At 34.7% G+C, this 117,201-nt stretch overlaps 5 protein-coding genes, 1 long non-coding RNA gene and 3 pseudogenes across 8 annotated transcripts in view; 2 read left to right on the top strand and 7 right to left on the bottom strand.

Moving 5' to 3' along the window:
* The first annotated feature begins 1,717 nt into the window (after nucleotides 1-1,717).
* LOC146932668 (ABC transporter G family member 1-like) lies at nucleotides 1,718-6,208 on the top strand. The gene is made up of 8 exons (XM_085704386.1): nucleotides 1,718-2,004; nucleotides 3,030-3,109; nucleotides 3,284-3,754; nucleotides 3,843-3,929; nucleotides 4,425-4,568; nucleotides 4,655-4,846; nucleotides 4,938-5,024; nucleotides 5,326-6,208. Exons 1-8 carry the CDS (start codon nucleotides 1,731-1,733, stop codon nucleotides 6,025-6,027), a joined length of 2,037 nt encoding a protein of 678 aa, XP_085560512.1. The 5' UTR covers nucleotides 1,718-1,730; the 3' UTR covers nucleotides 6,028-6,208.
* A 22,468-nt stretch (nucleotides 6,209-28,676) lies between these two features.
* On the bottom strand, nucleotides 28,677-29,381 carry LOC146932667 (ABC transporter G family member 1 pseudogene; annotated as a pseudogene).
* A 1,194-nt stretch (nucleotides 29,382-30,575) lies between these two features.
* Nucleotides 30,576-75,020, bottom strand: LOC146932666 (ABC transporter G family member 1 pseudogene; annotated as a pseudogene).
* A 4,328-nt stretch (nucleotides 75,021-79,348) lies between these two features.
* Nucleotides 79,349-88,760, bottom strand: LOC146932665 (ABC transporter G family member 1-like). Of its 2 annotated transcripts, none has more exons than XM_085704385.1 (8): nucleotides 88,390-88,760; nucleotides 82,663-84,769; nucleotides 82,106-82,576; nucleotides 81,574-81,660; nucleotides 81,319-81,450; nucleotides 81,009-81,206; nucleotides 80,822-80,908; nucleotides 79,349-80,243 (listed from the first exon to the last, which is right to left on the bottom strand). In XM_085704385.1, the coding sequence occupies exons 2-8, from the start codon at nucleotides 82,786-82,788 to the stop codon at nucleotides 79,545-79,547; spliced, it is 1,800 nt and encodes a 599-aa protein (XP_085560511.1). In that variant the 5' UTR covers nucleotides 82,789-84,769; nucleotides 88,390-88,760; the 3' UTR covers nucleotides 79,349-79,544. The 2 variants fall into 2 exon arrangements, with proteins under 2 accessions (XP_085560511.1, XP_085560510.1); XM_085704384.1 differs by having other exon boundaries at nucleotides 82,663-82,742.
* A 9,796-nt stretch (nucleotides 88,761-98,556) lies between these two features.
* On the bottom strand, nucleotides 98,557-102,024 carry LOC146932664 (ABC transporter G family member 1-like; annotated as a pseudogene). The gene is made up of 7 exons (XR_015008020.1): nucleotides 101,722-102,024; nucleotides 101,100-101,171; nucleotides 100,872-100,979; nucleotides 100,596-100,727; nucleotides 99,983-100,174; nucleotides 99,770-99,856; nucleotides 98,557-99,111 (listed from the first exon to the last, which is right to left on the bottom strand). The product of XR_015008020.1 is annotated as an ABC transporter G family member 1-like (transcript).
* A 2,638-nt stretch (nucleotides 102,025-104,662) lies between these two features.
* On the top strand, nucleotides 104,663-106,782 carry LOC146932663 (uncharacterized). Its single transcript, XR_015007192.1, has 3 exons — nucleotides 104,663-104,789; nucleotides 105,264-105,369; nucleotides 106,645-106,782. It is a non-coding gene; the product is annotated as an uncharacterized LOC146932663 (long non-coding RNA).
* Nucleotides 105,500-109,692, bottom strand: LOC146932662 (ABC transporter G family member 1-like). Its single transcript, XM_085704382.1, has 8 exons — nucleotides 109,482-109,692; nucleotides 108,956-109,035; nucleotides 108,365-108,835; nucleotides 108,201-108,287; nucleotides 107,749-107,874; nucleotides 107,125-107,319; nucleotides 106,736-106,825; nucleotides 105,500-106,336 (listed from the first exon to the last, which is right to left on the bottom strand). The coding sequence occupies exons 1-8, from the start codon at nucleotides 109,663-109,665 to the stop codon at nucleotides 105,677-105,679; spliced, it is 1,893 nt and encodes a 630-aa protein (XP_085560508.1). The 5' UTR covers nucleotides 109,666-109,692; the 3' UTR covers nucleotides 105,500-105,676.
* A 1,419-nt stretch (nucleotides 109,693-111,111) lies between these two features.
* Nucleotides 111,112-113,207, bottom strand: LOC146932661 (uncharacterized). The gene is made up of 4 exons (XM_085707780.1): nucleotides 112,750-113,207; nucleotides 112,518-112,662; nucleotides 112,000-112,338; nucleotides 111,112-111,864 (listed from the first exon to the last, which is right to left on the bottom strand). The coding sequence occupies exons 1-4, from the start codon at nucleotides 113,205-113,207 to the stop codon at nucleotides 111,112-111,114; spliced, it is 1,695 nt and encodes a 564-aa protein (XP_085563906.1).
* A 3,027-nt stretch (nucleotides 113,208-116,234) lies between these two features.
* The window catches only part of LOC146932660 (ABC transporter G family member 1-like), a 3,880-nt gene continuing 2,913 nt past the window's right edge, over nucleotides 116,235-117,201 (bottom strand). Inside the window, exon 8 of the mRNA XM_085704383.1 lies at nucleotides 116,235-116,941. Coding sequence (XP_085560509.1) covers nucleotides 116,354-116,941 — 588 coding nt within the window. The 3' untranslated portion in view covers nucleotides 116,235-116,353. The remainder of the gene's footprint in view (nucleotides 116,942-117,201) is intronic.

Here is a 117,201-nt window from a genome sequence, read left to right as displayed (position 1 = left end):
TCGATGAATATCAATGAAAAATGATTGCTCAAGGTTGGAAGTGCTCTAAGATCAACATCTTGGTGAAGTCAAGGGTAATCTTGTGTTGTCAAGATTGAGTTTGTTGAATGTTAAGTAAAAGCATTAATAGTCGAGGAATTGTAAATTGGTAATACCTTTTCATCAACATTTAGGACCATTCTATATAGTCATAAATGTTACCAATAAAGTCTTTGTTTACGCTCCTTCAAAAAAAAGTCTTTGTTTACGTGAGACATTTCCTATAAAACTTTGAATACAATATAATACTCCCTCCGTTTCAAAATGAGTGTCGTTTTAGGTGTTTACACACATATTAAGAAATGCAATGATTAAAAGAAAGAGAATGATTATTTTACCAAACTATCCTTATTAACTATTGGTTCGTTTTAAAAGTAATACTTTGGAAGTAATGTGCAGAGTATTAATTGGAGGGTACAATTGAAAAAAAGAAGTTATTATTGCATTGGAAACTGAAAGTGACATTCATTTTGAAACAAATTTTTTTGGCTAAAGCGACACTCATTTTGAAACGGAAGGAGTAATAAAGTTTCTTGGGCGAGATGATAATGAACCTCTTTCAGCTTAATTAGATGTCAATTTGAATACAACTTTGAAATACAACAATGTAAAATCTCTAGAATTAAAATTAAAACTTTGTCATACATAACGGCCCCTACTTGGGTGATATGATTACTCTCTACAGCTATTCGATTAAAAACAATCAAGTTTAATTTGTGAAAGCTCCATTCGGTATGAACAAGGAAATATGATGACTGATATAAATCATTTTCTATTTTGTTGGTACATAAATAATTTTATATTTTAATCCCGTGAGCTTAACTTAATTGGTATGAACAATGAATTATAATATGTTTGAAGTTCAAATCTCAAACACTCTACTTGTTCAACTTAGCCACCAAACTACTTGATAAAAAAAATCATTTTATATTTATAGTCAACTAACATTAACTAAAATTAATATCCTTAAAAAAATTAACTAAAATTAATAATAAAATAAAATTAATTCTAAAAAATCAGCTTATTAAAATTCCATATTGTCGGCTACAAATTTTTAAATTAAAACACGTAATTCTGGGAAGTCTAAAAATTAGAGAGGTCCTCCCAACTAGGGCGGCGGAACTAAACTAAAGCAAGAGGGGCCGCGTCCTTTTATTTTAGTACACCGGAGCGGTCACCATTGATATCAATTAAAAATCTAATTCTATTTATTTATTTATTTATTTATTATTCTTTATCGACAATGTTTGACAAATACAACATAACTAGTTTATAAACACTTATACGACTTTAGAAAATTGTTTGGTAACCTTCGTTCTCTCACGAGTATTTGGTATTTTTTGTATAAGCTAATTCAAGTTGTTTATAACTTAAAACTTATAACTTATTATTTTTTTTTTTAAAATTTTACCATTATTATCTTAATTGTAGAAAACTAAACATTTACTATACATTTTTTAAATTAATTCAATCACATAACTTATCCGCTATTAATATATTTATAGGCAATAAACTAACTTATGAGCTCTCCTCTATTTCTTTACCAAATAGAGTATAGTCTACGTAATCTGAATGAAGAAGTACAAACAATATACTAATAAGAACAAAAATCCAAATGCATGTAAAAACCCTCATGCCAAACTGTCTATATATTCGACTTGACTTTAGACAAATTCTTATATGTTCACAACATGGCTTCCCTTCTTTCATCTGTGCCTAATATCCTAGAGATTGAAAGCGCAAGAGAAGAGGTAGGAGCATCAAAAAAGATGAATGGAGGAGAAGAGAAGGGAGTTTGCTTAACTTGGAAAGATTTATGGGTGACTGTTTCTGCTTCAACAGGAAAAACCAATGAAAGCAAATCAATTCTTCAGGGTCTGACTGGTTATGCAAAGCCAGGTCAGCTTTTGGCTATAATGGGTCCTTCTGGTTGTGGAAAATCTACACTTCTTGATGCTTTAGCAGGTACTACATGATCTTGACCATGCATGCAAATAACTAACTTCCAACTGCTATATATAACTTCCTAAATCCAAATCACCAACATACTTACTATTTCAACAATATGTAACATGTCTAATTTTGTATATTGTTTCTCAAGGTTAACTCATTTAAACGAATTAATATATTTGCTTAATTAATAACTTCAAATGAAAAATACTTCATTTTAAATTAAAACCTTACTATGTTTTAAAGTTCATGGCTGATGGCTTCTATTTCATTTTTTGGATGATATTTGATTGTCTACATATAATCTTTTTCCTTTGATAAACACATGTTTTTCTGAAAAATTTGTCGGAGATATTAACCCATTGGTAAAAGTTTGACTTTATAATCTTAAATGACAAAATTCAAATCTCTTCGGTCGTAAAATAAATAGGCATTAGTATCGTGTTTATGAAAAAAGCTACATATTACTAGTAATTTGGTTTTAAACTAAGAAGGGAAGTTGATTGTTAAATTAAAAAATCAAAGTCAAAACTACTTCCATGTGGTTTTAACTGGTTTTTAGGATGAAGATGTGTTTTTAATTCTTAAACAGGAGGCGTGTCATCTTGACATACGCGTTATTTCATCTTACTGAAAAATTCTATGTACACACATTAAATAATAAGTTTAGATATTTATATACAAATTATTGGGTGGGAACTCTGAGAATGAAACAAAGCACAATCTGTGGCAGCGGGGTTTTTCTTTTAGGGAAATGTTAACTTGTGCCCTTAAGGCACAAGTTTAGAAGCCAAATATAGAAATGTAATTTTGGAAATCGTGCATTCAATGTCTTGAAAATTTAAAAACTTATTTTTTCAATACAAAAGTTATGTTTTAATTCTTCTTTTAGATCCTTAACTTGTGCCCTTAGGGCACAAGTTAACATGACCCTTTCTTTTATAATTGTGTTCAATTCTTTAAATTAAAGTTTATTAAGTTCCAATGCATGTAGTCTTTGAACCAATTAAAATATGATATTATTTTTATATGTATTTCAGGGAGATTAGGTTCAAACACAAGACAATCAGGGGATATTTTGATCAATGGCAACAAACAAGCATTGGCTTATGGAACCTCGGTATATATAAAATCTAAAATCCTTCAATAAAAACAAATTGTAGAGTATACTACTCAAACAGTGCATGTATTATTTCAATTGATCTGTATATGTAATCACAACACAAACATATGTCACACAATATGATGATAATACTTAAACATTGTTTCAATTAATATGTATATGTGATCACAGGCATATGTCACACAAGATGATACTTTATTAACAACCTTAACCGTTAAAGAAGCCGTGTACTATTCAGCCCAACTCCAATTACCTGACACAATGTCTAATGAAGAGAAAAAAGAAAGAGCTGATTTTACAATAAGAGAAATGGGTCTGCAAGATGCAATCAACACAAGAATTGGAGGGTGGGGTGTTAAAGGCATAAGTGGGGGTCAAAAAAGGAGAGTCAGCATTTGCATTGAGATTCTTACACGTCCTACGCTTCTTTTTCTTGATGAACCAACTAGTGGACTTGATAGTGCAGCTTCTTACTATGTTATGAAAAGAATAGCTTCCTTGGACAAAAAAGATGGAATTCAAAGGACCATTATTGCCTCAATCCATCAACCTAGTACTGAAGTTTTTCAACTTTTCCATAATCTCTGTCTTTTGTCTTCAGGCAAAACAGTTTACTTTGGACCTGCTTCTGCTGCATCTGAGGTTAGGATTAATTATGTTCCATGTTAATTTTCAATTATATATAATTGATGACCATTTAGTAATTAATTCTGTTTTTGTTCCAATGTAGTTTTTTGCTTTGAACGGATTTCCTTGTCCTCCCCTACAAAATCCATCCGATCATTTACTTAAAACTATAAACAAGGATTTTGATCAGGTAAGTTGATTAAGTAATGATAACATCGATTGTTTGTTTCATAGATTCCTTCTTTTTTTTAGTATCATGGTTATCAGTATCCTTCGATACAAGTCGGAAATATCAAGATTCGATACAAAATTGAACTCAATATGAATCCCTAGTGTCTATCTATTTTGCACATGAACCACATTGTGAATTCTGATAATCTAGATGTATTAAAATGAATAATTACCTACATTTTTGTATCCAACCATGTTTTTATGTCAACTTTGTATAGTCAGTCACTTTTCTTTTGTAATTTGATTTATGAGTTGAATCTTGAATTATTTAAGGTTCGTATATGATATACTCGTAATGTATCTTATGAGTCCTAATAAAAGTTGATTCAATGTTCAGAAAAGAGTTCTTCTGATTTATGATATGAATCACAATTTAGTAACCATAATTAGTATTACAACATATTCTAACATATATAATTCATATAAATGATTTTGAAATATGTTTCAATGTTAGGATATTGAGATGGATTTAGCAGAGACTGGAACAATTTCCATAGAACAAGCAATTGATATCCTTGTGAGCTCATATTCTTCATCCGAAAGAAACCAAGAAATTAAAAATGAAGTATCAATATTGTCTATAGTATTGTCTTTAAAGGTATCCTCTAAATTTGAGCTAAATTTAATTATTAATTGTTATAGTAAAAAAAAAATATTGACATGAAATTTTGATGGGTGTTTTAGGATAATAATTCAACATACAAGAAAAAACATGCTGGCTTCCTCAATCAGTGCTTAGTTCTTACCAGAAGATCTTTTGTGAACATGTTTCGCGATCTTGGCTATTATTGGTTACGCCTTGGCATATATATTGCATTGGCTATAAGTTTAGCCACTGTCTTTAATGATTTGGATAAAAGTAATGGCTCAATTCAGGTAATTAACAATACCTTATATTACATTAACTGACCTAAAGTTTAGCTAATATCTTCTAATTTTGCATGTCACTTTTGGTTTTCCTTTTCAGGATAGAGGTTCACTTCTTATGTTTGTGTTTTCATTCCTAACTTTCATGACCATTGGTGGATTCCCTTCTTATGTGGAGGACATGAAGGTATAGTTCAAACTTTCAAACTATTTTTATGAAAAGTTTTGCAAATATATATTGAATGAATGGTCAAACTGATTCTCGAAGTTGTAAGCATCGGTCAAAATAGTTCATAACTTTTGTGAATTGGTAAATACATTTTCAAAAATGAAAAATATCATTCAAAATTATCCCTCGGTGAACGTTCGTCATTAGAGTCTTACAATTTTGATTAGCAGTTTCTATATTAACTTGATATGTATCTGTAGTCACTAAATTATTGTTTTATTCGGTCTTTTATGGTATCATATGTTATTAATTTGTATAGGTATTTGAACGTGAAAGATTAAATGGACACTATGGTGTAACTGCATATGTAATTGGAAACACACTTTCAGCTATTCCATATTTGCTGATGATTTCAATCATTCCTGGAGCCATAGCATATTACCCTCCAGGTCTTCAAAAAGGATTTGAGCACTTCATATATTTTATCTGTGCTCTATTTTCTTGTCTAATGTTAGTGGAGAGTCTTATGATGATAGTTGCTAGCATTGTCCCTGATTTTCTAATGGGAATCATAACTGGTGCTGGAATTCAAGGGATTATGATGTTGGCAGGTGGATTCTTTAGATTGCCCAATGATCTTCCTAATCCATTTTGGAAATACCCTATGTTCTATATTGCCTTTCATAGGTATGCTTTTCAAGGATCTTATAAGAATGAGTTTGAAGGACTAAAATTTGAAAGAGATGAAATTGGTGGTGGTGGTGGTGGATCACTCAATTACATTAGTGGTGAAGAGATTCTAAGAAATAAATTTCAAGTAGATATGAGTTACTCAAAGTGGGTTGATCTTGGAGTATTGTTGGGTATGATTGTTCTATATCGACTTGTGTTTTTGATTATTATCAAAACTACTGAGAAGCTTAAACCTATTGTTATGTCACTTATGTCGGTGTCTCCTAGGCAAACAAGACAAGTCTTGGAGAATCCTAGTGCCACTCCTTTACATATAGATGTTGTATAATTAGTACATTTAATTTTGTTTTGTGGACATGTCTTGTGCCTTCCAAAACATAAATCTTTATATGGTTTCTTATATTTTACATGCCTTCCAAAACATAGTTCATGGTCATTAACTTATGCTATTTTCTCTTATTTAAAAAAGTCCAAAATTTCTTAGTGTTAATAATTTACTCCTAAGTTAATTAAAAGAAGGGTCTATAGTAACAATAATAAAAATTTAAGGAATAACTGGAATATCTATTTACAAAAAAATTAGGATGGCTAACTGCTCTCTTTCCAAAAGTTTAGATTGTCAATTTTTTTTCTTCTTCTAATTTTATTTTTGATTATAATTCAGACTGTCGATTCAAAATCTAAAATACTTACTACGGCCAACCCATAAAAATGTGAATTTCACACTATTTCTCCATTTCTTACACATACCAAACAACAATTATTACTAAGAAAAACAATAAAGTTTATAATATTATTGTTCACACCTATAAAAATGTGAATGGTTGATATATTTCTCCATTTCCTACACCAACCAAACTACACTTGAGTTATGCGAGAAAGGATCCCATACAACGGCCATGGTATAACAAACCATAAATACATTAGGTCTAGTGAGAAAAATCTTTTATTAAATCTAACGATCTTTATGTTTGTTGAACCGTGTCTAGAGTTCCAAATCCATTTAAAGTTATACAACATATCAATTTAAAGGAGTAACATTAGGAATTCTGCTCTTCACCCAGCACAAAACACTCGCGCCCTGCAGCCTTGCCTAAAATACCCCTGCGCTAGTTAACTAACGCAAGTGTAAAACTATGTGTTAGTTAACTAACGTTGCGTTACTTAAATAACGCATGTGTAAAACATTGCGTGAGTTAACTCACGCTGAATTTAACACCTGCATGAGTTAATTCATGCAGGTTTTGTTTTTGCAATTTTCAATTCTCTCCATGCTTGAATGTTTAATGGGTGGGACCTTAATGTCTAGAAGGCCAAGTGCATGATAAATTGCGTTACTTAAATAACGCATGTGTAAAACATTGCATGAGTTAACTCACGCTGAATTTAACACCTGCGTGAGTTAACTCACGTAGGTTTTATTTTTGCAATTTTCAATTCTCTGCATGCTTGAATGTTTAATGGGTAGGACCTTAATGTCTAGAAGGCCAAGTTCATGATAAATATTCGTTTTTCCTTTTCACTATTGGAACATAGATCATGACAATTCAAACATATATTTAGACATGAATATAAATAAAAACAACAATCATATAGATCAAATTAGGTTGGCTGCTTGGAAAAACCGTCTCCTCAACAGAACAGGTAGATTGGCTCTAGCTACCTCGGTGCTATCATCCATTCCTTCTTACTACATGCAAATAAACTGGCTTCCGCAAAATATTTGTGACTCTATTGATCAAACAACAAGAAACTTTATTTGGAGGGGTTCTAGCAACAAGGGTATTCATTTGGTAAGTTGGAAGAAAATCACTATCCCAAAAATTTATGGCGGTTTGGGTATTAGAACGGCTCGTCATGCTAATATTTGTCTTCTCGGAAAGCTAGTTTGGGATTTGGTCCAATCCACAAACAAGCTTTGGGTGCATCTCCTTACATCAAAATACTCTTCAGGCTCACACTTCCTCCAAGCAAAAGCGGCCAGCAGCAATTCACCCTATTGGGCATCCATCATCCGTGCCAAAGATATTCTCAAAAGCGGGTACATTTGGAGACCGGGCTCAGGCTCCACATCCTTTTGGTTCGGCACTTGGAGCCACCATGGTCCCCTTGGATCTATGGTTCCGGTTATCGATATCCATGATATTCACTTAACGGTCCGAGATGTTATAAACTTTGAGAGCCCTCACACTCAAGCTCTTTATACGACCCTTCCCCAAGCAGCAGCTGACATGGTGAACAACTTCCAAGCTCAATTCAATCCAACCGTTGATGACACATTCATTTGGAATCATAACAAGAACGGTGCCTACACAACTAAAAGTGGCTATTCTTGGCTACTCTCCTCCTCTGATTTAGCAAATGCCAGCACACCGCATCATTCTTGGAGTTGGATTTGGAAATTACAAGTGCCCGAGAAATACAAATTCCTCATTTGGTTGGCAATTCATGACGCTGTCCCTACTCTCTCCTTGCTGCACCATAGACACATCGCCGACTGTGCTATTTGTGCGAGGTGCGGTGATCATGAAGAATCTTTCTTGCATTGTATTAGAGACTGCACTTTTTCTAAACCTGTTTGGCAGCAATTCGGATTCTTGGATGCTCAATTCTTCTCTATCAATTGCGCTCATGACTGGATAAAAGGTAATGCAATCGGACCACGTGCTCACATCTTCCTTGCTTGTCTATGGTGGTCATGGAGGCATCGCAATAATATGTGTATTAACAACGACACTTGGCCTCTCATGCGTATCAGCTGCAACATTCATAATTCTGCCGAAACTATCCAGCAAGCGTTTCAAGATGCTCCATCAGCTTGTTCGGACCGGTGGGTTAGTTGGAACAACAGTAATTTTAACTGCCACATCCTCATTGTCGATGGCAGCTGCCTTGGTACGCCTCCTCGAGCAGGTTATGGAGGCTTAATCCGCAATAATGCAGGTCTGTTTCTGAATGGTTTCTCAGGTCATATCCAAAATTCTTCTTGCATCCTTCTAGCTGAACTAACAGCCATTCACAAGGGTCTTAGTTTAGCTGTGGTCATGGGAATTGAGGTGTTAGTTTGCTTCTCGGATTCTCAGCTATCGGTTAACCTCATCACAGGTTCGGTTTCTAAGTTCCACGCCTATGCAGTGCTAATTCAAGACATCAAGGATTTATTGGCCTCCCGGAACTTTAGAATCTTTCACACTTTCAGAGAAGGGAATCATTGCGCGGATTTTTTGGCTAAGCTCGGAGCTTCATCAAATGATAGTTTCTTGGTTCATCAGTCTCCTCCCCTTGATCTCATTAACTTGCTGCGGATTGATGCTATGGGAACAGCCTTCTTGAGAACTTAGTTCTCTGTGTTTCTTTCTCTTTTTCTTGTTCCTGTTTGTTTTCTTTTTCTTTCTGTAACTTTAGCTTTTGTACCAAAAAAAAATATAGATCAAATTAGGCCCCACCAAAATTAACAAAGAAATTTATACAATAAAATAGACCATGGATAGCATGCAGGAGAGGTGAGGAATGGGCCAGGAATATTCTAAGTTTTCATTAACTAAAATTTATCGAGGCACGCAGGATTTCAAAATTAATTAAGCATAAACTTTATTCAAGCTTCCATCAGGAGACAAATCATCAATTTGTCCACACACACTAGATGTGACATGTACTAAAGTCAAAGGCAAGGGATATTGATAAGAGGCAAGAGGCAAGAAAGCATGGGTAAGAGGCAAGAAAGTGTAAAAACTAAGGGTATGTTTGGTTTACCGAAGAAAGTTTAAGGAAAGAAAGTGAAAGGATAGATAGTAGAAGGAAAGAATGGTTGAAGAAAGTGAGATGATTATTTTAGTTGTTTGGTATAAAAGAAAGTGAATAGATTGTGAGAGGAAAGAAAGATATGTATATTTGCAAAATGACAATTATAACCTTAAAAGTTCTAACTAAATGTGTTTATTTTAAATTAATTATGTTATCTACACATTTAAATATATTTTATTAATAATTTTTAATTTACCTAATATTTGTTTTTTTTTTTGAGGGAATTTACCTAATATTTGTTACATTTTTGTTCGAAACATCACGCAAGCAATTTAGAAGCACAGCTTGTATTACAATGCTTGGTCAACAAAGTAATATAATTATTATAGCAAGGGTACTTTTGACTTTTCCCTCTAAAAGTTGGTGATCCTCCATCTTTCCGTCCATAATAGTGGGGAAAAGTTTTGAGTGTGGGTCCCACCTCAAAACTTTCTTTCCTCTTCTTTTTGAGGTGTTGCCAAACTGTGGAAAGTCAATCTTTCCACACACTTTCTTACCTTCTTCTATCTTTCCTTAACCTTTCTTTAGATCCAAACATAGCCTAAAAGTCAGGTTTTGGAACTTTAAAACTACTCACGCTGCGTGAGTTAACTCACGCGGCGTGACTTAAGTCACGCATAGGTATTTTAAGCAAGGCTGCAGGGCGCGAGCGAAAAGTGCAGGGGGCAGAGCAAAATTCTAACATTAGTTGTCTCCACAACATGTGTATTACGAGATCCTCACATACAAGATAATAATGATCCAACAATAGGTTTTACCTACAGTAAAGTGACATGTACCGATTGTTTTTGCTGTCACTAAAATTCAATTTTCTTGTAGTGCCTCAATCGTGAAATAATGATAAGTAAAATGGACAATTAGACGTTGTACTAGCTAAGCTAGCTCAATAAAGCCTTAATTGAGTCATAGCTTGTACCCAAATCATAGTAAACAGGTCAGTACCTAAACTTATAACCAATGCAACATATATGACTAAGCGTAACCAGTAATAGTCTAGATCATGAAACATGTTTATTGATGGCCGTTCGATAAGAACGAAGCATTGATTAAGGAAACCCAACATGTCCTTTCTTCCTGTGATCCATTGAGCTAGTGTGCTAAAAAATACATAATTAAATTCAATGTTTCGTTCCTTAATCAATTGAATACTAAACATAAATAATTGAATAGTTGAGCTTTTGTTTGGAGGAAATGTTGGATGAACGAATGGAGAGAAAAAGCCATAGATATTGGTAACGCCTTTGGTTTGAGTATTAAGAGATCTATGAAAGTAGAGTTAGGTGCATAGGAGAAATGCAGAAGATAAGCATCGCATTTAGGGGTGGGCATGGTTCGGTTAACCCAAAAAACCGAACCGAACCGAAATTTTGAAATGGTTCGGGAAAACCGAACCGAACCGTTTCAGGTTTGGAGCTAACCGAACTGAACCAAAGTTATGGTTTGGTTAACCATTTGCTTACCTATTAACCATACCGAACCGAACCAAAACAAATATTTTTTATCCAATGAATAAAACCACTTTTATTATAAAAAATAACAAATTAAAATTAAAAGTTAGAATAGTTTATTTCTTCAAAAACAGCTTATATTATGCAAAACAGTTTATTTTAAAAAACAACTTATTCAAAAAAACTTATTTTATGAAAAACAATTTATTACGATCTCTTTTTAAAAATAGCGTATTCAAAACCGCTTATTTTATGCAAAACACCTTATTTTAAAAAACAACTTATTCAAAACAGCTTCTTTTATGAAAAACAGCTTAATCAAAAAAGCTTATTTTATTAAAAATAGCTTGTTACAGTCTTTTTTTAAAAACAACTTAATCAAAACAACTTATTTTATGCAAAACAACTTATTCAAAACAGCTTATTTTATGCAAAACAACTTATTTTAAAAAATAGCTTATTTAAAATAGTTTATTTTATGCAAAACACCTTATTTTAAAAAACAGCTTATTCAAACAGCTTATTTTATGAAAACAACTTATTTTAAAAAAATAGCTTATTTTATGAAAACAGCATTAGTTCAATTAAATATATATACATGAAATACATTATGAAGAAAAAGAGATTTGAGAGGAGTTAGATGAATTTTTTAGCAAGTGAACTTAAGAAGGATTGTGTGGATCAATATCAAAGATAATAGAAGATGATTACGAAAGAAGACAAAGTGACAGGAAAAATACCTTTAGAGAGAACTGAGGATTACAGACGCAAGAAGCATGACGTTATGATCTGAATATATCTCTAGGTGAGACCCAGAATAAGATATTTTATAAGATGTATCAAATTATTTTAATGTTGTTTACTAAACATGAAATGTGTAACTGATTAAATGACATAAATGCATGCTGTATTGCTAATGAATTAGAGAGAACTAAATGGAGCCAAGAAAGATTTTAGGGATTGACACATTGGACTATGGAAGGATGTGGCATAATTTTGATTACATGACCTATATTTGATGAGTTGTCGACAAATGAATAAGCTGTTTTTTAAAATAAGTTGTTTTCATAAAATAAGTTGTTTTTTTAAAATAAGTTGTTTTCATAAAATAAGCTGTTTTTAAAATAAGGTGTTTTGCATAAAATAAGCTTTTTAAAATAAGCTATTTTAAATAAGTTGTTTTTTTGGAAAGATCCAACAAAGAGTTCAAGTGGTTTCCTTAAAAAAAAAAACAGTTCAAGTGGTTTGGTTAGGTTCAAACGGTTCGGTTCGGTTCAAGATCGTTCGGTTATGGTTCAAGAACTGTTAATAAATTAACGGTTCGGTTCGTGAACCATTATAATGGTTCGGTTATTTTTGGTTTGATTCGGTTCGGTTCGCGCGGTTCGGATTGGTTCATGGTTCTTTTTGCCTACCCCTAATCGCATTTATAGACCAGTACCGATCGTTCGTGAAAATATTAGGTGGAATTTATTTTACTTTCAAACATCAATTTTTTAATTTAAATATATATATTTGTTTACACTTGATTACCCCGATAATCGACATGGACAAATAAATTGATTGTTTCTTGAGTCAAATGACTGAGTAAATAAGTCTTGAGGATCTTAGACTCAATCAAAGCTCAAGAGAATTAGACAATGTTGTTTGGTACTCGCCTCCATGTTTACATTTTCACTAACTGCAAGGAGCGGTGAGTGATGATGCACGTTCATGGAAACGTTGCACATCAAGGATGTTGTCAACAAATCATGTCGTGAAAGAGGAAGCTGATTGCCGAATGTGTGACGCCACAAACCCCTCAACAATGATTGCGATTTTTCATTTTAGTTATTCTAAAGTTTTTCTTCGACTTTTTGTCATTCAAAAAGTTTTTCATTTTAGTTCTTCTAAATATAAATTTTGCAATTTTTCATTTTAGTTCTTCTAAAGTTTTTCTTCGACTTTTGGTCATTCAAAAATTTTACATCGTCACTTTTGGTCTATGCTATTAAGTTAACTCATGCGTATCATTCGAAATTTTGAATTTTTTTCTACAATCATGTTTAGTACATCATAAAATTCTCTCTTGCAAAAGTTTAAATTTTTTAACAAGGGAAGTATTAAATATGAATTTTTATATTTTTGGCGCTTAAAAATTAATATTTAATTAATATTTTATTAAAAAAATCTAAATTTTTCGGCAATGATTCTTATAATATTCTAAACATTCTTGCGAGAACCCATTTAAAATTTTGAATGATACACATGAGTTGACTTGAGAGCAGAGATAAAAAAACGATGATCTAAAACTTTTGGGGAACCAAAAGTCGAAAGAAAAATTTAAGGAGACTAAAACGAAAAAATTAAAATATTTATAGAGACCAAAATATATTTAAGGAGAATGCTAAATAGTTTCGGGATATTGGTTAAGCAACTAAAACAAGTAACTTTTTATAAAAGGTGGTGTAATTATTACTTAATCAAATTGTTTTTTTTAATACAAAAATTACTTAATCATATATTTTTAAAACTTATATGTAACCCCATTATCAATGATTGCGACATTGTAACCAAAGAAATGATTGCAACATTTATAATCATGGTAAAGGACTTAGGTTTGGCAAAGGATTTGGAATTTGCTGGACATGACCCAATTTTTTTTTTTTTTGAAGGAAGACATGACCCAATTAAATGGGAAGCACTTGCGTGACATAATGTCACCGTGACATTAAATCTGAGTCACACAACACATATTGCCACACAACATCTGGGCCACACAACACATACAACACATCTGGACCACACATCACAACACCTTTGTGTGGCCCAGATTTAATGTCACGGTGACATTATGTCACCCAAGTATTTTCCCAATTTAAATGGTACATGTGGCCTATGACATGTCTCCCCGGTTTGAGCTAACCCTTTATGACATAAACAATGAATTTTATGCTCAAGATTTCAACATTTAATTTTTGTTAAACATGCTCAAGATATAATTGACATTTTTTTTTCAACTACACTCTTAAATATTTTATGCTCTTTGCATTGAAATAGGAAGTACAACATTTCACCAAAATTCATAACATATTTTATCTTTATAAGTAAAAATAAAACAAAACACAGAGATTGATTTTCTTAAAAGAAAGAGAGGGGAAATGGAGAAATCATTATTAATTTTAGTAACATTAAATTTGAATTTTTTGATGATTCTTTTACAACTTTTTTTCGATTAAATTTGAATTTTTTAGATATATATACAAGGATACTCTTGAACTAGCATTTTATAGATATATATACAAGATTGATTAATTTCTCTTTCAAAAAAAAGATTGATTAATTTCATCATGTAAATTCATCCATTCCTAATTCCTATGTGTACCGTATAGTATGTTCTATAATTAACTGTGCTTAATTTGATTGTTAATTACAGTGGGTAAGCCTCTTGAATACTTTCTTGCAAGAAGCTTGTGCATGCTTTCTTTTACGATTAAATTTTAGGCTTAAATGTGAAAACAGTCCCCGCAAATATCTGACATTTTGGTTTTAATCCCTGTAAAAATATTTTTTTGGTTTTAGTCCCTGCAAATATAAAAAATTTGGTTTTGGTCCTTAGTATTTTGTTTTAGTCCTTGTAAAATTGATTCATATTGGATTTGGTCCTTGTAATATGTAGAATATTTGATTTTAGTCCCTCAAAATGAGGACTAAAATGAATATTATAGGGACCAATTTCAACATGAAATGATTTTACAAGGATTAAAACAAAATACCAAGGACGAAAACCAAATATTCTATATTTGCAGGGACTAAAACCAAAAAAATATTTTTACAGGGACTAAAACCAAAATGTCATATATTTGCAGGGACCATTTCCATATTTAAGCCTAAATTTTATTCCGTCACAAACACAAATAGAAAATATTTGAACACATATACATAAATGAGAAAAATTAAAAGATGAAAGGAATAAATAATAAAACAATGATGTGATTAATTTTTTTTAGTTTTTTAGTTTTTTCTTATCATTTATGGGTGTATATCCAAATATTTTTTTATTTGGATTTGTGACCAAGTGAGATTGACTCTACTTTTACATAGGTAAAGATATAACTGGAAGAAAAAAACGAGTCTCTAATGAACAACTTCCCTACCATTATATCAACAGAGATCATCTCCATTTCTTAAAATAAATGGTAACTATAGAAACAACTAGTTAGATCTAATGAAAGAAATCTTTCATTACATCTAACGATCTCCACAATACAGAGATTCTAAATCCATTTAAGGTAATGTAACATGTTCATATGATTGTCCATGAGATTATAGGTGCCATGTGTGAATTATAAATGAGTGTATGCGCTTATATCTGTGTATGAATGTGCGCGCGCGTGCTTGCAAAAATGTAAAAAAAAAAAAACTAGTTGTTCAATTTCTATATTACCTATAATGAACCAAAACATTATGGAAGAATAGTTAAAGATAACATCACTATTGAAAAGTTCAACCACATCAACACGACAATAGAATTTTTAAAAACATAGTTACAAGGAATAAATTTTTTTAGCTGCCCCTTAAAATTTAGGTCCTAGTACGGTCGCTCCTCTCGCACATCCTTCGGATGTACCATCCCTGAATGCATATAATTAAACTCATCATTTTCTATAATCTTCTATATATATTCTATCTTCTGGTGATTCATAGAAAAAGTTCAGACATAATTTAAAGGGTCTTGTTAACGAGTGTCCCCGGGGCACTCTTTAAACATTTCAAAATAAGCAATTATTTTTTAAAAAAGTCAAATATTTCGATTTCCAATGCATTGATTATACCCTTTTTTATAAATACTTACTACTTATGGTCTTAAAGAGTGCCCCGGGGACACTTGTTATACCCTAATTTTGGACCTAAAAATACTAGCTCAATTCTTCTTTTCTTGCACTTCAAGTCATTTGAATTTGTCTCTGATCAATTGCATCTTTCTCTGCATTTTATTTCAATATTGTTTGCAAAATTCATGAAGAAGGGTATTTTAGTCATTTCCTGCATTCAAACTCATTCCAGTCTTTGAAAATTGTTTGAGTCTTTTCAATTGGTTTGAATAAGTACTTGCTTCAATCTCATGTCAAAATCCCTTTCAAAAATTACATTTGAAATCATTTTGAGCCAGTTTAGCCCCTAGGGGCATTTTAGTCCTTTCATGTGTTAAAGCTCTGTTTAACTTCTAAAAATTGTCTCTGAGTCTTTTAATTTGCTTGTATAAACTCTTGCTTCAATTCCCTGTTAAGGTCCTCTTTAAAAATTGCATTTGAGTCGTTTCGAGTCGTTTTAGTCCCCAGGGGCATTTTGGTCATTTCACACGAAATTGTGGCAGAGAGAGGTTACTTTAAAGTACCTCATTTAAGTAATTGGTTCATTTTAGTCCGTTTTGTTGTTTTTAAACATTTCACTTTACGTTATTTTCCATTTATCAATTTTAATTCAATTTTATTTTTTAATTTTCATTTTAGTCCTAAAAACTTCTAAAAATTGCACTTTAGTCCTTTTATTTCATTTTATTCATTTTAGGGTTTTTTATTTTAATTTTCAGTCCTGTAAGTCAAACCTTTTGTTTTTTTAAGTTTCCTTTTATTTTACAGTTTGGTCCTCAGATTTAATCGAATTGCAGATTAGTCCCCAAAGTCCTAAAATTTGCAGGAAGGTCCTCAGGACTATTTTAAGCCAAGGCCGAGCCAGTCTCAGTCCAAATCCACATGGCAGATTACAATTGGTTCAGTAACACACATGTCAAGCTATATAAGGGCCAACTCATCAATGCAATAAAAAAAGGACCATTCCATAACTGCCACATCACAAACAGAAAAGCATTTTTCTCTCTCTAGTCTGTTAGATCAAAAATCGCAGAAAGCTCAAGAACACAGAAGAACAATCACAAACCCTAAGTTCTCAGAACCACAAATTCAACACAATTTCAACGAATTGGTGAGAGTTCTCAGAGATTCGAATATGAATCATCATCATTGAACTCTAGCCACTGCAATTCAAGCACAAATTCAGGGAATTTGTACGATCACAGTGGAAGAAACGAGAAGAAGAGAGAATCGAAGCAAGTTCTGAATCAGTGAAAGAGAAAGCAAGAAGAAGACCGATTTATTTTCGGTTCAAACTCACCAGAAGCTTGCAAGGATCTTGTTGTTCGAAATCTCCGATTAAAATCAGGTATTCATCAAAAACTTCCTCGTTTTTCATCGCAAAAAGCTCAACGAAGGTCTATTAACACAAATGAACGGTGAATCAGAATAGATCGGTGACATAGAAGCACTTTCTTTCGAAAGAGCTTCGAAAAGATTCGAAAAAGTTTTAAACCGAACCCTAAAACATAGATCCACGAAGATTCACCGTTTATTTTTAAGAACTGAGTTCATATTCGTAATCTGTGGGAAAAAACAAGTGGATTAGGGTTTAGATCCATAACAAACCGTTTTGTTTAAGGCGTTGCAGGAATCTGGAATTCACGGCGGTGATGATGAAGATTCCGATGAATCTTCATCTTCCTCAGCCGTTCTTTTCCAGAAAACGGCGAGGGGATGAACACCGGTGAAGAGAGAAGTGAGAGCTTCTCTCACTAGACGAGAGAAGAGAGAGAAGTGAATGGGAGAAGTGAAAATGAACCGGTCCTTAGGCATTATATGGCCAACTGATCCGGACCGGTCTGATACCGGTCCATTCCTCTTGTGTCCTGGCCGTTTGATCCAGGTTTGATCCATCTGGATCAATCCTGCGGCTCTTGTTGCTTCCTGTGACCCAGGATCCATGTGTGTGTGGGTTTGGGCTTTTGCTTGTACTGGATTTCGTTTTCCTTCATTTTCTTGCTATTTTGACACTGTTTGTTGATGTTTACACCCCCTGCCTTGCCTAAAATTCTTGTAAAAATTCCTAAAAATTTTCCATATGTTCTTGACATTTTTCTTGACATTTTTGTGATATTTTTATGTGTTAAAACCTGAGGGAAATATATGTAGTGTTTCTTGCTAATTTGTTTACCATTTTTGTTAAATTTGTGAAGTTTTGTATGTTTTTGAGTCTAAAAAAAATCCTTTAAAATTCTAAAAAATTTCCTACATGTTTCTTGTTAGTTTTGTGATAGTTCTATGATGATTTTGCATATTAAAGGTTAGTAAAAAATTTTGTGATGTCTTTCTTGCTTACTTGTGATGTTTAGTGTTAAAACTTGTGAAAATTGCATGGCCATGATCCAAACCTTTGAAACATATTGGTGATTGGTAACATGTGAATTTGTGATGAGTTTACATCTGTATTTGATGTGTTTTTACTGTATGTTAATGTGTTGTGGTTGGTTACTTGTTTTACAAGTCATGTGAACATTTGTTTGTGAAAATAAAGTGTAAAAATATGTCTATGAATATGCCATAACTCTTGGCTTGATATTTCTTGGTAATTCCCATGCCATGGCTGAAATAAACCCTTTGAAAATTGTCATGATATGGGGAATTATGAGCCTTGATGCTATGGTAAACTTTTGGTATACTTTGCCACTTTTAGATTAGAAGTCTTATTATTATTTGTCAAGTTTTTTTAGTGTTTCTTTTGCTTATAATTTTCATGCTATTAGACCTTGTGTTACTAACCACTTTACTTCATGTTTCATGCATCCCATAAGCTCCTCTCATCTCATATTCTAGCTTAGTTTTCTTGCAATATTATTTTTCTTGCAAAAATTTAGTATGTAAAGAATTAGGGACTTGTAATATTACTTTCATGTCATTTACTTTCCTTGCAAGACCATAGCATGTAATTAGGGCATGATGTAAAGGACAATGGACTCTAATAATGTACACCGACACAAGCACCGACACATGCACACACATCACATAGATATTTTAGATGTATGGCTAGGATATGCATGTTTAGATATATGTTTAGGATTGAAAGTTTAGATGAATGCTTAGGCTTTACACTTAGGAAAAATCATTTTCCAAAAAAATATGAATAATATCACTCAAATCATTTTCTAAATAAACCTTGGGATCAAAATCCCATTGTATTTTCATTTTCTTTTCTTAAATAAAATTTTAATGAATCTTAATAATACTTAGACTTTCTTTTGCAATTGACTAATTCCACCTCACTTTTTCACAATCTTATGCCCTTGAGGCATCTCTTTCTCATTCTTCAAATTCCAATTTTCAAACTTAAAATCAACCAACAAAAACAAAAACATTTTTGGAAAGAGAACTACAGTGGATTTGATCCCTTAAAAGGGTACGTAGGCAAGGAAACAATATTCCTTCAATTCAAATAAAATAAAAATTCAAAAACCTTCTTCTCCCTCCAATTCTTCACTTAGTAAACTCTTAGGTGTAAATATCACTTTTCAAATAGCATTTAAAAATAAAGCGCGCACGTAGAAAGTAAAGACGGTTCCTATAGGTTACTATAGTCGTTATGGGTGCCTAACACCTTCCCGTAGCGAAAACAACTCCCGGACCTCGATTCTCAAGGGTTTTGCTTATTTTTTCCCTTCCCAAGAAAAAAAATGAGATATACAAGGTTAAAAAGGTTCAAACGTAATCAATGTTTGGCACCCGAAAACCAAGATAAAACAACACTCGTTAACATTTCCCTAATTTAAAACCTAGTTTATGTTTGATTTCACTTTTAGGGAGGTCAAAATTTATTCTAGAGGTGTAGAAATTATAAGGCTATGTGATGACCTTGAAAGCGACAAGGTACAAAAACATTACCTGTCTCTAATTATTTTGTTCTGAGGAATCCTATCCCACTTTAATATATTGGATCTCATGTAGATTTAGGTTTGCAACATTACTTGGTTAGCAAGACCCTATATTTAACCCTATTATCCATGATTGCAACATTGTAACAAAAAAAATGATTGCAACATTTATAATCATGGCAAAGGACTTAGGTTTGGCAAAGGATTTGGAATTTGCTAGACATAACCAATTAAATGGTACATGTGGCCTATGACATTTCTCCTCAGATTGAGCTAACAAAGCATATGTCCCTAATATACATCATTGATGATATATTTGATTTGTATGGAAACATTGGTGATTGATGAACTTACTCTGTTTTCGGAGGATGCTGTGTGATGACATGGAAGGCGAAAGGATTCAAAAACAAACAAAATTGAGCTGGGCTAAAAAAACAAAATTGTGCAGCAGCCGATTTTGTAACGCCCTATTTTATTATTTATTTATTTGATTGAGTTTAGAGTCTTTTTATAATTTAATTAATATATTTGATAAGTGATATTTTTATTATGTGTTAATATTTATTAGTAGCCCCTATTTTATATATTTAGTGGAAGAATATATTTAGTGGGAGAATATATTTAGTGGAAGAATATATTTATGGGAGAAATATAATTATTTAGAATAATGAGACTTTGGGGCAGAATTGGAATTAAGAGAAAATAAATAGGTTAAGGTTTATATAAAAAGGAGAGCTAGAGTTAGAAAATTATATTACGTGCAAAACTGTTTTGGAGAAAGAGGAGAAACCTAGAGAAAGAGGAGAAACCTAGAGAAGAGAAGAGTCAGAAAAGAGAAGTATGTGGGACTAACCTTCTTTAATCATAAGTATATGGTTCTAAAATAGGGTTTAACATGTTTGTTGTTGTTGTTTTATTTTGATGATTAGAGAAGTTAGGGTTTGAAAAGAAGATAGGGTTTTGAAGTGCAATTTAATTGATGAATTATGCTCAGTTATGATTTATGTTATGTTGTTGTTGATTTGTGGTTGGATTCATGATTATGAGTTGTGGTTGTTGATGATTTTTGTTGTTAATGTCATATTATGAATTGAGTATGAATTATGTTGAGTTGTTGTTGTTGTTGATTGTGATGATTTTGAATGAATGTGAAGTTTGAATAATATAAGTTGATTTTTCTGATTATTTTCATCTCTGACCCGAATTTTGATATGAAAACTGGTATTTATCGGTGCGGAATTGGTTTTAGGTGTAAACACGAAAGTTGTAGGTATGGATGTTAGCTTTCTAATGTCGTTGGTCTGACGTCAAAACGATTTATAGAACTTGAGTTATGGTCAAATTACTTCACGTAGGTCACAGTGAATTTTTATGAATTTCAGCACAACTTTTCCCGAATTTTGAAATGAAAACTGGTATTGATCGGTGCAGAATTGATCTTAGGTGTAAACACGAAATTGTAGGTATTGATGTTAGCTTTCTAATGTCGTTGGTTTCACTTCAAAATGATTTATAGAACTTGAGTTATGGTCAAATTACTGCACATAGGTCACAACAAAATTGCACAGTGACATCATTCTCTGTTTCATGTTTTTGCGTTTTGTTCATATGTTTCTGTTTTGAATTGGTCTTTGGTATAAACATGAAAGTTGTTGATAATTGCGATATCTTTCCAGTAGCCTTGGTTTGACATGAAAATATGTTATGTATAATTTATTATGTTTTTACAAAGATGCATGATGAATTGTTGATGCTTGAATACGATGTTATATGATGAATTGTTGATGTTTGAATATGATGTTATATGATGTCTTAGTTGTTGAGTTGTTAAGATGTTAAGATGCCAAGTTGTTGAGTTGTTAAGATGCCAAGTTGTTGAGTTGTTAAGATGTGAGATGCCAAGTTGTTGAGTTGTTAAGATGTTAGGATGTTAAGATGTCAAGTTGTTGAGTCTATTCATACAAACGATGAGGGCTTAAGCCCTGGAGCATTTTGCTCAATAGCGATGAGGGCTCAAGCCCTGGAGCCTTGTGCTCAAAAGTGATGAGGGCTCAAGCCCTGGGAGCCTTTTATGCTCAATAGAGATGAAGGCTTATGCCCTGAATGGTACCACATGCATGATGTATTAGTTGTTGTTGCATTGTCGAAGTTAAAGAGTTGTTGTTGCATCGTCATTGATGTCTAGTCGAAGTTGTGGATGTCGTAGTTGATCTATTGTCGTTGTTGTAAAGTTATCCATAAATTAAGGAGTTGAATTAAGAAGTATTATAAAGAAGTAACATAGTTAAATAAGTGTTATTTATGTTGTTAAATTCTGCTGACGAATTATATGCTTATTATTATTGAATGTGAAATCTCACCCCTTCTGCTTAGAAACTGTTGCCTTACATGGGTAACTTGCAGGTGACCAAGAATAGTTGCAGTCTTGAGTAGTCTCCGTCGTGTCGTCTTAGGTTGCTCTGATACATAACGGGATGGGGATATTGCTTGTTTTCCATGTGTTACGTATTTGCCATGAACAATGTTATTTTATCATGAACTATGTTATTTGTCATGAACTATGTTTTGATTATGAATTATGTTGAAGAACCTTTGATTTAGATTTTAATAAGTTGAATGATGTTGAGGCCATAGTGCCATTATGATGAATTAATTAAGATGTTTTATTTTCCGCTGCAAAGTAATTGAAATATTGACAGGTGCTGTTTGAATAAATAGTGACTTTATCCTATTTGAAATTTATGTAAGAAGTGTGACATCCTGTTTTAAGTTGAATACTCTGATCTTTATGTATTATTTTACATGTTGGGAAAACGGGGTGTTACAGATTTGGGAAAGAAACAGAAAACGAAAACGTGTGTTTTCTTTTGTGAGTGCTGAGAAAACAAAATTTGGGTCTGACCTGGTGTGGGTATTGCCACACCCTGCCCTACTCAGGTCCGCTCCTGGTGATCCTGTGATTATGATAATAAACACCCTTCGTTGCGAGGTGAATTAGACCATAAGATAGGTACCGGAGATGCGGAGATAGGAAATGGGACCTGGTCTTTTTACCGACGAAATGCGTATTTCTACACAAAACAGGGAAATAGAATGAACTAGAACAAAGCGGATTTTATTCATTCCACGACACTACAAGCATTTTTTTTACATGGGAGTACATCCAATGGGAAGCTTACACACACATAGACCACCCACACAACTAAACACAACATTACAAAGTAAACTAATAACATATTAGAACAAAAGAAATATAACAACATGAAACATAACAAATAAAGCCATGCATTAAAACACACTACTTTACGATCTCCACAATATAGAGATTCTAAATCCATTTAAGGTAATGTAACATGTTCATATGACTGTCCATGAGATTATAGGTGCCATGTGTGAATTATAAATGAGTGTATGTGCTTATATCTGTGTACGTGCGCGCGAGCGCGTGCATGTTTGCAAAAATGTAAAAAAAAAACTAGTTATTCGATTTCTATACTACCTCTAATGAACCAAAACATTATGGAAGAATAGTTAAAGATAACATCAATATTGAAAAGTTCAACCACATCAACACGACAATAGAATTTTTAAAAACATAGTTACAAGGAATAAAACAAATTTCGTTGCCCCTTAAAATTTAGGTCCTAGTACGGTCGCTCCTCTCGCACATCCTTCGGATGTACCATCCTGAATGCATATACTTAAACTCATTATTTTCTATAATCTTCTCTATATATTCTATCTTTTGGTGATTCATAGAAAAAGTTCAGACATAATTTAAAGGGTTTTGTTATCGAGTGTCTCCGAGGCACTTTTTAAACATTTCAAAACAAGCAATTATTTTTAAAAAAAGTCAAATATTTCGATTTCCAATGCATTGATTATACACTTTTTTATAAATACTTACTACTTATGGTCTTAAAGAGTGCCCCGGGGACACTCGTTAACATTTCCCTAATTTAAAATCTAGTTTATGTTTATGTGAAGTTGATATTTCTTCACTTTAAACACCTACAAAACTACAATTATAATAAGGGTAGTGTTAACTTCTGCCCTTTGGGCACATGTTAAGAATTCCAAAAAAAAAAATATTCTCTTAAACTTTGTGCATCCAAATTCATTTAATTAAGTTTGTGTAACATGTTCATAGGACTATCCATGAGATTATATGCACACTGTGCGAATTATAAATGAGTGTGTGTTCGTGCGCGCGTGTGCATGCTTGCAAAATGTGCAAAAAAACTAGTCATTCAATTTTTATGCTACCTCAAATGAGCTAAAATTTTATGGAAGAATGGTTAAAGATTACATCAATATTTAAAAGGTGAATATCTATCTTTCTATAAAATAATATGATCCTCCACTTTAGTTGACACAAATGATTTGACCTTCAATTCACAATTATTAATTTTAAAACGGTAGAATTTATTACAGATTTTGAACTTTAACATTATGCAAATATTTTAATTTAATTCTAAATCCCAATTTCAAGAAAATGGTAGAGATGGGAGGCTAATTGTTGTGAAGGAGCTATTGCAAATATATTCATTATCTCTTTTACATTTTGTCTTTGTAGGACACACTTGGAGATGGGAGGCTAATTGCTGTGAAGGAGCTACTTCAAGAATTTGATCAAGGAATGAATGATTTCGTGAATGAAATTGTAACAATATCGATTGCAAAGCATAAAAATCTAGTAGACTTGTATGGATGTTGTATCAATGGAAGTAAAAGATTCATAGTTTTTGAAAACCTAGAGAACAAGAGTCTTGACGGAGCACTTTTTGGTATGATAATCTTTCTGTCTTTTTGCATGTATGTGCACTTATTTGTTATACAAATTCTCTATACAAACTAATCAAGGATATTGTTGGATTGTTTTGACAGGAAAATGATATTATACTTGATTGGTCCACGCGTCAGGACATTTGTGTGGGCGTTGCAAAGGGTTTAGAATATTTACGTGAGGGGACATAGACACGTATTATACACCGTGATATAAAGTGTCAAAATATTTTGCTCGACTCTAAACTTGTCCCCAAAGAGAAATGATATTTTGACAACCATTTTTTGATAATGTTTAGACAACTTTCTCTCTCATACTCACATGATGTTGTTATCCTCTCTCTTCCTTTTTCTCTCTCCATTGTTTTTGACCAATAAAAAGTGAGAAAAACAAGGTTGTCAACAAAGTTGTCATCAAATGGATGTCAAAATATCATTACTCGTCCCCAAAATATCTGATTTTGGGCTTGCCGAATTTCATGATGATGAAAATTCCTATCTTTTGTCCATAGCGAAAGGAACATTGTTAGTTTCATATGATTTTATTTGCTCAACATTTTATTTTTCAAATAGCATGAAACTAACATGTGGTCCGTTTGGATGAGAAGAGAAAGTGAAAGGAAAGAAAGTATAAGGAAAGAATCTTGAAGGAATGATAGTGAGTGGAATGTAAGTGGAAAGTGATATGGTTTTAAGGTTGTTTGGTTGAAGTGAAAGTGAATAGAAAGTGAGAGGAAAGAAATAAGTATATTTGTAAAATGACATACATACCCTTAAGTAAAATAAATATAATATGAAGGTGAAAGAGAAAAATATTCTTATATAATATGAAATGTGTGTACATATATGTCAATAAATATACACATTCATCCCCTAAAAAAAAATATATGCATTTATATTTATAATTAAATAATGTGTATATCGTTCAAAAAATTGAATATATATATTAATATAACTATTACACCTCAAACAATTTATATGACTATTAATATAAAATATAATTAAAAAGATCAAAACATTTATATAACATAATAATTCCGGAACAATAAGTTTGTTTAATTTAATTTAATTACACTATCAAGTCATTCTTAAAAAATGCAACATAAAAAAAGAAACCCATTAAAACTAAGGTTATATTTGACATTTCATTAAAATGATGCCTTTCCATCACTTTCTGTCCAGTTTTGTGCAGAAACATTGCTGGGTGTGGTCCCCACCAAAAATGATCTTTCCTTGCCTCGTCACATGTGTTCCAAACGATGGAAGCTCTTGTTTCAATAAACTTTCAGTCCTCTACCCTTTCTTTCCATATACAATTTGTGGTTCCAAACATACCCGTAGTCTAACTCTCATGGTGAAGTGGATATATAGCACCAGAATATATCTCCTACGGTGAGCTATCAGAAAAAACAGATGTTTTCGCTTTTGGTATCATGACTCTTGAGGTAGTCAGTGGGAGGCGAAATGGTTTCATGAAAGACCATTACATTCTAGTTACGGTAAGCTTCTTGTTGCTTCCTTTGATTTTTTTAATTATTTGAACACAAATTTGTGATTACCGTCATCTTTTACTCAATATTGCACGGATAATACCTATAAGAGAAATGATATTCTAACAACCATTTTGTGACAACCTATGTGACAACTTTATCTCTCATACTCACATTATCTTTTTACATTCTCTCTCTATTGTTTTGGTTTCCGTGTCATTATCTACTTTTCCTTTGAAAATTGGTGGTTGTCACAAAAGTTGTTGATTTTTGGTTGTTAGAATATCATTGCTCTACCTATAATGTATAGTTATGATGACAACACTTCTTCGAAGCTAGAGGAGTATGTGACATCCTTTGATCTCTGAGGGTGATGTAAGACCTACAATTTTTTTTTTTGATCATAAATTTATTTAGATTAGATTGGTTTTTTGAACTTTGGTTATTGCCTATTATAATTTGTTATTTTATTTAGGAGAATACAATTTTTTTTTGAGGTTTCATCTTCTTCTTAAAAAAAATATATTTTTCTTAAGGAAAGGAGAATATAATTTTTTGACAGTAAAATAAGGGTAGGAACACGTCTCATTCAATAATATCAAACTTCAAATAAATTTTTGAGTTAAATATATTTTATGTCTTTATAAACTTATCAAATTTAGTTTTATTCCATACAAGATTTTTCCGTAAACTTTTGTCTCCCACGTGTTTTCCTCTCAAATTTAGTACTTAATCAAGAAGAAAAACTAATTTTATATATCTAATTGAAGCATAATGTGTTTTTTTGTTAAGGATTACTCCAAGCTTGTATTTTTTATTACCGCCAACAAAATAAAAATGGGAAGTTCTCCATTTATTTATACATGCTAAACTACAATCAATAAGAAGCATCAAAGTTTCCTTCAAAAAAAAAAAGAAGCATCAAAGTTGATATCTTGAACACCTATAAAATGTGAAGTTGATAATACACCTACCAAACTGCAATTATAAATGCGAGAAACAATCTCCTACACTAGATCCATGGTAAAACAACTATAGAAACAATTAGTTAGATCTAATGAAAGAAATGTTTCATTAAATCTAACGATCTCCACTTTGTAGAAAATCCAAATCCATTTAAGTTTATGTAACATGTTCATAGGATTGTCCATGAGATAAGTGTGCACGCGTGTAAGTGTGCGCGCGTGCATGCTTGCAAAATGAAATTAGTCATTCAATTTTTATACTTCCTCAAATGAGACAAAATGAGTAGTGATATATGTACATCTATTTGGTACAACTTTGTTGACAACTTTAATTTGTTCTCTTCTCATTGGTCCAAAACAATAGAGAGAGAAAAAGGAAGAGAGAGAATAAGAATATAATGTGAGTATGAGAGAAAAAGTTATCAAAAAGTTGTAATAAAGTGGTTGTACAAATATCATTTCTCTTATAACAAATATAAGGAAGAAAACGAGTTTGGTTGCCCCATAAAATTTTGGTCCTGGTACGATCTCTCCAGCCACACATCCTTCGGATGTACCACCCCTGCATGTATATACTCAAACTCATCATTTGCTATAATCTTCTCTAGTCTATCTTTTGGTGATCCAAAGAAAAAGTTCAGACACGAAATAAATACTTATTTTATGTTTGATTTTACTTTTAGGGGAATCAAAATTTATTTTAGAGGTGTAAAATTCTCAAATGTTTTTTTGGTCTAGAGTAGAATTGATTTTATCTCTAGAATTGATTCTACTTAAAACTGAAAGTTGGAGCTTTTAATTTTAGAATTGATTTTAACACTTAAATAGTAAACTTGAATTTGAGCATCCTTTAATAGGAGAGCATTTTTTTTTTATATTGCAAGAACATTACTTTTTTTTTTGAAGTCCAAGAACATTACCTTTTTTTTTAAATTGATTTTTTTTAATGTTTTGAAGGAAATGAAAATATTGATGTTGACGATGTTGTCGCTCTATGTTTGGTTGTGAGCCAAAGAGACGGCGAGCTCCCACCGCAGAATCCTTCCTTTAACGTCACCTACACTGCAACTCCACATTCACCTCTTTAGTTTAAAAATTGTTTTGCACACAATTGAAAGTATAACAATAATTCTTATGATAAGATTTATAATATAAATTGGGGATCAAAAACCAATTCAAGGAATGAGTATCAGGACAGCCCCACAATTCAAAATCATATAATCACTCTTTCACTAGAGTTTAGAGTAGCTGAAATTTGGTGATCAAGGGCATCCTCACAAGTCACAATAAACATTAGAAAAATCATTAAAATGAAACAAACTTAACATATGTGATCTCTATGTTAAATGAAACTATGGTTAAGGTCATTTTATAATTTTATTTTGAACAACTAAGAATTAGGGATAATGTTTAATGAACACCCATCAATTCATTCTACGCCTCAAATATAGCCAGCACTAGCCCAAACATATGCCAGCTCAAGCCTCTGCTTTAGGCCTCCTAGTTTTTTTTTTTTTTTTTTTTAAAACATTAAACACTTTCTTATTAATCGTGCCCTTTTCATACATGCATCATGCAGGGTCGTCCCTGCCATCATAGATTCCCTATGCGAATTATAAATGAGAATCTGTGTGCATGTGCATACAAAAATGTGCAAAAAAAAAAGTAATTTATTTTCTATTCAATATCCGGTGAACCAACATATTATGTAAGAAAAGTTAAAGATTACATCAATATTAAAAAGTTCACATATATTAAAACTACGATAGAATTATAACAAACATAGTTACAAGAAAGAAAGAAAAAATGTATGCCCCTTAAAATTTAGGCTCGGGTCGCTTCTCCCGCACACCCTCCGGTTCGCCCCCTGCATGCTCATTCAAAGGAGTAGCATCATCCTTCTCCAAAACATGTATTGTTGTATTGGGAGACACCGCCATACAAGGTAACAATGATCCAACAATAGGTTTCACCTTCTCTGTAATTTTGATAATAACAAGGAACAAAACACGATACAAAACAATCATCCCTAGCAAAATTGCAAGATCAACCCATTTTGAGTAAGTCATGTTACTTTGCCAAGTATCTCTCAAAACCTCTTCACCAGTGATGTAACTATTTGTACCTTGTCCGTTTTTAATAGGAAATCTTAGTCCTTCATACTCATTCTTGAACAATCCTTCAAATCCATATGTATGAAATGCTACATAGTGTAGTGGATACCTCCAAAATGGCTTAGGAATTTCATGTGGCAATTTAAAGAACCCTCCTACCAACATCATGATTCCTTGAATTCCAGCACCAGTTATGATTCCCATTAGATAATTTGGGACAATGCTTGCAACTATCATCATAAGACTTTCCACCAATATTAGGCTAGCAAATAAAACACTAGCGACGTACAAAAAGTGTTCACATCCTTTCTGTAAACCAGGGAGGTAATAAGTTAATTTTTTTTTTTTTGAGAGAAGGGAGGTAATAAGTTATAGCTGCTGGAATTATTGTAACCAGTAAAACGAATGGAATTGATGAAAAAGTGTTCCCTACATATGCAATCACTCCATAATGCCCATTTTGTCTCTCTCTTTGAAATACTTACAAATAATTAGTAGATTTAAAATAGAAAATAAAAAACTTGTCAAGATTAAAGAGGTTTGATACTTCAGAATTTAAATTAGTGATCAAAATTAGAGACAAAAAACAAATGGTAAATTCTTAGGTACCTACTTTGAAGTTTGTTTGACTACCGGTATCCTCTAGCAAAATTTGTTTTTTTTCGAAGGAAGCAAAATTTGTTTAACATTTAAATTTATTTTAAAATAAAATAATATAAAAATATGACATGACACTGATAGATTGAATGATAGGTACATATCCAACCAAATTACATGAGTATCATTGTGCTCATCCAAAAGGTAAATTCTTATAATTTTCTCACAATGTTGGAATTATACACCGTTAAGAATATATTTATGTGTGAATGCTTGTGTGTCTAATTGACGATGCTATATTCATGAGTTGACTACAAACAATTGATAACGTAATGGGCACCGTTAATTATAATATTAATTAATAATAAAAGCTAATCAATACTAGTTGACTAATTGATTCTTAACACTCCCTCTCAAGCTAAAGCTTACTATGCTTTGAGCTTGTTACAACAAAACATCATGATCTTTGACAAGAAGAGAAGACACAATATCGCTGTAAGTTTATCTCAGTTGGTAGAGATATTGTATATTATATGCAGAAATTGGGGTTCGAACCCTGGACACCCCACTTCTCCACATTAAAATGTGTGAGCTCTAGCCACTAGGCTACTTGACCAAAAAAAGAAAAGATAAGAGAAGACACAATTAGTGATTCATCTATGAGAAAAGAGTTACCACCGAATTGATTGTCGTCGGTAGGAGGAAACAGTCACCACAAATATGATTCATATGTGGGAAGAGTCACCACTGGACTGATCGCTGTCCAACGAAAGAAAAGTCACCACTGATATGATTCATATGTGGGAAGTGTCACCATCGGATTGATCGCTGTCGGTGGGAAGAGAAGTCATCGTTGATATGATCCATATGTGCGAAGAGTCATCACTCAAATAACTGTCGGTGATAATATATGTCACCATAATAGAACCTATATATTCATGCACAGAAATGTCTAGGACGTGTTAGGATCTCAATGCAAATGCTAACTCTCCTTTTTTGACCCCCACTTATTCCTTTAACACCCCACCCTCCAACTCTTGTGTTAATTGCATCTTGAAGACCCATTTCTTTGATTGTAAAATCAGCTCTCTCCTTCTTCTCTTCATTAGACATTGTGTTAGGTAATTGAAGTCGAGCTGAATAGTACACTGCTTCTCTAACGGTTAAGGTTGTCAATAAGGTATCATCTTGTGTGACATAAGCCTACATAGGTTAATGAATGAATTACTAGTTGAACATAATCTGTTTTTTTTTTTTTTTTGGAAGTGTTCAAAATTACATTTGTACCGAGGTTCCATAAGATAGTTCTTGTTTGTGACCATTGATCAGAATTTCCCCTGTTTGTCTTGTGTTTGAGCTTAATCTCCCTGAAAATTATACTAACAAGATAAATTATAATTGAATTAATTTAATATTTTAAAAATTAGATAATTATGAATGAATAGATAAATTATTTTTACAATTTTGATGATAAAGAGTTCTTTCTAGTACCTATTTAATACTTTTGGGTTGGAGATATTTACTGTTTATTAATTATTAGTTACATAATCAGTCATACAAACAAACCCATTTAAACTGGGCGTCTCAATTAAATTGGAGGTCATGCTCTAATATTAAAAATGAAAATAAAAATAAAATAGAGGTGAGTTGAACAATTAGAAAGTTTCAGTTGACAATTAAAATCATAAATTAAGAATATGTATTATTTTGATTTCAGTTTGTTTTGTTGATTTTTGTTGTTGTTGTTGGCAGATATGTGTGTTGGGTTGATCGTATCTTGTCCACGTTATTTTTATTTTTATTTTTATAATAAGTGTTTGGTTTGGATCTACCTACCATATAATAAAAACAAAATTGAAAAGTTATTTTTCCATCCTCCTAACTTCTCTTGAACCCTATAATATTTCAGATTATAGAATTCAAAAAGTTTAAAAACACTCTACTCTTTTCGTTCTTAATTATAAGCAAATTTAACTTTTTAGGTTCATTCAATTAATGATGTATGTTGTTTATAATATGGACCACATACATCATTAGTTGAATGAACCTAAAAAGTCAAATTTGTTTATAATTAGAAAGGAATGGAGTACAACATTTCTGATTTCATAATCCAAATTAGGTGAGAAGGGCAGAAAATAAAAGGCTTAATAGCAGTTTTAGCCCCCTAACTTTTTTCAAAGTTGCGATTTTGGCCCCCTAAGAAAAAAACTACAAAACCGCCCCATAAGTTTTGCACCTGTGGCAGTTTTGGCCTCCAAGGCCAATTTTGACTCGGTCTACGCTGACGTGGCACCCTAAGTGAGGTGCCACGTGTTATTATTATTTTTTTTTTTTGGCCTTGGGTGCCAAAATTGGGCGGTTTTGTAATTTTTTTTTCTCAGGGGGCCAAAATCGCAACTTTGGGAAAGTTAGGGGCGAAAACTGCTATTAAGCCAAAAAAAAAACTTTTAATTTTTTTTACAATATACCCCAAACAACTATACTTCTAACCCTACAGATATTTGATGCCCATGTTAATTTGAGATCCAACTCCATACTCCATTGAGCTAGATGCTCCTGCCAATGAACAACCTTGCATTTAAGCATCCAAATAAGATGTTACATTGTAGATGGTCTAAGACGTTCGAGGTTCTAAAAATTAAGTGATCATTTTATAATTTTGTTAATATAATCCAGACTTTCTTTCTTTCTTTTTTAAAGAAAGAATCCATATTATCCAACATCACCATTTATAAACTAAATTGATATTTCCTTCTCCTTAAAGACGTCTCAATTTTATACGGCATCGTGAAACACATGCATTGCATGAATGCATGGTACCCTACACGAATTAAGCATGTAGATATTTTTATTTTGAGTGTTACTTTTCCCACCCTATGACTTTCCTCGCGCGCCCTATTTTTTTTCTTCCAATTTTACCCCTAGTCCGGATTTCGTAATCCGGAATGTATTGTTAGTAATTTTCAGATGTCTCCGGATTTTAAAATCCGGATTAGTATTTTAGCAGAACTTTTGCAATTTTAAGCTCTACAATTCGTAAAATAAAATGCGAATAAAATAAAAAACATAAATAAAAAGACACAAACATAAAAACAACTCATTTTATTAATATATGAACAATACATTACAATAATTTTCAAGCTTTTTAAGCTTATTACATAACATCCTAAATCTATTTCTAATCTCCTAAGAGCCTAACCACTGCTATGTGATAGGACATAGCAGTAGCTTGGCTATTGGAGGAAAACCGGAGGGGGAGGGAAGAGGAGGGCGGGAAGAAGAAACAAATGCCCCTGAGGGAGGTGGGGGGGGGGGGGGGGGGTGCTCAGACTTACGCCCCGACAGGCGAAGCTAATAACCACACTGACCCACATGACCCTCAGATGAACCGCCCTTCGTTGCAGCGCGGTTCCATCCTCATTGACCGTTCATACAAACCCTGAAAGTTTTCAACGAGGCCCTTATCTATGAAAGGCCAACGATGGAAAACCATGGTTGTAGAAGGAAGAAGAGGAGGAGAGGGATGGTGTGAGAAATGGTGGGGTTTGGAAGGGTATTTATAGGGAGGGGTGGGTGAAAAATGGTTGGGAAACCATTAATGCAGTCAAAAAACGTGGTAAAACACGTTTTTTTGACTTGACCACCGACAAATGCGTGTGGTGCAGACCACCGGCCATGGCACTGAAGCGTTCCGAAATATACAATCCGGAATGCACCTTTTAGTTCCGGAATATATTTTCCGGATTAGTGCGATTATGGTGCTCTTATGGTGAACGAGGGGAACGTTTGCACTTCTTTGTAAGGCTAAGGACATTCCGGAATGTATAATCCGGAATGCTTCAGCATTGGATTCTTTTGAAAGAGAGCTTGGCTTCTTTTGCAATAGTGCCATCAATTAGTGGTTGGACGTTTTCATTGACTGTATTAATGACCTAGGACTTGTTTAAGACTATAAATAGGCTTCCATCTTCAACAAATACATTCATTCTTCACTTCACCTCTTTCCTTCCATTTTCTTCAAATTTTTTAAGTATTGTAGGAGTGTCGGTGGTGTCATGGTCATTGTTGACCGTTCCTATGAACCCTGCAATAGCATTTCAGCTTGTGTGGGGTTCATATAACGGTCAACAGAGACCTTTGACATCAAAGAAAGACACAAAATATTCATATCGTCTTTGTTCGGATTATATTTTTCGAAACTCTCTTCACCTGTTTTCTGCAATTTTCTTCAAATGTTTTTAGTTTTTTAGGGGTGTCGGTGGTGGCATGGTCATTGTTGACCGTTCCTATGAACCCTGCAATAGCATTTCAGCTTGTGTGGGGTTCATATAACGGTCAACAGAGACCATTGACATCAAAGAAAGACACAAAAAGCGCACAACAAATGGTCCGGATTTTATATTCCGGAAGTTACTAACAATCTAGTCCGAAAAGCATAATCCGGACCAGGGGTATTTTTGAAATTTTTGCAGGGCGCGCGAGAAGGCAGTAGGGTGGGAAAAGTAACACTCTTTTATTTTTGAGGTGATGTGTAGAAACATATCTGTATAAGAATGCTGCTCTTTACCCAAACAGTTCCGCTCATTCCCAAAGTAAAAGTCCAAAATGCCCCTATGCAACTTAAGTTGCGCTACGCAACTTAAGTTGCGCTAGTGTATTATGAGCTTATGTTAAGTTGTGGTCAGAATACACTAGCGCAACTTAACATGAACTCAGAATACACTAGCGCAACTTAACTTGAGCTCAGAATACACTAGCGCAACTTAAGTTGCGCAACGCAACTTAAGTTGCGCAACGCAACTTAACATGCGCTAGTGTATTTCTGTTTTTTCCTCATAATACATGTTTTATCTTGGTTTTCGGGTGTCAAACATTGATTACGTTTGAACCTTTTAAACCGGTGATATCTTATTTTTTCTTGGGAAGGGAAAAAGTAAGCAAAACCCTTGAGAATCGAGGTCCGGGAGTTGTTTTCGCTACGGGAAGGTGTTAGGCACCCATAACGACTATAGTAACCTATAGGAACCGTCTTTAATTTCTACGCGCGCGCTTTATTTTTAAATGCTATTTGAAAATGTTATTTACACCTAAAATTTGCTAAGTGAAGAATTGGAGGGAGAAGAAAGTGTTTGAATTTTTATTTTAGTTGAATTGAAGGAATTTTGTTCCTTGCCTACGTACCCGATTAAGGGATCAAATCCACCGTAGTTCTCTCTCAAAAAATGTTTTTGTTTTTGTTGGTTGATTTTAAGTTTGAAAATTGGATTTTGAAGAATAGAAAGAGGCCTCAAGGGCATGAGATTAGGAAATAGTGAGGTTGGATTAGTGAATTGCAAAATATGGTCAAAATAGGATTAGAGTTCATTGAAATTTGATTAAGAAAATGGAAAAGAAAAATACAATGGGATATTGGATCCCAAGGTTTATTCGGAAAAGGTTTGAGTGAAGTTGTTCACATTTGTTTGGAAAATTGGTTTTTTCTAAGTATAAACCCTAGGCATACATCTAAACATACAATCCTAAACATACATCTAAACATGCATATTCTAGCTACTTAGTGATGTGTGTGCATGTGTCGGTGCTTGTGTCGGTGTACATTATTAGAGTCCATTGTCCTTTACATCACATCCTAGATACATTCTATGGCCTCTTTGCCAAGAAATTAAAATGACATGAAAGTAAAATATTACAAAAAACTCCTAAGTGTTTACATTCTAACTTTGGTACAAATCACATTGCAAGAAAAATGACGATGAATATAGGATGCTATGGAGATGCTTATGAAATGATGAAACATGAAATGGAAAGGTTAGTAGCATAGAGCAATATCAAAGGAAATAAAGCAAGAGAAGTACTAGGACATAAAGGATAGAAAATAAAGGCAAAAGAGTGCAAATATAGCTAAAATTTATTCATAAAATGCAAGAACCAAGTGACCTATAATTCTCACATTCCAATTACATTTTAAAAGGTTTATAATAAAGTCTTGGAATGGAAATTAAGGCTACATGATTTTCTTGGCATTTTAAAACAAACTTTGAACATACTTGCATTATTTAACTATTCAACTAACTTGCAAGCTAAGTAACTAATCAAAATTCATACTCATGCACTAATATCAAACACAAACAGTAGCTAAATCCTATGGAATCAAAAGGTATAGGTCACCAACATTCATCAAGCAATTTGGATTGAAATCAAATGAATTTTCATTTATTTTTTAGCATAAAATGTCACAAAGCATTAGGAAAATTAACCACACCATGCTCACCAATTTTTTTATGTAAAATCAACACTAGAAGGTCACATAATTGTCAAAAAACACTCATGAATTTCTTTGGAATTTTTTAAAGAGTTTTGATCACAAGAACATGTAAAATTTTCACAAGATTTAACAAATGTAATAAACTATTGAAAAAAAAATGCTACATATTTTTTATCCAAATTCAACACATAATAACATCACAAGAAGATCAAGAAACTAGTCAAAAACACATGAAAAAATACTTGGAATTTTTAACAAATTTTTTGAGCATAAAGGTGTGCAAATAGCAAGAAACAGTGGCAAGAATAGCAAAAAAAAAAACAAGGAAACACGCAGGAAACTAAGCCCAAACCCAAGCCCAAGGGATGAACGGATCCTGGATCCTCAGGGAGTTCAGGGACCGTTGGATTGATCCAGATGGATCAACCCTAGATCCAACGGTCAGGGGAGCGAACCAGCTGAACCAGACCGGTTCAAAGGCTTATATAAAGGCCAGGTGACCGGTCTAGTTCATTTCACACTTCTCATTCTCTCTCTTCACTCGTTCTTCTCTCTTCTCTCTCTAAAACCCTAACCTAGCCGGAAACTGGGGAGGACGGCGGAGAACGGCGGAGGAAGATGAAGATTCATCGGAATCTTCATCTTCTCCGACGACCTGATGCTACTTTTTCAAACTTTTTACACAGAAACGTTCGTCTTCCTCCCCTGTTTACGGATCCACGGTTATTTTTATGAAATTATGATGAAAACGAAGTAGATCGGACTTTGAACTTACGGTTTCTAGGGTTTTCAAACTTTTTCTAATCTTCTTGAAACTAAACCCCTATCTAACCTATTTTCTTCGCTGATGATGATTATAAACTTGGATTCATGAAATAAACGGTGAATCTTGAAGAATTTACATTTTAGGGTTTCGGTTTCAATTCTTTCTTGAATCTTTTTCGAAGTTTTTGCTTCGATTCACCGTTTATTTATGCTTACAAGCCTTCGATGGTGATTTGACATGAAAAACGAGAAGGTTTTGAGGTTTTACCTGGAGATTCGAATGAGAAGACGAAGAAAATCTTCGTGAATCTTCTTTGAGTTTCTGGTAGGTGATTTGTTGCTACGAACTGAAAAATGTACCGGTAAATTTCCTCTTCTTCTTCTCTGATTCGAATCCTTCTTCAATTCCTCTTCTTCTCCACTGTGATCGTATAAGTTCTTCGAACTTGTGCTTGAATTGCAGTGGTTTGAGTTCAGTGATGATGATTCAGCTTCGAATCTCTGAGAACTCTCACCAATTCGTCGGAATTGTGTTGAATTTTGGCTTTGAGAACTTAGGGTTTGTGATTGTTCTTCTGTGTTCTTGATTGATCCTGATTTTGGATCGTAACTGAATAGAGAGAGAATGTGAAATCTGTTTGTGATGTGGCACTGAACTTTGCTGAGTTGTTTCGTTCTCTTTGGGACTGTGATGATTGGGCCTTTATATAGGTGACATGTGTTCATGATAGCCAATGTGTGCTTGCCACCTGTCTGGACTTGTAACTAATTCGGCCTCTGCTGAATTTAGGACTTGAGGGCTTTTCTGCAATTGTTGAAAATTCATGGACCAATCTGCAAATAACTAAAAAAGGACTAAAAATAAACTGGACAAAAGGACTTCATTGCAATTGACCTAAAATGGAAGTTTGACTTAGAAGGACTAAAACCTAAATTCTTAAAAGAAATAAAAAGGTGAAAAGGGACTAAAGTGCAATTTTGAAAGTTTAAAGGACTGAAATGCAATTTTTAGGAATTTAGGACTAAAAAATAAAATAAAATGAATTAAAATTGGTAATTGGAAAATAACGTAAAGTGAAACGATTAAAATTGACAAAACGGACTAAAACGAACCAATGGCCTAAATGAGGTACTTTAAAGTAACCTCTCTTTGCCGAAATTTCGTGTGAAATGACCAAAATGCCCCTGGGGCTAAAACGACTGAAAATGACTCAGATGCAAACTTAAAATGGATTTTTAACAGAGAAATGAAACAAAGGCTTATACAAGCAAAATTAAAAGACTCAGAGACAATTTTTAGGATTTAAACAGTGACTTGACACTTGAAATGACCAAAATGCCCCTAGGGGCAAAACTGACTCAAAATGGCTTCAAATGCAATTTTAAAAATGGATTTTGACATAGAATGATACAGAGACTTATTCACACTACTTGAAAGGACTTCAAACAAAATTTTGAAAGACTGAGAGACACTTGACATAGGAAATGACTAAAATGCCCCTGCATGTGAATTTTGCAAATAAAATTGAAATAAAATGCAGAGAAAGATGCAACTGATCAGAGATAGTTCAAATAGCTTGTAATGCAAGAAAAGAAGAATTGGACTAGTATTTTTAGGTCCAAAATTAGGGTATAACAGCTGCCCCTATTTAAGTTTCTTTGTCCGGAGAGTCAAGAGACGAAGTCTTAGAGTTGACGGGACGAAGATACTTAAATATTAACATTTGCACTGTTTTTGGACATAAAAATACGCTTTCAGATTTTCTGAAACATGAGTGTTATGCAACACTTTGATTATGAATGCATGACAAACGACTGGAGTCTATGGAACCTGTCATGTTACTGGGGATTCAGGTAGACACTGACAGGGTAGACAAACCAGGGATAGAAAATAAGGTACAAGCTGCTCTTTGGGTCGAACTAGTCACTTGACCAAGGAATACAAAACAAGAGATAGGTGCAAGCTGTTCTTGGGATTGAACTTGGCGCTTGACCGGAAACATAGACAAGAGAGAGGTGCAAGCTATTCTTGGGATTGAACTTGGCACTTGACCGGAAACATAGACATATAGGCAGATACAAGCGGTTCTTTGGATCGAACTTGACACTTGGTTGAAGATACAAACAGATAGGCAGACACAAACTGTTCTTTGGACTGAACTGGCTGTTTGGTTGGAGCTATAGACAAAAGGGTTGATACAAGCTGTTTCTTTGGATCGAACTTGCTTGTTGGGTTATCACCACATCATGTGGGAGAGTGCAGACTGTTCTCTTAGATCGAACTTGTCGTTTGACTGATAACAAAGCGTAAGCTAGGTACAAACTGTTCTTCAGATTGAACTTGCCGTCTGACTGATAACAAAGCATGAGCTGGGTACAAACTGTTCTTCAAATCGAACTTGCCGTTTGACCAATAACAAAGCATAAGCTGGGTACAAACTGTTCTATCGAACTTGCCGTTTGTCCGGAAGCACAGGTATACAAGCAGGTACAAGTGGTTCTTTTTTTGGATCGAACCTGGCACTTGACCAGTAAAAAGATACAAATTGAAAGTCTGGTTTAACAAGATACCAATTGAGGGTAAATTGTCATTGACCTGATTTGCAAATAGACATGACCATTTTTGTTGGCCCAAGAGTAAATTGAGAGTAAATTGACATTGATTTGAACTGAATTGAAAGTTGAAATTGACATTGACATTGACATTGGCTTGGAAATTGAAATTGACATTTGACATTCGACATTTGACATTGACATTGACGTTTGACATTTGACATTTGACGTTGATATTGGCGTTGGATATTGACAGTGACATTGGATTGGAAATTGAGATTGACATTGGAATTGGAATTGAAATTGGAAATTGACATTGGAATTGGATTGAATTTGGAATTTGACATTGGAATTGGATTGAAATTGGAATTTGACATTGGAATTGGATTGAAATTGGAATTTGACATTGGAATTGGAATGAAATTGGAATTTGACATTGGAATTGGATTGAAATTGGAATTTGACATTGGAATTGGAATTGGAGATTGACATTGAAATTGGAATTGGAGATTGACATTGAAATTGGAATTGGGGATTGGCATTGGAATTGGAATTGGAGATTGACATTGACATTGTCATTGGATGTCAACATTGGAATTGTCATTGAATGTTGATATTGACATTGTTATTGAGGTTGAGATTGCTTTGAATTTGACAATTGAAATTGAGTTGAATTTGACAGTTTGACATTGAAATTGAGATTGGAATTGACATTGGAGATTGGAAATTGCTTCGAATTTGACAGTTGACATGATTGGAATTGAAGTTGGAGAGTGGAAACTTGCATTGAATTTGGCAGTTGAAAGTTGGATATGCAACATGTATGTATGGTATAGAAAGATTATTGGATGTATGAGCACATAAAATGCATGATTATGCATGTATGAATGCTTGAAATGCATGATTGATTGGCAGTTTGACGGAGAAGTTTCACAAAGGCAGACGAAACATTGGAAGATTGGGCACGTAGTGGCTCGTGCTGCAACATATTCACAGGGGAAAAAACTCTTTTGGAGAGACCGTCGTCGGGAGACGTATCGAAACCATGGCTGAGGGCAATAAAACTTGTAAAGGAGGGACCCTTGGAAAGTCCTTGGATACAGGTCGCCGTTGCTAGGCGTGTCAGTGCTGGGTAAATATTGGATGTTCGCATCTGTGGTCAATGCTTTTTTAATATTCCATTCTTTCATTTTTCATTTTCAAACCCCACTTTTGCCTGAACCGCCCTTTCGGGTTTTCGATTCACCGGGGAATAGGTTCTTTGCATTGCCCCATTTTTGCCTGAATTGCCTTCATAGGTTGTCAATCAGCGGGGTGCTCATTTTTGCCTAAGCCGCCCTTTCGGGTTTTCAACTTAGCGAGCTCTTTATTTGTATTCTTTTCATTTTTCATTTTCATTCTGTTTTTTCATTCTTGCCATTGACCACAGATCATCCTGGGGAGTAACCTGCTTGCAACATGTATTGAAATAGACATTGACATTCATTCATTCATGCATGTTTCATTGAAATGTACTTTATTGCTCAGGTTTGCTTTCAAAATAGACAGAAAAAGATTTTTCAATTTTCAAAAATGTTTGTTTCAGACATTAACATTATCAAAATAGACAGAAAATGTTTTGCATATAGCATTGAAAGTAGAAAGAAAAATAGAGTTTCAAACAATAGAAAGGCTCAAATTGATGTAGAAGAGTGAAAGTCAGCCAAAGGCATGGCTTCACGGATTTACAAAGCTTGGAAAATGGTAATTTTATTGGTTGGTGATACATTGAACACGATGACCGCTACATTTCATAGAAATTTTGAATTCGCAAGTACAGAAGCCTCTGATGAAGATGACCATTGACAGTTGCAGATGCCCCAAGGGGTGATGGTGATTTGCCAGATATAGTTACTCGTCTTTTATTGTCAACCTCATTTTTGCATGAACCGCCCTTTCGGGTTTTCGGCTCATCGAGGCGCTCATTCTTGCCTGAGTTGCGTACAATCTCAGCGAGCTTTTTCATATATTTGTTTTTTTTTTGTCCCTAACTTTTGCCTGGATCGCCCTTTCGGGTTTTCGATCCACCGGGAAGCGCATTTTTGCCTAGGCCGCCCTTTCGGGTTTTCGACCTACCACGCTGTTCTTTTCTTTCTAGACAAAGTATTTCTTGACTATATCGGCATTAACAGGATTTGGGAGTTCAACACCATCCATGTGTGTAAGAATCAAAGCACCACCAGAGAAAGCCTTCTTGACAACATAAGGACCTTCATAGTTAGGTGTCCACTTGTCCCTTGGGTCGGGTTGCTGATTTATCCTTCTTTTCAATACAAGTTCGCCTTCCTTGAATTCTCGAGGTCGGACTTTCTTGTCAAAAGCATTCTTCATTCGCGCTTGATACAACTGTCCATGAGTCATGGCATTCATACGTTTCTCTTCAATCAGATTCAATTGATCATAACGACTTTGACACCATTCAGCCTCAGTTAATTTTGCTTCCATGATTACTCGAAGAGATGGAATCTCCACTTCCAGAGGGAGAACTGCTTCCATACCATATACAAGAGAGAAAGGAGTTGCCCCGGTTGAACTGCGCACTGTAGTACGGTAACCATGCAGGGCAAAAGGTAGCATTTCATGCCAGTCTTTGTAAGTAGTGACCATCTTCTGAACAATCTTCTTGATGTTCTTGTTAGCGGCCTCAACTGCACCATTCATCTGAGGTCTATAAGGAGAAGAGTTGTGATGTTCAATTTTGAATTCTTCACATAAAGCCTGCATCATGCTATTGTTCAGATTGGAACCATTGTCAGTGATAATTTTGTTGGGAACACCATATCGACAGATGATGTTATTCTTGATAAACTTGACAACCACTTGTTTGGTCACATTGGCATAGGAGGTAGCTTCAACCCACTTGGTGAAGTAGTCAATTGCCACTAGAATGAAACGATGCCCATTGGAAGCCTTTGGTTCAATTCTTCCGATCATGTCAATGCCCCACATAGAGAAAGGCCATGGGGAAGATATAACATTGAGGGCATGTGGAGGCACATGAATCTTGTCAGCATAAACTTGACATTTGTGGCATCTTTTGGCATGTTTGTTGCAGTCACGTTCCATTGTTATCCAGTAATAGCCGGCTCTTAACAGTTTCCTTGACATGGTGTGGCCCGAAGCATGGGTCCCAAAGGTACCATCATGTACATCATGCATCAACTTCTCAGCTTCTTGTTTGTCAACACATCTCAACAAGACCATGTCATAGTTCCTCTTGTATAGGATTTCTCCGTCCAGAAGGAATTTGCTAGCCCATCGTCTCAAAGTCTTTTTATCCCTGTTGGAAGCACCAGGTGGATATTCACGATTCTGCAAGAATTGTTTGATGTTGTAATACCAAGGCTTTTTGTCATTCACATCTTCATTAGCTTGATCTGGCATATTTTTAATAGTAAACACGTGAGCGGGTCTATCAAGACGCTGCACTTTGATTACAGGCACATCATTCCAATGGTTCACCCGAAACATGGAAGACAGAGTAGCAAGAGCGTCAGCCATCTGGTTTTCATCCCGAGGGATATGATGCAGCTCAACCTTTGTAAAGTACGTCAACAGACGTCTTGCATAATCACGGTACGGGATCAACTTCTCATGATGAGTCTCCCATTCACCCTTTATCTGATTAATAACAAGTGCAGAATCTCCATAGATGTCAAGGTGTTTGATTCTCAGGTCAAGGGCTTCTTCAATGCCCAAGATGCATGCTTCATATTCAGCTATGTTGTTTGTGCAGTCAAAGGTTATTCGAGCGGTGAAAGGAATGTGGTGCCCCTGCGGAGTCACAATGATAGCTCCAATTCCTTTACCGTAAGCATTAACAGCACCATCAAACACCAATCCCCATTTGCTGTTGGGGTCCGGCCCTTCATTGATCAGTGGTTCTTCACAGTCTTTTGCTTTCAGATACATAATCTCTTCATCAGGGAAATCAAACTTAATTGGCTGGTAATCATCAAGAGGTTGACAAGCAAGATGCTCAGCAAGGACGCTTCCTTTGATTGCTTTCTGAGCTTTGTACACAATATCATATTCAGACAACAACATTTGCCAACGTGCAATCTTTCCAGTAACAGCAGGCTTTTCAAAGATGTACTTGATTGGATCCATTCGGGATATCAACCAAGTGGTATGATTCACCATATAATGACGCAGGCGTTTGGCAGCCCAAGCTAAAGCACAACAAGTCTTTTCAAGCATCGTATACCGAGTCTCGCAGTCGGTGAACTTCTTGCTCAGATAGTAGATAGCATGCTCTTTCTTACCAGTCTCATCTTGTTGACCGAGAACACAGCCCACTGAATCATCTAACACTGACAGATACATAATCAAAGGCCTTCCTTCCACTGGTGGGACAAGGATAGGTGGTTCCAACAGGTATTCTTTAATGCTATCAAAAGCTTCTTGACATTCATCATTCCATACAACAGGCTGATTCTTTCTGAGCAATTTGAAAATTGGACCACAAGTAGTAGTCATGTGAGATATGAATCTTGAAATGTAATTCAGACGTCCGAGGAAACCTCTGACTTGCTTCTCAGTTTGAGGGGCCGGCATTTCTCTGATGGCTCGGACTTTGTCAGGATCAACTTCAATGCCTCTCTGGCTGACAATGAAGCCTAGCAACTTTCCGGATCGTACACCGAATGTGCACTTGTTAGGATTCAACCGCAGCTTGTACTTTCTCAATCTTTCAAACATCTTTTTCAAATACACAACATGCTGCTCTTCATCACTTGACTTCACAATCATATCATCAACATATACTTCAATCTCTTTGTGAATCATATCATGAAACAGAGTTGTCATACCTCTTTGATAGGTAGCACCAGCATTTATCAAACCGAACGGCATTACTTTATAACAGAATGTTCCCCATGGAGTGATGAAGGACGTCTTTTCCCTATCTTCAGGTGACATCCGGATCTGGTTGTAGCCAGAGAAACCATCCATGAAGGAGAATACTTTAGACTGAGCAGTACTGTCAACAAGCACATCGATATGAGGCAATGGGAAGTTATCCTTTGGACTGGCTTTATTCAGATCTCTGTAGTCAACACACATTCGAACTTTCCCATCTTTCTTTGGTACTGGTACGATGTTGGCAATCCACTCAGGGTATTCAGCCGTCATGAGGAAACCCGCATCAATTTGCTTTTGTACTTCAGCCTTGATCTTAAGAGCCATGTCTGGACGAGACCTTCTCAATCTCTGTTTGACAGGAGGACATTCAGGTCTTGTCGGTATCCGATGTTCCACAATCTTGGGATCTAAGCCCGGCATATCTTCATAGGACCACGCAAAGACATCTGGATAATCATGGAGAAGCTGAATGATTTTCTTTTTCACCTCTGGCTCGAGTGCAGCACCAATCTTGATCTCTCGCTTGTTCTCTTCAGTACCCAGGTTGATAAGCTCAATCTCTTCCTGGTGAGGCTGAATGGCTCTTCTTTCTTGCTCAAGCAGTCGAGTGATCTCATACGGTATCTCTTCATCATCATTCTCATCTTCAGCTTCATATACAGGGAATTCAAAATTTGGAGGAACCATAGGGTCACTGTGTTCAACGGGTTTATTATGGTTCAATCTGCATAATATGATTGGGATGATTTTAGAAAAAGTTTTTCATGCAGATTTTTGAAATTAATAAGAAAATAACAAATGTTTTGGTTTTTTCTGGCATTACCATTATTTCCAAGAAAAAAGGCACTAAAAAAAGTAAAAACAAAGAGTCGTGAGAAAAACGACAACTTTTATTGACAACGGCAATGCCGAAACAAACACGCCCTTACAAAGATATCACTTTCGCCTTGGGCAGAGCGAAAGGATTGTTATTTTGAAAACAAGAAACATGAGCAACAAAACACATTACATGGAAGCATGCATGACTAAAGGAACATCAATGGCTTCCCAATTTCTCACAGTGCCTCCTGGTATAACAAATGCAGGCACGTGGCTTCCTTCAGCAGCATCTTCAGTAATAGCATTGATGAACCCAGCACTGTAGAAGGTTCCCTTTGAAACAGCAGATGTCGGGGAGAATCCAAGGCCCTCTTTACGCTTGTTTTCCAGAATCTGAATCACTTTGCCCCAGCCAGCAGCTTGCCCTGCTTGAACAGCCTTCTGGGCGTCCTTGAGTGAAGCCATGCTAGCACCAGCCCTCCGGGGCTCTGCACCCTCGACAGTCAAGCCCTGGAATGACGTCCCTTCTGCGGACCCTGCTTCAACACAAGAGAAAGATGACACTTGGCTAACCAGATATGCTTCCTCACCATATACGGTGACAACCTTACCGTTTCTCATGAACTTGAGCTTCTGATGCAAAGTGGATGTGACTGCTCCAGCGTCGTGGATCCATGGTCTTCCGAGGAGACAGCTGTAAGAGGCATTGATATCCATGACTTGGAAGGTTATTTGGAATGTCTCGGGTCCAACGGTAATTGGCAAGTCCACTTCCCCGAGAACATCCTTGCGGGATCCATCAAAAGCTTTAACCAGATAACTGCTACCCCTCAGAGAAATTCCATGATGGCTCAATTGCCTTAGCGTGGATTCGGGCATTACATTCAGAGATGATCCAGTGTCTACCAATACGTTGGATATCAGGTCAGATCCACAATGTACTGAAATATGTAGAGCCAAGTTGTGGCGTTTCCCTGCTTCGGGGAGCTCATCGTCACCGAACCCCAAGTTGTTGCAGGCAGTAATATTACTCACTATCCCATCAAACTGATCCACAGAGACCTCGTGGTCAACATAAGCTTGCTCGAGTATCTTCATTAACACTTTCCTATGAGCCTCAGAGCTCATGAGCAGAGACAGGATGGATATCTTTGAAGGAGTTTGTAGCAGCTGGTCAACAATCTTATAGTCACTTTTCTTGATAAGCCTCAGGATTTCGTCCAGATTGGACTCTTCAATGGATTGTCCTGCTGGGCCGGTGTTCTTGTCAACAGGAGGGGCAACTGGTGGAGTTATCGTGGCAATAGGTGTCACCACTTTCTTCTGAAACAAGGGTGGACGGACTTTCCCACTTCTCAGAGCTGTAACTTCACTGGCAACATTATCAACTGTAGCTGGGGATACCAGAGGCACCTCCACCCCATTCTCAATCATGGTTGCATTGTATTTGTAGGGAATTGCTTTGGTAGAGGTATAAGATACCGGACCAGGTAACCTGATCACCAAAGGCTCAACATTTCTTGTATGAGATGCAGTTTCAACAGGAGAATCATGGAACACTGGCACAATCACACATACATCACTGGCAATCAAGTACTTGTCATCCATCAGGCTCTGGATATCATTTTGCACAACACAACAGCCCATAGGATTCTGCAGACATTCTGAACAAGAATCATGGTCATGTTTGAACAGAGAAGCCTGGCAAAGTTTGACATGTAATGGCACCAAAGGAGTAACGACATTGCGGACATCCAACATGGGATCCTCTTGAGGAACGGGAACCCTTTCAAAGGCCTCAATCATATTAACAGCAGCATGGTTCGGAAGCGGATTATCAAGGACATGAGGAACACTGTTCTCAAAAGTCAACCGTCCCTTTTCTATCAGATCCTTCACAATATATTTCAGAGCAAAACAACCTTCAACATCATGGCCTTGAGCACCCTGATGGAATTCACATGTTAGGTCCTGACGGAACCTGGGAGGCAATGGATTAGGCGGAGGCTTGCCTGGTCTAGTGACACAGTGTCCCTTGGCCAGTAGAGTTGGGAGCAGTTCACCATACGACATTGGTATTGGTGGAAAAGAAGGCTTGGGTCGGGGACCCTGTTGTTGCTGTCGTTGCTGTTGAATAGGAGGTTGTTGTTGTGCTGGCTGAGGAATAACATTGACGGGCATTGGTGGTTGACCCGGTGGCAGAGGGTATTGCTGGTAGAATGGTGGGAAGAACGGATGCTGAGAGTATTGCATGTAGTGATAAGGCAGAGGTAGTTGCATGGCTGCTGCAGACGGGTTACCAGACACCATCCCTACGTCAGATTCTTTCCTCTTGTGATGTCCGTTACCGTACTTCTTTGGTGCACTGTTTGAAGATTCACCTTTTTCTAGGACAATAATACCATCTCGGACGGCCTCCTCTAGACGCGTTCCCATTGTAACCATATCAGAGAAGTTGTTTGGGGCAGAGACTATCATTCTCTCCTTATATTCCTTCTTCAGAGTCTTCAGGAATGTCTGTGTTAACTCTTCCTCATCAAGTCGAGGAGAGACACGGGCAGCTGCCCCTCTCCACCTTTGAGCATATTCACGGAATGTTTCATCTGATTTCTGAGATAGGGCTTTGAGAGAGTCCCTGTTTGGCCTCAGACGGGTGTTGAACTCATATTGACCTTCAAAAGCAGCAGCGAGTTCCTCAAAGGTATGAATGTTATCTTTGCTCAGACTAGTGTACCAATCTGCTGCATCATCTGTCAAGCTACTCTGAAAGCAGTGGATCATCAGTGCATCATTGTCGGCGTAGTTAGCCATCTTTCGGACATACCGGATAACATGGTTATGTGGGCAAGAAGTCCCATTGTACTTGTCAAATTCTGGCTCTTTGAATTTCTTAGGAACCTCAAATCGGGATACCAAGCACAGATCACGAGCTTTAGCAGGAGCACCATTGTTTCCTCGGCTAGCCTTGACCTCACGGAGTTCTCCAGCCAACTCCCTCAACTGTTTCTTCATAGCTTCCATTGCGGGATCTTGTCCACGCGGAGTATCAACATCAATTACCTGTTGCACAGTGTGTACAATAGGGTCGGTAACAACAGCAGTTACCTGAGGCATAGCAGTAGACACAGGAATCTGTCCTTGACCAGCAAAACCAGAGACACCAGCAGCAGTATTAGGAGAGTAGTAAGCTGAGAGGCCATAAGGACGGCCGTTGGGCATAACAAAACGAGCATCAGTAGCCACAGTAGACAGTGGGATAGAGGGAACCACCTCAGTAGTAACTGGAACAGAAGTGGCTGGCTGTTCTTGTGAAGCCATCATAGCGGACATAGCGTCATGAGCCTTAGCCAAGTCTTCTTTCATGGCAGCCAATTCGGCACGGAGCTGAGCATTTTCTTCTTTCAAAGTTAGCCATCATCCTTCTCTTGTGAAATCTTGTTTGGTGAATTCTATCTGGTTGGTAGACTTTGCGAACACGAGCCACTTTTCAGACTGCGGCGGACAAAACCAGGAGGCAATGAGCACAAGAGAAGTTTTTTTGTGACCAATGAAATGCATATGATGCATGAAATGTGTTAATGCATATGCAAAAAAGAATCTTTTCGTGTTATCGAAGGGTTTTAGACAAATTATAAACTTGTAAACATTACTAAACAACAATTAACATAAGCGGGAATCAAACAACTAACATATAGTTTTACAAGACAAATCCAACATGAACAAATGGAAATAACAACAGGAAATGGAAGTCCTCAAGCATAGGAAGTGGAAGCGTTGTCCTCAGAGTCGGACTCATAGCTGCAGTATCGTGCGTAGAAGTCACGGGCACCCCTAGCTCTCTTGGAGTCCCTCATAAGCAGCCTATCTTTCTCCTCAATCTCTCTCCTAGCCTTAGCTAACTCTTTCTTCAGTGTCAAGACCTCATGAGTCTGCTGCTCACCTTTTCCATCCAAAGTCATGATCAAGTTCTCAGCCTCATAGTATCTAGCCCTCCACTGATGCTTCTCCCGACTCTCCATAGCTAGATGCTCCTGATACATCTCCTGGGTAGGTGGGAGTAGAGGCAAAGGCATGGTAGGAATAGATGCAGACACGTATCTCATAGAGGGGTAAGGCATACCAATCTCCTCAGCTTGGTTTATCACCCACTGTGTATAGGCCTCATGAGCAATACCGGACCTTACGCCCATATGCTTCACCTCTTTCTTCCGAAGCTTAGTCCAAGCTTCCATGAAATCCTCTCTTATGCCTATGGGAGCATTGGAGTAGTGAAAGAAGTAAGGAGCTGTAGCAAGATTGATGGGTTTATCTTTCATCGGGAAACCAAATTGTCGCAAAGCAAGCTCCGGGTTGTAGTTGATTCCACCCCGGGTACCAAGAAGAGGTACATTAAGAAACTTTCCACCACCAAAGATGATTTCCTTGACCCTAGAAGCGGGAGTGAGCCAAACCACTTCATTAGGAGTGAGAGCCATAATCCTCTGTGAAATAGACCAATTCCTCGGATTGTCGTGGAAAGACTGCGGAAGGTGCGAAATAAACCACCTATAGAGGAGAGGCACACAACAAAGAATATATCCACGACCTTTGGCGGAACGATCGTGGATAGCATGGTATGTGTCAGCTAGCAAAGTAGGAACCGGATTCTTGGAGTGGAAGATCATAATAGCATTCATGTTCACGAAGCCATCAAGATTCGGAAAGAGAATAAGCCCATAGATGAGAAGTGCAAGAATAGCCTCGAGAGTGTCCTGACAAGTGGTATTGAGGTTGGCCTTCCCAAGAAGATACTCTGAAGTGAACCCTCGGATGTGTGCCTTAGTGACAAGATTCTTGGAGACATCGGTGGTCTTGAGATAGAGATCTTTAGCAATAACCAATGGAGGAAGAGGATTTTCAGGTCCTGAGAAAGGTACCCCCTTAGCAATAGATAAACCCATCAAGGAAGAATAAGCCTCTAGAGTAGGCACCAACTGAAAGTCTGGGAAAGTAAAGCACCGATACCCCGGATCATAGAATTGCACTAGAGTGTGCACAAGCTTCTCATCCACATTAGTATGGAGAATAGGAAGTAAAGCCCCGTAACGGCGTCGGAAACCAGTCGGATCCTCAATCTTGAGTGCCAAATCCCTCAAACTAGCCAAATCCACTTCCTTGAACTTGTAGGATTTAGTCATCTTCATCCCTACAATGTTTACAAATTCAACTTGTCTAAGCCCTTCGATAACAATGCATGACAAAAGTTTATGCGTGTATGCATGAATGCATGATTATGTTCAAGTTCGGAGAAAACATGGTGGGTTGAAGTTTCAAAGTCGAGGAGTCATGGGTGGACACGGTGTCCGGTGAAACTAAGGCTTTAGGATAATAGTAACCGGGTTCTAAAAAGGTTCCCAAGTTGCAACCTCTCCGGCGTATCTCATGGTGTCACGAGTCAACACTCGCTCCATGATTATACGTGGAAGGTCTAACTTGAGTGTAGTATCGCGTGACGACTAAAACTCGAGACAACACCCGGTTTAGCCTCCGCACTACATCCTAGAAAATGGCCATGGATGGGTTTGGTTATCTACGGTTCATAGCGTCATAGAACAATTAGAGGCAAAGTGCCTAAACGCGACAACTCGCGCCGACAACATCACCCCCAAAATGCCTCAGCTATGTGGGATTGATCGCATAATCCAAAACACGAGGCAACCCCCGGAATGAATTGTCGATTATATCCCTCCTAAATCCTAAGTTCACTCAGCCCGGGTGCAGGACTTTTGATATTCTCACCCCACACGTTTGCAAGAAATTAAACATTTATTCACATAGGAAAGCAAGTAAAAGAAGCAAGTAAAAATACAAGCGCAAACGTGGAAATAAAAACTAGGCGTAACTCTCGAATCCCCAGTGAAGTCGCCAGCTGTTTTATCTTGGTTTTCGGGTGTCAAACATTGATTACGTTTGAACCTTTTAAACCGGTGATATCTTATTTTTTCTTGGGAAGGGAAAAAGTAAGCAAAACCCTTGAGAATCGAGGTCCGGGAGTTGTTTTCGCTACGGGAAGGTGTTAGGCACCCATAACGACTATAGTAACCTATAGGAACCGTCTTTAATTTCTACGCGCGCGCTTTATTTTTAAATGCTATTTGAAAATGTTATTTACACCTAAAATTTGCTAAGTGAAGAATTGGAGGGAGAAGAAAGTGTTTGAATTTTTATTTTAGTTGAATTGAAGGAATTTTGTTCCTTGCCTACGTACCCGATTAAGGGATCAAATCCACCGTAGTTCTCTCTCAAAAAATGTTTTTGTTTTTGTTGGTTGATTTTAAGTTTGAAAATTGGATTTTGAAGAATAGAAAGAGGCCTCAAGGGCATGAGATTAGGAAATAGTGAGGTTGGATTAGTGAATTGCAAAATATGGTCAAAATAGGATTAGAGTTCATTGAAATTTGATTAAGAAAATGGAAAAGAAAAATACAATGGGATATTGGATCCCAAGGTTTATTCGGAAAAGGTTTGAGTGAAGTTGTTCACATTTGTTTGGAAAATTGGTTTTTTCTAAGTATAAACCCTAGGCATACATCTAAACATACAATCCTAAACATACATCTAAACATGCATATTCTAGCTACTTAGTGATGTGTGTGCATGTGTCGGTGCTTGTGTCGGTGTACATTATTAGAGTCCATTGTCCTTTACATCACATCCTAGATACATTCTATGGCCTCTTTGCCAAGAAATTAAAATGACATGAAAGTAAAATATTACAAAAAACTCCTAAGTGTTTACATTCTAACTTTGGTACAAATCACATTGCAAGAAAAATGACGATGAATATAGGATGCTATGGAGATGCTTATGAAATGATGAAACATGAAATGGAAAGGTTAGTAGCATAGAGCAATATCAAAGGAAATAAAGCAAGAGAAGTACTAGGACATAAAGGATAGAAAATAAAGGCAAAAGAGTGCAAATATAGCTAAAATTTATTCATAAAATGCAAGAACCAAGTGACCTATAATTCTCACATTCCAATTACATTTTAAAAGGTTTATAATAAAGTCTTGGAATGGAAATTAAGGCTACATGATTTTCTTGGCATTTTAAAACAAACTTTGAACATACTTGCATTATTTAACTATTCAACTAACTTGCAAGCTAAGTAACTAATCAAAATTCATACTCATGCACTAATATCAAACACAAACAGTAGCTAAATCCTATGGAATCAAAAGGTATAGGTCACCAACATTCATCAAGCAATTTGGATTGAAATCAAATGAATTTTCATTTATTTTTTAGCATAAAATGTCACAAAGCATTAGGAAAATTAACCACACCATGCTCACCAATTTTTTTATGTAAAATCAACACTAGAAGGTCACATAATTGTCAAAAAACACTCATGAATTTCTTTGGAATTTTTTAAAGAGTTTTGATCACAAGAACATGTAAAATTTTCACAAGATTTAACAAATGTAATAAACTATTGAAAAAAAAATGCTACATATTTTTTATCCAAATTCAACACATAATAACATCACAAGAAGATCAAGAAACTAGTCAAAAACACATGAAAAAATACTTGGAATTTTTAACAAATTTTTTGAGCATAAAGGTGTGCAAATAGCAAGAAACAGTGGCAAGAATAGCAAAAAAAAACAAGGAAACACGCAGGAAACTAAGCCCAAACCCAAGCCCAAGGGATGAACGGATCCTGGATCCTCAGGGAGTTCAGGGACCGTTGGATTGATCCAGATGGATCAACCCTAGATCCAACGGTCAGGGGAGCGAACCAGCTGAACCAGACCGGTTCAAAGGCTTATATAAAGGCCAGGTGACCGGTCTAGTTCATTTCACACTTCTCATTCTCTCTCTTCACTCGTTCTTCTCTCTTCTCTCTCTAAAACCCTAACCTAGCCGGAAACTGGGGAGGACGGCGGAGAACGGCGGAGGAAGATGAAGATTCATCGGAATCTTCATCTTCTCCGACGACCTGATGCTACTTTTTCAAACTTTTTACACAGAAACGTTCGTCTTCCTCCCCTGTTTACGGATCCACGGTTATTTTTATGAAATTATGATGAAAACGAAGTAGATCGGACTTTGAACTTACGGTTTCTAGGGTTTTCAAACTTTTTCTAATCTTCTTGAAACTAAACCCCTATCTAACCTATTTTCTTCGCTGATGATGATTATAAACTTGGATTCATGAAATAAACGGTGAATCTTGAAGAATTTACATTTTAGGGTTTCGGTTTCAATTCTTTCTTGAATCTTTTTCGAAGTTTTTGCTTCGATTCACCATTTATTTATGCTTACAAGCCTTCGATGGTGATTTGACATGAAAAACGAGAAGGTTTTGAGGTTTTACCTGGAGATTCGAATGAGAAGACGAAGAAAATCTTCGTGAATCTTCTTTGAGTTTCTGGTAGGTGATTTGTTGCTACGAACTGAAAAATGTACCGGTAAATTTCCTCTTCTTCTTCTCTGATTCGAATCCTTCTTCAATTCCTCTTCTTCTCCACTGTGATCGTATAAGTTCTTCGAACTTGTGCTTGAATTGCAGTGGTTTGAGTTCAGTGATGATGATTCAGCTTCGAATCTCTGAGAACTCTCACCAATTCGTCGGAATTGTGTTGAATTTTGGCTTTGAGAACTTAGGGTTTGTGATTGTTCTTCTGTGTTCTTGATTGATCCTGATTTTGGATCGTAACTGAATAGAGAGAGAATGTGAAATCTGTTTGTGATGTGGCACTGAACTTTGCTGAGTTGTTTCGTTCTCTTTGGGACTGTGATGATTGGGCCTTTATATAGGTGACATGTGTTCATGATAGCCAATGTGTGCTTGCCACCTGTCTGGACTTGTAACTAATTCGGCCTCTGCTGAATTTAGGACTTGAGGGCTTTTCTGCAATTGTTGAAAATTCATGGACCAATCTGCAAATAACTAAAAAAGGACTAAAAATAAACTGGACAAAAGGACTTCATTGCAATTGACCTAAAATGGAAGTTTGACTTAGAAGGACTAAAACCTAAATTCTTAAAAGAAATAAAAAGGTGAAAAGGGACTAAAGTGCAATTTTGAAAGTTTAAAGGACTGAAATGCAATTTTTAGGAATTTAGGACTAAAAAATAAAATAAAATGAATTAAAATTGGTAATTGGAAAATAACGTAAAGTGAAACGATTAAAATTGACAAAACGGACTAAAACGAACCAATGGCCTAAATGAGGTACTTTAAAGTAACCTCTCTTTGCCGAAATTTCGTGTGAAATGACCAAAATGCCCCTGGGGCTAAAACGACTGAAAATGACTCAGATGCAAACTTAAAATGGATTTTTAACAGAGAAATGAAACAAAGGCTTATACAAGCAAAATTAAAAGACTCAGAGACAATTTTTAGGATTTAAACAGTGACTTGACACTTGAAATGACCAAAATGCCCCTAGGGGCAAAACTGACTCAAAATGGCTTCAAATGCAATTTTAAAAATGGATTTTGACATAGAATGATACAGAGACTTATTCACACTACTTGAAAGGACTTCAAACAAAATTTTGAAAGACTGAGAGACACTTGACATAGGAAATGACTAAAATGCCCCTGCATGTGAATTTTGCAAATAAAATTGAAATAAAATGCAGAGAAAGATGCAACTGATCAGAGATAGTTCAAATAGCTTGTAATGCAAGAAAAGAAGAATTGGACTAGTATTTTTAGGTCCAAAATTAGGGTATAACAGCTGCCCCTATTTAAGTTTCTTTGTCCGGAGAGTCAAGAGACGAAGTCTTAGAGTTGACGGGACGAAGATACTTAAATATTAACATTTGCACTGTTTTTGGACATAAAAATACGCTTTCAGATTTTCTGAAACATGAGTGTTATGCAACACTTTGATTATGAATGCATGACAAACGACTGGAGTCTATGGAACCTGTCATGTTACTGGGGATTCAGGTAGACACTGACAGGGTAGACAAACCAGGGATAGAAAATAAGGTACAAGCTGCTCTTTGGGTCGAACTAGTCACTTGACCAAGGAATACAAAACAAGAGATAGGTGCAAGCTGTTCTTGGGATTGAACTTGGCGCTTGACCGGAAACATAGACAAGAGAGAGGTGCAAGCTATTCTTGGGATTGAACTTGGCACTTGACCGGAAACATAGACATATAGGCAGATACAAGCGGTTCTTTGGATCGAACTTGACACTTGGTTGAAGATACAAACAGATAGGCAGACACAAACTGTTCTTTGGACTGAACTGGCTGTTTGGTTGGAGCTATAGACAAAAGGGTTGATACAAGCTGTTTCTTTGGATCGAACTTGCTTGTTGGGTTATCACCACATCATGTGGGAGAGTGCAGACTGTTCTCTTAGATCGAACTTGTCGTTTGACTGATAACAAAGCGTAAGCTAGGTACAAACTGTTCTTCAGATTGAACTTGCCGTCTGACTGATAACAAAGCATGAGCTGGGTACAAACTGTTCTTCAAATCGAACTTGCCGTTTGACCAATAACAAAGCATAAGCTGGGTACAAACTGTTCTATCGAACTTGCCGTTTGTCCGGAAGCACAGGTATACAAGCAGGTACAAGTGGTTCTTTTTTTGGATCGAACCTGGCACTTGACCAGTAAAAAGATACAAATTGAAAGTCTGGTTTAACAAGATACCAATTGAGGGTAAATTGTCATTGACCTGATTTGCAAATAGACATGACCATTTTTGTTGGCCCAAGAGTAAATTGAGAGTAAATTGACATTGATTTGAACTGAATTGAAAGTTGAAATTGACATTGACATTGACATTGGCTTGGAAATTGAAATTGACATTTGACATTCGACATTTGACATTGACATTGACGTTTGACATTTGACATTTGACGTTGATATTGGCGTTGGATATTGACAGTGACATTGGATTGGAAATTGAGATTGACATTGGAATTGGAATTGAAATTGGAAATTGACATTGGAATTGGATTGAATTTGGAATTTGACATTGGAATTGGATTGAAATTGGAATTTGACATTGGAATTGGATTGAAATTGGAATTTGACATTGGAATTGGAATGAAATTGGAATTTGACATTGGAATTGGATTGAAATTGGAATTTGACATTGGAATTGGAATTGGAGATTGACATTGAAATTGGAATTGGAGATTGACATTGAAATTGGAATTGGGGATTGGCATTGGAATTGGAATTGGAGATTGACATTGACATTGTCATTGGATGTCAACATTGGAATTGTCATTGAATGTTGATATTGACATTGTTATTGAGGTTGAGATTGCTTTGAATTTGACAATTGAAATTGAGTTGAATTTGACAGTTTGACATTGAAATTGAGATTGGAATTGACATTGGAGATTGGAAATTGCTTCGAATTTGACAGTTGACATGATTGGAATTGAAGTTGGAGAGTGGAAACTTGCATTGAATTTGGCAGTTGAAAGTTGGATATGCAACATGTATGTATGGTATAGAAAGATTATTGGATGTATGAGCACATAAAATGCATGATTATGCATGTATGAATGCTTGAAATGCATGATTGATTGGCAGTTTGACGGAGAAGTTTCACAAAGGCAGACGAAACATTGGAAGATTGGGCACGTAGTGGCTCGTGCTGCAACATATTCACAGGGGAAAAAACTCTTTTGGAGAGACCGTCGTCGGGAGACGTATCGAAACCATGGCTGAGGGCAATAAAACTTGTAAAGGAGGGACCCTTGGAAAGTCCTTGGATACAGGTCGCCGTTGCTAGGCGTGTCAGTGCTGGGTAAATATTGGATGTTCGCATCTGTGGTCAATGCTTTTTTAATATTCCATTCTTTCATTTTTCATTTTCAAACCCCACTTTTGCCTGAACCGCCCTTTCGGGTTTTCGATTCACCGGGGAATAGGTTCTTTGCATTGCCCCATTTTTGCCTGAATTGCCTTCATAGGTTGTCAATCAGCAGGGTGCTCATTTTTGCCTAAGCCGCCCTTTCGGGTTTTCAACTTAGCGAGCTCTTTATTTGTATTCTTTTCATTTTTCATTTTCATTCTGTTTTTTCATTCTTGCCATTGACCACAGATCATCCTGGGGAGTAACCTGCTTGCAACATGTATTGAAATAGACATTGACATTCATTCATTCATGCATGTTTCATTGAAATGTACTTTATTGCTCAGGTTTGCTTTCAAAATAGACAGAAAAAGATTTTTCAATTTTCAAAAATGTTTGTTTCAGACATTAACATTATCAAAATAGACAGAAAATGTTTTGCATATAGCATTGAAAGTAGAAAGAAAAATAGAGTTTCAAACAATAGAAAGGCTCAAATTGATGTAGAAGAGTGAAAGTCAGCCAAAGGCATGGCTTCACGGATTTACAAAGCTTGGAAAATGGTAATTTTATTGGTTGGTGATACATTGAACACGATGACCGCTACATTTCATAGAAATTTTGAATTCGCAAGTACAGAAGCCTCTGATGAAGATGACCATTGACAGTTGCAGATGCCCCAAGGGGTGATGGTGATTTGCCAGATATAGTTACTCGTCTTTTATTGTCAACCTCATTTTTGCATGAACCGCCCTTTCGGGTTTTCGGCTCATCGAGGCGCTCATTCTTGCCTGAGTTGCGTACAATCTCAGCGAGCTTTTTCATATATTTGTTTTTTTTTTGTCCCTAACTTTTGCCTGGATCGCCCTTTCGGGTTTTCGATCCACCGGGAAGCGCATTTTTGCCTAGGCCGCCCTTTCGGGTTTTCGACCTACCACGCTGTTCTTTTCTTTCTAGACAAAGTATTTCTTGACTATATCGGCATTAACAGGATTTGGGAGTTCAACACCATCCATGTGTGTAAGAATCAAAGCACCACCAGAGAAAGCCTTCTTGACAACATAAGGACCTTCATAGTTAGGTGTCCACTTGTCCCTTGGGTCGGGTTGCTGATTTATCCTTCTTTTCAATACAAGTTCGCCTTCCTTGAATTCTCGAGGTCGGACTTTCTTGTCAAAAGCATCCTTCATTCGCGCTTGATACAACTGTCCATGAGTCATGGCATTCATACGTTTCTCTTCAATCAGATTCAATTGATCATAACGACTTTGACACCATTCAGCCTCAGTTAATTTTGCTTCCATGATTACTCGAAGAGATGGAATCTCCACTTCCAGAGGGAGAACTGCTTCCATACCATATACAAGAGAGAAAGGAGTTGCCCCGGTTGAACTGCGCACTGTAGTACGGTAACCATGCAGGGCAAAAGGTAGCATTTCATGCCAGTCTTTGTAAGTAGTGACCATCTTCTGAACAATCTTCTTGATGTTCTTGTTAGCGGCCTCAACTGCACCATTCATCTGAGGTCTATAAGGAGAAGAGTTGTGATGTTCAATTTTGAATTCTTCACATAAAGCCTGCATCATGCTATTGTTCAGATTGGAACCATTGTCAGTGATAATTTTGTTGGGAACACCATATCGACAGATGATGTTATTCTTGATAAACTTGACAACCACTTGTTTGGTCACATTGGCATAGGAGGCAGCTTCAACCCACTTGGTGAAGTAGTCAATTGCCACTAGAATGAAACGATGCCCATTGGAAGCCTTTGGTTCAATTCTTCCGATCATGTCAATGCCCCACATAGAGAAAGGCCATGGGGAAGATATAACATTGAGGGCATGTGGAGGCACATGAATCTTGTCAGCATAAACTTGACATTTGTGGCATCTTTTGGCATGTTTGTTGCAGTCACGTTCCATTGTTATCCAGTAATAGCCGGCTCTTAACAGTTTCCTTGACATGGTGTGGCCCGAAGCATGGGTCCCAAAGGTACCATCATGTACATCATGCATCAACTTCTCAGCTTCTTGTTTGTCAACACATCTCAACAAGACCATGTCATAGTTCCTCTTGTATAGGATTTCTCCGTCCAGAAGGAATTTGCTAGCCCATCGTCTCAAAGTCTTTTTATCCCTGTTGGAAGCACCAGGTGGATATTCACGATTCTGCAAGAATTGTTTGATGTTGTAATACCAAGGCTTTTTGTCATTCACATCTTCATTAGCTTGATCTGGCATATTTTTAATAGTAAACACGTGAGCGGGTCTATCAAGACGCTGCACTTTGATTACAGGCACATCATTCCAATGGTTCACCCGAAACATGGAAGACAGAGTAGCAAGAGCGTCAGCCATCTGGTTTTCATCCCGAGGGATATGATGCAGCTCAACCTTTGTAAAGTACGTCAACAGACGTCTTGCATAATCACGGTACGGGATCAGCTTCTCATGATGAGTCTCCCATTCACCCTTTATCTGATTAATAACAAGTGCAGAATCTCCATAGATGTCAAGGTGTTTGATTCTCAGGTCAAGGGCTTCTTCAATGCCCAAGATGCATGCTTCATATTCAGCTATGTTGTTTGTGCAGTCAAAGGTTATTCGAGTGGTGAAAGGAATGTGGTGCCCCTGCGGAGTCACAATGATAGCTCCAATTCCTTTACCGTAAGCATTAACAGCACCATCAAACACCAATCCCCATTTGCTGTTGGGGTCCGGCCCTTCATTGATCAGTGGTTCTTCACAGTCTTTTGCTTTCAGATACATAATCTCTTCATCAGGGAAATCAAACTTAATTGGCTGGTAATCATCAAGAGGTTGACAAGCAAGATGCTCAGCAAGGACGCTTCCTTTGATTGCTTTCTGAGCTTTGTACACAATATCATATTCAGACAACAACATTTGCCAACGTGCAATCTTTCCAGTAACAGCAGGCTTTTCAAAGATGTACTTGATTGGATCCATTCGGGATATCAACCAAGTGGTATGATTCACCATATAATGACGCAGGCGTTTGGCAGCCCAAGCTAAAGCACAACAAGTCTTTTCAAGCATCGTATACCGAGTCTCGCAGTCGGTGAACTTCTTGCTCAGATAGTAGATAGCATGCTCTTTCTTACCAGTCTCATCTTGTTGACCGAGAACACAGCCCACTGAATCATCTAACACTGACAGATACATAATCAAAGGCCTTCCTTCCACTGGTGGGACAAGGATAGGTGGTTCCAACAGGTATTCTTTAATGCTATCAAAAGCTTCTTGACATTCATCATTCCATACAACAGGCTGATTCTTTCTGAGCAATTTGAAAATTGGACCACAAGTAGTAGTCATGTGAGATATGAATCTTGAAATGTAATTCAGACGTCCGAGGAAACCTCTGACTTGCTTCTCAGTTTGAGGGGCCGGCATTTCTCTGATGGCTCGGACTTTGTCAGGATCAACTTCAATGCCTCTCTGGCTGACAATGAAGCCTAGCAACTTTCCGGATCGTACACCGAATGTGCACTTGTTAGGATTCAACCGCAGCTTGTACTTTCTCAATCTTTCAAACATCTTTTTCAAATACACAACATGCTGCTCTTCATCACTTGACTTCACAATCATATCATCAACATATACTTCAATCTCTTTGTGAATCATATCATGAAACAGAGTTGTCATACCTCTTTGATAGGTAGCACCAGCATTTATCAAACCGAACGGCATTACTTTATAACAGAATGTTCCCCATGGAGTGATGAAGGACGTCTTTTCCCTATCTTCAGGTGACATCCGGATCTGGTTGTAGCCAGAGAAACCATCCATGAAGGAGAATACTTTAGACTGAGCAGTACTGTCAACAAGCACATCGATATGAGGCAATGGGAAGTTATCCTTTGGACTGGCTTTATTCAGATCTCTGTAGTCAACACACATTCGAACTTTCCCATCTTTCTTTGGTACTGGTACGATGTTGGCAATCCACTCAGGGTATTCAGCCGTCATGAGGAAACCCGCATCAATTTGCTTTTGTACTTCAGCCTTGATCTTAAGAGCCATGTCTGGACGAGACCTTCTCAATCTCTGTTTGACAGGAGGACATTCAGGTCTTGTCGGTATCCGATGTTCCACAATCTTGGGATCTAAGCCCGGCATATCTTCATAGGACCACGCAAAGACATCTGGATAATCATGGAGAAGCTGAATGATTTTCTTTTTCACCTCTGGCTCGAGTGCAGCACCAATCTTGATCTCTCGCTTGTTCTCTTCAGTACCCAGGTTGATAAGCTCAATCTCTTCCTGGTGAGGCTGAATGGCTCTTCTTTCTTGCTCAAGCAGTCGAGTGATCTCATACGGTATCTCTTCATCATCATTCTCATCTTCAGCTTCATATACAGGGAATTCAAAATTTGGAGGAACCATAGGGTCACTGTGTTCAACGGGTTTATTATGGTTCAATCTGCATAATATGATTGGGATGATTTTAGAAAAAGTTTTTCATGCAGATTTTTGAAATTAATAAGAAAATAACAAATGTTTTGGTTTTTTCTGGCATTACCATTATTTCCAAGAAAAAAGGCACTAAAAAAAGTAAAAACAAAGAGTCGTGAGAAAAACGACAACTTTTATTGACAACGGCAATGCCGAAACAAACACGCCCTTACAAAGATATCACTTTCGCCTTGGGCAGAGCGAAAGGATTGTTATTTTGAAAACAAGAAACATGAGCAACAAAACACATTACATGGAAGCATGCATGACTAAAGGAACATCAATGGCTTCCCAATTTCTCACAGTGCCTCCTGGTATAACAAATGCAGGCACGTGGCTTCCTTCAGCAGCATCTTCAGTAATAGCATTGATGAACCCAGCACTGTAGAAGGTTCCCTTTGAAACAGCAGATGTCGGGGAGAATCCAAGGCCCTCTTTACGCTTGTTTTCCAGAATCTGAATCACTTTGCCCCAGCCAGCAGCTTGCCCTGCTTGAACAGCCTTCTGGGCGTCCTTGAGTGAAGCCATGCTAGCACCAGCCCTCCGGGGCTCTGCACCCTCGACAGTCAAGCCCTGGAATGACGTCCCTTCTGCGGACCCTGCTTCAACACAAGAGAAAGATGACACTTGGCTAACCAGATATGCTTCCTCACCATATACGGTGACAACCTTACCGTTTCTCATGAACTTGAGCTTCTGATGCAAAGTGGATGTGACTGCTCCAGCGTCGTGGATCCATGGTCTTCCGAGGAGACAGCTGTAAGAGGCATTGATATCCATGACTTGGAAGGTTATTTGGAATGTCTCGGGTCCAACGGTAATTGGCAAGTCCACTTCCCCGAGAACATCCTTGCGGGATCCATCAAAAGCTTTAACCAGATAACTGCTACCCCTCAGAGAAATTCCATGATGGCTCAATTGCCTTAGCGTGGATTCGGGCATTACATTCAGAGATGATCCAGTGTCTACCAATACGTTGGATATCAGGTCAGATCCACAATGTACTGAAATATGTAGAGCCAAGTTGTGGCGTTTCCCTGCTTCGGGGAGCTCATCGTCACCGAACCCCAAGTTGTTGCAGGCAGTAATATTACTCACTATCCCATCAAACTGATCCACAGAGACCTCGTGGTCAACATAAGCTTGCTCGAGTATCTTCATTAACACTTTCCTATGAGCCTCAGAGCTCATGAGCAGAGACAGGATGGATATCTTTGAAGGAGTTTGTAGCAGCTGGTCAACAATCTTATAGTCACTTTTCTTGATAAGCCTCAGGATTTCGTCCAGATTGGACTCTTCAATGGATTGTCCTGCTGGGCCGGTGTTCTTGTCAACAGGAGGGGCAACTGGTGGAGTTATCGTGGCAATAGGTGTCACCACTTTCTTCTGAAACAAGGGTGGACGGACTTTCCCACTTCTCAGAGCTGTAACTTCACTGGCAACATTATCAACTGTAGCTGGGGATACCAGAGGCACCTCCACCCCATTCTCAATCATGGTTGCATTGTATTTGTAGGGAATTGCTTTGGTAGAGGTATAAGATACCGGACCAGGTAACCTGATCACCAAAGGCTCAACATTTCTTGTATGAGATGCAGTTTCAACAGGAGAATCATGGAACACTGGCACAATCACACATACATCACTGGCAATCAAGTACTTGTCATCCATCAGGCTCTGGATATCATTTTGCACAACACAACAGCCCATAGGATTCTGCAGACATTCTGAACAAGAATCATGGTCATGTTTGAACAGAGAAGCCTGGCAAAGTTTGACATGTAATGGCACCAAAGGAGTAACGACATTGCAGACATCCAACATGGGATCCTCTTGAGGAACGGGAACCCTTTCAAAGGCCTCAATCATATTAACAGCAGCATGGTTCGGAAGCGGATTATCAAGGACATGAGGAACACTGTTCTCAAAAGTCAACCGTCCCTTTTCTATCAGATCCTTCACAATATATTTCAGAGCAAAACAACCTTCAACATCATGGCCTTGAGCACCCTGATGGAATTCACATGTTAGGTCCTGACGGAACCTGGGAGGCAATGGATTAGGCGGAGGCTTGCCTGGTCTAGTGACACAGTGTCCCTTGGCCAGTAGAGTTGGGAGCAGTTCACCATACGACATTGGTATTGGTGGAAAAGAAGGCTTGGGTCGGGGACCCTGTTGTTGCTGTCGTTGCTGTTGAATAGGAGGTTGTTGTTGTGCTGGCTGAGGAATAGCATTGACGGGCATTGGTGGTTGACCCGGTGGCAGAGGGTATTGCTGGAAGAATGGTGGGAAGAACGGATGCTGAGAGTATTGCATGTAGTGATAAGGCAGAGGTAGTTGCATGGCTGCTGCAGACGGGTTACCAGACACCATCCCTACGTCAGATTCTTTCCTCTTGTGATGTCCGTTACCGTACTTCTTTGGTGCACTGTTTGAAGATTCACCTTTTTCTAGGACAATAATACCATCTCGGACGGCCTCCTCTAGACGCGTTCCCATTGTAACCATATCAGAGAAGTTGTTTGGGGCAGAGACTATCATTCTCTCCTTATATTCCTTCTTCAGAGTCTTCAGGAATGTCTGTGTTAACTCTTCCTCATCAAGTCGAGGAGAGACACGGGCAGCTGCCCCTCTCCACCTTTGAGCATATTCACGGAATGTTTCATCTGATTTCTGAGATAGGGCTTTGAGAGAGTCCCTGTTTGGCCTCAGACGGGTGTTGAACTCATATTGACCTTCAAAAGCAGCAGCGAGTTCCTCAAAGGTATGAATGTTATCTTTGCTCAGACTAGTGTACCAATCTGCTGCATCATCTGTCAAGCTACTCTGAAAGCAGTGGATCATCAGTGCATCATTGTCGGCGTAGTTAGCCATCTTTCGGACATACCGGATAACATGGTTATGTGGGCAAGAAGTCCCATTGTACTTGTCAAATTCTGGCTCTTTGAATTTCTTAGGAACCTCAAATCGGGATACCAAGCACAGATCACGAGCTTTAGCAGGAGCACCATTGTTTCCTCGGCTAGCCTTGACCTCACGGAGTTCTCCAGCCAACTCCCTCAACTGTTTCTTCATAGCTTCCATTGCGGGATCTTGTCCACGCGGAGTATCAACATCAATTACCTGTTGCACAGTGTGTACAATAGGGTCGGTAACAACAGCAGTTACCTGAGGCATAGCAGTAGACACAGGAATCTGTCCTTGACCAGCAAAACCAGAGACACCAGCAGCAGTATTAGGAGAGTAGTAAGCTGAGAGGCCATAAGGACGGCCGTTGGGCATAACAAAACGAGCATCAGTAGCCACAGTAGACAGTGGGATAGAGGGAACCACCTCAGTAGTAACTGGAACAGAAGTGGCTGGCTGTTCTTGTGAAGCCATCATAGCGGACATAGCGTCATGAGCCTTAGCCAAGTCTTCTTTCATGGCAGCCAATTCGGCACGGAGCTGAGCATTTTCTTCTTTCAAAGTTAGCCATCATCCTTCTCTTGTGAAATCTTGTTTGGTGAATTCTATCTGGTTGGTAGACTTTGCGAACACGAGCCACTTTTCAGACTGTGGCGGACAAAACCAGGAGGCAATGAGCACAAGAGAAGTTTTTTTGTGACCAATGAAATGCATATGATGCATGAAATGTGTTAATGCATATGCAAAAAAGAATCTTTTCGTGTTATCGAAGGGTTTTAGACAAATTATAAACTTGTAAACATTACTAAACAACAATTAACATAAGCGGGAATCAAACAACTAACATATAGTTTTACAAGACAAATCCAACATGAACAAATGGAAATAACAACAGGAAATGGAAGTCCTCAAGCATAGGAAGTGGAAGCGTTGTCCTCAGAGTCGGACTCATAGCTGCAGTATCGTGCGTAGAAGTCACGGGCACCCCTAGCTCTCTTGGAGTCCCTCATAAGCAGCCTATCTTTCTCCTCAATCTCTCTCCTAGCCTTAGCTAACTCTTTCTTCAGTGTCAAGACCTCATGAGTCTGCTGCTCACCTTTTCCATCCAAAGTCATGATCAAGTTCTCAGCCTCATAGTATCTAGCCCTCCACTGATGCTTCTCCCGACTCTCCATAGCTAGATGCTCCTGATACATCTCCTGGGTAGGTGGGAGTAGAGGCAAAGGCATGGTAGGAATAGATGCAGACACGTATCTCATAGAGGGGTAAGGCATACCAATCTCCTCAGCTTGGTTTATCACCCACTGTGTATAGGCCTCATGAGCAATACCGGACCTTACGCCCATATGCTTCACCTCTTTCTTCCGAAGCTTAGTCCAAGCTTCCATGAAATCCTCTCTTATGCCTATGGGAGCATTGGAGTAGTGAAAGAAGTAAGGAGCTGTAGCAAGATTGATGGGTTTATCTTTCATCGGGAAACCAAATTGTCGCAAAGCAAGCTCCGGGTTGTAGTTGATTCCACCCCGGGTACCAAGAAGAGGTACATTAAGAAACTTTCCACCACCAAAGATGATTTCCTTGACCCTAGAAGCGGGAGTGAGCCAAACCACTTCATTAGGAGTGAGAGCCATAATCCTCTGTGAAATAGACCAATTCCTCGGATTGTCGTGGAAAGACTGCGGAAGGTGCGAAATAAACCACCTATAGAGGAGAGGCACACAACAAAGAATATATCCACGACCTTTGGCGGAACGATCGTGGATAGCATGGTATGTGTCAGCTAGCAAAGTAGGAACCGGATTCTTGGAGTGGAAGATCATAATAGCATTCATGTCCACGAAGCCATCAAGATTCGGAAAGAGAATAAGCCCATAGATGAGAAGTGCAAGAATAGCCTCGAGAGTGTCCTGACAAGTGGTATTGAGGTTGGCCTTCCCAAGAAGATACTCTGAAGTGAACCCTCGGATGTGTGCCTTAGTGACAAGATTCTTGGAGACATCGGTGGTCTTGAGATAGAGATCTTTAGCAATAACCAATGGAGGAAGAGGATTTTCAGGTCCTGAGAAAGGTACCCCCTTAGCAATAGATAAACCCATCAAGGAAGAATAAGCCTCTAGAGTAGGCACCAACTGAAAGTCTGGGAAAGTAAAGCACCGATACCCCGGATCATAGAATTGCACTAGAGTGTGCACAAGCTTCTCATCCACATTAGTATGGAGAATAGGAAGTAAAGCCCCGTAACGGCGTCGGAAACCAGTCGGATCCTCAATCTTGAGTGCCAAATCCCTCAAACTAGCCAAATCCACTTCCTTGAACTTGTAGGATTTAGTCATCTTCATCCCTACAATGTTTACAAATTCAACTTGTCTAAGCCCTTCGATAACAATGCATGACAAAAGTTTATGCGTGTATGCATGAATGCATGATTATGTTCAAGTTCGGAGAAAACATGGTGGGTTGAAGTTTCAAAGTCGAGGAGTCATGGGTGGACACGGTGTCCGGTGAAACTAAGGCTTTAGGATAATAGTAACCGGGTTCTAAAAAGGTTCCCAAGTTGCAACCTCTCCGGCGTATCTCATGGTGTCACGAGTCAACACTCGCTCCATGATTATACGTGGAAGGTCTAACTTGAGTGTAGTATCGCGTGACGACTAAAACTCGAGACAACACCCGGTTTAGCCTCCGCACTACATCCTAGAAAATGGCCATGGATGGGTTTGGTTATCTACGGTTCATAGCGTCATAGAACAATTAGAGGCAAAGTGCCTAAACGCGACAACTCGCGCCGACAACATCACCCCCAAAATGCCTCAGCTATGTGGGATTGATCGCATAATCCAAAACACGAGGCAACCCCCGGAATGAATTGTCGATTATATCCCTCCTAAATCCTAAGTTCACTCAGCCCGGGTGCAGGACTTTTGATATTCTCACCCCACACGTTTGCAAGAAATTAAACATTTATTCACATAGGAAAGCAAGTAAAAGAAGCAAGTAAAAATACAAGCGCAAACGTGGAAATAAAAACTAGGCGTAACTCTCGAATCCCCAGTGAAGTCGCCAGCTGTTTTATCTTGGTTTTCGGGTGTCAAACATTGATTACGTTTGAACCTTTTAAACCGGTGATATCTTATTTTTTCTTGGGAAGGGAAAAAGTAAGCAAAACCCTTGAGAATCGAGGTCCGGGAGTTGTTTTCGCTACGGGAAGGTGTTAGGCACCCATAACGACTATAGTAACCTATAGGAACCGTCTTTAATTTCTACGCGCGCGCTTTATTTTTAAATGCTATTTGAAAATGTTATTTACACCTAAAATTTGCTAAGTGAAGAATTGGAGGGAGAAGAAAGTGTTTGAATTTTTATTTTAGTTGAATTGAAGGAATTTTGTTCCTTGCCTACGTACCCGATTAAGGGATCAAATCCACCGTAGTTCTCTCTCAAAAAATGTTTTTGTTTTTGTTGGTTGATTTTAAGTTTGAAAATTGGATTTTGAAGAATAGAAAGAGGCCTCAAGGGCATGAGATTAGGAAATAGTGAGGTTGGATTAGTGAATTGCAAAATATGGTCAAAATAGGATTAGAGTTCATTGAAATTTGATTAAGAAAATGGAAAAGAAAAATACAATGGGATATTGGATCCCAAGGTTTATTCGGAAAAGGTTTGAGTGAAGTTGTTCACATTTGTTTGGAAAATTGGTTTTTTCTAAGTATAAACCCTAGGCATACATCTAAACATACAATCCTAAACATACATCTAAACATGCATATTCTAGCTACTTAGTGATGTGTGTGCATGTGTCGGTGCTTGTGTCGGTGTACATTATTAGAGTCCATTGTCCTTTACATCACATCCTAGATACATTCTATGGCCTCTTTGCCAAGAAATTAAAATGACATGAAAGTAAAATATTACAAAAAACTCCTAAGTGTTTACATTCTAACTTTGGTACAAATCACATTGCAAGAAAAATGACGATGAATATAGGATGCTATGGAGATGCTTATGAAATGATGAAACATGAAATGGAAAGGTTAGTAGCATAGAGCAATATCAAAGGAAATAAAGCAAGAGAAGTACTAGGACATAAAGGATAGAAAATAAAGGCAAAAGAGTGCAAATATAGCTAAAATTTATTCATAAAATGCAAGAACCAAGTGACCTATAATTCTCACATTCCAATTACATTTTAAAAGGTTTATAATAAAGTCTTGGAATGGAAATTAAGGCTACATGATTTTCTTGGCATTTTAAAACAAACTTTGAACATACTTGCATTATTTAACTATTCAACTAACTTGCAAGCTAAGTAACTAATCAAAATTCATACTCATGCACTAATATCAAACACAAACAGTAGCTAAATCCTATGGAATCAAAAGGTATAGGTCACCAACATTCATCAAGCAATTTGGATTGAAATCAAATGAATTTTCATTTATTTTTTAGCATAAAATGTCACAAAGCATTAGGAAAATTAACCACACCATGCTCACCAATTTTTTTATGTAAAATCAACACTAGAAGGTCACATAATTGTCAAAAAACACTCATGAATTTCTTTGGAATTTTTTAAAGAGTTTTGATCACAAGAACATGTAAAATTTTCACAAGATTTAACAAATGTAATAAACTATTGAAAAAAAAATGCTACATATTTTTTATCCAAATTCAACACATAATAACATCACAAGAAGATCAAGAAACTAGTCAAAAACACATGAAAAAATACTTGGAATTTTTAACAAATTTTTTGAGCATAAAGGTGTGCAAATAGCAAGAAACAGTGGCAAGAATAGCAAAAAAAAACAAGGAAACACGCAGGAAACTAAGCCCAAACCCAAGCCCAAGGGATGAACGGATCCTGGATCCTCAGGGAGTTCAGGGACCGTTGGATTGATCCAGATGGATCAACCCTAGATCCAACGGTCAGGGGAGCGAACCAGCTGAACCAGACCGGTTCAAAGGCTTATATAAAGGCCAGGTGACCGGTCTAGTTCATTTCACACTTCTCATTCTCTCTCTTCACTCGTTCTTCTCTCTTCTCTCTCTAAAACCCTAACCTAGCCGGAAACTGGGGAGGACGGCGGAGAACGGCGGAGGAAGATGAAGATTCATCGGAATCTTCATCTTCTCCGACGACCTGATGCTACTTTTTCAAACTTTTTACACAGAAACGTTCGTCTTCCTCCCCTGTTTACGGATCCACGGTTATTTTTATGAAATTATGATGAAAACGAAGTAGATCGGACTTTGAACTTACGGTTTCTAGGGTTTTCAAACTTTTTCTAATCTTCTTGAAACTAAACCCCTATCTAACCTATTTTCTTCGCTGATGATGATTATAAACTTGGATTCATGAAATAAACGGTGAATCTTGAAGAATTTACATTTTAGGGTTTCGGTTTCAATTCTTTCTTGAATCTTTTTCGAAGTTTTTGCTTCGATTCACCGTTTATTTATGCTTACAAGCCTTCGATGGTGATTTGACATGAAAAACGAGAAGGTTTTGAGGTTTTACCTGGAGATTCGAATGAGAAGACGAAGAAAATCTTCGTGAATCTTCTTTGAGTTTCTGGTAGGTGATTTGTTGCTACGAACTGAAAAATGTACCGGTAAATTTCCTCTTCTTCTTCTCTGATTCGAATCCTTCTTCAATTCCTCTTCTTCTCCACTGTGATCGTATAAGTTCTTCGAACTTGTGCTTGAATTGCAGTGGTTTGAGTTCAGTGATGATGATTCAGCTTCGAATCTCTGAGAACTCTCACCAATTCGTCGGAATTGTGTTGAATTTTGGCTTTGAGAACTTAGGGTTTGTGATTGTTCTTCTGTGTTCTTGATTGATCCTGATTTTGGATCGTAACTGAATAGAGAGAGAATGTGAAATCTGTTTGTGATGTGGCACTGAACTTTGCTGAGTTGTTTCGTTCTCTTTGGGACTGTGATGATTGGGCCTTTATATAGGTGACATGTGTTCATGATAGCCAATGTGTGCTTGCCACCTGTCTGGACTTGTAACTAATTCGGCCTCTGCTGAATTTAGGACTTGAGGGCTTTTCTGCAATTGTTGAAAATTCATGGACCAATCTGCAAATAACTAAAAAAGGACTAAAAATAAACTGGACAAAAGGACTTCATTGCAATTGACCTAAAATGGAAGTTTGACTTAGAAGGACTAAAACCTAAATTCTTAAAAGAAATAAAAAGGTGAAAAGGGACTAAAGTGCAATTTTGAAAGTTTAAAGGACTGAAATGCAATTTTTAGGAATTTAGGACTAAAAAATAAAATAAAATGAATTAAAATTGGTAATTGGAAAATAACGTAAAGTGAAACGATTAAAATTGACAAAACGGACTAAAACGAACCAATGGCCTAAATGAGGTACTTTAAAGTAACCTCTCTTTGCCGAAATTTCGTGTGAAATGACCAAAATGCCCCTGGGGCTAAAACGACTGAAAATGACTCAGATGCAAACTTAAAATGGATTTTTAACAGAGAAATGAAACAAAGGCTTATACAAGCAAAATTAAAAGACTCAGAGACAATTTTTAGGATTTAAACAGTGACTTGACACTTGAAATGACCAAAATGCCCCTAGGGGCAAAACTGACTCAAAATGGCTTCAAATGCAATTTTAAAAATGGATTTTGACATAGAATGATACAGAGACTTATTCACACTACTTGAAAGGACTTCAAACAAAATTTTGAAAGACTGAGAGACACTTGACATAGGAAATGACTAAAATGCCCCTGCATGTGAATTTTGCAAATAAAATTGAAATAAAATGCAGAGAAAGATGCAACTGATCAGAGATAGTTCAAATAGCTTGTAATGCAAGAAAAGAAGAATTGGACTAGTATTTTTAGGTCCAAAATTAGGGTATAACAATACACTAGCGCAACTTAAGTTGCGTAGGGGCATTTTTGACTTTTACTTTGGGAATGAGCAGAACTGTTTGGGTAAAGAGCAGCATTCTCTGTATAAATCTCAAATATCTGTCGGTAAGCATGTAGTTATTTTCGTCAAATGTCTGTCATGTCTGTGGTTTTTGTTTTTTTAGGGTCTTGTTCAGTAGTTTGTCACGTATATAACTATGTTTTTTAATTTCTGGTTAGAAATACTAAAAGAAAAATATTATTTCGATATCAAATATAAGTAAAAATGTTGTTTGAAGAAAGTTTGATGTATTTAGTTCCACTTTTGCATCAAATACATCAAAAAAGATTAACCAACTTTTACTTATATTTGAGAATATTTGGAATTAACTTCCCTTTACATACGTAGATTTAATTACCTGAACAAGAGTAGGGGTGCATTAAGAACTTATTTCCTCACACTGGAGTTAAAAAAATAATTATTGAAACAAAAGCTTATTTTTGTTATAAATATTAATAGTGGATGTCCAAATAGCAAATTGGTTAATGAGCTATACTACTAGATTGTTGGGCTTAGTCCATAAGCTATTCTATTTCCCTATAAATATAGTTCATTTGTAACATTTTCATACACACCAGAGAATAATAACATTTCTCTATATTCTCTCTTCCTCTTATTCTCTCTATCATTCTCTCTATTTATTTATTTATTTAGTTTCATAACAATTTTCTCATATTTATAAAATGACATGAAAAATATATCAATAGTTTAAGCTCTGTTTACTAGAGAGTTTTTTTTTTTTTAAATGTGTATTTATTTTAAATTTCTAATAAGAAATTGTGTGACCCTTGAAACGAATCATTTCATTGTTTTTAAAAAATGTACACAATTATTCAGAGAGTAATTAAAACAATTTTTCTAAATAAATTAAAATTCACAAAGTAAACATAGCCTTATATATTTTGCCTTTTGTTTTTAGTTGATTTGTTCTTCCATTTGTGGTAATAGAAAAAATATATAAATGATTTCACCCAAAAAAAAAGAAAAAATCAATAAAATATAATTTTTTTTTATATATCATTAAATGATTATTAAATTATTAACATTTCTTAGGTTAAAAACTTTTCAACACCCTCTCTCTTTTCCATTTTCTACAAACTTTAGCCGTCACAACTTTTCTTCTTTAATCTACCAAAGAGAGGTGATTTAAAGTTAATCTTTACCCGAAATCAGCCCTCCGAATTGTTTTTCTTTCTCTATTAGTTAAATAAGTGATTTTCACATATTTTAAGTTTTCTTTCGTTTGTTTTTGCGATTTCGTCGTCTAACACAACTTTGTTTATTTTGATTTCCCGTCTTTGTGCGGTGTTTTTAATTTTTCGTCTTAGTGCGGTGTTTATTTGATTCAGGTTGAAAAATTAGTTTTGATCAAGTGCAGATTCAATCAATAAATTTTGCGTCGTCAACGTTGCAGATTTGGAAACATTAGTATTTCGGTGGCTCGAATATAATCATATTTGTATGCATATGTACTCTGCCGTTTTATGCTATTAACATGGATGATGTGATTCATTATTTTTGTTTTTAGCGACTTTGAATTTGTATTGTATCGATGTACTCTATCAACTTGAATGAATGAATATCATTTATTTTTGTCAAAAAAAATTATTAACATTTCTTCTTTGTTTTTGTAAAAAAACATTTCTCTTTCAATTTCATATATGGAAATTGTTTTTTAGGCAAAATATGGAATATTGTTCTTCCTTTTTTTTTTAATTCTATATATAGGCCCTTTTTCTTTTTGACCAATAATATGTAGGTCCTTATCTTTAGGAAAATTTATTATGTGTGAGATAATTTGTTTGAATCATCAATTTTGCCTTTACAAATGTTTGGTTTGGATCCCATCAAACTCCATGTGTTTAGGGGTGGAAATGGGTTAGGTTGGGCCGCGTTTTGTAAGGTCTAAGTCTGACATACTTCAAAAATTATAAGTTTGAGTCTGACCTATTATCCATCATAAACTTATTTTCAAGGTCAGGTATGACCTTTTTAAAGGTCTGATTTAGGTTTAAATAGATTAGGCCGTAGGCCCCTATCAAACGGTCCGACCTATTTCCATCCCTATTTGTGTCTCTCTTTTTTGTTTAGATCTCCTCCGTGTCTTTTTTTCTCTCTCTTAATGGTTTGAAATTTTAAATAAAAAGTATCACAGAGTTAAAAATATATACCCCTTTTATCCTAGTTTTAAATCCAATTTTAAAAATGCAATAGACTTAGATGATACCATTTCACACCAAAAATGTAGACCTCTTCGACCTTTATCACTTTATTTTTTGTTGTCAATACTAATTAATTATACCAGTCTCATTTATGTTATTTACACACTAAGAAAAATCAGTATAATTAATGAGTATACTCTGTGTATAACCATAATAAAATATTACTCCTTCCGTTCTTAATTATAAGTAAATTTGACTTTTTAGATTCATTCAATTAATGATGTATGTGGTTCATAATAGTATTTCTGTAACAATATTGACTTTTAATCTTTCAAAAACAAATTAATTTTTTTCGTAACCCAAAAAAAAGACAAATTAATTTTTTTTTTATGGACCATCTCGTTCTTAGGAAAAAGAGACCTTCGTAATCTAGAGTTAATAAATTTTGATTAAAAATTGTTCCATTCAGAAATCGAAATCAGGTTCTTGTAAACAATTTCCTTCTTTAATTGAACTCATTAACCACTTGAGTCTAATCACTTTGTTAAAGATAGACAAATTCATATTTTAGCAATTATGTTTAGAAAAATAATAATTAATGTTGGAAAGTCTAGGGAGCAGCAATGGGATAAACGTCTAGGACCCGCTAAGAGAGAGACACCACACTCTTACCAAAAACCCTAAGACAATGGGTCAACGTTTCCTCCATTTATAGTCGATGTGGGATATCATCACTCACACTTGATTTCCAACAATCTCCCCCTTAAGTGTGACTCATCCACATCACTAGGGTGATCCACACTAGAATCCCGCTTCCACTGCCCCAGCAAGCCTAACTAGGCTCTGATACTAGTTTGTTGGGGAGTTTGAGGAGCGTTTGAAGCGGCAATGGGCTAAATGTCTAGGACCCTCTGAGAGAGAAACACCACACTCTTACCCAAAACCTTAAGGCAATGAGTTTATGGGTCTCCTCTCTTTTATATCCAACGTTTCCTTCATTTCTAGTCGATGTTGGACATTATCACTCATACTTGATTTCCAAGAATTAATGCATATATATAAGAATTCTAAAGAATGCTCATATTTAGAGGTAATTGTTTTTTTTGCCAAAATTGTTCATGCAATATTTCTTTTTTTCTCTTGGGATTATTTTGGTCATTCATCTATGTTTGGATAATGATTGCATACTTTAAATCATTGGTTCTATTCCTCTCTGAGTTCTACGTCTTAAATATATATCATGCTCTATAAAATCATAGATTTGAAGCTTAGAAATTCATGCTAACATGTGTGAATGGCCAAAATGACGTGGGAAAAAAATTATAGATCAAATCGTCATTTGAAATTAAGTTAAAAGTACTATATAATTGTCTTTCTATTTTTTTTTTTTAAAATCATACTTATAATTAGGACAAATGAACTATAAACGACTCCTTGATGAGGTGAAAAATGAAATGAAAATGAGAAAACCAAAATAGGCATACAATGCATTAGGTTTGATACTATGATAATCATGCAGAAATGTAAGTAGAAGCTTAATCATGTTTAACAATACCTGCTAAGGTATCAAGTAAAGTAGACTTGCCACATCCAGAAGGACCCATTATGGCCAAGAGTTGACCAGGCTTAGCATAACCTGTTAATCCTTGAAGTATTGATTTGCTTCCATTCTTTCCATTTGAAATTGTATTTACCCATATATCCTTCCATGTTAAGCATGTACCATCAACTTCAGCTTCATCTTCCTTTTCTCTCTTCATCATCATTTCTAGTGTGGTTGTGTTGGCCTCAATGTCTTGAACAGTTCTATGGATTACTGATTCTGAACTTGTTTTAATTTCACAAACCAGAAGATGGAAGAGACAGGGAAGCCATCTGTAGCAATAGGAGTGGTTAAGAGGAGAGAGAGATATGCAAAGAAGAATGTGTGAATTTTTAAGAAAATTCATGCCACATACATATATAGAGTTTCTAATTCGGTTAAATTAAACACGTGTGCTTTTCATTTCTGTTTCATTTCACGTCATGTGTTCATTTTTGGTAATACAAATTCATCAACAAAAAAAAAAAGGCAGTAGATTCGTCTCATTTTAATTATCCTTATAGGTTGGGCACGATTTTTAAAAAGGCTTAATTGCACTTTTGTCCCCTATATTTTGCCAATTGTGTGATTTTGCACCCCATTGTTTCAAACGAGCGATTTTGCACCCTATATTTTGCCAATTGTGCGATTTTGCACCCCATTGTTTCAAACGAGCGATTTTGCACCCCAAAAAATCATAAAAATATTCAGTTTTTTTCCAAAAAAATTAAAAATCAGAAAATATAATTTTTTTAAAAAATTCTGGAATTTAATTTTCAAAATACAAAAAAAGTAAATTTTCAAAATTTTTAAAAAAGGTCAGATTAATTTAAAAAAATTCTGGAAAAAATTTTAATTTTTAAAAATCTGGATAGAAATTTTAAAAAAAGGTCATATTTTTTAAAAATTTACTTTTTTGTATTCAGATTTTTTTTTCAAATTTACAAATATTCAAAATTTACTTTTTGAAAATTTACAAATTTTAAATTAAATTTTTAAAAATCCAGATTTTTTTGTATTTTGAAAATTAAATTTTAAAAAAATCTGACCTTTTTTTAAAATTTGTATCCAGATTTTTAAAAATTAAATTTTTTTTCCAGAATTTTTTTTAAAAAAATCTGTCTTTTTTTAAAAATTTGTATCCAGATTTTTAAAGATTAAATTTTTTTCCAAATTTTTTTTAAAAAATCTGACCTTTTTTTAAAATCTGGATATATGATTTTTTTCTGATTTTAAAAACAATTACTATATTTTTTTTGATTTTTTTCTAATTTTTTAAATTTTTTGGAAAAAAATTGAATATTTTTATGATTTTTTGGGGTGCAAAATCAGAAAAGGGGAAAACTATGGGGTGCAAAATCGCTCGTTTGAAACAATGGGGTGCAAAATCGCACAATTGGCAAAATATAGGGTGCAAAATCGCTCGTTTGAAACAATGGGGTGCAAAATCGCACAATTGACAAAATATAGGGGGCAAAAGTGCAATTAAGCCTTTTAAAAATATTAATTTAGTTGATTTCAATGATAAAATTTAGTGTAATTTATAAAACCATCCTTATTGATTGTAATACATGAAGTAGTTAAGTTGAAATTTAATAAATAAGGTGTATTATTGAAAAAAATTAATAACTATTACATTAATATTTTAAAGTAGTAATTATTTCAAGATAGATAAAAAATATTAAAGTGACAATTAAAATGGGACGAAGAGAGTAATATACACACTTTAGATTTAGATATAATAATAATTATAATAATAATGCCAACTAGAGTGTAGGTGGAATAATGTCATATGTCATTCTCCAATTCTTTGGAGAAAAGATCAAAGCAGCAATATTGTTCACAAACTAGTTTTTTTCTCTCGTTGAATTACTATAAGACACTCTCACTTAAGCTTTGCTAGTCTCCTACCATCTTCCTTACATAAGTTACATTAGATTCAAGTACCACTTTTTCATTCAAAATTCATCACATAAAAATGTGACACTCTCATTTGATTATTTTTAAGGTTATATATATGTTTTTTTTCCTATAAATATATAAATTTTCATTTTAGACACTAAATTTTTTTCTTCGACTTTAATCCCTTAAAAAAATTTCATCACAATTGTTAGTCCATGCTTTTAAGTCAATTAATATGTATCATTTGACATTTTAATTTTATTTTCACAGTTATGTTAAAAATATTATAATTTTTTTAAAAAAAAAACATTAAGTTTTTATAGCAAAACATAAATTTTTATGTATTTTACGCTTATAAATTGATATTTAATACCAATTGAGCCATGTCCAGGACAGCTCTCCTGAGTTGGACGGATGAATCAAAGCCTCAATAATAATAATAATATGTGGCTATTTGTCTATCACAATCATTTCCTAACAACAAAAAAATATCAGTCAAGAAATGTCTATCACAATCAATGCATGATTGGATGAATTGAAGCCATACGTACCAAAAGGAATACGTAATTAGGAGAGAAATAGAAATGTATACCACATATTTTTTCATTATACAAAAAGTTACTTGCAGCAAGAGTTAAACACTCATTCTTGTAGAGGATAAGTTAACTATTTACCAACTAATTAAATCAACCTCCAATTGCAAATGTATTGGCTGTGGAACTTGAAAGTAAGCCGAAATATCGGCTAATAACTTTCAACGGTAATTCTCTTTCTTCAAGTGATTACCTTGAGGAAGAAACTTTGTCTCTTAGTTATGTGTTTCTTAACAACTACAAAGAGTGTAAAGTACAATGTTTTTTTGGGGTTTTAATTTGAGCTACTAAACTAGTAAATTGATAAAGTAATGATAAATATAAAAATATGAAGAGAATTTTTCTTTGTAACATAGCTTTGATTGATTGTGTGCTTGCTTCAGTAGACTCGAGAAAGATTTGGTTGAGCACCGTTCAATTGTGTTAGTGCTCGTTTATCTTATTATCTACATAAGGGAACTCACTTATCCTTAAACCACCTATTTGCCAGTTTCGACCAACAAAATATTTAGTTTTAGGTGTAAACAAATGCATCTTGTATTGTACTATTGATGGTTAGCTATGAGCAACGAGATTATGTGTCATATACTAAATCTATTGTGGGTGAACATTGTCATCATTGGGTGAATAGATCTTCCCCTTGTCTTGGAATTATGGAAAGAAATTCAACCCTGAGCTTTCAACAATTCCAATTCTTTCTTTTGTTGTGGAGTTTCAAAGTCCAAACTAATATTATTGATCTCATTTCGTAGAGGTTAAGAAATGGGTGGTTGAATTGTGTTGAGTAGGGATGTTCAAATTTGAACCGAACAAAAATAAAATCGTAAATCGATCATAAAAAACTAAAAAGTGCACAAAACTAAAAATTATTAGATGTGTTTGGAAGTCCTTTTGTGAAAACCACTAGGATCGGACCTTGGATTGATGTTTCCAAACCGTACTAAACCGCATACATATATTTTAATATTATTTTTTCTTTTTATTAGTATGATATAAGTATTAATCTATTATTTGTTGGTTTAATAAAAATTAATCCTACTTATTCTCTTAATTTAATATATATCTTTTGTTTCAAACATAATCGATCATTTTCATTTTGTAATATTAATTTTAAATACTTTAATTGTTATATTTTGCATTAAATCTATTATTTTACACTATTTTTTAAATATTAATAAAAAAAATTACAAATTGTGGTTTGGATATCCAAAAACCCATCCAAATTAAACAACATTAGTTTGAATTGGATTGGACTAAATTTTTTATTGATCATCTAAAACCGAATCGAACCACATGTTATTTTATCTTTAGATGGTAGAATTGGATAGGATCAAAAACAAAAATAATTGATTAGAAAAAAATAGACAATGACTAACATGGCAAAAAAATTAGAAAACAAACAATTAGCATTCCCTTGAAAAACAAAAGGGTCATTCATTTTAAGACAAACATATTTTTTTAAATAGTTCAAACATTGTAGGATAGAAAGAGTATTTATTACCATCAACCCATAAAAATGTGAAGCTAACATTGTTTCTCCATTTCTTACACATGCCAAACTGCAACTAACAAGTACACGGGACAACCATTAGTGTGGGTGTGGGCAAAGGCCCTCACTTCGTTTTAAAAAATAATTAATTTAATATTCGATACATTTAAAAGAGCATATTAAAGTACTTGGTAGGAGGAAAAATAAATAAATTGTAGACTACATTATAAAAACAAATATATTAATATTTAATATACTAAAAGTTTATTTTTTTTATCCTTGTATTTTCTTGTGTTGTGAATATTATCAAAAATCAGATCTAAGATCATGTTAGAGATGAACGTTTAAATGGTTGTTATTACTTATATTATAATGGATATTTTTATAGTTTTATGGATATTGAAAAATCATTCAATATTTATATAATATTAATATCGCATAGAACAATTATAATATGCATTTATACTTTAAAAAATAAAATATTATATGTTGTCTATACTATAAAAAGTTTTTGGGTCAGTCACCGAATAAGAACAACACTAGAGTTTTTATCTTGCAACATCTATAAAATGTGAAGTTGATATTTCTCCACTTCTTACACTTACCAAACTACAACTAATATTTAGATTATTATATAATCCGAAAAGAGAAAAAACTACAATTAATAAAAGTGAGAAATGATCTCCTACAGCATACAACAACTTCATGGTAAATCCATTTAAGGTTATACAACATGTCCATCCAAAGGAGTAGCATCAGGCTTCTCCACAACATGTATTGTTGTATTGGGAGACACTGACATGCAAGATAATAATGGTCCAACAATAGGCTTCACCTTCTCTGTAATTTTGATAATAACAAGGAACAAAACTCGATACAAAACAATCATCCCTAGCAAAATTGCAAGATCAACCCATTTTGAATAACTCATGTTACTTTGCCAAATATCTCTCAAAACCTCTTCACCACTAATGTAACCATTTGTGCCTTGTCCGTTTTTAGTAGAAAATCTTAGTCCTTCATACTCATTCTTGAACAATCCTTCAAATCCATATGTATGAAATGCCACATAATGTAGTGGATATCTCCAAAATGGCTTAGGAATTTCATGTGGCAATTTAAAGAACCCTCCAACCAAAATCATGATTCCTTGAATTCCAGCACCAGTTATGATTCCCATTAGATAGTTAGGGACAATGCTTGCAACTATCATCATAAGACTTTCCACCAACATTAGGCTAGAAAATAAAACACTGGCAAAGTACAAAAAGTGTTCAGATCCTTTCTGTAGACCAGGGGGGTAATAAGTTATAGCTGCTGGAATTATTGTAACCAATAAAATGAATGGAATTGATGATAAAGTGTTCCCAATCACATATGCAATCACACCATAATGCCCATTTTGTCTTTCTCGTTGAAATACCTAGTAACAATTGGTAGAGTTCAAATAAGAGAGAAAAAAAAATAGTTTATACTTATCTTGTCAATCAAGATTAAAGAGGCGCAAGTGATTTATTTGATACTTTCAAAATTTAATTTATTGACCGAGATTACAGGAAAAAAACAAAATCTTCAATTAAGTAAATGGGGCTCAAATGGTTAAGAAGCTCAATCAAGGACGAATTGTTCATGAAAATTTGAGTTCGACTCAAGAGTAAAAGAATTATTGGTCAAACTTTACTTGTCTTCCTTCAGAATTGGAAGCTTAACACACACACAAAAAAAACTTCTATATTTCCACTAGATTGGTTGAATTGTAGGCGAAATTAATATTTCTTTGAATTTGGATTGTCCGTCGTCAACAATCACACACATTCATGCACGTCCTTGGATTGAGACAATCCAAACTTCAATATTAATTATTTAATTTAAAATATGAGTCGTCCGCATCTCAATCCAACTAATGTGTTGACTGCGTAATACTGCCGAAATACGTGAGATTTCTCACTAATGGGAATCCAAATCCATTATTTATCTCTCTAGAATAGTTTTTGGAATTACCTTCATGTCTTCCACAAAGGAAGGAAATCCACCAATGCTCATGAAAGTTAAGAATCCAGCTATAAATGAAAGAAGTGAACCTCGATCCTGAAATAATGAACAGAAAAATGCACAATTACACATTATATTAGTGAGAAATCACAACCTTCCTAGGTTTTAACTAGTTATCAACTCTTAGTCTCAATACCTTAATTGAGTCATAACTTGTGCCCAAATCATAGTAAACAGTGCCTAAACTAATAGCCAATGCAACATATATGACTAAGCGTAACCAGTAATAGCCTAGATCGCGAAACATGTTCACCGATGACCGTTCGATAAGAACTGAGCATTGATTAAGGAATCCAGCATGTCCTTTCTTCTTGTGATCCATTGAGCTAGTGTGCTGAAAAATACACATTTCAATTTAATTTATTGCCATTCAAACAAAAATAAATAATTAGTTTTAATCTTAATGTTGAAAAATACACATTGATCTAGTTAGCCACATAGTGCACCTTATTAGATAGTACTGCTACTTCATTTTGAACATCTTGGCTCATTTCAGATGATTTATATGAACTCACAAGAATACAAATTGCTTCTTCAGTAGGGATTGTTCCTGTCCCTGCCAATCCTGTCTCAATATCCTGAAATAATTTCAGCATGTATTTAAAATATATTTTTTTACTATATTTTTATATATGTTGCATTGAAGAGGAATGATATCATGAAAAAACAAAAATATGTTATTAATGGTTAATCAACATTACCTGATCAAAGTCCTTGTTTATAGTTTTAAGTAAATGATCAGAAGGATTTTGTAGAGGAGGACAAGGAAATCCATTCAAAGCAAAAAACTACATTGAAACAAAAGCAAAATCAATCATCATTGAAAACTAAATAAACTATTTTTGATAGTAGATATAAAATAAGAGAAAATGAGATATGTATTGTGTGAGTGTAAAATTGTTTTACACTAACAATAAATCACAACTTGTCAACACAATACAGATTTACATATCCGCTTTTTATTCAAAAGCAGTCAAACATGATATGAAAAATTGAAGAATTGTAATTAGATGTTAGTGTAAAACTATGAAGCACGGACATAGAGACGGGCACCGACACAGATAATAATTTGAGAAAATAATATCATTTAGTGTAATCATAGGTGTCGTGTCGGTGTCAGACACCGACGCGTGTCCGACATAGGAAATGTCTAATCTGAGGAGTGTCTATGCTTCATAGGTGTACAATAATCGTGCATATTCATTAGTCTCAAAAAATGGGCTAGTTCCTAACCTCACAAGCAGTGGAAGCAGGTCCAAAGTAAACTGTTCTACCTGAAGACAGAAGACAAAGGTTATGAAAGAGTTGAAAAACTTCAGTACTAGGTTGATGGATGGATGTAATAATAGTCCTCTGAATTCCATCTTTATGATCTAAAGTAGCAATTCTTTTCATAACATAGTAAGAAGCTGCACTATCAAGTCCACTAGTTGGTTCATCAAGAAAAAGAAGTCTTGGACGTGTTAGGATCTCAATGCAAATGCTGACTCTCCTTTTCTGACCCCCACTTATGCCTTTAACACCCCACCCTCCAATTCTTGTGTTGATCGCATCTTGCAGACCCATTTCTTTGATTGTAAACTCAGCTCTCTCTTTCTTCTCTTCCTTAGACATTGTGTCAGGTAATTGAAGTTGAGCTGAATAGTACACTGCTTCTCTAACAGTTAAGGTTGTCAATAAGGTATCATCTTGTGTGACATAAGCCTACATAGATTAATGAAAGAATTAATAGTTGAACATAATCTTTTAGTTTTTTTTTTTTTTGGAAGTGTTCAAAATTAAATTTGTACCGAAGTTCCATAAGACAGTTCTTGTTTGTGACCATTGATTAGAATTTCCCCTGTTTGTCTTGTGTTTGAGCTTAATCTCCCTGAAAAATAAATAAATTTGTATTGAGATATCATCATCATCATCATTCTTTGATGGCAGTTCTTGTTTTAAATTTTTTTTATATATAGCTTGTTCAAATTTTTTTTTTTATATATATAGCAGAGCAAAATTGTAAACAAAATAGTTTGAAATAGATGGTAGAATCAATAGAAAAAATTGTTACACCAAAAGTTAATATTTTCTATTTCTCAACATTTAGAGTGTGAGTTTTGGACTCTAAACTGTAAAAAAATCAATTAGTCGACTAAAAAATATCGAGGAAAAGAAAAAAAATTCCTTGAGTTTACAATGCTTCCTACGACCGGGCAAGCACTTCAACCTCAAGTGTAATTATTTGATTAAGCAAAAGATAGCAAATTTATAAATAAAATAATTAAGCTGCACCAAAAGTTTATATCACCTTAATATAGTGGTATCGATTAAATAGTAATTCTCTTTCAATTGATAAACAAAACGAAGCAAACTTGCATTTTCAGTTTCATTATTTTGATTATGAGAATGAAGTGTAGTTTTAGTATTCATTTTAGGTATTCACTATTTTATCACAATCGATAAACAAAACGTAGCAAACTTGCATTTTCAGTTTCACTATTTGATTATGAGAATGAAGTGCAACTTAGGTATTCACGGTATTCACTATTTTATCACAATCAATAAACAAAACGTAGCAAACTTGCATTGTCAGTTTCACTAAATTGATTATGAGAATGAAGTGCAGTTTAGGTATCATTTTAGGTATTCACTATTTTATCACAATCGAAAAAACGTAGAAAACTTGCATTTTCAGTTTCACTATTTGATTATGAGAATGAAGTGCAGCTTAGGTATTCATTTTTTATATTCACTATTTTATCACAATCAATAAACAAAACATAGCAAACTTGCATTTTCAGTTTCACTATTTTGATTATGAGAATGAAGTGCAGCTTAGGTATTCACTATTTTATCACAATAAAGAATATTGACATAAATAATAAAAGATGTAAGAAAATGTTGATTGTTGTATTTTTGGTACAGGATTAGTGGTCGTTATTTTTTAGTCAATAAAAAAAAATACATTTTTCTTTTCAAAAACATTATGGAAGAATGAAATTTTATTAAAAAAATAAATTAAAATCGAAAATTTAATTCCCTAAAAAATTCTTGGTCGTATTTATTGTTTTTTGGTACAGGATTGGTTGATTGTTATTTTTCAGTCAAAATAAATTATATAATTTACTTTTATAAACATTTCTCTCTACATGGAAGAATAAAATTATATTAAAAAATAGAATAAAATCCAAAATTTCATGTTTTCCTTTGCTGCAAATGTGGAGGGCAGAGGGCCAAATGAGGTTTATTCTTTTTCTCTAGGTGATTAGGTATTCATTAACAAAATAAATTTTTACATTAAGAATTTTTGATCGTATTTATCATTTTTTTTTGTCTTAATAAGTCTCTAAAAAGTCTTTGAGGGACAAATATGACCGAAGTTCTTCCATTTTGTTAACATTTGAATATTTGAATCCATAGTGAATATAATGATACTTTTGAAGTTTAGTTGGATATGTACTCGTCAACCGACATATCGTATTTTTGCATTAATTTATTTATTAATTAAATTTTAAAAGAGTTTTTGTTTACATATTACCAATATCCAACCAAATAGCTAAGAATTTACCTCCAAATAATTTTTTAAAAAGAAAGAATCCAAATATTCTAACATTATCATTTATATATGTAAAGACTGGTGTTCAAACTTCATATTTCTCACTTATATTCATAAAATTCTAACAAGTAGCCTACTTAATTAAAAAAAAAAATTGATATTTCTCCTTAAAGTCATCTCAATTTTGTACGTGCATCATGAAACACATGTATGGTACCCTACACGAATTAAGGAATAAGGAGGATGTAGAAACATATCTTTTTTTTGGTAGTGTACATCCCTATTTTTGGTAGTGATGTAGAAACATATCTGTATACACGTCAAACGTCGGCAAGAATGTTGTTGTTATTTTCGTTCGCCTGTTAGCAGGGAATGTTACGTATAACTAACTTTTTATGTTTTATTTATAAATTAAATAAAAAAAACATGTTATATTCATCACGTACTTATAAGTTGACATGTGAAAAATTTGTCAGGAGTTTATATTTTTGGCTTTTTGTTTGATCAAAGACAAATTTGCTTTTTGTTCTTATTTAGAAAATATCAATGAAATATTAATTATTTGTTTTTCAATTCACCACACAAAAATAAAACATTTCTTTTTCAATATTCATCTTTGGAATATTGGAGGAGCAATAATTAGTGATTATATATTGGTTGTTTTTTTCACTATATGTATATATGTAGGTCCTCTCAAAAACATACTATATGTAGGCCCTTTTTTCTTTTTGACCAGAATATAAATTAGGTTCTTATCTCTTAGAAAATTTATGATGAATGAGATAATTTGTTTGGATGATCAATATTTTTACTAATATTATCAATTTAAAAAATATTTTTACTAATAGTTGGCTCAATTATAAAAAAATTGTTTCCAACCCACACCTAACTCATTTGTGTCTTTTTCTCTCGTAAGAGTTAAAAAATTTAAATGAAAATAAAAAGTGCCTTATAAGATTGAAATAAATAAAAAAGATGTCATTTATATGTTTGAAAATATCTATTATGCCTTGTCCATTTTTATAAGTCTTTCTTTTCTGCTTTTAAGTTTTAACATACATATGTTGGTTTGAGATTTTAAAGTATACTCATCTCAAAATCTCATGTTCGATTTTTCTGTGTCAACTTTGGTGAGTTAAACAAACATTGGTGGGTTAAACACACATTTTCATTGTGGCTTAAATGGAGCACCCGTAAGTAGATGGTAGGATTGGACTCTTGAAAATTGCTTTTCTAAGATTGAAAACTTCCTACAAACACCTGGAAATGACGTTTATGCTCCGATGGTAGTTAACTATCGCTACACCCAACAGTAATTAATTACCGAATTAATCCGACGGTAACTACCATTTATACTAACACAACTTAAAAAAAAAATCCAGCGGTAGTAAACTACCATGCAACATCAAAGTTTGTTTTGTACTAAATATAACTCGGTTTTGAAGAATTAAGTGTAGCTATCAGAAGCAAAATGAGAGAGGATGCATTCAATATTTTTTAATGTAAAACAGGTCATGAATGAATAAATGACTATGTACGTGGTTGTTGCAGCGGTACGGTGGAAGGGAAAATACTTGTGTGGACCAGGGACCAAACCCCATTGTGTGGTCACAACCAAAGAAATGGGAGAGAAGAGAGAAAAGAGAGAAAATGGAAAAAGTAAAGAAAGAAAGAAAAAACTATATGTGTGACCAAACCCAATTGTGTGGTCCTGGTCCACACAAGTCTTTCTCACGGTGGAAGTGGAGAAAAAAAAAACACCATTTGCACATAAGCTACAAAAGGCAGCTTCTTTATTTTCACGTTCAAAACGCCTTGGGACGCGAGAAAGGCCAATACACCGCTATTCCAAACATGTACTATATATCACATGCATTTATTGACTAAACAATAATATCAGAAGCAATCTTGTAGTATGTGATATGTGATAGAATGGCATGAATACAATAAATTTGAAACAATATATTTTATCTTCCCCGAAAAAGAAACAGTATAGTTTGGTTTATCTAATGTTGACCAAGTGCAATGGGGTTATTGAATCACTCATTCAACATGTTTAACCATTGAGGTGAGGGGGGGGGGGGGGGGGGGGGGGGGTGTTGAAAGTGATTGGAGGAAAGAGATGATGAAGATATTCAACATGTTGAAAGCCTGACCCGATCTGCCACGTGGCACGACGCGATTGCTTGATCCAGGCGTGTGCAGCTCACTCTCCGACAGGGAGAGTGAGGGACAGGATCCGCAGAGAGAGAAAGAGAAATGGATAAATGCTGTGACACTTGGCATGTTACGATTGGCTGCTTGAATTTTTATCTTCTTAATAATTTGGACTCAATTATTTCATTGCAAATTATTTTTTTTTATTTTTTTTACCAAAATTCATGATTTTTTTCCCTCTATAAATAGAGACTTGGATCATTTGATTTGGACACAGAAAAAAAAAACCAAGTTTTTCACTCTTAATATTATTATTAGCTTTTCTTTTGAAGTTTTAGTCATTGATTAGTGAAATGGATCCCAATAACAACAAATTCAACACCCAAAAATCTTCTGATTACCCATTTAGCTACCAAAATCCCAACAATTATCAAAACCCAAATCAATTTCCCAACCAACATCCTCAAAACCCAAATCAATTTCCCAACCAACATGCTTAGTTTGTTGTATTGCATTTTAAGTTAAGAAAATAAAAATAAATTATTTAAATAAATTTTGTTTTTACAAAAAACAAAAAAAAATTTGTTAAGTGTTTCTTTATTTTAATTTAATTATAATCGATAATTATAATTTTATGTAATTATAAAAACAAAAATTAAATAAGAATAAGAAATAAAAGTTGGTGGGGTAGGGTGTTGAATGATAAAACCATTGGAGTGGATAAAATTGAATGGGTATTGAATTAGAGGAGTGATATTTTGACAACCAAAATCAAACAACTTTAATGACAACCTTTTTTTCTCTCTTCTTATTGGACAATAACAATAGAGAGAGAAAAAGGAAAAGAGAGAATAAAAGTATAATGTGAGTATGAGAGAGAAAGTTGTCACAAAAGTTGTTTAAAAGTGGTTGTCAAAATATCATTTCTCATTGAATTAAGAGAGAGAAAATGATGTGGAGTGTTGGGAATTGAAAAAGTGGGTGTTGAAGGTTGTTGAATTTTTTTTACCATTGTACATGGTCTTAGTGACCACAATAAATTTGCTCAGAATTACAAGACATTGACCGATGAACAAAAGAAATGTCTTATGGTAGAAAATGAAAATGGTTCTTACAAAAAAAAATAAAAATGAAAATGGTTACTTGTAATATCCATGCCATATTATAAGAGAGTAAGAGAATGTGAAAATCAGTCACAAAATGGTATACAACCGTTAAGGACAAAAACATCATTTCTATGTAGTTTTAGGAAGTTTTGTATGTAAAAAAGGTAATTTTGTAGACTCTTTGGATTAGTCGATCCTTGTGTCGTATATCGAGTTTTCAAAAAAAGTTTTTACACACATTTTGTGTATAACAGCTGCAAAAACGTCACTTGTAAAAATACAGCATGCCTCAGTCCATTTTTATAAGTCTTTTTTTTTTTTGCTTTTAAGTTTTATAACACAAATTTGACTTGAGACTTTGGAGTGGCTCCTCTCAACAATATCTCATGTTCGATTTTTCCTTATGTCAATTTTGGTGGAATAAGTCCATACAAAACTATGTTTTGTTGTTAAATGGGACATCTGCACATAAACGATGGGATTGAACTTCTCAAATTAGTCGGTCTTCTACTGGATACCAAGTTAAAAAAAAAAATTTAAAAATTGACACACATTTTGTGTATCACTGTTACAAAAATGTCACTTGTAAAGATATTATTTTTTAATGGCATGTATATATAGTATATGTCTAATATTTAGGTTACGTAAAGAAAAACTAAAAAAAACTATGATAATCATACAATACAGGAGGATAACTTGATTAAGTTTAATAGTACCTGCTAAGGTATCAAGTAGAGTAGACTTGCCACAGCCAGAAGGACCCATTATAGCCAAGAGTTGACCAGGCTTAGCATAACCTGTTAGTCCTTGAAGAATTGATTTGTTTCCATTCTTTCCATTTGAAATTGTATTTACCCATATATCCTTCCATGTTAAGCTTGTACCATCAACTTCAGCTTCATCTTCCTTTTCTCTCTTCATCATCATTTCTAATGTGGTTGTGTTGGCCTCAATGTCTTGAACAGTTCTATGGAGTACTGATTCTGAACTTGTTTTAATTTCACAACAACCAGAAGATGGAAGACACAGGGAAGCCATCGGTAGCAATAGTTAAGAGGAGAGAGAGATATGCAGAAGAAGAATGTGTGAACTTGTGAGAAAAGTCATGCTACATATATAGAGTTTTTAATGTGCTTAAATTAAGCACGTGCACGTTTCATATTTTTCATTCGCGTCACATGTTTTTTTTTTTTTTATCGGCTTAAGTACTATGAATAGCAACGGCCCCCAATAGACACGATACTATAATGTCGGTCTTCATATCCGCATTTATAAAAAATATTCGTACCCAAGTTTATATCATCGTGGGCATAATTTTACTACATGTTTTCATGCCATATGGATATATAAATGTTGGTATCCACACTCATTACCTACCTTTTAATATCAAAAAGACAATAAAAAACAAAAGAAACATAACGATCGAATTTAAATATGATCCGAATTATTTCAAATCAATGCACAAAATATTACAAATAATAGTTATTTTACCAAATTAAAAACATTCAAAGTTTGGACAAAAAAAAATGCATATTACGATCAATTTCAAACAAAATAAAATCATAAACTTGTGACTCCTTACTTAGTTCACGTTCTCCATATTTGAGGAAAAAAGAAGAACAAGACAACTCCCATAAAAAAAAGTGTAGTTATATATTATATGTTTAAAAATTATAAAGTTTTAATAATAAGTTGTCACTAAGTTTGTTATATTATTTTACCACTTCTTCTAAATCAGACTCTTGAAACGAATGTAAACTTTTGTCTTTCACGTGTAAATATTTGTTTTAGGGCTATAATATATGGGATGTGAAGTGGGTTGGACATTAGTGCTATAATATATGATAGAAAGATAAACTTTGAAGTTTGAATTCAGAGGTCCTGTGTTCAAGCTCTACAAGTCTCCTAATTCTTTTAAAAAAAAAGTCTCCTAAGTTCTTACTTACATTACATGTTTTTATTTTCTTTCTATAATAAGCCTCCTTAGTTTAATGATTCAACTCATGCGGTTGAACTAATGGAAATTAAATATATATTATATTATAATTTAGGAAAAACTGCATCTAGTCGTTTAATCTATGAGTTCGTATTAAATTGATCTTTTATGTTTTCCCCCACACGTAAGTCTTTAAGTGTTTTTTAAAAGTGTTAAACATAAATTTGACCCCTCACATTTCATTTTTGTGAAAGAAATATGTCTAAAAGAATATCATCCGAACGAAAAATTAATATGATTTATTTATAAAAATAATAAGTGCGATTTATTTGTAATTCAAAACAGGGCCGGCCCAAAGCAAGAGCATCCAGGCCATTGGCTCAGGGCCTCCAAATTTTGGGGGCCCAAATATTTTTTTTATATATATGAGGCCTTAAAATGTTACATATATTTGTTTAGCGCATACAATTTTCAGAATTGTTGCCATGATCCAGTGGTTGAGAGATGTGTGCGTGGGCTTTTGATTTCTCTCTCTCTCTCTCGGTTCGACTCCCAGGAGTCACTTTTTTATTATTTATTATTATTATTATATTATTATTGTATTATGTTTTAGTTTTATTTATTTATTCCAGCATAAGAAAACCAAGTCTGCCAGCATAAGTCTGCCTGCCGCCTCTGTACCTTCACGTTCCAAAAAGCAAATTCTTGATCAAAAATTCACGGAAGGTAATTTTTATTTTTTTCATGGATGATGTTTACATTCAATTTTTCATTATTGAATTGTGATTTTTAGAAAATTAAAACAATTGGAAAGGTTGATTTGGAAATAGGGATTGACATCATGATCATGGTTATGGTAGATTTTTTATCATCTGTTTGGTTTGGCTTCTGAGAAGCAATTCTAGCCCAAAATCAATTCTCTACAGTGCCAAAAGCAATTCTAGCCAAAAACAACGTGTTTGGTTCAGCTTTTCAGAATTGCTTTTGTCCTCCAAAAGCAATTCTCCATGAAGCTACAAATCATAGCTTCTAGCTTTTCTAGAATCAATTCTCCTTGAACAACGTGTATAGGTTTGTATATTTTATTATTACAACACGTTATTTTACTTTATTGCCCTTTATCAATTCTCATTCTTTATCAATTCTCCTTTAGCTATGTCTATTTTAGTAATTATACATTCAAAAGCAATTCTACATAATTGCATCCAAACATAAATCATTTTGTTTAATCAATTCTGCATAATTGTATCCAAACATAAATCAATTCTCTCAGAATCAATTCTGTCAGAATCAATTCTATCAGAATCAATTCTCTCAGAATCAATTATATTCAAAGCTGAACCAAACGGGCACTCAATTTTCTACTTCCGATGGCTGCTGAAATAAAGACAGTTATGATTGATGTTTTCAATTTCTTATGATCTCAAATGGTTTTACTAATTTTTATTTGGGTTAATATGTGTTTACCCCCCTGTAATTTGGGCGAGTTTCGGTTTTCCCCCTGTAAAAAATTTTGTTTGAATTGCACCCTTGTAAAAAAAATTTTTTCCGAAAAACACCCCTCCCCCCTCCAACTCAGCAGATTCGCTGACGTGGCGCTGACTTGGCTTTTTTTTTTCACTTTTTATTTTTTTTAAATGGCCAGGTGTAAAAAAAAATGCCACGTCATATTTTTGTTTTAAAAATATTTAAAAATAAATTTTAAAAAACAAAAAAATCCAAAAAATAAAAAAAAAATTAAGTTTTTTTTTTCCAAAAATTTAAAAAATCGAAAAATAATTTTAGAAAAAGATTTGTTAGCACTATATTAAATGAAATATAAATCCTCTAAAAAAATATCAGTAACAAATGTGAGCAAAAAATATTGTTAAAGATTGGACTTTAAATCCTCTAAAAAAATATCTATTCTCTAATTATAAAACTTAATGTCTACCAAAAATACAATCTTAACCCTTTTTAATATTTTGACACATCATCAAAATTATATCCTTTTGTGTCTTTTGCTTCAATCTCCCTCTATTTTTTCTCTTTTAAAAACAAATTAAAACAAACTCATTCGATAAAACACACTAACTTAATCTTTTTTTAAATAACAAACAAACTTAATCTTTTATTTTCTAATTATCTATTCTCTAATTAAGAAACTTAATGTGTACCAAAAATATAATCTTACCCCTTCTTAATTTTTTGAGTCGTCATCAAAATTATATCCTTTTGTGTCTTTTGCTTCAACCTCCCCCTATATTTTCTCTCTAAAAAACAAATTAAAACAAACACACTTGATAAAACACTCTAACTTAATCTTTTTAAAAAAAAACAAAAAAACTTAATCTTAATCCCAATCAAAATAAATTTATCTATAATTCAAGTTCTAAATATCTAAAGAGTTCCTTTAAAAAAAAATATCTAAAGAGTTAAAAACAATTTACAATCTATTATCTTTCTCTAATTATTAAAGTTAATCTTTCTCTAATTATTAAAGTTAATATTTCTCTAATTATTAAAGTTTATGTAATTTTGTAACAAAAAATCCATTTTTTTTATAGTTGTCTCCAAACAAATTAAATTATTTAAAATATGTGATTTTAATTACAATACCCAAACAAAATAAATCATGATTTGTTTTTATAAATTCTCTTAATTAATATATATCAAAATCACTTTTATTTTAATTTGTTGTCTCCAAACAAATTAAATTATTTAAAACATGTGAATTTAATTACAATACCCAAACAAAATAAATCATGATTTGTTTTTATAAATTCTCTTAATTAATATATATCAAAATCACTTTTATTTTAATTTGTAACAAAACGGGTCCTGAATTGTTTTTTATAAAGAGGTGGTTTTTATCATGATAAAAAAATCTATAAATTATTGAATGTCGTTTTTTTAATTCGTAACAAATTTGTCATATATTTAATTTACATTTACTAAAAATAAACTTTATGACGTACATGTGATTTTATCTCATCGTGTATTTCTAATAAAAAACATTAATAAATACATTTTATACTGATACTTAAAAAAACACGGGAAGAAAAGAGTAAATAAAAAAGAAAAAAAAACACAGGATTTTTTTTGACAAAAAAAGCATATGACTATTTCTCAGTGATACATTACATATTTTTACATATAAATTTATTCAACTATATCCAATTGAATGATCACAAATAACATAATTTGGGAGAGTTACAAAATCTTTCTCATTTATAAATTATACACGGGTTATTTTTTAGGAAAAATTATACACGGGGTTAGTATTTATTATGAGGAATACAACTACTTTACATAAAATTACACATCTTCAAGATTACTTCTTTTGTATAAATGATTTTCATACGTTTTTTTGTTTATCTTAATGTCATATTATAAAATTATTATTTTTAATCGTTATTCATTATTAATCATTATATCCTTTTAAAGAATGACTATAAAAAAAAACACAAGACAAACGTTACTCTCTAATTAATTAGACACTAACTAATATTGTTGTACAAATCATACATGGGACAACAATCAATCATATTAATTAGTTAAATTGATTTTTTTTTTTATGTATTGTATCTAGGCATGGCAACAAAACCCATGCCCGCGAGAATCCATCTGAATCAAACTCAATTTGACGGGTTTTTCCCCGCTTTGACTCAGTTTGGGTTTTCCCCGATTTCAAAATACGGGTACGGGATGAGTAAAGGGAATATAGGTATACTCACCCCAAACTCGACCCAAATGTAGAAAATCATTTTATTGCCCCTTTTATATAAAAAGAAACTCAAACTATAAATCATTTCAGTCACACAATCAGAGTCTCAGTCTATCAGATGACACCCACTTCTCAGAGTTCTCTCTATTCTCCATCACCATAGCCATGACCTATCGCCGTCATTTCTTTGCAGGATAATGCATTCCAACATTGCATCCGAGGCAGAAAAATACTTCTATTTTATTAAAAAAAACTATCCATTGCAGGGATGGAGCGGGAATACCCGAACGCGTCAGATACGGGGATGAGATTCGATTTCTTATCTCCGTTGGATATGGGTTAGGTAGCGGATAAGTATATGGTAGTAGGGTACGGGGACGGGGAAGGTAAAACTTGTCCCCATCCGCCCCATTACCATGCCTAATTGTATCTTCTAAATAATAGTGGGAGTAATTATAATATACTAAGTATAATTTGATATAAGAATCTTGCACGATACACATATTTATTGTTTATAAATTTATATAAAAATTAAAAAAATGCTAAAAAAATTATAAATATTTTTTAATGATATATAAAAATCACGGGGCTTATTAACGTCCCCGTTATCATTATTGTGATTTTATTATTTATAATATTTTCACATATTTTTGGTCTACCGCTTTATAATATTTGATAACAACTATTTCAATATTTTTATTTTTATCTTCATCATTATAATTAATTTTTTCTTATTTCTCAATGTAAATAATATTGTAAATGCGTTTTGACGCATAAATCGTAATTTAAGGATCAGCCCGTGCGGAGCACGGGCCCGTGCTTAGCACGGGTATGTTGCTAGTTATTACAATTTCCAATGCATTCAATACACAACTTTTCATTTAAAACTTACTATTTAATGTGCTTAACCAATGTCCCGAGGGCACTCGTTAACATTTCCCATTAATTAATGCCAGTGATTGAGCCTTACAATTGTTTTCTTAATTACCTTGTGCTTTGTTGATACTACACCACTACCGTCTACACCATGGGAAATGGTCCAATTCCTCGAACAAGGGAGAACGTTAGAACTCAAGGGCTCAAATATACAAAGCACACCCTCTCTGTTTCTCTCCATTATAAAACTAGGAAAATATAATAACAGGGCTAGTTAAATGAAGAAGGAAGTCATGATAGTTGTATCCAAATAAGTAACTCAATATCTGTATTATAAATTCAAAAGTACAAGCAATAGTCCCAAACTGGTAGCTAGAAAGAAAAAAGGTACAGAGACTTCTCACACCATACAATACAACAAAGATCTAGTAATATCATCATAACCTAGTACAATTTCATCACACACAATAAAGAAATCTTGCATGCAATGTCTATTGCATGCATTTAACTGACCTCATAATGATATTTGGCAAATCTAGAAGTGCTTAAGGGCTAGGAGTTGAAGGTGGTGGGGAAAAAAATGGGAAGGAGGGGGAAGTGGTTGGGATTGAAGGAAGGTTGGGAAGAGAAGTACAAGAAAAAAAAGGGACTAAGCCAATGGCTTTTTCAAAAGGTAATAAATCTGGAATTGGGTATACCCAACCTAATCTTCGTGTACTCTATCCTCACAAAGTCAGTAAATCTATCTATAAAGCTAAAGTAGAAAAGAAAAAGGTAAAGGCCAAATTTAATTATTTACTCAAATTATTTAATTACGATAAACTTAAAGAATAATGCTAATACACACCCACCTTAATTGTGTTAGCATGCTACACCTTCTTGCTTTCCACTAAAAGTCCTTTTCTCTTTCTTCAATTGTGTTTAAATGCATGTCCCTTAAAGTAATATCATTATCTACAATCATCAATTTCTCTCTCCATTAAGAAGAAAAGACATCATCAGTTCCTCTCTTACTCCCCCTTATTCAAACTGCCTTATGAACATCTCGTCGAATTAATAACAATGTTTTCAAGATCCCTAAAAAAAACAATGTTTTCAAGTAAAAAATGATATTAGATTGGGTCTGTTTTAAAAAAAATGAGATTGGGTTTTACGAAAAAATTCGGGAAAATTCCTTCAACAAATAACCAAACAAAATTACAAAAATTGGTTTCTATCAAAATATTTTTTAAAAAATTCTGGAAAGTTTATTAAAAAAAAAATCAAAATGTGGAGCATATTTAAGGAAATAGGCTAATGGTTGAATAATAATAGATCTTGTGTAGAGTAAATTAACCGGAACAATAGAAAAACAATGAAGATTTTCTTCATTCCCTGTTTGCTCGAGAGAAAGAGAGGAGCTTATAGGTGTGGATAAAAAAAATTACTTTTAGAACTGTGCATTTAATGGAGAGAGAAATTGATGATTGTAGATAAAAAAATTACTTTAAGGGACATGCATTTAAACACATTTGAATAAAGAGAAAGGGTATTTTTGGTCTAAAGCAAAAAGGTGCAGTATGCTAACACACACCTTTTAAAATTAAGGTGGGTGTGTATTAGCATTACCCAAACTTAAAAATTCATATCCAAATTTGATTATATAGATATACAATTAATTGTGGTTTTAACCGAATTTTTGGTTATACCGCGTTTTATTGAAATCTCATATCTTTCGACCAAAAAAAAAAAGATATACAATTAATTGTCCGACGAAATTTGAACTCCAAACATATCACTTATTTATCTTAAAAAGTGAATTCTAACCACTACACAATTTAAAAAATATATATAACTAATCATAATATATGTCTGTCTTTCCATTAATAATAATAATAATAATAATAATAATAATAATAATAATAATAATAATAATAATAATAATAATAATAATAATAATAATAATAATAATAACAATAATAATGTGCTTGCCTTGTAAATATTACTGACACTGTTTCTGTTTCTAAGTACTCCTTGTGCGAGGAGGGCCAATTGTGTGGTATTAATTCATTTTAGCTTCTTAAAATAATAATAATAATAATAATAATAATAATAATAATAATAATAATAATAATAATAATAATAATAATAATAATAATAATAATGTGCTGTTATATATTTTTTAGGAGTAATGTGAATGTGTAGCTATTTGTCTACTATCACAATCAATGCATGGATCATGGATGAATTGAAGCCATACGTACTAAAAGGAATAACTAGGTGAGATATGTTTAATAAAACAATATAGAAATGTATGTCGCATGTTTTTTTCGTGAATTCATGTGGGCTCGGGAATTCATGTCTAAACCTCACAAGTTATGACCAAATTACTTCGACATTACTTGTTTCTCTTGTAGAAAACCGTAGTTCTCATACACACATATATGTCTAAAATAATTTTGTAGATCTAACCATTCAAAATATTTAAAATTGTCACGTCAATTAATGTTTTTAATTCATATTTCTAAGACTGTTTCCAAACTTCAAGTTCATATGCTAAACGTAGTCTTGACCTGGTGACCTGAATTTTTTAGTGGTAAAAGTTTTAGTGTCCCGTCAAGCGTGCCAAATTTGTTGCCGAACTTGAAAGTTAGCCGAAATATTTATTAATAGCTCTCAACTATGATCTTATTTCTTCAAGTGATTATGATGATGAAGGAACTATGTCCCTCATCTATGGGTTCCTTAACTACTCCAAAGAGTGTTAAATATGATATTTTTGGGGTTTTTGAGTTAATAATCTAAAAAATGTATAAAGTAAAGATAAAGACAGAAAGACAAAGAGATAAAAATGCGTAAAACAGCTTTGATTGATTAATTGTGTGTTGAAAATAAAAGCTCAAAATTTAAAGGCAAACACCAATCCTAGTAGCCAAAATGATGTGACCTACAGAAAGGCGTGTTTGACTAATTACGCTGGTAATATGTGAGTGTTCCTCTAATGAGGGTACATGACACCCCACATTCAACTAACTGTCTTCCACTTCGCGGTGTAAGCTATTGTTCGACTATTTATGCGCGTAATGTGTGAGTGTTTCTCTAGTAAGGAGTACATGGCACCCACATGCAACTTACAATCTTACACTCTGTGTTCATTGCTTCGTTCAGTCAGTAGCAATATAAACATGTAACGTGAGTTAAACGTCTTATTGCCCAGTTTCAATGAATTTTGACTAAGTTTAATGTCTTCTTGACATTCACATACTTCAATAGACTCGAGAAAGATTCGGCTGAACCTCGTTCGTCTATGTTAACGCTCACCTAACCTGCTATCGGGAACTCATATGTTCTTAAATCGCTTATCTGCCAGTTTTGACTAATAAGATATTTATTTTTTAATTTGATAAAAATCACTATTGCACCTAACATTGTTTTGTTTGATTGTCAGGACCAATAGTCAATATCGCTCTCAATCTTTATAGTTAGAAAGCCAAAGTTGTGCATCAATGTCAAATTAATATCTTTTGTTTTTTTATGATAAAATTAATATCTTTCATTTATAGGTAGTATTACGATGATTTGTCAAGAAAAAAAAGGTAGTATTACGATGAATATATTATCATTTCAAAAAGTATTTTTTTGACAAAATATTTATAAAGTTAATTTGATAAAAAATAATTATTATTTATCGTATGTTTTTAATATAGGTAAAATAAACAAATGTGTCGTTGATTGTGATATGGAAGAAGCATACGGGTTTTGTTGTTTGTATAATGCCAACTACATTGCACAACTTTTTCAATAAACATTAATGTAGATCATTGAATACAAACACGCTTGACGTGAGATTTTGTTGATAGATGTAATGTAATAAGTAAGTTATCTTAGTTTTCCTCAAAAAAAAAGTAAGTTATCTCAGTTGATGTTTCTTTGACAGTTTGACTAATGTTGAGCTCGGAATCCAACTCTCATAATAAGCATTTTTATACTTAAAATAATCTTTAGCTTGAACAAAAATTTACGAATTTTTTTACCAAATTCATTATTTATAAAGTCAAGTAATCTAGCAGTTATATAGATTTGTGTGGAGAAGTGAGAAATTTGAAGTCTGAATCTTGACCCTTATAAATAATGACTTTGGTTGCTACAGCCTACACTTACGGAACATTTACGGTATAATTTATTATCAACCAAGAAATTTCATATTTCAATAAAAGTCTCACCAAATAAAACTGTTGCTCAAGGTTTATCTCAATAAAATGTCCACACTCACTATACTTCAACGCCATTAAATATTTTTTAGAAGCACAAGCATCACAAACAAATATCTATACAGTTTTCATGAATTTTTAGCATATGTGAATTAATTCTAAGAATTTCAGCATATTCTGAATTTCAGATTCATTTGTAATACCAGTATGCCTCAGCAATACATTATTATCACTATGCGTTTGGTCAAGAGCCAAATAAGCTAATCAATCTCACTGCTCCTAGTCACTTTATTGAACCTAAAACATAATAGTGAATGTTAGACCTTGAAACTCATTCTTGAACAATCCTTGATATGCATATTAATGAAAGGAAATATAGTGCAGAGGGTATTTCCAAAATGGCTTTGGTATATCACTTGGTAGCCTATAGAATCCACCATCTAACATCATTACTCCCAAGATTCCAGAACCAAAGACTATTCCCATTAGGAAATTTGGAACCATACTTGCAATAATCATCATGAGACCTTCAACTAAGAAGACTGAAATAAAAAGCAAAGATATAAAGTACACAAATTGTTCATGTCCTTGGTGAAGTCCAACTAGGGTAATAAACCAATGCTCCTGGGATCAATGACATCAATAGCAAGAATGGAATAGAAGATAATGTATTGCCAATGGTAAATGCAATGACACCATAATGCCCATTGAGTCTTTCTCATTCAAATACCTAATCCAAACACTGAAAGAATTAGGATTGTGGCATATATTTGATCAAGCATCTCAAAGAAGTTGGTTTAAGGAAACATTTTTGTTTTCATTTTCAATTATAAAAGTACCAACTTGTTTCATTTTGTCTTTTGTTTTTAATGTTTTGCTATGAAACACTTGGATTTGGATTGTGTACACTCACAGTCGCATGACTCCGCGGCATTATTTATATCTAGATTGTCTGGTCAAGATCGAGGGTCTAGATTTCAAACTCAATATTATAGATTCAAAAAATCAAAACATGCACTAAAATCTTGACAAATGTGGACAATTGTGTGCAGTCACGCTACACACAATCAGGACCGGACAAGTTTGAAATCAAAATACCAAGTTCAAAATATTGGTCGGCCAAACGGTTTGACTTAGTGTAGTCACACTTAACACAATCCAAATATTTTATAGCAAACAATTAAAAGAACTTTTGTTTTTTTTTTTGAAAGAAAATTAAAAAAACTTCTGTTGTTTTCCCTGTTTCATGTACAAAATTTAAGAAAATAGAAAAATAAAGTGATAAAAATGTGGCATTTGTATACACCCTCAGTTTTTCCTTATGCATGGGGAATGGGGATAAAAGGAGAATGCTCATGTGACAAAAACCTTATGAAAAATTACTTTACCCTCATATCCTCCACAAAAGAAGGGAATCCAGAAACAGTTATGAATGTCAAGAATGTAACAACAAATACAAGCAGTGAACCTCTGGCCTGAAAAAGTAAATAAATTTAGGCCTTAAAACTAGCTTTTCTTAGGATTGTGAAATATAGTAGTTTATGCTCAAGTTTTATGCATTGTTAAGTTGTTAATCATACTCTTAACCCAACATGCCTTACCTGAATTGATTCACCACTTGAACCAATCTCAAAGAACATAGTTTCAAGACTTAAAGCCAATGCACCACAGATAAGCAAACGTAGCCGATAATAGCCTGCTTCACGATGCATATTCACGAAAGATCTTCTTGTAAGAATGAGACATTAGGTTAAAAAGTCGGCTTGGCTTTTCTTCTTCATTGTGTCGAAGACCTGCATCAATTTGTTCAGCAACTTTTATATTCTTTTTTGTGATCTTAGCTTACATGATAAATCAGTTCATTTATCATTGTATGAATGACTGCATATGCATATTAAATAGTTTCTTAAATAACTACATACACTTCCCTTGAAATATAAATCAATTCATTTACTTCATATTTATTTTGTCCATTTTTATGATCTTAGAGTCACGCTTAATAAAAGATAGGTAACTGTAATCTGGCCTGCAACATCAAAGATTTTTATGTCTATGTGACCGCGGCTAAAGATGCATCAGACACAATATTAAAGATTGTAACGCGATTGTTACTTGCTTACTAACACCACGATTTAAAATCATAATTAATAGTTTTAGTAATGTTTCTCTTCTATTTTTCCTCGCTTCCATCCTTATGATGGAGTATAACAAAACTCACCTTTTTTTTTTAATTTCATAAAGTTCTTTTTGAACTTGGTGACTAACTTCAGATGAATCATATGATTTAACAAGAATTTGGATAGCTTCTTTTGTGCATAGTCCTCCAGTTATCCCTATCTCAGGGTCCTGCAAATAATAGGTGAACCAGTTAAATTATTAGTATGTAGTTTACGGAAAACTGAACTAATTTCACTTTTTGAAGCTAATAGCTTAAAACTAAGATTCTTCTGCACACAAAATGTTTGCAAGAACAATAAATACTCAACATACCTGTTCAAAATCCTTGTTAATTAATTGTAGGTGAGCTGAATAGTACACAACTTCTCTAACTGTTATTCATCAACATTGTATCATCTTCTGTTACATATGCCTGATTTCAGTTAAGAGAGAAAGAAAAGTGATTAATAAGAAAAAATATGACACATTATTGGTTAATAAAAAATGTACTATTTTGAGACGAGTTGTTCAAAAGCTAAGACGAAAAATTCTTACCGATTCCATAAGCTAGTGCTTGTTTGCGGCCATTGATTAGGATATTCCCTGTTTGTTTTGTTTTAGAGCCTAATCTTCCTGAAAATTCATATCAAGTATAAGATGTTATTATTGCGTTTCAAAAGATATGAACTACTGAAATTGAGTTAAGCATGGACTTGCTTCTATGCAAAGTTAGTTTGACCCACAAAGAAATCTTTGGAACTAAGAGGAGACCCCTATAATTACATTTTAGAAGTGAAAACAACTTCGACAAGTGAAATAAATTTTGAGGTTTTAAAGGTCATCATCATAGGATCTAGGTTTGCGGTGTCACAACCCCGTCAGTGCATGTCGTTAGCTACATCTTGATTGTCCCATCAATACGACACTGTGTATATTTCAAGGTCAGTATTTTAAGTTTAAACAAATAAAATTATTGAAATTTGAATTGTTCAATCTTGATTGGATGGACGTGACTGATTGCGCGCAGACACATTGCACAAAATCCAAACCATCGTCATAGGCCAGAATAATAACATACGTGCAAAATATATTTTAAGGTTATATTATTAGGTGACAATTGTATAATACAATTGATGATTGATATATGAATTTCTACAAATTTGTGGCTCGTGAATACATCAGCCTTCTAAAGCATCAAGAAGAGTGGACTTGCCACAACCAGAACGACCTATTATGGCTAAGTAAGAGTTGTCCTGGTTTTCATAGCCTCTTAGACCTTGAAGTATTGGTTTTCTTCCATTTTTCCATTTGTAACAGTCACCCAAAGGTCCTCCCATGTCAAGAAAATACCCTCCTCCTTATCATTTTCTACTGATTTGGTGGCTTCCACCTCAAATGTGGACTCAAATTTCACAATTGTTGGCAACAGTTTAGAGCTATTGTCTTGCTCGCAATCTCTACCTTGTGGTTGAAGAAGAGAACTCATATGTTGTGTGTGTTTGGCCTATTTAGTACTTACTATATAAAATATATTGTATGTAATATATAGCAAGTGTTAAATGACTTTAGCAAAGGTAGAATACCAAACAGAACATATGCCACTTGAGCAAACTTTGTGATAGACAACAACATGGAAAAATGAAATCAACAGAAATTTTACTGTGTGTGATTGTGTACACTACTGACAAAAGGTTACGGTGTGAAGTGGGAAATTCCACTGCACCCCACTCCTGACAAAAGGCCTCATGAGGTTCTAGACATTCAAACCATCATCACAGTGGAAACATCCAGAGCACATACACATGATGCACAGCTTCTTCTGTCAGTTCCAAAGAATTTTCAGCCAGAAGAGCCACCAGATTGCATTATGTTTTTTTTTTACTGGTCCCATATCATATTTCTGTCAAATTATACATACATATTTTTAATTTTTTGTAACATAAATGCTAAAATTCTAAACATGTGGACGAACAAAAGGGCCAGACACATATGGAGGGCTCTTAAATGTTGGACGTGAATAGTAGTTAAAGTTGGTCGAGTCCTAGTTAATGGATCATGTATGGTATGAATAGTCCCCCAAAGACAGAGTCCACACTGACAAACAAAGTCACCAAACAGCATTCATACTCCGCCCACTTGACTTGAATCAGGTAATTACTATCAGTAAAAGTTATTTTACCGGTTGCTAGTAGTATGTAGTTAGTTTTGCTTTGGTCGTAAAATAAAATTTGAAAATAAAAATATTGTTTTTGAGTATTTACTTTTACATCATGGTAGAGTGGAAAAAGAGGTCCTCGTTAGCTAAACTCAGTTGGTTGGGACAGTGCATAATATATGCAAGGTTATCAAAAAAGAGTGGAAAAAGAGGAGTTAAGAAGTTGAATGATGAGGAGATCACCCTCAACAAAAATATAACATTTTGTTTTTGAGTTTTCCTTTTTAAACAAGACAAAGAGGAACATATTAACCACAAAAAATATCTACCCAACACAAGAAATGCACGTATAGAACTGAAGATTAGGAAAAGTTACATATAATATCACAACAAAACCAACCAAGCACACAAGCTAAATGGTTAAACCCAAATACAGTAAGGAATTACCCACCAATGATTAAGGTCAAAACTAACATTTGATTTTTAGCTTTTTACCATGAAAAAGATACTAACTTAACTTTATTAAACATATGAACAAGTGAAACCTTCTTTTATCGGAAACAACGGAAATTCCTTTCATTCCAAATAACTCAAAACACAAGCAAGTCAAATAACATGGAGAGAATTTCTGGATTTTTTTTTTTTTTTTTTTGGAGAATCCTCCTAGCGCACCAAACTGCAAAATATGGTCAAATAGATGTAAAGGGTTCACCAAATAAATACCGAACCATTGCCTAACTAAGACTCAGATGCTTTCATAATTGTCACATCGCAAAATCAGGTGATCAATGTCTTCCTCTGGACCGCAACCGCTAACACACACATTCAAATTTGATTGAATAACTTCACACCTTACTAGATTGTCTTTTCAAGAAATATTATTCCTTAACAAGCGCCAAACGAATATAGATTCTTTGAGCGAAACTACTTTATTCTAAATAATGTCAAGAAATTCAACCCGACTTCTCGACTTCAATGTCGTCAATATGTGATAAACCCCACTAATGATGCAACCTTTATTGGACGTGAGATGTCAACTCCACCTATCTTCAACACCAACATGTAAAAAAATGTTAGCTAAAAGCTCACAACTCTCCCCTAACATCTTCTCCTCCCAAGCAAATAAATGACGCCGCTATTTCCAAGCATCTCCACCAAACTACCAATCGAAAGAATACATCCCGTCAACTATTAAGAGACGATTCTTAGCTAAATCATACCTACGCTTAAACCTATCACACAAAGTTCCCCTCTATCCATGCATCTGACCAAAAGAACATTTTGGTCTCATCGCCCACAATCCACACCAAATTCTCATCAAACCATATACCTACTGTCAACCCATCCCCTTTACGAATGCCCACCATTTGCTTCCAGCAAACAGATCATGACCTCCCACCTTCCTTAATACAACCCCCTTTCAACCTCATACATTGCTGCTAAAGCCATATACCACGAACTATCATGCTCTAGTTACAACCTTTCAACACCATTACCTAACAACCCCTGATGGTAAGTAACTGACGAGAATCTATCAAAGGAATAATTCTAGCTTTTCATTTCAACACCAAAGTTGCCTCATTCAACCAAGAATCGTAGGATTTATTGGTACATAAAAAACACGGAATAAATATATGTGAGTGATACATAAAAAAAAATACGAGACAAATATTTATCATTGAAAAACAAAATTTAGATAAATATTTGTCATTGAAACTTAAAAAAACTCAAAGACATGTTTTTGTTATAATTTATTATAAAAACATATTGTATACGCTCGATTGGTAGGGACAACGCATAATATATGTAAAGATTGAGATTCAAACCCTAAACACCCTCACTTCTCCTTGTTAAAATGTGTGAGCTCCGGTCACTAGACTACTTGATAAAAAAAAAACTTAACACAAAAAATTTGTTAATTTAATAAGTTTACAAGATAAACACAATAACTTCACATTTTTTCTCTCAAAAAAAAATAACTTCACATTTTTATTAAGTTTGCAGGAAGAGAAGACCCATTGATTCTCCTCCGTTGCATGCGCCGAAGAAGTAGGAGCTTATGATTCCACCATTGCTTCGTCACATTTCGGATACATGTGAGTTCTTCTCACCTTTTTTTTATGCTCCATCCAATTTGAAATTTGTGGTTTTCATTCCTGCACCACATTTCCCTATTCGTTTGATTTTCTGGTTATACCGTTTTGGTATATCGTTCTTCAATGAGGAAAAAAAAAATGGAACATTTTTGGTATAGTTGCTGGGAAATTCTGCATAATTCATACTATCTGAAGGGTTATTATGTGAACCGATTCATAAACTATCATAATGGAAACATATAATAAGATATTTTGCTTTCACTAATTAATATCTTAATTGATTTATGTATGTGCTTGAATGGAACCATATAATAAGATAAAATTAAGATATAGATAATGACATCTCATTGGACTGTGGTTGGTTAGAAACTTTCTTAGATTACATGTAATTATGTCTGTCTCTTCTGAAATTCTTTTTACTATGTTATGAGATATTGAGATTATTCAGCTCAATATTTTGTGCATTGTACATAGATTCATGGCAACGAGAACGAGAGACTGGAGGCGCCAAAGGCCTCCGGTGAATTTGGGAGACCCTATTCCTCCAGGATACACAGATCAAGCTTGGGCAGCTGTGCAGGTTCGCTAAAATTTACTTATGTCTCATACATGTCCCGATGATGATAACAATCATAACATAATAAAACATGTTACTTTCTAAAATCTAAATACACATTGTTTCCTTTTTATTGAGATGCTTCCAACATATATATATCTGAATTTTTCCTTCATTAACTTAGAACTTGGGAAATTGTTGCTTTGACTCCTTACAAATTTAATATAGCACTCTTTATTGCTTGAGCTTAAACAACCCACACTCAAAGTACAAGTATAATATTTTAAGTTACAATTGACTTGTCATTTTTTCATAATATGTAGAACATTATTTAGAGTTCATCCATATTCGTTCTAGAGAAAGTTTTTGCTTGGGGTCGATTTATGCTAGAAACAGTAGGGTTTGACTTCTCCTTGACCTTATTGATGACCAAGAATAGAACTCGATAAACAACTATCATACCAAACATGATAACAAGATCAACCCACTTAGAGTGACCCATTTGCACATGCCATATATCTGTTAGTACATCTCTACCACTAACGGTTATGGTACCTCCTTCTTGATAACCAACAAATGTTAAGCCTTCAAATTCATTCTTGAATGATCCTTGGAAAGCATATGTGAGGAAGGAAGTGTAGTAGCAGGGGTACTTCCATAATGGCTTTGGAAGATCACTAGGAATTCGATAGAATCCACCTGTTAAAATCGCAAGTCCTTCAACTCCACCAGCAATGATCACCCCCATCACAAAATTTGGGAAGATACTCCCCACAACCATCATAAGGCTTTCAACCCACATCATAATGGCAAATAGGATAGAAGCAAAGTATAGATAGTGCTCTAGTCCTTTGTGTAGTCCAGAAAGGTAACACACTATTGATCCGGAAATGAGAGAGATCATTAGCATGTATGGAATAGAAGATAATATATTGCCAATCAGAAAAGCAGTAATACCATAGTGCCCATTTAATCTCTCTCGTTTAAATACCTAATATGGTGGAAGGGAACATTGTTAGTTAGAAATGAAAACAATATTGCAGACGCATTTGTACCCAAAATTATAATAACCAAAGGAGGGCACTTTTTTTTTCTTTCGTAAATTGATACTATAATTCAAATAAAAATAACAAAATTAAACCAAAAAAATTGATTAACTCACTTTAGAGTGTAAAGTAAGTATTATCAACAATTGGTTAACAAATCAAATGTGAAAATTGCATGTGCATCATAATAAGTCATGACTTTGTTGAAATAGCAATCCTAATTTACTCTATTTATACTTCCTTTTTACTTTAGATGAGTCAAGTTCTTTTAGAATTTGGATACAATAGTCTACTGCTAGAGTTCAATGCAGTGAAGCTTCAAAGGCGAAAGACAACAATTTTACCTTCATTTCCTCAATCAAGGGAGAGAATCCACCAACAAGTGTCATGAAAGTCAAGACTGACATAAAAAATGAAAGTAGCGATCCTCTGACCTGAAGCATGCCATGTACAATGATACTGTTACCGTTCAAATTTATAAATCACTGGGAGTGCTGGTAATATACTCTCTAAAATACTTCTTTTAACACAATTATTTTTACAGGTTGAAATTGACATTGGTTTCACTAAATGTTCTAAGTTCTATATGAAAATTAGCAGAAGGTATTTCAAATGATAAGGAAGAATGTGTTGCTAGCATTTTTATTAAATCTAATGTTAATCATTGTTACATTATATAATTAAAAGTTGATTTTCTTTTAAAGCAAGCTTTTATTACCATTTTGTATTTTACCTGAATAGATCGAGTACTTGAACCGACTTGGTAGAAGATAGAGCCTAGGCTTATAGCAATGGCAATAAAGACAACAAGACGTAACCAGTAATTGCTGATATCACGATACAATTGTTGGGAGGATCTTTTTATAAGAACCATGCACTGAGTCAGAAATGGAGCGTGGGTCCTCCTATTCCTTATCGCACTCAAATCCTAGAACATACAATTTCACGAAGCAAAATGTTAAATCATATGGTTAATGTTGGTTCAATGGTGGACCACCTTGATATGTGGTCACGCTGGATCAATACATAAAAGCCATTTTGAAATTCTAACGATGATCAACAACAACCATTGGAAGTAGAAGCTCATCGTCCTTCATATTATATTTGTTTTCCCTTGTATTTATCAAACCGACACCGATCAAGTCAGTGTCTCAGTCATGAGGGCGAGGAGACAAGAACTTCTACTTCCAGAAGATGACGTTTTTTGTTGTTGGATTTTTGAAAGATTTTCAGGTACCATCTATCAAAGTAATCTCTAGTACAATTTGTACCTCCCTCATTGTTGAATTTGAAAAGTACATTATATTCTGTGCTTTTCTAGTCTAAGTCTAATTTAGGAATGTACTATGATACTTACTCTTTCACTTATTTTTGTAACTTCAATCAAAACTTGACTTTTAATTTCAGATTCTTTATAAGAATTTACAAGGATATCAATTGCGTCTTCAGTAATTACTCCTTTACCAAAGCATTCTTCAGTGTCCTGAAAACAAATTAGACGAATCCATTATGTTTCAGTTCTTAAAATGTTTTGTTGCTTCTAATCTAGAGAATTTTGAATATACTTAACTGTAAAATATCACTGTAAAAAAAAATTAACTTAGCGACAAAAATCGAGAGGAAAAAAAAGAAAAGAAATCCATCTCTAATTTTTTTAAAGGCTGGCACGAAATTAGAGATGAATTTTAATTTTTCTGGTATTAAATTATGTTTGCTAATTCTATTTTATTATATTGTACTATACAGTACCTCTAAAGTTCCCAAAGCTTTCAAATAAACATTATTTAGACTCAGGGTTGGCATATATACCTGATCAAAATCATTGTTTATGATCCTTAAGTAGTGATCAGAAGGATTATAGTGAGTTGGGCAAGGGAAACCATTTGAAGCAAAAAACTGCAATGAATCAAGTGTTACTATATATGTAATTTGCCAACTTGAAATCAATATCTACAAGGATTCTAGTTCCTAACCTGATTTGCTTCAGAAGCTGTACCAAAATATACTGTCTCCCCAGAGGAAAGAAGACAGAGGTCATCAAAAAGTTGAAAAACTTCACTACTAGGCTGATGTATGGATGCAACAATTGTCCTTTGAATATCATCCCTTAGACTTAAACTTGCAATCCTGCTCATAACATAGTAGGAAGCTGCACTATCAAGTCCACTAGTTGGTTCATCAAGGAAAAGAAGTCTAGGGTGTGTTAGAATCTCAATGCAAATGCTTAGTCTCCTTCTTTGCCCCCCGCTTAGGCCTTTAGAACCATACCCTCCAACCCTTGTGTTAATAGCATCTTGCAGGCCCATTTCTGCGAGTGTGATGTCTGCTTGCCTCTTCTTCTCTGCTATAGACATTGAGTTTGGAAATTGAAGTTGAGCTGAGTAGTATAATGTTTCACCAGCTGTTAAAGTTGACAGCATAGCATCATCTTGTGTTACATAGCCCTGAATTTACATTGTGCATTGTGGCAGAAAGGTCAGTAACTGTAAATAATCAATCTGCTCTCTAATACTTTGTTTCATTTTTTAGGACTTATTGTGTAGTTTTCAGGAATTTTGTCTTACTGATGTTCCATAAGCCAGTGCTTGTTTTTTGCCATTTATAAGAATCTCCCCCGATTGCTGTATGTTTGATCTCAATCTTCCTGCGACATTGCTCGAATCATATTATAATAATTCACAAGAAAAAGGAAGATATATCAACTCTGTTGGGAATTGCTTCTTGAAGGACCGATTTCAATTATATTTGGAGTTTGGACATAACTGAAATAAGTCAAATTACTCTAGAATCAGGTTATAGTGTGCAACTCTTCCTTTTTCTGTCGCATGTAACCTGATTCTAGAGTAATTTAACTAATGTCATTTATGTCCAAACTCCAACTATCATTGAAATTGGCCTTTCAAGAATCAATACTAAAACAGAGTTAGAGGTTTAAAAAAAAAAAACTAGCGTAATATTGAAAGTTAGTGACTTAGTGGTTATAACAATACATAAATGAAATGATATGACCGAGAATAATAATATGCTATGTGACTCAAACTTAGTGGTCACACATGCATGTAAATTGCAGTAAACTACTAGTACTAATACCTGCCAAAGCATCAAGGAGTGTGGATTTGCCACAGCCTGAAGGACCCATTACTGCCAAAAGCTTCCCTGGCTGAGCATAACCTGTAAGTCCATGCAGAATTAGTTTTCTATTCTTTCCATTTGTAACAATGGCCTCCAAATTCTCCCATGTCACAGTAATTCCACCCTTTTTCCCCTCACCCATGTCAGTGAACTAATTGGTGTACATCTTACATCAATTACAAATGGTTATTTATGGTCGGAAGATGACAAATTATTGTAGCCTAAAGGAATTTTTTCCACTATATAGATCATGCAGCATCATGCACGTATTAATTGTGTCTGATAAAACAGAAGGGTGTCGGTACGTTGATGTGAGTGATTGCCGTATTTTGAATGTGAATGTTCCACCGCACTCAATTTTTTTAACTAAACTAGGACCAGCAATGTCAACATTAATCCATAAGCACTTTTGTTCCCTTATTTAAAAAAATGAAGTTATTGTTAATTTTCTAATTTAACTTTTTTTTATCTTCAACTGAATTTTAGTCTTTCGTCTCACTTTTGATGAAGTGGTCTATTCATTTATGACATGTCAACAAAAATATGTCTAATTATCATTGTCACGTTATAAGAGGGAACTTTGAGCGAAAGATCTCGAGTTCAAGTTCTGAAAACAACTTCTTGTATAAAAATCAGGGTAAGACTGCATACAATACACCAAAAATGATGGGATCGGTTTTCGATCCTTCGTATGCAGGAGCTTTAGTGCATCAGACTGACCTTCTTTTATTTTAAATCATTGTCACGTCATAAATGAATAATTCACTTTTTTATTCATTGTCATGTTATAAATGAATAATTCACATCATAAAAAAATAATTTAAAATTGAGACGAGGGATCAAAATTCAAAAAATAAATAAATTGGGGATCAAAAAATCGATTTTTAAAACAGGGTAACCAAAAGTGCGTTTAAGTTATAAAAAAAAGTGCTTGAATATGAATTTGATAAATTCCATTCTTTTATGGGGGTTGCATCTGACTGGTCGACCTGTTTAATTCATTCTTTTTGGTGGAGTGAGTTGAGATATTGATAGGTTTTCTTTTGGCCCTCTATTTTACCTTTGTGAGTTATCTCATGTAGCTTTGAAAAACACAAAAAATGTCATTTGAAAGTTATCTTTCAAACAATTTGCACATTTGTGAGGGAAAAAACAACGCTATAATCGCTACTAGTTGGTCTGTCAGCCTAAATAGTAATAAAAAAAAAACTCTTTTTACCACTATTATCTTAAATGCCAATTTTCTATTATATTTGGCAAATAGAGTTGAGAGAAGAAATTCATTTAATAAATCCCTTTAGTTTTATGATTTCAATCTCATGTCTATTACTTGTCAAAAAAAAAAAATCTCATATGTCTATAATAGTTATGTCTATAATAGTTTGAGTTGGTGAGCTCATTAACTTTTTATTTTTATTGTCTTGTAGCTTATTCTAGTTTTTTTTTTTTTTTTGGAGGGATTGTAGCTTATTCTAGTTGGTGAGCTCACTTTTGTAATAGATAGTTTTTATATTTTTTTGACTACTTAGTTACATATTTTGGTTATCTTTTTTGTTTGAAGAGGCTTAAATGGAATATATTATCCAAATCAAAGTGTTCTTCCTAGCATAAGGTGTGCCAGGAAAAGAACAAAGTCACAGACATATGTACAGAGGAAAGGAAACAGAAAAACAGACACTAAAAAAACAGAGAAAGAATAAGCATTAGCCAATGTCCAACATAGTGAACGGACTAAGCCACCAAGCATGGTAGTTGAAAGAGAGATTTGCGATTTTTCGCCTTCAACCACAAAAAAAGTAAGAGACTTAATCTTGTCAACAATCTGATATGTTGAACATTCATTGCCGGTAAAAAACCTGTTATTTCTTTCCTTCCAGATTTCCCACACAGTAGCATACCAGATCAACTGCATAATAGATTGACGCACCTTGGAACAATTGCCACCAACAAAACCGAACTGATTGAGGTAATCCGCAGGCTCACTAGGGATGATCAAACAGACACCCAACCAAAGATGAATAAAGTGCCAGACTTCCGCAAAAAATTGACAATGTAAAAATAAATGAGGAGAAATTTCCATCGAACCACAGCCACCAACACACAATCTAGCATCGAAAGCTAGAACTCCACGACGAAACAAATTATCCTTAGTTGGCAACCTGTCATGGAACAGACGCCAAGCAAACGGAACGACCTTCAGAGGAATATCCTTGTGCCAATGGTCTTTCGGAGAAACCGTAGTGAACGTGTTATGCTGATTAACCAGGACTTTATAAGCACTCCGAACAGTGAAATCATTACTCGATTCCAATCTCCAAAGCCACTTGTCCTCGTTATCTACCTGCAAAGTCACATTTTGAAGTGATAAATAGAGTTCCCTCACCAGCTCCTCCTCCCACGCAAACAACCCCCGCTTCCACCTCCACGCCTCACCACCCTACCCCCAGCCTAACTGACACATATCAAACACGGACACCTCTTTATACAACGACAAATCAAACAATCTACTAAACCTGTCCCTAAATGTCACTCCACCAACCCAAACATCTGTCCAAAACATTATTGACCTCCCATTTCCCACCACACGACTAACATGATCACTAAACCACTCCTCCCTACGTAAAGTGGCAATAACTCGCCACCAATAAGAAGCATCACGACCTCCATCTGACACACGGCCTCCCTCCACACCATATCGGGCCAACAACACCCTACACCACAAACTCTCCCTATCTATCAACAATCTCCAACACCACTTTCCTAATAACGCAATATTAAACTCCCTAATTCTCCTTACCCCCAAACCACCAACCTCCTTACTCAAACAAACAGAATTTCAGTCAACCCAAGATATTTTCCTATGGTCCTCACCCCCCCCCCCCCCCCCCAAAAAAAATTTAAAATAGATTCAATAGAGGAGACGATATCTGTCGGAGCCTTGAAGAAGGAAAGGGCATAAACAGACAGAGATGACAGGACATACTTTAACAGAACCAGGCGACCACCCAAAGATAAGTGTTTTGATTTCCAACCCGACAGTCTAGAATTAATACGAAGAACCAACGGTTTCCAAAAATCCAAGCGATGCGCATTTCCACCGACGGGCAACCCCAAATATACAAAAGGGAGACAACCAACCCTACACCTCAACACCAGCGCTGCCTCAGACAGCCAAGATTTAGAGACATTCACACCAACCAATTGACTCTTTGAAAAGTTCACTTACAGACAAGACAACGCTTCAAACAAAATAAGAACCGCACGCATCATGCGAACATTAGCCCAAGACTTCTCACCTAAAATAAGTGTATCATCCGCAAATTGCAAATGAGATACTACCACCGGATTACTGCTGCCCACACTATAACCGTTGAAAAGATGGTTTGAAGACATGGCATTCATCAACACATTGAAGCCCTCTGCAGCCAGAAGAAAAAGAAAAGGGGAAAGGGGATCACCTTGCCTCAATCCCCTCTCAAAAGGAAACTCGTCCGTTGGGCAACCATTCACCAAAACCGAAGTTGTGGCCGTTCCAATGCATTCTTTTATCCATTTCCGCCAAAGAGACGAAAAACCCATCTCACGCATCACCTCATCCAAGTAACCCCAATCAATAGAATCGTAGTCTTTCTCAAAATCCACTTTAAACAGAAGCAACTCTTTTTTTCCGTTTACGTGCTTCATCTACAATCTCATTCGCAACCAGAATGCCATCAAGAATTTGCCTACCTTTTATGAAAGCAGACTGAGCATCAGAAATAACAAACCCAATAATCAACCGCATTCTATTGGCAAGGACCTTCACTAATATCTTATACATACTTCCCACCAAAGAAATAGGCCGAAAATCTTAATGGTCTTTAATTTTATTGTTTTTATATCTTTTTACATTGTTTTTATGAAGTTTTTTATTAATAATTTTATTTTTGAAAAATCAATGGGAAGTTCGTCAGCCCGTCATAATACGAGACGAATTGAGATTTTCAACTCTTTACCTTTAGGTGATCCGCCTCACCTCAATTTAGACAGGTTTGTGACTAGGTAAACTGGTCCGTTTTGTCATCCCTAGTGACAAGTAAACTTCCTCAATTTTTGTAAAAATAGATATAAAAGGGTGTGTGCCATTTTTTTTTTGGTGGTGCCCAGGGTTCGAACCCCGGACCTTGCATATATTATGCATTGTCGAGCTAAGCTCACCGGGACAAGGGTGTGTGCCATTTAAACGGATATGGAATGACCAGGAGGCGAGTGTAATACTGTAATTAATCTAACAAACAAGAGCCGTTGGTATTTGTTTAAAAAAGTAAAAGGAGATGTGTCCGTTAATCAAACATATCTTATGAGACTGAGAGTTGGAAAAGATAAGTACTACCCAAGAAGATTTTGTTATAGTTATTTTTATTTTTTTTAAAATGGATTTTGTTATAGTTATTGACATCCAACCTTCAAAGAAAATAATATTAATTAGCATCCTTAATATTCTTTAAGGAAAGTAGATAGTAAATTGGACTGTTTCCCTCAACAAAAAAAAAAGTAAATTGGACTGTTGGATGTGTTTGGTAATTAAAGAACGTCTAAATATGGATTCAATTATTGAATTAATGATCAACTAATTGAATCAGTTTGTATTTAGGTCAATGATTAGGTCACCTCAATTGCAGGCATCAGGAAATATGTCCCTATGAATTAGAATATTAAAGGAGTTAGGTATATGTAAGAAGTTTTGGGCTCGATATGTTGACGGTGACACGTTTTCCTCCTTTAATTTAACAAATCAATCACTAACATTGTAATTTGTATGTATATGGCCATATCTGAGGAGTGTGCATCATCCACCATACTTTTACTTTACTACAGTATTCAAGTAGCTGTAGCAAGAATGAATGAGTTTTTCTATTTAAGTAAATAAGTGAGTATGTGTCTGGCCTGTGGATATATATATATATATATATATATATATATATATATATATATAGACACCCACAAAAAGCAATACTTCAAAATTGTTTTATACAACAAATTTATCACTCCTAATTTACTCCACCATCATACCGCTAACTGAACTTTTCATGGGAAAATGAGTCGAACGCGTCTGAGCTCGACTCGACTTGATAATATTTTGTTCAGATCAAAATCTGACTCGAGTTCAATACAAACTTTTGTTTTAGCTCGAGTTCAGCTCGTTTAAAGTTCACAAATCAATGTCTCCGTGAGTTTAGCTCAGTAGATCTGGGGTTCGAACCTCAGACACCACAATAAAAATTCACGAACCATAAACTTGTTTGCTCAAAAAATAACTTAATTCAAAAATCTTTTGTTAAGAAAAAAATAATTTAAACCATAAACCTTTTAATTTAAAAAAAAAAAGATCATAGATTTGTACTAAAATTAAACTAGACGAGTAGATATACACTAAAACATTGGTACATTTTCATATCAAGTACCAGATCAACAATAAAAACTAGGGACCATCGTCTTTCAAAAAACAAAAAAAAACTAGGGACCATCTTTGCATTGAGACCAAGAGGGAGGAATGGTAGATGCACTTCTTTTATATGCCTCGTCCACATTCCGTGGTACACCATTTTATTTTTTGAGGAATAATTTTACACTATTTTATTATTAGCTTTTAATGTGGTGTATATATATACACACACTATCGAGTTAACTCATGAATCAAACAACTTGAACTAGATACAACTTAAGTTCAGGTCATTTAATTAACATACTTAATTTTCAGCATAAGTTCAACTAATTTGGTTCATGAATCAAGTTTAACGAGTTAATTACCAAATCGAGTTCCGAACTATGTTCGAGTTAGCTCGGTTCATTGTCAGGCCTAATAGGGATTGAATCAAGTGGTCCAACTGTTGTGTCCAGTTGTTCCCTATAGACAACGTTCAATGATGCAATTGATTTTCACCTTTAAATTGCGGTCACTTACTCCCTCCGGTTTTTACAAGTAACAATTGATTTTTTAAATTCATTGAATAAACAGTGTATTTGGTTTATAAATATAAACAAAATACATTAGTTACAAAATAAACTTGAAAAGTCAGTCCTCGTAAGTTTAGCTCAGTTAGTATGAACAATGCATAAAATATACAAGCTCTCTGGTTCGAACCCCGGCAAAAAAAAAACTTGAAAAGTCAATTGTACGGTCTTGCACTCTGCAGAAGTTTATTTTTCACCGATTAAATTAATAAATTTCTTTACCCTTTATTAATTTGATATAATAGTGAGCTTTATTTATTCAATGGTGAAAACACGACTTTATGAATATTGCAAAATTTGTTTCTCTCTTAATTTTGTCTCTGTTCTTGTCACTTCCTTGTTTCTCCCATCTTCTCTCCTCTCTCACTTTTGTTTTTAGTTGAAGAGGGATGTATTAATTCCCATTTTGTCAACAAAAACAGCCTTAGAAACCCATGCAATATCGTAATCAATCGTCAAATTAGTTCAGTGTCATTGTAGTGTAACACAACTGCATATGTTTTGTGACATCCATTTTTTTCTAATGAAAATTTCTTATATAACCTTTCAACGGATGAACTTTGAATATAAAATTCACAACTACTGCAAGTAAATGGTCTGCCATCTATGCAATATATTAATTGATTGATAAAGAAATATCAATGCGACAAATATTTATTTTTTAAAAATCAAGACAAGATTTGGCATTTTTCTTTTTGTTGTTGAGGAAAGACAAGATTTAGCATTTTCAACAACTTATTATCTACCATTACATTTGTCAGAATTCAGAAAGTAATAATTTGAATATTTATTTACTCCTTTGGTCTATTGATCATTGACATGTGAAATTTATTGCTTTAAGGACCACTTATTTTCTCCTTGCTCTTAGTGATGACCAAGAATAGAACTCTATACAACACAATCATGCCAAACATGATAGCAAGATCAACCCACTTAGAGTGACCAATTTCAACATGCCATTTATCAGTCAATATTTCCCTACCACTCACCATGTTGGTCCCCACAGCAACTTTTAACCCGTCAAATTCATTCTTGAATGATCCTTGAAATGCATACTTAAGGAAAGATATTTGGTATAAAGGGTATTTCCATAGTAGTTTAGGAAGTTCATTTGGTAGTCTATAGAATCCAGCTGTTAAAATCATGAGTCCTTCAATTCCACCAGTAATGAACATTCCTATTACATAATTTGGAGAGATGCTTCCAACTACCAACATAAGGCTTTCAACCCACATTACAATGGCTATTAGCAATGAAATGAAGTATAGAAAATGTTCTAGTCCTTTGTGCATTTTACAAAGTTGGTATGCTATTCCTCCAGGTATCACAGAGATCATTATTATGTAAGGTAGAGAAGAGAATATATTTCCAATCAGAAAAGCAGTAACACCATAGTGTCCATTCAATCTCTCTCGTTCAAATACCTAACAGATGAAAAAAAAATTACATTTTTATTTATATTATTGCTAAACTATAAGGAGTTAAGGACCGATGTTATAAAACCCGATTGAACCACGATTGAACCAGATGACTAATAACAATAATTAAAACATATTTTGTTTGAAACAAATGAACCGGTTGAACCAGCCATGGCTTAACCTGGTTCAATCTAGCTTCGAAAGACTGAGACCAACCGTGGTTGAACCAGCCGAAAGACTAGCTGGTTTCTGATACAACCGATTGA

This window comes from Medicago sativa, chromosome 4, assembly GCF_051527215.1.
Source record: "Medicago sativa cultivar Bolivia chromosome 4, Bolivia_mono, whole genome shotgun sequence".
Taxonomy (NCBI): domain Eukaryota; kingdom Viridiplantae; phylum Streptophyta; class Magnoliopsida; order Fabales; family Fabaceae; genus Medicago; species Medicago sativa.
The sequence above is the reverse complement of the archived record's forward strand: the minus strand, read 5'-3'. Positions and strand labels throughout refer to the sequence as shown.

What these genes read in the sequence shown, in the direction of transcription:
- LOC146932668 (XM_085704386.1), top strand. Translation starts at nt 1,731, where the DNA reads ATGGCTTCCCTTCTTTCATCTGTGCCTAATATCCTAGAGATTGAAAGC. An exon ending in CTGCTTCTGCTGCATCTGAG is followed by an intron (nt 3,755 to 3,842) that starts GTTAGGATTAAT and finishes GTTCCAATGTAG; the next exon opens with TTTTTTGCTTTGAACGGATT. An exon ending in CTTATGTGGAGGACATGAAG is followed by an intron (nt 5,025 to 5,325) that starts GTATAGTTCAAA and finishes TAATTTGTATAG; the next exon opens with GTATTTGAACGTGAAAGATT.
- LOC146932665 (XM_085704384.1), bottom strand. Translation starts at nt 88,711, where the DNA reads ATGGCTTCCCTGTGTCTTCCATCTTCTGGTTGTTGTGAAATTAAAACA. An exon ending in AACTGTCTTATGGAACTTCG is followed by an intron (nt 82,577 to 82,662) that starts GTACAAATTTAA and finishes TAATCTATGTAG; the next exon opens with GCTTATGTCACACAAGATGA. An exon ending in CAAGTTATGACTCAATTAAG is followed by an intron (nt 80,909 to 81,008) that starts GTATTGAGACTA and finishes TCATTATTTCAG; the next exon opens with GATCGAGGTTCACTTCTTTC.
- LOC146932662 (XM_085704382.1), bottom strand. Translation starts at nt 109,665, where the DNA reads ATGGGTGAGGGGAAAAAGGGTGGAATTACTGTGACATGGGAGAATTTG. An exon ending in ACTCCTTGATGCTTTGGCAG is followed by an intron (nt 109,036 to 109,481) that starts GTATTAGTACTA and finishes GCAATGTCGCAG; the next exon opens with GAAGATTGAGATCAAACATA. An exon ending in CAAGTACTCGATCTATTCAG is followed by an intron (nt 106,826 to 107,124) that starts GTAAAATACAAA and finishes GGCATGCTTCAG; the next exon opens with GTCAGAGGATCGCTACTTTC.
- LOC146932661 (XM_085707780.1), bottom strand. Translation starts at nt 113,207, where the DNA reads ATGAAGCACGTAAACGGAAAAAAAGAGTTGCTTCTGTTTAAAGTGGAT. An exon ending in TTTGAAGCGTTGTCTTGTCT is followed by an intron (nt 112,663 to 112,749) that starts GTAAGTGAACTT and finishes GTTGAGGTGTAG; the next exon opens with GGTTGGTTGTCTCCCTTTTG. An exon ending in ATTTGTCGTTGTATAAAGAG is followed by an intron (nt 111,865 to 111,999) that starts GTGTCCGTGTTT and finishes GTGACTTTGCAG; the next exon opens with GTAGATAACGAGGACAAGTG.